This window comes from Triturus cristatus, chromosome 1_1 (assembly GCF_964204655.1).
Source record: "Triturus cristatus chromosome 1_1, aTriCri1.1, whole genome shotgun sequence".
NCBI classification, from domain to species: domain Eukaryota; kingdom Metazoa; phylum Chordata; class Amphibia; order Caudata; family Salamandridae; genus Triturus; species Triturus cristatus.
In genome coordinates, this window is record NC_140579.1 from 514,926,157 (window position 1) to 515,070,335 (window position 144,179).

A 144,179-nucleotide genomic window follows, 5' to 3' on the forward strand; every position below is an offset into this window, starting at 1 on the left:
GCCAAGCCATGCCTTCCCTGGACCGGAAACAAGCTTCATAGGACCGGTTTCTGGCATTTCAGACGTCTTCAGCCAGGCTTGCTTGAATCCAGTGGCAAAGTGAGCAAGGGACTCACGACTGAGCATACCCTGCCAACTTATGGCGAACAAAGCGGTAAAAAAGAGGGTGGCGATGGACGGAGCATCAGAACCAATCAAACACTCACACCCAGTCAACAGATCTGGGTTTGATCCATCACAGTTCTTTAGCCCACTCTGCCACCCAAGTTCAGACATGGCCATATGCAAATCAGTCTGACCCTGTGCCTCATGGGAACAGTCCAGCCCGAACTGCCAAGCCATGCCTTCCCTGGACCGGAAACAAGCTTCCTAGGACTGGTTTCTGGCATTTCAGCCGTCTACAGCCAGGCTTGCTTGAATCCAGTGGCAAAGTGAGCAAGGGACTCACGTCTGAGCATAACCTGCCAACTTATGGCAAACAAAGCGGTACAAAAGGGGGTGGCGATGGACGGAGCATCAGAACCAATCAAACACTCACACCCAGTCAACAGATCTGGGTTTGATCCATCACCATTCTTTAGCCCACTCTGCCACCCCAGTTCAGACATGGCCATATGCAAATCAGTCTGACCCTGTGCCTCATGAGAACAGTCCAGCCCGAACTGCCAAGCCATGCCTTCCCTGGACCGGAAACAAGCTTCCTAGGACCGGTTTCTGGCATTTCAGCCGTCTTCAGCCAGGCTTGCTTGAATCCAGTGGCAAAGTGAGCAAGGGACTCACATCTGAGCATACCCTGCCAACTTATGGCGAACAAAGCGGTACAAAAGGGGGTGGCGATGGACGGAGCATCAGAACCAATCAAACACTCACACCCAGTCAACAGATCTGGGTTTGATCCATCACTGTTCTTTAGCCCACTCTGCCACCCCAGTTCAGACATGGCCATATGCAAATCAGTCTGACCCTGTGCCTCATGGGAACAGTACACAGCTCGAACTACCAAGCCATGCCTTCCCTGGACCGGAAACAAGCTTCCTAGGAACGGTTTCTGGCATTTCAGCCGTCTTCAGCCAGGCTTGCTTGAATCCAGTGGCAAAGTGAGCAAGGGACTCACGTCTGAGCATACCCTGCCAACTTATGGCAAACAAAGCGGTACAAAAGGGGGTGGCGATGGACGGAGCATCAGAACCAATCAAACACTCACACCAAGTCAACAGATCTGGGTTTGATCCATCACCGTTCTTTAGCCCATTCTGCCACCCCAGTTCAGACATCGACATATGCAAATCAGTCTGACCCTGTGCCTCATGGGAACAGTCCAGCCCGAACTGCTAAGCCATGCCTTCCCTGGACCGGAAACAAGCTTCCTAGGACCGGTTTCTGGCATTTCAGACGCCTTCAGCCAGGCTTGCTTGAATCCAGTGGCAAAGTGAGCAAGGGACTCACGACTGAGCATACCCTGCCAACTTATGGCGAACAAAGCGGTACAAAAGAGGGTGGCGATGGACGGAGCATCAGAACCAATCAAACACTCACACCCAGTCAACAGATCTGGGTTTGATCCATCACCATTCTTTAGCCCACTCTGCCACCCCAGTTCAGACATGGCCATATGCAAATCAGTCTGACCCTGTGCCTCATGGGAACAGCCCAGCCCGAACTGCCAAGCCATGCCTTCCCTGGACCGGAAACAAGCTTCCTAGGACCGGTTTCTGGCATTTCAGCCGTCTTCAGCCAGGCTTGCTTGAATCCAGTGGCAAAGTGAGCAAGGGACTCACGTCTGAGCATACCCTGCCAACTTATGGCGAACAAAGCAGTACAAAAGGGGGTGGCGATGGACGGAGCATCAGAACCAATCAAACACTCACACCCAGTCAACAGATCTGGGTTTGATCCATCACTGTTCTTTAGCCCACTATGCCACCCCAGTTCAGACATGGCCATATGCAAATCAGTCTGACCCTGTGCCTCATGGGAACAGTCCAGCCCGAACTGCCAAGCCATGCCTTCCCTGGACCAGAAACAAGCTTCCTAGGACCGGTTTCTGGCATTTCAGCCGTCTTCAGTCAGGCTTGCTTGAATCCAGTGGCAAAGTGAGCAAGGGACTCACGTCTGAGCATACCCTGCCAACTTATGGCAAACAAAGCGGTACAAAAGGGGGTGGCGATGGACGGAGCATCAGAACCAATCAAACTCTCACACCAAGTCAACAGATCTGGGTTTGATCCATCACCGTTCTTTAGCCCATTCTGCCACCCCAGTTCAGACAATACCATATGCAAATCAGTCTGACCCTGTGCCTCATGGGAACAGTCCAGCCCGAACTGCCAAGCCATGCCTTCCCTGAACCGGAAACAAGCTTCCTAGGACCGGTTTCTGGCATTTCAGACGTCTTCTGCCAGGCTTGCTTGAATCCAGTGGCAAAGTGAGCAAGGGACTCACAACTGAGCATACCCTGCCAACTTATGGCAAACAAAGCGGTACAAAAGAGGGTGGCGATGGACGGAACATCAGAACCAATCAAACACTCACACCCAGTCAACAGATCTGGGTTTGATCCATCACAGTTCTTTAGCCCACTCTGCCACCCCAGTTCAGACATGGCCATATGCAAATCAGTCTGACCCTGTGCCTCATGGGAACAGTCCAGCCCGAACTGCCAAGCCATGCCTTCCCTGGACCGGAAACAAGCTTCCTAGGACTGGTTTCTGGCATTTCAGCCGTCTACAGCCAGGCTTGCTTGAATCCAGTGGCAAAGTGAGCAAGGGACTCACGTCTGAGCATAACCTGCCAACTTATGGCAAACAAAGCGGTACAAAAGGGGGTGGCGATGGACGGAGCATCAGAACCAATCAAACACCCACACCCAGTCAACAGATCTGGGTTTGATCCATCACCATTCTTTAGCCCACTCTGCCACCCCAGTTCAGACATGGCCATATGCAAGTCAGTCTGACCCTGTGCCTCATGGGAACAGTCCAGCCCGAACTGCCAAGCCATGCCTTCCCTGGACCGGAAAAAATCTTCCTAGGACCGGTTTCTGGCATTTCAGCCGTCTTCAGCCAGGCTTGCTTGAATCCAGTGGCAAAGTGAGCAAGGGACTCACGTCTGAGCATACCCTGCCAACTTATGGCGAACAAAGCGGTACAAAAGGGGGTGGCGATGGACGGAGCATTAGAACCAATCAAACACTCACACCCAGTCAACAGATCTGGGTTTGATCCATCACTGTTCTTTAGCCCACTCTGCCACCCCAGTTCAGACATGGCCATATGCAAATCAGTCTGACCCTGTGCCTCATGGGAACAGTACACAGCTCGAACTACCAAGCCATGCCTTCCCTGGACCGGAAACAAGCTTCCTAGGAACGGTTTCTGGCATTTCAGCCGTCTTCAGCCAGGCTTGCTTGAATCCAGTGGCAAAGTGAGCAAGGGACTCACGTCTGAGCATACCCTGCCAACTTATGGCAAACAAAGCGGTACAAAAGGGGGTGGCGATGGACGGAGCATCAGAACCAATCAAACACTCACACCAAGTCAACAGATCTGGGTTTGATCCATCACCGTTCTTTAGCCCATTCTGCCACCCCAGTTCAGACATCGCCATATGCAAATCAGTCTGACCCTGTGCCTCATGGGAACAGTCCAGCCCGAACTGCTAAGCCACGCCTTCCCTGGACCGGAAACAAGCTTCCTAGGACCGGTTTCTGGCATTTCAGACGTCTTCAGCCAGGCTTGCTTGAATCCAGTGGCAAAGTGAGCAAGGGACTCACGACTGAGCCTACCCTGCCAACTTATGGCGAACAAAGCGGTACAAAAGAGGGTGGCGATGGACGGAGCATCAGAACCAATCAAACACTCACACCCAGTCAACAGATCTGGGTTTGATCCATCACAGTTCTTTAGCCCACTCTGCCACCCCAGTTCAGACATGGCCATATGCAAATCAGTCTGACCCTGTGCCTCATGGGAACAGTCCAGCCCGAACTGCCAACACATGCCTTCCCTGGACCGGAAACAAGCTTCCAAGACCGGTTTCTGGCATTTCAGCCGTCTACAGCCAGGCTTGCTTGAATCCAGTGGCAAAGTGAGCAAGGGACTCACGTCTGAGCATAACCTGCCAACTTATGGCAAACAAAGCGGTACAAAAGGGGGTGGCGATGGACGGAGCATCAGAACCAATCAAACACTCACACCCAGTCAACAGATCTGGGTTTGATCCATCACCATTCTTTAGCCCACTCTGCCACCCCAGTTCAGACATGGCCATATGCAAATCAGTCTGACCCTGTGCCTCATGGGAACAGTCCAGCCCGAACTCCCAAGCCATGCCTTCCCTGGACCGGAAACAAGCTTCCTAGGACCGGTTTCTGGCATTTCAGCCGTCTTCAGCCAGGCTTGCTTGAATCCAGTGGCAAAGTGAGAAAGGGACTCACGTCTGAGCATACCCTGCCAACTTATGGCGAACAAAGCGGTACAAAAGGGGGTGGCGATGGACGGAGCATCAGAACCAATCAAACACTCACACCCAGTCAACAGATCTGGGTTTGATCCATCACTGTTCTTTAGCCCACTCTGCCACCCCAGTTCAGACATGGCCATATGCAAATCAGTCTGACCCTGTGCCTCATGGGAACAGTCCAGCCCGAACTGCCAAGCCATGCCTTCCCTGGACCGGAAACAAGCTTCCTAGGACCGGTTTCTGGCATTTCAGCCGTCTTCAGCCAGGCTTGCTTGAATCCAGTGGCAAAGTGAGCAAGGAACCCACGTCTGAGCATACCCTGCCAACTTATGGCAAACAAAGCGGTACAAAAGGGGGTGGCGATGGACGGAGCATCAGAACCAATCAAACTCTCACACCAAGTCAACAGATCTGGGTTTGATCCATCACCGTTCTTTAGCCCATTCTGCCACCCCAGTTCAGACATTGCCATATGCAAATCAGTCTGACCCTGTGCCTCATGGGAACAGTCCAGCCCGAACTGCCAAGCGATGCCATCCCTGGACCGGAAACAAGCTTCCTAGGACCGGTTTCTGGCATTTCAGACGTCTTCAGCCAGGCTTGCTTGAATCCAGTGGCAAAGTGAGCAAGGGACTCACGACTGAGCATACCCTGCCAACTTATGGCGAACAAAGCGGTACAAAAGAGGGTGGCGATGGACGGAGCATCAGAACCAATCAAACACTCACACCCAGTCAACAGATCTGGGTTTGATCCATCACAGTTCTTTAGCCCACTCTGCCACCCCAGTTCAGACATGGCCATATGCAAATCAGTCTGACCCTGTGCCTCATGGGAACAGTCCAGCCCGAACTGCCAACACATGCCTTCCCTGGACCGGAAACAAGCTTCCAAGACCGGTTTCTGGCATTTCAGCCGTCTACAGCCAGGCTTGCTTGAATCCAGTGGCAAAGTGAGCAAGGGACTCACGTCTGAGCATAACCTGCCAACTTATGGCAAACAAAGCGGTACAAAAGGGGGTGGCGATGGACGGAGCATCAGAACCAATCAAACACTCACACCCAGTCAACAGATCTGGGTTTGATCCATCACCATTCTTTAGCCCACTCTGCCACCCCAGTTCAGACATGGCCATATGCAAATCAGTCTGACCCTGTGCCTCATGGGAACAGTCCAGCCCGAACTGCCAAGCCATGCCTTCCCTGGACCGGAAACAAGCTTCCTAGGACCGGTTTCTGGCATTTCAGCCGTCTTCAGCCAGGCTTGCTTGAATCCAGTGGCAAAGTGAGAAAGGGACTCACGTCTGAGCATACCCTGCCAACTTATGGCGAACAAAGCGGTACAAAAGGGGGTGGCGATGGACGGAGCATCAGAACCAATCAAACACTCACACCCAGTCAACAGATCTGGGTTTGATCCATCACTGTTCTTTAGCCCACTCTGCCACCCCAGTTCAGACATGGCAATATGCAAATCAGTCTGACCCTGTGCCTCATGGGAACAGTCCAGCCCGAACTGCCAAGCCATGCCTTCCCTGGACCGGAAACAAGCTTCCTAGGACCGGTTTCTGGCATTTCAGCCGTCTTCAGCCAGGCTTGCTTGAATCCAGTGGCAAAGTGAGCAAGGAACCCACGTCTGAGCATACCCTGCCAACTTATGGCAAACAAAGCGGTACAAAAGGGGGTGGCGATGGACGGAGCATCAGAACCAATCAAACTCTCACACCAAGTCAACAGATCTGGGTTTGATCCATCACCGTTCTTTAGCCCATTCTGCCACCCCAGTTCAGACATTGCCATATGCAAATCAGTCTGACCCTGTGCCTCATGGGAACAGTCCAGCCCGAACTGCCAAGCGATGCCAACCCTGGACCGGAAACAAGCTTCCTAGGACCGGTTTATGGCATTTCAGCCGTCTACAGCCAGGCTTGCTTGAATCCAGTGGCAAAGTGAGCAAGGGACTCACGTCTGAGCATACCCTGCCAACTTATGGCGAACAAAGCGGTACAAAAGGGGGTGGCGATGGACGGAGCATCAGAACCAATCAAACACTCACACCCAGTCAACAGATCTGGGTTTGATCCATCACTGTTCTTTAGCCCACTCTGCCACCCCAGTTCAGATATGGCCATATGCAAATCAGTCTGACCCTGTGCCTCATGGGAACAGTACACAGCTCGAACTACCAAGCCATGCCTTCCCTGGACCGGAAACAAGCTTCCTAGGAACGGTTTCTGGCATTTCAGCCTTCTTCAGCCAAGCTTGCTTGAATCCAGTGGCAAAGTGAGCAAGGGACTCACATCTGAGCATACCCTGCCAACTTATGGCAAACAAAGCGGTACAAAAGGGGGTGGCGATGGACGGAGCATCAGAACCAATCAAACACTCACACCAAGTCAACAGATCTGGGTTTGACCCATCACCGTTCTTTAGCCCATTCTGCCACCCCAGTTCAGACATGGCCATATGCAAATCAGTCTGACCCTGTGCCTCATGGGAACAGTCCAGCCCGAACTGCCAAGCCATGCCTTCCCTAGACCGGAAACAAGCTTCCTAGGACCGGTTTCTGGCATTTCAGCCGTCTTCAGCCAGGCTTGCTTGAATCCAGTGTCAAAGTGAGCAAGGGACTCACGTCTGAGCATACCCTGCCAACTTATGGCGAACAAAGCGGTACAAAAGGGGGTGGCGATGGACGGAGCATCAGAACCAATCAAACACTCACACCCATTCAACTGATCTGGGTTTGATCCATCACCGTTCTTTAGCCCATTCTGCCACCCCAGTTCAGACATGGCCATATGCAAATCAGTCTGACCCTGTGCCTCATGGGAACAGTCCAGCCCGAACTGCCAAGCCATGCCTTCCCTGGACCGGAAACAAGCTTCATAGGACCGGTTTCTGGCATTTCAGACGTCTTCAGCCAGGCTTGCTTGAATCCAGTGGCAAAGTGAGCAAGGGACTCACGACTGAGCATACCCTGCCAACTTATGGCGAACAAAGCGGTACAAAAGAGGGTGGCGAAGGACGGAGCATCAGAACCAATCAAACACTCACACCCAGTCAACAGATCTGGGTTTGATCCATCACAGTTCTTTAGCCCACTCTGCCACCCCAGTTCAGACATGGCCATATGCAAATCAGTCTGACCCTGTGCCTCATGGGAACAGTCCAGCCCGAACTGCCAAGCCATGCCTTCCCTGGACTGGAAACAAGCTTCCTAGGACTGGTTTCTGGCATTTCAGCCGTCTACAGCCAGGCTTGCTTGAATCCAGTGGCAAAGTGAGCAAGGGACTCACGTCTGAGCATACCCTGCCAACTTATGGCAAACAAAGCGGTACAAAAGGGGGTGGCGATGGACGGAGCATCAGAACCAATCAAACACTCACACCAAGTCAACAGATCTGGGTTTGATCCATCACCGTTCTTTAGCCCATTCTGCCACCCCAGTTCAGACATCGCCATATGCAAATCAGTCTGACCCTGTGCCTCATGGGAACAGTCCAGCCCGAACTGCTAAGCCATGCCTTCCCTGGACCGGAAACAAGCTTCCTAGGACCGGTTTCTGGCATTTCAGACGCCTTCAGCCAGGCTTGCTTGAATCCAGTGGCAAAGTGAGCAAGGGACTCACGACTGAGCATACCCTGCCAACTTATGGCGAACAAAGCGGTACAAAAGAGGGTGGCGATGGACGGAGCATCAGAACCAATCAAACACTCACACCCAGTCAACAGATCTGGGTTTGATCCATCACCATTCTTTAGCCCACTCTGCCACCCCAGTTCAGACATGGCCATATGCAAATCAGTCTGACCCTGTGCCTCATGGGAACAGCCCAGCCCGAACTGCCAAGACATGCCTTCCCTGGACCGGAAACAAGCTTCCTAGGACCGGTTTCTGGCATTTCAGCCGTCTTCAGCCAGGCTTGCCTGAATCCAGTGGCAAAGTGAGCAAGGGACTCACGTCTGAGCATACCCTGCCAACTTATGGCGAACAAAGCAGTACAAAAGGGGGTGGCGATGGACGGAGCATCAGAACCAATCAAACACTCACACCCAGTCAACAGATCTGGGTTTGATCCATCACTGTTCTTTAGCCCACTATGCCACCCCAGTTCAGACATGGCCATATGCAAATCAGTCTGACCCTGTGCCTCATGGGAACAGTCCAGCCCGAACTGCCAAGCCATGCCTTCCCTGGACCAGAAACAAGCTTCCTAGGACCGGTTTCTGGCATTTCAGCCGTCTTCAGTCAGGCTTGCTTGAATCCAGTGGCAAAGTGAGCAAGGGACTCACGTCTGAGCATACCCTGCCAACTTATGGCAAACAAAGCGGTACAAAAGGGGGTGGCGATGGACGGAGCATCAGAACCAATCAAACTCTCACACCAAGTCAACAGATCTGGGTTTGATCCATCACCGTTCTTTAGCCCATTCTGCCACCCCAGTTCAGACAATACCATATGCAAATCAGTCTGACCCTGTGCCTCATGGGAACAGTCCAGCCCGAACTGCCAAGCCATGCCTTCCCTGAACCGGAAACAAGCTTCCTAGGACCGGTTTCTGGCATTTCAGACGTCTTCTGCCAGGCTTGCTTGAATCCAGTGGCAAAGTGAGCAAGGGACTCACAACTGAGCATACCCTGCCAACTTATGGCGAACAAAGCGGTACAAAAGAAGGTGGCGATGGACGGAACATCAGAACCAATCAAACACTCACACCCAGTCAACAGATCTGGGTTTGATCCATCACAGTTCTTTAGCCCACTCTGCCACCCCAGTTCAGACATGGCCATATGCAAATCAGTCTGACCCTGTGCCTCATGGGAACAGTCCAGCCCGAACTGCCAAGCCATGCCTTCCCTGGACCGGAAACAAGCTTCCTAGGACTGGTTTCTGGCATTTCAGCCGTCTACAGCCAGGCTTGCTTGAATCCAGTGGCAAAGTGAGCAAGGGACTCGCGTCTGAGCATAACCTGCCAACTTATGGCAAACAAAGCGGTACAAAAGGGGGTGGCGATGGACGGAGCATCAGAACCAATCAAACACTCACACCCAGTCAACAGATCTGGGTTTGATCCATCACCATTCTTTAGCCCACTCTGCCACCCCAGTTCAGACATGGCCATATGCAAGTCAGTCTGACCCTGTGCCTCATGGGAACAGTCCAGCCCGAACTGCCAAGCCATGCCTTCCCTGGACCGGAAACAATCTTCCTAGGACCGGTTTCTGGCATTTCAGCCGTCTTCAGCCAGGCTTGCTTGAATCCAGTGGCAAAGTGAGCAAGGGACTCACGTCTGAGCATACCCTGCCAACTTATGGCGAACAAAGCGGTACAAAAGGGGGTGGCGATGGACGGAGCATCAGAACCAATCAAACACTCACACCCAGTCAACAGATCTGGGTTTGATCCATCACTGTTCTTTAGCCCACTCTGCCACCCCAGTTCAGACATGGCCATATGCAAATCAGTCTGACCCTGTGCCTCATGGGAACAGTACACAGCTCGAACTACCAAGCCATGCCTTCCCTGGACCGGAAACAAGCTTCCTAGGAAGGGTTTCTGGCATTTCAGCCGTCTTCAGCCAGGCTTGCTTGAATCCAGTGGCAAAGTGAGCAAGGGACTCACGTCTGAGCATACCCTGCCAACTTATGGCAAACAAAGCGGTACAAAAGGGGGTGGCGATGGACGGAGCATCAGAACCAATCAAACACTCACACCAAGTCAACAGATCTGGGTTTGATCCATCACCGTTCTTTAGCCCATTCTGCCACCCCAGTTCAGACATCGCCATATGCAAATCAGTCTGACCCTGTGCCTCATGGGAACAGTCCAGCCCGAACTGCTAAGCCACGCCTTCCCTGGACCGGAAACAAGCTTCCTAGGACCGGTTTCTGGCATTTCAGACGTCTTCAGCCAGGCTTGCTTGAATCCAGTGGCAAAGTGAGCAAGGGACTCACGACTGAGCATACCCTGCCAACTTATGGCGAACAAAGCGGTACAAAAGAGGGTGGCGATGGACGGAGCATCAGAACCAATCAAACACTCACACCCAGTCAACAGATCTGGGTTTGATCCATCACAGTTCTTTAGCCCACTCGGCCACCCCAGTTCAGACATGGCCATATGCAAATCAGTCTGACCCTGTGCCTCATGGGAACAGTCCAGCCCGAACTGCCAACACATGCCTTCCCTGGACCGGAAACAAGCTTCCAAGACCGGTTTCTGGCATTTCAGCCGTCTACAGCCAGGCTTGCTTGAATCCAGTGGCAAAGTGAGCAAGGGACTCACGTCTGAGCATAACCTGCCAACTTATGGCAAACAAAGCGGTACAAAAGGGGGTGGCGATGGACGGAGCATCAGAACCAATCAAACACTCACACCCAGTCAACAGATCTGGGTTTGATCCATCACCATTCTTTAGCCCACTCTGCCACCCCAGTTCAGACATGGCCATATGCAAATCAGTCTGACCCTGTGCCTCATGGGAACAGTCCAGCCCGAACTGCCAAGCCATGCCTTCCCTGGACCGGAAACAAGCTTCCTAGGACCGGTTTCTGGCATTTCAGCCGTCTTCAGCCAGGCTTGCTTGAATCCAGTGGCAAAGTGAGAAAGGGACTCACGTCTGAGCATACCCTGCCAACTTATGGCGAACAAAGCGGTACAAAAGAGGGTGGCGAAGGACGGAGCATCAGAACCAATCAAACACTCACACCCAGTCAACAGATCTGGGTTTGATCCATCACAGTTCTTTAGCCCACTCTGCCACCCCAGTTCAGACATGGCCATATGCAAATCAGTCTGACCCTGTGCCTCATGGGAACAGCCCAGCCCGAACTGCCAAGCCATGCCTTCCCTGGACCGGAAACAAGCTTCCTAGGACTGGTTTCTGGCATTTCAGCCGTCTACAGCCAGGCTTGCTTGAATCCAGTGGCAAAGTGAGCAAGGGACTCACGTCTGAGCATACCCTGCCAACTTATGGCAAACAAAGCGGTACAAAAGGGGGTGGCGATGGACGGAGCATCAGAACCAATCAAACACTCACACCAAGTCAACAGATCTGGGTTTGATCCATCACCGTTCTTTAGCCCATTCTGCCACCCCAGTTCAGACATCGCCATATGCAAATCAGTCTGACCCTGTGCCTCATGGGAACAGTCCAGCCCGAACTGCTAAGCCATGCCTTCCCTGGACCGGAAACAAGCTTCCTAGGACCGGTTTCTGGCATTTCAGACGCCTTCAGCCAGGCTTGCTTGAATCCAGTGGCAAAGTGAGCAAGGGACTCACGACTGAGCATACCCTGCCAACTTATGGCGAACAAAGCGGTACAAAAGAGGGTGGCGATGGACGGAGCATCAGAACCAATCAAACACTCACACCCAGTCAACAGATCTGGGTTTGATCCATCACCATTCTTTAGCCCACTCTGCCACCCCAGTTCAGACATGGCCATATGCAAATCAGTCTGACCCTGTGCCTCATGGGAACAGCCCAGCCCGAACTGCCAAGACATGCCTTCCCTGGACCGGAAACAAGCTTCCTAGGACCGGTTTCTGGCATTTCAGCCGTCTTCAGCCAGGCTTGCCTGAATCCAGTGGCAAAGTGAGCAAGGGACTCACGTCTGAGCATACCCTGCCAACTTATGGCGAACAAAGCAGTACAAAAGGGGGTGGCGATGGACGGAGCATCAGAACCAATCAAACACTCACACCCAGTCAACAGATCTGGGTTTGATCCATCACTGTTCTTTAGCCCACTATGCCACCCCAGTTCAGACATGGCCATATGCAAATCAGTCTGACCCTGTGCCTCATGGGAACAGTCCAGCCCGAACTGCCAAGCCATGCCTTCCCTGGACCAGAAACAAGCTTCCTAGGACCGGTTTCTGGCATTTCAGCCGTCTTCAGTCAGGCTTGCTTGAATCCAGTGGCAAAGTGAGCAAGGGACTCACGTCTGAGCATACCCTGCCAACTTATGGCAAACAAAGCGGTACAAAAGGGGGTGGCGATGGACGGAGCATCAGAACCAATCAAACTCTCACACCAAGTCAACAGATCTGGGTTTGATCCATCACCGTTCTTTAGCCCATTCTGCCACCCCAGTTCAGACAATACCATATGCAAATCAGTCTGACCCTGTGCCTCATGGGAACAGTCCAGCCCGAACTGCCAAGCCATGCCTTCCCTGAACCGGAAACAAGCTTCCTAGGACCGGTTTCTGGCATTTCAGACGTCTTCTGCCAGGCTTGCTTGAATCCAGTGGCAAAGTGAGCAAGGGACTCACAACTGAGCATACCCTGCCAACTTATGGCGAACAAAGCGGTACAAAAGAGGGTGGCGATGGACGGAACATCAGAACCAATCAAACACTCACACCCAGTCAACAGATCTGGGTTTGATCCATCACAGTTCTTTAGCCCACTCTGCCACCCCAGTTCAGACATGGCCATATGCAAATCAGTCTGACCCTGTGCCTCATGGGAACAGTCCAGCCCGAACTGCCAAGCCATGCCTTCCCTGGACCGGAAACAAGCTTCCTAGGACTGGTTTCTGGCATTTCAGCCGTCTACAGCCAGGCTTGCTTGAATCCAGTGGCAAAGTGAGCAAGGGACTCACGTCTGAGCATAACCTGCCAACTTATGGCAAACAAAGCGGTACAAAAGGGGGTGGCGATGGACGGAGCATCAGAACCAATCAAACACTCACACCCAGTCAACAGATCTGGGTTTGATCCATCACCATTCTTTAGCCCACTCTGCCACCCCAGTTCAGACATGGCCATATGCAAGTCAGTCTGACCCTGTGCCTCATGGGAACAGTCCAGCCCGAACTGCCAAGCCATGCCTTCCCTGGACCGGAAACAATCTTCCTAGGACCGGTTTCTGGCATTTCAGCCGTCTTCAGCCAGGTTTGCTTGAATCCAGTGGCAAAGTGAGCAAGGGACTCACGTCTGAGCATACCCTGCCAACTTATGGCGAACAAAGCGGTACAAAAGGGGGTGGCGATGGACGGAGCATCAGAACCAATCAAACACTCACACCCAGTCAACAGATCTGGGTTTGATCCATCACTGTTCTTTAGCCCACTCTGCCACCCCAGTTCAGACATGGCCATATGCAAATCAGTCTGACCCTGTGCCTCATGGGAACAGTACACAGCTCGAACTACCAAGCCATGCCTTCCCTGGACCGGAAACAAGCTTCCTAGGAACGGTTTCTGGCATTTCAGCCGTCTTCAGCCAGGCTTGCTTGAATCCAGTGGCAAAGTGAGCAAGGGACTCACGTCTGAGCATACCCTGCCAACTTATGGCAAACAAAGCGGTACAAAAGGGGGTGGCGATGGACGGAGCATCAGAACCAATCAAACACTCACACCAAGTCAACAGATCTGGGTTTGATCCATCACCGTTCTTTAGCCCATTCTGCCACCCCAGTTCAGACATCGCCATATGCAAATCAGTCTGACCCTGTGCCTCATGGGAACAGTCCAGCCCGAACTGCTAAGCCACGCCTTCCCTGGACCGGAAACAAGCTTCCTAGGACCGGTTTCTGGCATTTCAGACGTCTTCAGCCAGGCTTGCTTGAATCCAGTGGCAAAGTGAGCAAGGGACTCACGACTGAGCATACCCTGCCAACTTATGGCGAACAAAGCGGTACAAAAGAGGGTGGCGATGGACGGAGCATCAGAACCAATCAAACACTCACACCCAGTCAACAGATCTGGGTTTGATCCATCACAGTTCTTTAGCCCACTCTGCCACCCCAGTTCAGACATGGCCATATGCAAATCAGTCTGACCCTGTGCCTCATGGGAACAGTCCAGCCCGAACTGCCAACACATGCTTTCCCTGGACCGGAAACAAGCTTCCAAGACCGGTTTCTGGCATTTCAGCCGTCTACAGCCAGGCTTGCTTGAATCCAGTGGCAAAGTGAGCAAGGGACTCACGTCTGAGCATAACCTGCCAACTTATGGCAAACAAAGCGGTACAAAAGGGGGTGGCGATGGACGGAGCATCAGAACCAATCAAACACTCACACCCAGTCAACAGATCTGGGTTTGATCCATCACCATTCTTTAGCCCACTCTGCCACCCCAGTTCAGACATGGCCATATGCAAATCAGTCTGACCCTGTGCCTCATGGGAACAGTCCAGCCCGAACTGCCAAGCCATGCCTTCCCTGGACCGGAAACAAGCTTCCTAGGACCGGTTTCTGGCATTTCAGCCGTCTTCAGCCAGGCTTGCTTGAATCCAGTGGCAAAGTGAGAAAGGGACTCACGTCTGAGCATACCCTGCCAACTTATGGCGAACAAAGCGGTACAAAAGGGGGTGGCGATGGACGGAGCATCAGAACCAATCAAACACTCACACCCAGTCAACAGATCTGGGTTTGATCCATCACTGTTCTTTAGCCCACTCTGCCACCCCAGTTCAGACATGGCCATATGCAAATCAGTCTGACCCTGTGCCTCATGGGAACAGTCCAGCCCGAACTGCCATGCCATGCCTTCCCTGGACCGGAAACAAGCTTCCTAGGACCGGTTTCTGGCATTTCAGCCGTCTTCAGCCAGGCTTACTTGAATCCAGTGGCAAAGTGAGCAAGGAACCCACGTCTGAGCATACCCTGCCAACTTATGGCAAACAAAGCGGTACAAAAGGGGGTGGCGATGGACGGAGCATCAGAACCAATCAAACTCTCACACCAAGTCAACAGATCTGGGTTTGATCCATCACCGTTCTTTAGCCCATTCTGCCACCCCAGTTCAGACATTGCCATATGCAAATCAGTCTGACCCTGTGCCTCATGGGAACAGTCCAGCCCGAACTGCCAAGCGATGCCATCCCTGGACCGGAAACAAGCTTCCTAGGACCGGTTTCTGGCATTTCAGACGTCTTCAGCCAGGCTTGCTTGAATCCAGTGGCAAAGTGAGCAAGGGACTCACGACTGAGCATACCCTGCCAACTTATGGCGAACAAAGCGGTACAAAAGAGGGTGGCGATGGACGGAGCATCAGAACCAATCAAACACTCACACCCAGTCAACAGATCTGGGTTTGATCCATCACAGTTCTTTAGCCCACTCTGCCACCCCAGTTCAGACATGGCCATATGCAAATCAGTCTGACCCTGTGCCTCATGGGAACAGTCCAGCCCGAACTGCCAACACATGCCTTCCCTGGACCGGAAACAAGCTTCCAAGACCGGTTTCTGGCATTTCAGCCGTCTACAGCCAGGCTTGCTTGAATCCAGTGGCAAAGTGAGCAAGGGACTCACGTCTGAGCATAACCTGCCAACTTATGGCAAACAAAGCGGTACAAAAGGGGGTGGCGATGGACGGAGCATCAGAACCAATCAAACACTCACACCCAGTCAACAGATCTGGGTTTGATCCATCACCATTCTTTAGCCCACTCTGCCACCCCAGTTCAGACATGGCCATATGCAAATCAGTCTGACCCTGTGCCTCATGGGAACAGTCCAGCCCGAACTGCCAAGCCATGCCTTCCCTGGACCGGAAACAAGCTTCCTAGGACCGGTTTCTGGCATTTCAGCCGTCTTCAGCCAGGCTTGCTTGAATCCAGTGGCAAAGTGAGAAAGGGACTCACGTCTGAGCATACCCTGCCAACTTATGGCGAACAAAGCGGTACAAAAGGGGGTGGCGATGGACGGAGCATCAGAACCAATCAAACACTCACACCCAGTCAACAGATCTGGGTTTGATCCATCACTGTTCTTTAGCCCACTCTGCCACCCCAGTTCAGACATGGCCATATGCAAATCAGTCTGACCCTGTGCCTCATGGGAACAGTCCAGCCCGAACTGCCAAGCCATGCCTTCCCTGGACCGGAAACAAGCTTCCTAGGACCGGTTTCTGGCATTTCAGCCGTCTTCAGCCAGGCTTGCTTGAATCCAGTGGCAAAGTGAGCAAGGAACCCACGTCTGAGCATACCCTGCCAACTTATGGCAAACAAAGCGGTACAAAAGGGGGTGGCGATGGACGGAGCATCAGAACCAATCAAACTCTCACACCAAGTCAACAGATCTGGGTTTGATCCATCACCGTTCTTTAGCCCATTCTGCCACCCCAGTTCAGACATTGCCATATGCAAATCAGTCTGACCCTGTGCCTCATGGGAACAGTCCAGCCCGAACTGCCAAGCGATGCCATCCCTGGACCGGAAACAAGCTTCCTAGGACCGGTTTATGGCATTTCAGCCGTCTACAGCCAGGCTTGCTTGAATCCAGTGGCAAAGTGAGCAAGGGACTCACGTCTGAGCATACCCTGCCAACTTATGGCGAACAAAGCGGTACAAAAGGGGGTGGCGATGGACGGAGCATCAGAACCAATCAAACACTCACACCCAGTCAACAGATCTGGGTTTGATCCATCACTGTTCTTTAGCCCACTCTGCCACCCCAGTTCAGATATGGCCATATGCAAATCAGTCTGACCCTGTGCCTCATGGGAACAGTCCAGCCCGAACTGCCAACACATGCCTTCCCTGGACCGGAAACAAGCTTCCAAGACCGGTTTCTGGCATTTCAGCCGTCTACAGCCAGGCTTGCTTGAATCCAGTGGCAAAGTGAGCAAGGGACTCACGTCTGAGCATAACCTGCCAACTTATGGCAAACAAAGCGGTACAAAAGGGGGTGGCGATGGACGGAGCATCAGAACCAATCAAACACTCACACCCAGTCAACAGATCTGGGTTTGATCCATCACCATTCTTTAGCCCACTCTGCCACCCCAGTTCAGACATGGCCATATGCAAATCAGTCTGACCCTGTGCCTCATGGGAACAGTCCAGCCCGAACTGCCAAGCCATGCCTTCCCTGGACCGGAAACAAGCTTCCTAGGACCGGTTTCTGGCATTTCAGCCGTCTTCAGCCAGGCTTGCTTGAATCCAGTGGCAAAGTGAGAAAGGGACTCACGTCTGAGCATACCCTGCCAACTTATGGCGAACAAAGCGGTACAAAAGGGGGTGGCGATGGACGGAGCATCAGAACCAATCAAACACTCACACCCAGTCAACAGATCTGGGTTTGATCCATCACTGTTCTTTAGCCCACTCTGCCACCCCAGTTCAGACATGGCCATATGCAAATCAGTCTGACCCTGTGCCTCATGGGAACAGTCCAGCCCGAACTGCCAAGCCATGCCTTCCCTGGACCGGAAACAAGCTTCCTAGGACCGGTTTCTGGCATTTCAGCCGTCTTCAGCCAGGCTTGCTTGAATCCAGTGGCAAAGTGAGCAAGGAACCCACGTCTGAGCATACCCTGCCAACTTATGGCAAACAAAGCGGTACAAAAGGGGGTGGCGATGGACGGAGCATCAGAACCAATCAAACTCTCACACCAAGTCAACAGATCTGGGTTTGATCCATCACCGTTCTTTAGCCCATTCTGCCACCCCAGTTCAGACATTGCCATATGCAAATCAGTCTGACCCTGTGCCTCATGGGAACAGTCCAGCCCGAACTGCCAAGCGATGCCATCCCTGGACCGGAAACAAGCTTCCTAGGACCGGTTTATGGCATTTCAGCCGTCTACAGCCAGGCTTGCTTGAATCCAGTGGCAAAGTGAGCAAGGGACTCACGTCTGAGCATACCCTGCCAACTTATGGCGAACAAAGCGGTACAAAAGGGGGTGGCGATGGACGGAGCATCAGAACCAATCAAACACTCACACCCAGTCAACAGATCTGGGTTTGATCCATCACTGTTCTTTAGCCCACTCTGCCACCCCAGTTCAGATATGGCCATATGCAAATCAGTCTGACCCTGTGCCTCATGGGAACAGTACACAGCTCGAACTACCAAGCCATGCCTTCCCTGGACCGGAAACAAGCTTCCTAGGAACGGTTTCTGGCATTTCAGCCTTCTTCAGCCAAGCTTGCTTGAATCCAGTGGCAAAGTGAGCAAGGGACTCACATCTGAGCATACCCTGCCAACTTATGGCAAACAAAGCGGTACAAAAGGGGGTGGCGATGGACGGAGCATCAGAACCAATCAAACACTCACACCAAGTCAACAGATCTGGGTTTGACCCATCACCGTTCTTTAGCCCATTCTGCCACCCCAGTTCAGACATGGCCATATGCAAATCAGTCTGACCCTGTGCCTCATGGGAACAGTCCAGCCCGAACTGCCAAGCCATGCCTTCCCTAGACCGGAAACAAGCTTCCTAGGACCGGTTTCTGGCATTTCAGCCGTCTTCAGCCAGGCTTGCTTGAATCCAGTGTCAAAGTGAGCAAGGGACTCACGTCTGAGCATACCCTGCCAACTTATGGCGAACAAAGCGGTACAAAAGGGGGTGGCGATGGACGGAGCATCAGAACCAATCAAACACTCACACCCATTCAACTGATCTGGGTTTGATCCATCACCGTTCTTTAGCCCATTCTGCCACCCCAGTTCAGACATGGCCATATGCAAATCAGTCTGACCCTGTGCCTCATGGGAACAGTCCAGCCCGAACTGCCAAGCCATGCCTTCCCTGGACCGGAAACAAGCTTCATAGGACCGGTTTCTGGCATTTCAGACGTCTTCAGCCAGGCTTGCTTGAATCCAGTGGCAAAGTGAGCAAGGGACTCACGACTGAGCATACCCTGCCAACTTATGGCGAACAAAGCGGTACAAAAGAGGGTGGCGAAGGACGGAGCATCAGAACCAATCAAACACTCACACCCAGTCAACAGATCTGGGTTTGATCCATCACAGTTCTTTAGCCCACTCTGCCACCCCAGTTCAGACATGGCCATATGCAAATCAGTCTGACCCTGTGCCTCATGGGAACAGTCCAGCCCGAACTGCCAAGCCATGCCTTCCCTGGACCGGAAACAAGCTTCCTAGGACTGGTTTCTGGCATTTCAGCCGTCTACAGCCAGGCTTGCTTGAATCCAGTGGCAAAGTGAGCAAGGGACTCACGTCTGAGCATAACCTGCCAACTTATGGCAAACAAAGCGGTACAAAAGGGGGTGGCGATGGACGGAGCATCAGAACCAATCAAACACTCACACCCAGTCAACAGATCTGGGTTTGATCCATCACCATTCTTTAGCCCACTCTGCCACCCCAGTTCAGACATGGCCATATGCAAATCAGTCTGACCCTGTGCCTCATGGGAACAGTCCAGCCTGAACTGCCAAGCCATGCCTTCCCTGGACCGGAAACAAGCTTCCTAGGACCGGTTTCTGGCATTTCAGCCGTCTTCAGCCAGGCTTGCTTGAATCCAGTGGCAAAGTGAGCAAGGGACTCACGTCTGAGCATACCCTGCCAACTTATGGCAAACAAAGCGGTACAAAAGGGGGTGGCGATGGACGGAGCATCAGAACCAATCAAACACTCACACCCAGTCAACAGATCTGGGTTTGATCCATCACTGTTCTTTAGCCCACTCTGCCACCCCAGTTCAGACATGGCCATATGCAAATCAGTCTGACCCTGTGCCTCATGGGAACAGTACACAGCTCGAACTACCAAGCCATGCCTTCCCTGGACCGGAAACAAGCTTCCTAGGAACGGTTTCTGGCATTTCAGCCGTCTTCAGCCAGGCTTGCTTGAATCCAGTGGCAAAGTGAGCAAGGGACTCACGTCTGAGCATACCCTGCCAACTTATGGCAAACAAAGCGGTACAAAAGGGGGTGGCGATGGACGGAGCATCAGAACCAATCAAACACTCACACCAAGTCAACAGATCTGGGTTTGATCCATCACCGTTCTTTAGCCCATTCTGCCACCCCAGTTCAGACATCGCCATATGCAAATCAGTCTGACCCTGTGCCTCATGGGAACAGTCCAGCCCGAACTGCTAAGCCATGCCTTCCCTGGACCGGAAACAAGCTTCCTAGGACCGGTTTCTGGCATTTCAGACGTCTTCAGCCAGGCTTGCTTGAATCCAGTGGCAAAGTGAGCAAGGGACTCACGACTGAGCATACCCTGCCAACTTATGGCGAACAAAGCGGTACAAAAGAGGGTGGCGATGGACGGAGCATCAGAACCAATCAAACACTCACACCCAGTCAACAGATCTGGGTTTGATCCATCACAGTTCTTTAGCCCACTCTGCCACCCCAGTTCAGACATGGCCATATGCAAATCAGTCTGACCCTGTGCCATATGGGAACAGTCCAGCCCGAACTGCCAAGCCATGCCTTCCCTGGACCGGAAACAAGCTTCCAAGACCGGTTTCTGGCATTTCAGCCGTCTACAGCCAGGCTTGCTTGAATCCAGTGGCAAAGTGAGCAAGGGACTCACGTCTGAGCATAACCTGCCAACTTATGGAAAACAAAGCGGTACAAAAGGGGGTGGCGATGGACGGAGCATCAGAACCAATCAAACACTCACACCCAGTCAACAGATCTGGGTTTGATCCATCACCGTTCTTTAGCCCATTCTGCCACCCCAGTTCAGACAATGCCATATGCAAATCAGTCTGACCCTGTGCCTCATGGGAACAGTCCAGCCCGAACTGCCAAGCCATGCCTTCCCTGGACCGGAAACAAGCTTCCTAGGACCGGTTTCTGGCATTTCAGACGTCTTCTGCCAGGCTTGCTTGAATCCAGTGGCAAAGTGAGCAAGGGACTCACGACTGAGCATACCCTGCCAACTTATGGCGAACAAAGCGGTACAAAAGAGGGTGGCGATGGACGGAGCATCAGAACCAATCAAACACTCACACCCAGTCAACAGATCTGGGTTTGATCCATCACAGTTCTTTAGCCCACTCTGCCACCCCAGTTCAGACATGGCCATATGCAAATCAGTCTGACCCTGTGCCTCATGGGAACAGTCCAGCCCGAACTGCCAAGCCATGCCTTCCCTGGACCGGAAACAAGCTTCCTAGGACTGGTTTCTGGCATTTCAGCCGTCTACAGCCAGGCTTGCTTGAATCCAGTGGCAAAGTGAGCAAGGGACTCACGTCTGAGCATAACCTGCCAACTTATGGCAAACAAAGCGGTACAAAAGGGGGTGGCGATGGACGGAGCATCAGAACCAATCAAACACTCACACCCAGTCAACAGATCTGGGTTTGATCCATCACCATTCTTTAGCCCACTCTGCCACCCCAGTTCAGACATGGCCATATGCAAATCAGTCTGACCCTGTGCCTCATGGAAACAGTCCAGCCCGAACTGCCAAGCCATGCCTTCCCTGGACCGGAAACAATCTTCCTAGGAACGGTTTCTGGCATTTCAGCCGTCTTCAGCCAGGCTTGCTTGAATCCAGTGGCAAAGTGAGCAAGGGACTCACGTCTGAGCATACCCTGCCAACTTATGGCGAACAAAGCGGTACAAAAGGGGGTGGCGATTGACGGAGCATCAGAACCAATCAAACACTCACACCCAGTCAACAGATCTGGGTTTGATCCATCACTGTTCTTTAGCCCACTCTGCCACCCCAGTTCAGACATGGCCATATGCAAATCAGTCTGACCCTGTGCCTCATGGGAACAGTACACAGCTTGAACTACCAAGCCATGCCTTCCGTGGACCGGAAACAAGCTTCCTAGGAACGGTTTCTGGCATTTCAGCCGTCTTCAGCCAGGCTTGCTTGAATCCAGTGGCAAAGTGAGCAAGGGACTCACGTCTGAGCATACCCTGCCAACTTATGGCAAACAAAGCGTTACAAAAGGGGGTGGCGATGGACGGAGCATCAGAACCAATCAAACACTCACACCAAGTCAACAGATCTGGGATTGATCCATCACCGTTCTTTAGCCCATTCTGCCACCCCAGTTCAGACATCGCCATATGCAAATCAGTCTGACCCTGTGCCTCATGGGAACAGTCCAGCCCGAACTGCTAACCCACGCCTTCCCTGGACCGGAAACAAGCTTCCTAGGACCGGTTTCTGGCATTTCCGACGTCTTCAGCCAGGCTTGCTTGAATCCAGTGGCAAAGTGAGCAAGGGACTCACGACTGAGCATACCCTGCCAACTTATGGCGAACAAAGCGGTACAAAAGAGGGTGGCGATGGACGGAGCATCAGAACCAATCAAACACTCACACCCAGTCAACAGATCTGGGTTTGATCCATCACAGTTCTTTAGCCCACTCTGCCACCCCAGTTCAGACATGGCCATATGCAAATCAGTCTGACCCTGTGCCTCATGGGAACAGTCCAGCCCGAACTGCCAACACATGCCTTCCCTGGACCGGAAACAAGCTTCCAAGACCGGTTTCTGGCATTTCAGCCGTCTACAGCCAGGCTTGCTTGAATCCAGTGGCAAAGTGAGCAAGGGACTCACGTCTGAGCATCACCTGCCAACTTATGGCAAACAAAGCGGTACAAAAGGGGGTGGCGAGGGACGGAGCATCAGAACCAATCAAACACTCACACCCAGACAACAGATCTGGGTTTGATCCATCACCATTCTTTAGCCCACTCTGCCACCGCAGTTCAGACATGGCCATATGCAAATCAGTCTGACCCTGTGCCTCATGGGAACAGTCCAGCCCGAACTGCCAAGCCATGCCTTCCCTGGACCGGAAACAAGCTTCCTAGGACCGGTTTCTGGCATTTCAGCCGTCTTCAGCCAGGCTTGCTTGAATCCAGTGGCAAAGTGAGAAAGGGACTCACGTCTGAGCATACCCTGCCAACTTATGGCGAACAAAGCGGTACAAAAGGGGGTGGCGATGGACGGAGCATCAGAACCAATCAAACACTCACACCCAGTCAACAGATCTGGGTTTGATCCATCACTGTTCTTTAGCCCACTCTGCCACCCCAGTTCAGACATGGCCATATGCAAATCAGTCTGACCCTGTGCCTCATGGGAACAGTCCAGCCCGAACTGCCAAGCCATGCCTTCCCTGGACCGGAAACAAGCTTCCTAGGACCGGTTTCTGGCATTTCAGCCGTCTTCAGCCAGGCTTGCTTGAATCCAGTGGCAAAGTGAGCAAGGAACCCACGTCTGAGCATACCCTGCCAACTTATGGCAAACAAAGCGGTACAAAAGGGGGTGGCGATGGACGGAGCATCAGAACCAATCAATCTCTCACACCAAGTCAACAGATCTGGGTTTGATCCATCACCGTTCTTTAGCCCATTCTGCCACCCCAGTTCAGACATTGCCATATGCAAATCAGTCTGACCCTGTGCCTCATGGGAACAGTCCAGCCCGAACTGCCAAGCCATGCCTTCCCTGGACCGGAAACAAGCTTCCTAGGACCGGTTTCTGGCATTTCAGCCGTCTTCAGCCAGGCTTGCTTGAATCCAGTGGCAAAGTGAGCAAGGGACTCACGACTGAGCATACCCTGCCAACTTATGGCGAACAAAGCGGTACAAAATGGGGTGGCGATGGACGGAGCATCAGAACCAATCAAACATTCACACCCAGTCAACAGATCTGGGTTTGATCCATCACTGTTCTTTAGCCCACTCTGCCACCCCAGTTCAGATATGGCCATATGCAAATCAGCCTGACCCTGTGCCTCATGGGAACAGTACACAGCTCGAACTACCAAGCCATGCCTTCCCTGGACCGGAAACAAGCTTCCTAGGAACGGTTTCTGGCATTTCAGCCGTCTTCAGCCAGGCTTGCTTGAATCCAGTGGCAAAGTGAGCAAGGGACTCACGTCTGAGCATACCCTTCCAACTTATGGCAAACAAAGCGGTACAAAAGGGGGTGGCGATGGACGGAGCATCAGAACCAATCAAACACTCACACCAAGTCAACAGATCTGGGTTTGATCCATCACGTTCTTTAGCCCATTCTGCCACCCCAGTTCAGACATCGCCATATGCAAATCAGTCTGACCCTGTGCCTCATGGGAACAGTCCAGCCCGAACTGCTAAGCCATGCCTTCCCTGGACCGGAAACAAGCTTCCTAGAACCGGTTTCTGGCATTTCAGACGTCTTCAGCCAGGCTTGCTTGAATCCAGTGGCAAAGTGAGCAAGGGACTCACGACTGAGCATACCCTGCCAACTTATGGCAAACAAAGCGGTACAAAAGAGGGTGGCGATGGACGGAGCATCAGAACCAATCAAACACTCACACCCAGTCAACAGATCTGGGTTTGATCCATCACAGTTCTTTAGCCCACTCTGCCACCCCAGTTCAGACATGGCCATATGCAAATCAGTCTGACCCTGTGCCTCATGGGAACAGTCCAGCCCGAACTGCCAAGCCATGCCTTCCCTAGACCGGAAACAAGCTTCCTAGGACCGGTTTCTGGCATTTCAGCCGTCTTCAGCCAGGCTTGCTTGAATCCAGTGTCAAAGTGAGCAAGGGACTCACGTCTGAGCATACCCTGCCAACTTATGGCAAACAAAGCGGTACAAAAGGGGGTGGCGATGGACGGAGCATCAGAACCAATCAAACACTCACACCCATTCAACTGATCTGGGTTTGATCCATCACCATTCTTTTGCCCATTCTGCCACCCCAGTTCAGACATGGCCATATGCAAATCAGTCTGACCCTGTGCCTCATGGGAACAGTCCAGCCCGAACTGCCAAGCCATGCCTTCCCTGGACCGGAAACAAGCTTCATAGGACCGGTTTCTGGCATTTCAGACGTCTTCAGCCAGGCTTGCTTGAATCCAGTGGCAAAGTGAGCAAGGGACTCACGACTGAGCATACCCTGCCAACTTATGGCGAACAAAGCGGTAAAAAAGAGGGTGGCGATGGACGGAGCATCAGAACCAATCAAACACTCACACCCAGTCAACAGATCTGGGTTTGATCCATCACAGTTCTTTAGCCCACTCTGCCACCCCAGTTCAGACATGGCCATATGCAAATCAGTCTGACCCTGTGCCTCATGGGAACAGTCCAGCCCGAACTGCCAAGCCATGCCTTCCCTGGACCGGAAACAAGCTTCCTAGGACTGGTTTCTGGCATTTCAGCCGTCTACAGCCAGGCTTGCTTGAATCCAGTGGCAAAGTGAGCAAGGGACTCACGTCTGAGCATAACCTGCCAACTTATGGCAAACAAAGCGGTACAAAAGGGGGTGGCGATGGACGGAGCATCAGAACCAATCAAACACTCACACCCAGTCAACAGATGTGGGTTTGATCCATCACCATTCTTTAGCCCACTCTGCCACCCCAGTTCAGACATGGCCATATGCAAATCAGTCTGACCCTGTGCCTCATGGGAACAGTCCAGCCCGAACTGCCAAGCCATGCCTTCCCTGGACCGGAAACAAGCTTCCTAGGACCGGTTTCTGGCATTTCAGCCGTCTTCAGCCAGGCTTGCTTGAATCCAGTGGCAAAGTGAGCAAGGGACTCACGTCTGAGCATACCCTGCCAACTTATGGCGAACAAAGCGGTACAAAAGGGGGTGGCGAGGGACGGAGCATCAGAACCAATCAAACACTCACACCCAGTCAACAGATCTGGGTTTGATCCATCACTGTTCTTTAGCCCACTCTGCCACCCCAGTTCAGACATGGCCATATGCAAATCAGTCTGACCCTGTGCCTCATGGGAACAGTACACAGCTCGAACTACCAAGCCATGCCTTCCCTGGACCGGAAACAAGCTTCCTAGGAACGGTTTCTGGCATTTCAGCCGTCTTCAGCCAGGCTTGCTTGAATCCAGTGGCAAAGTGAGCAAGGGACTCACGTCTGAGCATACCCTGCCAACTTATGGCAAACAAAGCGGTACAAAAGGGGGTGGCGATGGACGGAGCATCAGAACCAATCAAACACTCACACCAAGTCAACAGATCTGGGTTTGATCCATCACCGTTCTTTAGCCCATTCTGCCACCCCAGTTCAGACATCGCCATATGCAAATCAGTCTGACCCTGTGCCTCATGGGAACAGTCCAGCCCGAACTGCTAAGCCATGCCTTCCCTGGACCGGAAACAAGCTTCCTAGGACCGGTTTCTGGCATTTCAGACGCCTTCAGCCAGGCTTGCTTGAATCCAGTGGCAAAGTGAGCAAGGGACTCACGACTGAGCATACCCTGCCAACTTATGGCGAACAAAGCGGTACAAAAGAGGGTGGCGATGGACGGAGCATCAGAACCAATCAAACACTCACACCCAGTCAACAGATCTGGGTTTGATCCATCACCATTCTTTAGCCCACTCTGCCACCCCAGTTCAGACATGGCCATATGCAAATCAGTCTGACCCTGTGCCTCATGGGAACAGCCCAGCCCGAACTGCCAAGCCATGCCTTCCCTGGACCGGAAACAAGCTTCCTAGGACCGGTTTCTGGCATTTCAGCCGTCTTCAGCCAGGCTTGCTTGAATCCAGTGGCAAAGTGAGCAAGGGACTCACGTCTGAGCATACCCTGCCAACTTATGGCGAACAAAGCAGTACAAAAGGGGGTGGCGATGGACGGAGCATCAGAACCAATCAAACACTCACACCCAGTCAACAGATCTGGGTTTGATCCATCACTGTTCTTTAGCCCACTATGCCACCCCAGTTCAGACATGGCCATATGCAAATCAGTCTGACCCTGTGCCTCATGGGAACAGTCCAGCCCGAACTGCCAAGCCATGCCTTCCCTGGACCAGAAACAAGCTTCCTAGGACCGGTTTCTGGCATTTCAGCCGTCTTCAGCCAGGCTTGCTTGAATCCAGTGGCAAAGTGAGCAAGGGACTCACGTCTGAGCATACCCTGCCAACTTATGGCGAACAAAGCGGTACAAAAGAGGGTGGCGATGGACGGAGCATCAGAACCAATCAAACACTCACACCCAGTCAACAGATCTGGGTTTGATCCATCACAGTTCTTTAGCCCACTCTGCCACCCCAGTTCAGACATGGCCATATGCAAATCAGTCTGACCCTGTGCCTCATGGGAACAGTCCAGCCCGAACTGCCAAGCCATGCCTTCCCTGGACCGGAAACAAGCTTCCTAGGACTGGTTTCTGGCATTTCAGCCGTCTACAGCCAGGCTTGCTTGAATCCAGTGGCAAAGTGAGCAAGGGACTCACGTCTGAGCATAACCTGCCAACTTATGGCAAACAAAGCGGTACAAAAGGGGGTGGCGATGGACGGAGCATCAGAACCAATCAAACACTCACACCCAGTCAACAGATCTGGGTTTGATCCATCACCATTCTTTAGCCCACTCTGCCACCCCAGTTCAGACATGGCCATATGCAAGTCAGTCTGACCCTGTGCCTCATGGGAACAGTCCAGCCCGAACTGCCAAGCCATGCCTTCCCTGGACCGGAAACAATCTTCCTAGGACCGGTTTCTGGCATTTCAGCCGTCTTCAGCCAGGCTTGCTTGAATCCAGTGGCAAAGTGAGCAAGGGACTCACGTCTGAGCATACCCTGCCAACTTATGGCGAACAAAGCGGTACAAAAGGGGGTGGCGATGGACGGAGCATCAGAACCAATCAAACACTCACACCCAGTCAACAGATCTGGGTTTGATCCATCACTGTTCTTTAGCCCACTCTGCCACCCCAGTTCAGACATGGCCATATGCAAATCAGTCTGACCCTGTGCCTCATGGGAACAGTACACAGCTCGAACTACCAAGCCATGCCTTCCCTGGACCGGAAACAAGCTTCCTAGGAACGGTTTCTGGCATTTCAGCCGTCTTCAGCCAGGCTTGCTTGAATCCAGTGGCAAAGTGAGCAAGGGACTCACGTCTGAGCATACCCTGCCAACTTATGGCAAACAAAGCGGTACAAAAGGGGGTGGCGATGGACGGAGCATCAGAACCAATCAAACACTCACACCAAGTCAACAGATCTGGGTTTGATCCATCACCGTTCTTTAGCCCATTCTGCCACCCCAGTTCAGACATCGCCATATGCAAATCAGTCTGACCCTGTGCCTCATGGGAACAGTCCAGCCCGAACTGCTAAGCCACGCCTTCCCTGGACCGGAAACAAGCTTCCTAGGACCGGTTTCTGGCATTTCAGACGTCTTCAGCCAGGCTTGCTTGAATCCAGTGGCAAAGTGAGCAAGGGACTCACGACTGAGCATACCCTGCCAACTTATGGCGAACAAAGCGGTACAAAAGAGGGTGGCGATGGACGGAGCATCAGAACCAATCAAACACTCACACCCAGTCAACAGATCTGGGTTTGATCCATCACAGTTCTTTAGCCCACTCTGCCACCCCAGTTCAGACATGGCCATATGCAAATCAGTCTGACCCTGTGCCTCATGGGAACAGTCCAGCCCGAACTGCCAACACATGCCTTCCCTGGACCGGAAACAAGCTTCCAAGACCGGTTTCTGGCATTTCAGCCGTCTACAGCCAGGCTTGCTTGAATCCAGTGGCAAAGTGAGCAAGGGACTCACGTCTGAGCATAACCTGCCAACTTATGGCAAACAAAGCGGTACAAAAGGGGGTGGCGATGGACAGAGCATCAGAACCAATCAAACACTCACACCCAGTCAACAGATCTGGGTTTGATCCATCACCATTCTTTAGCCCACTCTGCCACCCCAGTTCAGACATGGCCATATGCAAATCAGTCTGACCCTGTGCCTCATGGGAACAGTCCAGCCCGAACTGCCAAGCCATGCCTTCCCTGGACCGGAAACAAGCTTCCTAGGAACGGTTTCTGGCATTTCAGCCGTCTTCAGCCAGGCTTGCTTGAATCCAGTGGCAAAGTGAGCAAGGAACCCACGTCTGAGCATACCCTGCCAACTTATGGCAAACAAAGCGGTACAAAAGGGGGTGGCGATGGACGGAGCATCAGAACCAATCAAACTCTCACACCAAGTCAACAGATCTGGGTTTGATCCATCACCGTTCTTTAGCCCATTCTGCCACCCCAGTTCAGACATTGCCATATGCAAATCAGTCTGACCCTGTGCCTCATGGGAACAGTCCAGCCCGAACTGCCAAGCGATGCCATCCCTGGACCGGAAACAAGCTTCCTAGGACCGGTTTCTGGCATTTCAGACGTCTTCAGCCAGGCTTGCTTGAATCCAGTGGCAAAGTGAGCAAGGGACTCACGACTGAGCATACCCTGCCAACTTATGGCGAACAAAGCGGTACAAAAGGGGGTGGCGATGGACGGAGCATCAGAACCAATCAAACACTCACACCCAGTCAACAGATCTGGGTTTGATCCATCACCATTCTTTAGCCCACTCTGCCACCCCAGTTCAGACATGGCCATATGCAAATCAGTCTGACCCTGTGCCTCATGGGAACAGTCCAGCCCGAACTGCCAAGCCATGCCTTCCCTGGACCGGAAACAAGCTTCCTAGGACCGGTTTCTGGCATTTCAGCCGTCTTCAGCCAGGCTTGCTTGAATCCAGTGGCAAAGTGAGAAGGGACTCACGTCTGAGCATACCCTGCCAACTTATGGCGAACAAAGCGGTACAAAAGGGGGTGGCGATGGACGGAGCATCAGAACCAATCAAACACTCACACCCAGTCAACAGATCTGGGTTTGATCCATCACTGTTCTTTAGCCCACTCTGCCACCCCAGTTCAGACATGGCCATATGCAAATCAGTCTGACCCTGTGCCTCATGGGAACAGTCCAGCCCGAACTGCCAAGCCATGCCTTCCCTGGACCGGAAACAAGCTTCCTAGGACCGGTTTCTGGCATTTCAGCCGTCTTCAGCCAGGCTTGCTTGAATCCAGTGGCAAAGTGAGCAAGGAACCCACGTCTGAGCATACCCTGCCAACTTATGGCAAACAAAGTGGTACAAAAGGGGGTGGCGATGGACGGAGCATCAGAACCAATCAAACTCTCACACCAAGTCAACAGATCTGGGTTTGATCCATCACCGTTCTTTAGCCCATTCTGCCACCCCAGTTCAGACATTGCCATATGCAAATCAGTCTGACCCTGTGCCTCATGGGAACAGTCCAGCCCGAACTGCCAAGCGATGCCATCCCTGGACCGGAAACAAGCTTCCTAGGACCGGTTTCTGGCATTTCAGCCGTCTACAGCCAGGCTTGCTTGAATCCCGTGGCAAAGTGAGCAAGGGACTCACGTCTGAGCATACCCTGCCAACTTATGGCGAACAAAGCGGTACAAAAGGGGGTGGCGATGGACGGAGCATCAGAACCAATCAAACACTCACACCCATTCAACTGATCTGGGTTTGATCCATCACCGTTCTTTAGCCCATTCTGCCACCCCAGTTCAGACATGGCCATATGCAAATCAGTCTGACCCTGTGCCTCATGGGAACAGTCCAGCCCGAACTGCCAAGCCATGCCTTCCCTGGACCGGAAACAAGCTTCATAGGACCGGTTTCTGGCATTTCAGACGTCTTCAGCCAGGCTTGCTTGAATCCAGTGGCAAAGTGAGCAAGGGACTCACAACTGAGCATACCCTGCCAACTTATGGCGAACAAAGCGGTACAAAAGAGGGTGGCGAAGGACGGAGCATCAGAACCAATCAAACACTCACACCCAGTCAACAGATCTGGGTTTGATCCATCACAGTTCTTTAGCCCACTCTGCCACCCCAGTTCAGACATGGCCATATGCAAATCAGTCTGACCCTGTGCCTCATGGGAACAGTCCAGCCCGAACTGCCAAGCCATGCCTTCCCTGGACCGGAAACAAGCTTCCTAGGACTGGTTTCTGGCATTTCAGCCGTCTACAGCCAGGCTTGCTTGAATCCAGTGGCAAAGTGAGCAAGGGACTCACGTCTGAGCATAACCTGCCAACTTATGGCAAACAAAGCGGTACAAAAGGGGGTGGCGATGGACGGAGCATCAGAACCAATCAAACACTCACACCCAGTCAACAGATCTGGGTTTGATCCATCACCATTCTTTAGCCCACTCTGCCACCCTAGTTCAGACATGGCCATATGCAAATCAGTCTGACCCTGTGCCTCATGGGAACAGTCCAGCCTGAACTGCCAAGCCATGCCTTCCCTGGACCGGAAACAAGCTTCCTAGGACCGGTTTCTGGCATTTCAGCCGTCTTCAGCCAGGCTTGCTTGAATCCAGTGGCAAAGTGAGCAAGGGACTCACGTCTGAGCATACCCTGCCAACTTATGGCGAACAAAGCGGTACAAAAGGGGGTGGCGATGGACGGAGCATCAGAACCAATCAAACACTCACACCCAGTCAACAGATCTGGGTTTGATCCATCACTGTTCTTTAGCCCACTCTGCCACCCCAGTTCAGACATGGCCATATGCAAATCAGTCTGACCCTGTGCCTCATGGGAACAGTACACAGCTCGAACTACCAAGCCATGCCTTCCCTGGACCGGAAACAAGCTTCCTAGGAACGGTTTCTGGCATTTCAGCCGTCTTCAGCCAGGCTTGCTTGAATCCAGTGGCAAAGTGAGCAAGGGACTCACGTCTGAGCATACCCTGCCAACTTATGGCAAACAAAGCGGTACAAAAGGGGGTGGCGATGGACGGAGCATCAGAACCAATCAAACACTCACACCAAGTCAACAGATCTGGGTTTGATCCATCACCGTTCTTTAGCCCATTCTGCCACCCCAGTTCAGACATCGCCATATGCAAATCAGTCTGACCCTGTGCCTCATGGGAACAGTCCAGCCCGAACTGCTAAGCCATGCCTTCCCTGGACCGGAAACAAGCTTCCTAGGACCGGTTTCTGGCATTTCAGACGTCTTCAGCCAGGCTTGCTTGAATCCAGTGGCAAAGTGAGCAAGGGACTCACGACTGAGCATACCCTGCCAACTTATGGCGAACAAAGAGGTACAAAAGAGGGTGGCGATGGACGGAGCATCAGAACCAATCAAACACTCACACCCAGTCAACAGATCTGGGTTTGATCCATCACAGTTCTTTAGCCCACTCTGCCACCCCAGTTCAGACATGGCCATATGCAAATCAGTCTGACCCTGTGCCATATGGAAACAGTCCAGCCCGAACTGCCAAGCCATGCCTTCCCTGGACCGGAAACAAGCTTCCAAGACCGGTTTCTGGCATTTCAGCCGTCTACAGCCAGGCTTGCTTGAATCCAGTGGCAAAGTGAGCAAGGGACTCACGTCTGAGCATAACCTGCCAACTTATGGAAAACAAAGCGGTACAAAAGGGGGTGGCGATGGACGGAGCATCAGAACCAATCAAACACTCACACCCAGTCAACAGATCTGGGTTTGATCCATCACCGTTCTTTAGCCCATTCTGCCACCCCAGTTCAGACAATGCCATATGCAAATCAGTCTGACCCTGTGCCTCATGGGAACAGTCCAGCCCGAACTGCCAAGCCATGCCTTCCCTGGACCGGAAACAAGCTTCCTAGGACTGGTTTCTGGCATTTCAGACGTCTTCTGCCAGGCTTGCTTGAATCCAGTGGCAAAGTGAGCAAGGGACTCACGACTGAGCATACCCTGCCAACTTATGGCGAACAAAGCGGTACAAAAGAGGGTGGCGATGGACGGAGCATCAGAACCAATCAAACACTCACACCCAGTCAACAGATCTGGGTTTGATCCATCACAGTTCTTTAGCCCACTCTGCCACCCCAGTTCAGACATGGCCATATGCAAATCAGTCTGACCCTGTGCCTCATGGGAACAGTCCAGCCCGAACTGCCAAGCCATGCCTTCCCTGGACCGGAAACAAGCTTCCTAGGACTGGTTATCAGCCGTCTACAGCCAGGCTTGCTTGAATCCAGTGGCAAAGTGAGCAAGGGACTCACGTCTGAGCATAACCTGCCAACTTATGGCAAACAAAGCGGTACAAAAGGGGGTGGCGATGGACGGAGCATCAGAACCAATCAAACACTCACACCCAGTCAACAGATCTGGGTTTTATCCATCACCATTCTTTAGCCCACTCTGCCACCCCAGTTCAGACATGGCCATATGCAAATCAGTCTGACCCTGTGCCTCATGGGAACAGTCCAGCCCGAACTGCCAAGCCATGCCTTCCCTGGACCGGAAACAATCTTCCTAGGACCGGTTTCTGGCATTTCAGCCGTCTTCAGCCAGGCTTGCTTGAATCCAGTGGCAAAGTGAGCAAGGGACTCACGTCTGAGCATACCCTGCCAACTTATGGCGAACAAAGCGGTACAAAAGGGGGTGGCGATTGACGGAGCATCAGAACCAATCAAACACTCACACCCAGTCAACAGATCTGGGTTTGATCCATCACTGTTCTTTAGCCCACTCTGCCACCCCAGTTCAGACATGGCCATATGCAAATCAGTCTGACCCTGTGCCTCATGGGAACAGTACACAGCTTGAACTACCAAGCCATGCCTTCCGTGGACCGGAAACAAGCTTCCTAGGAACGGTTTCTGGCATTTCAGCCGTCTTCAGCCAGGCTTGCTTGAATCCAGTGGCAAAGTGAGCAAGGGACTCACGTCTGAGCATACCCTGCCAACTTATGGCAAACAAAGCGGTACAAAAGGGGGTGGCGATGGACGGAGCATCAGAACCAATCAAACACTCACACCAAGTCAACAGATCTGGGTTTGATCCATCACCGTTCTTTAGCCCATTCTGCCACCCCAGTTCAGACATCGCCATATGCAAATCAGTCTGACCCTGTGCCTCATGGGAACGGTCCAGCCCGAACTGCTAAGCCACGCCTTCCCTGGACCGGAAACAAGCTTCCTAGGACCGGTTTCTGGCATTTCAGACGTCTTCAGCCAGGCTTGCTTGAATCCAGTGGCAAAGTGAGCAAGGGACTCACGACTGAGCATACCCTGCCAACTTATGGCGAACAAAGCGGTACAAAAGAGGGTGGCGATGGACGGAGCATCAGAACCAATCAAACACTCACACCCAGTCAACAGATCTGGGTTTGATCCATCACAGTTCTTTAGCCCACTCTGCCACCCCAGTTCAGACATGGCCATATGCAAATCAGTCTGACCCTGTGCCTCATGGGAACAGTCCAGCCCGAACTGCCAACACATGCCTTCCCTGGACCGGAAACAAGCTTCCAAGACCGGTTTCTGGCATTTCAGCCGTCTACAGCCAGGCTTGCTTGAATCCAGTGGCAAAGTGAGCAAGGGACTCACGTCTGAGCATCACCTGCCAACTTATGGCAAACAAAGCGGTACAAAAGGGGGTGGCGATGGACGGAGCATCAGAACCAATCAAACACTCACACCCAGTCAACAGATCTGGGTTTGATCCATCACCATTCTTTAGCCCACTCTGCCACCCCAGTTCAGACATGGCCATATGCAAATCAGTCTGACCCTGTGCCTCATGGGAACAGTCCAGCCCGAACTGCCAAGCCATGCCTTCCCTGGACCGGAAACAAGCTTCCTAGGACCGGTTTCTGGCATTTCAGCCGTCTTCAGCCAGGCTTGCTTGAATCCAGTGGCAAAGTGAGAAAGGGACTCACGTCTGAGCATACCCTGCCAACTTATGGCGAACAAAGCGGTACAAAAGGGGGTGGCGATGGACGGAGCATCAGAACCAATCAAACACTCACACCCAGTCAACAGATCTGGGTTTGATCCATCACTGTTCTTTAGCCCACTCTGCCACCCCAGTTCAGACATGGCCATATGCAAATCAGTCTGACCCTGTGCCTCATGGGAACAGTCCAGCCCGAACTGCCAAGCCATGCCTTCCCTGGACCGGAAACAAGCTTCCTAGGACCGGTTTCTGGCATTTCAGCCGTCTTCAGCCAGGCTTGCTTGAATCCAGTGGCAAAGTGAGCAAGGAACCCACGTCTGAGCATACCCTGCCAACTTATGGCAAACAAAGCGGTACAAAAGGGGGTGGCGATGGACGGAGCATCAGAACCAATCAATCTCTCACACCAAGTCAACAGATCTGGGTTTGATCCATCACCGTTCTTTAGCCCATTCTGCCACCCCAGTTCAGACATTGCCATATGCAAATCAGTCTGACCCTGTGCCTCATGGGAACAGTCCAGCCCGAACTGCCAAGCCATGCCTTCCCTGGACCGGAAACAAGCTTCCTAGGACCGGTTTCTGGCATTTCAGCCGTCTTCAGCCAGGCTTGCTTGAATCCAGTGGCAAAGTGAGCAAGGGACTCACGACTGAGCATACCCTGCCAACTTATGGCGAACAAAGCGGTACAAAATGGGGTGGCGATGGACGGAGCATCAGAACCAATCAAACATTCACACCCAGTCAACAGATCTGGGTTTGATCCATCACTGTTCTTTAGCCCACTCTGCCACCCCAGTTCAGATATGGCCATATGCAAATCAGCCTGACCCTGTGCCTCATGGGAACAGTACACAGCTCGAACTACCAAGCCATGCCTTCCCTGGACCGGAAACAAGCTTCCTAGGAACGGTTTCTGGCATTTCAGCCGTCTTCAGCCAGGCTTGCTTGAATCCAGTGGCAAAGTGAGCAAGGGACTCACGTCTGAGCATACCCTTCCAACTTATGGCAAACAAAGCGGTACAAAAGGGGGTGGCGATGGACGGAGCATCAGAACCAATCAAACACTCACACCAAGTCAACAGATCTGGGTTTGATCCATCACCATTCTTTAGCCCATTCTGCCACCCCAGTTCAGACATCGCCATATGCAAATCAGTCTGACCCTGTGCCTCATGGGAACAGTCCAGCCCGAACTGCTAAGCCATGCCTTCCCTGGACCGGAAACAAGCTTCCTAGAACCGGTTTCTGGCATTTCAGACGTCTTCAGCCAGGCTTGCTTGAATCCAGTGGCAAAGTGAGCAAGGGACTCACGACTGAGCATACCCTGCCAACTTATGGCAAACAAAGCGGTACAAAAGAGGGTGGCGATGGACGGAGCATCAGAACCAATCAAACACTCACACCCAGTCAACAGATCTGGGTTTGATCCATCACAGTTCTTTAGCCCACTCTGCCACCCCAGTTCAGACATGGCCATATGCAAATCAGTCTGACCCTGTGCCTCATGGGAACAGTCCAGCCCGAACTGCCAAGCCATGCCTTCCCTGGATTGGAAACAAGCTTCCTAGGACCGGTTTCTGGCAATTCAGCCATCTTCAGCCAGGCTTGCTTGAATCCAGTGGCAAAGTGAGCAAGGGACTCACGTCTGAGCATACCCTGCCAACTTATGGCAAACAAAGCGGTACAAAAGGGGGTGGCGATGGACGGAGCATAAGAACCAATCAAACACTCACACCAATCAAACACCCACACCCAGTCAACAGATCTGGGTTTGATCCATCACCGTTCTTTAGTCCACTCTGCCACCCCAGTTCAGACATGGCCATATGCAAATCAGTCTGACCCTTAGCCTCATGGGAACAGTCCAGCCCGAACTGCCAAGCCATGCCTTCCCTGGACCGGAAACAATCTTCCTAGGACCGGTTTCTGGCATTTCAGCCGTCTTCAGCCAGGCTTGCTTGAATCCAGTGGCAAAGTGAGCAAGGGACTCATGACTGAGCATACCCTGCCAGATTATGGCGAACAAAGCGGTACAAAAGAGGGTGGCGATGGACGGAGCATCAGAACCAATCAAACACTCACACCCAGTCAACAGATCTGGGTTTGATCCATCACCATTCTTTAGCCCACTCTGCCACCCCAGTTCAGACATGGCCATATGCAAATCAGTCTGACCCTGTGCCTCATGGGAACAATCCAGCACGAACTGCCAAGCCATGCCTTCCCTGGACTGGAAACAAGCTTCCTAGGACCGGTTTCTGGCATTTCAGCCATCTTCAGCCAGGCTTGCTTGAATCCAGTGGCAAAGTGAACAAGGGACTCACGTCTGAGCATAACCTGCCAACTTATGGGAAACAAAGCTGTACAAAAGGGGATGGCGATGGACGGAGCATCAGAACCAATCAAACACTCACACCCAGTCAACAGATCTGGGTTTGATCCCTCACCATTCTTTAGCCCACTCTGCCACCCCAGTTGAGACATGGCCATATGCAAATCAGTCTGACCCTGTGCCTCATGGGAACAGTCCAGCCCGAACTGCCAAGCGATGCCTTCCCTGGACCGGAAACAAGCTTCCTAGGACCGGTTTCTGGCATTTCAGCCGTCTACAGCCAGGCTTGCTTGAATCCAGTGGCAAAGTGAGCAAGGGACTCACGTCCGAGCATACCCTGCCAACTTATGGTGAACAAAGCGGTACAAAAGGGGGTGGCGATGGACGGAGCATAAGAACCAATCAAACACTCACACCCAGTCAACAGATCTGGGTTTGATCCATCACTGTTCTTTAGCCCACTCTGCCACCCCAGTTCAGATATGGCCATATGCAAATCAGTCTGACCCTGTGCCTCATGGGAACAGTACACAGCTTGAACTACCAAGCCATGCCTTCCCTGGACCGGAAACAAGCTTCCTAGGAACGGTTTCTGGCATTTCAGCCGTCTTCAGCCAGGCTTGCTTGAATCCAGTGGCAAAGTGAGCAAGGGACTCACGTTTGAGCATACCCTGCCAACTTATGGCAAACAAAGCGGTAAAAAAGGGGGTGGCGATGGACGGAGCATCAGAACCAATCAAACACCCAAACCCAGTCAACAGATCTGGGTTTGATCCATCACCGTTCTTTAGCCCACTCTGCCACCCCAGTTCAGACATGGCCATATGCAAATCAGTCTGACCCTGTGCCTCATGGGAACAGTCCAGCCCGAACTGCCAAGCCATGCCTTCCCTGGATTGGAAACAAGCTTCCTAGGACCGGTTTCTGGCAATTCAGCCATCTTCAGCCAGGCTTGCTTGAATCCAGTGGCAAAGTGAGCAAGGGACTCACGTCTGAGCATACCCTGCCAACTTATGGCAAACAAAGCGGTACAAAAGGGGGTGGCGATGGACGGAGCATAAGAACCAATCAAACACTCACACCAATCAAACACCCACACCCAGTCAACAGATCTGGGTTTGATCCATCACCGTTCTTTAGTCCACTCGGCCACCCCAGTTCAGACATGGCCATATGCAAATCAGTCTGACCCTTAGCCTCATGGGAACAGTCCAGCCCGAACTGCCAAGCCATGCCTTCCCTGGACCGGAAACAATCTTCCTAGGACCGGTTTCTGGCATTTCTGCCGTCTTCAGCCAGGCTTGCTTGAATCCAGTGGCAAAGTGAGCAAGGGACTCATGACTGAGCATACCCTGCCAAATTATGGCGAACAAAGCGGTACAAAAGAGGGTGGCGATGGACGGAGCATCAGAACCAATCAAACACTCACACCCAGTCAACAGATCTGGGTTTGATCCATCACCATTCTTTAGCCCACTCTGCCACCCCAGTTCAGACATGGCCATATGCAAATCAGTCTGACCCTGTGCCTCATGGGAACAATCCAGCCCGAACTGCCAAGCCATGCCTTCCCTGGACTGGAAACAAGCTTCCTAGGACCGGTTTCTGGCATTTCAGCCATCTTCAGCCAGGCTTGCTTGAATCCAGTGGCAAAGTGAACAAGGGACTCACGTCTGTGCATAACCTGCCAACTTATGGGAAACAAAGCTGTACAAAAGGGGATGGCAATGGACGGAGCATCAGAACCAATCAAACACTCATTCCCAGTCAACAGATCTGGGTTTGATCCCTCACCATTCTTTAGCCCACTCTGCCACCCCAGTTGAGACATGGCCATATGCAAATCAGTCTGACCCTGTGCCTCATGGGAACAGTCCAGCCCGAACTGCCAAGCGATGCCTTCCCTGGACCGGAAACAAGCTTCCTAGGACCGGTTTCTGGCATTTCAGCCGTCTACAGCCAGGCTTGCTTGAATCCAGTGGCAAAGTGAGCAAGGGACTCACGTCCGAGCATACCCTGCCAACTTATGGTGAACAAAGCGGTACAAAAGGGGGTGGCGATGGACGGAGCATAAGAACCAATCAAACACTCACACCGAGTCAACAGATCTGGGTTTGATCCATCACTGTTCTTTAGCCCACTCTGCCACCCCAGTTCAGATATGGCCATATGCAAATCAGTCTGACCCTGTGCCTCATGGGAACAGTACACAGCTTGAACTACCAAGCCATGCCTTCCCTGGACCGGAAACAAGCTTCCTGGGAACGGTTTCTGGCATTTCAGCCGTCTTCAGCCAGGCTTGCTTGAATCCAGTGGCAAAGTGAGCAAGGGACTCACGTCTGAGCATACCCTGCCAACTTATGGCGAACAAAGCGGTACAAAAGGGGGTGGCGATGGACGGAGCATCAGAACCAATCAAACACCCAAACCCAGTCAACAGATCTGGGTTTGATTCATCACCGTTCTTTAGCCCACTCTGCCACCCCAGTTCAGACATGGCCATATGCAAATCAGTCTGACCCTGTGCCTCATGGGAACAGTCCAGCCCGAACTGCCAAGCCATGCCTTCCCTGGACCGGAAACAAGCTTCCTAGGACCGGTTTCTGGCATTTCAGCCGTCTTCAGCCAGGCTTGCTTGAATCCAGTGGCAAAGTGAGCAAGGGACTCACGTCTGAGCATACCCTGCCAACTTATGGCGAACAAAGCGGTACAAAAGGGGGTGGCGATGGACGGAGCATAAGAACCAATAAAACACTCACACCCAGTCAACAGATCTGGGTTTGATCCATCACCGTTCTTTAGCCCACTCTGCCACCTCAGTTCAGACATGGCCATATGCAAATCAGTCTTACCCTGTGCCTCATGGGAACAGTCCAGCCCGAAATGCCAAGCCATGCCTTCCGTGGACCAGAAACAAGCTTCCTAGGACCGGTGTCTGGCATTTCAGCCGTCTTCAGCCAGGCTTGCTTGAATCCAGTGGCAAAGTGAGCAAGGGACTCACGTCTGAGCATACCCTGCCAACTAATGGCGAACAAAGCGGTACAAAAGGGGGTGGCGATGGACGGAGCATCAGAACCAATCAAACACTCACACCCAGTCAACAGATCTGGGTTTGATCCATCACCGTTCTTTAGCCCACTCTGCCACCCCAGTTCAGACATGGCCATAGGCAAATCAGTCTGACCCTGTACCTCATGAGAACAGTCCAGCCCGAACTGCCAAGCCATGCCTTCCCTGGACCAGAAACAAGCTTCCTAGGACCGGTTTCTGGCATTTCAGCCATCTTCAGCCAGGCTTGCTTGAATCCAGTGGCAAAGTGAGCAAGGGACTCATGTCTGAGCATACCCTGCCAACTTATGGCGAACAAAGCGGTACAAAAGGGGGTGGCGATGGACGGAGCATCGGAACCAATCAAACACTCACACCCAGTCAACTGATCTGGGTTTGATCCATCCCCGTTCTTTAGCCCATTCTGCCACCCCAGTTCAGACATGGCCATATGCAAATCAGTCTGACCCTGTGCGTCATGGGAACAGTCCAGCCCAAACTGCCAAGCCATGCCTTCCCTGGACCGGAAACAAGCTTCCTAGGACCGGTTTCTGGCATTTCAGCCGTCTTCAGCCAGGCTTGCTTCAATCCAGTGGCAAAATGAGCAAGGGACTCACGACAGAGCATACCCTGCCAACTTATGGCGAACAAAACGGTACAAAAGTGGGTGGCGATGGACGGAGCATCAGAACCAATCAAACACTCACACCCAGTCAACAGATCTGGGTTTGATCCATCACCGTTCTTTAGCCCACTCTGCCACCCCAGTTCAGACATGGCCATATGCAAATCAGTCTGACCCTGTGCCTCATGGGAACAGTCCAGCCCGAACTGCCAAGCCATGCCTTCCCAGGGCCGGAAACAAGCTTCCTAGGACCAGTTTCTGGCATTTCAGCCATCTTCAGCCAGGCTTGCTTGAATCCAGTGGCAAAGTGAGCAAGGGACTCATGACTGAGCATACCCTGCCAAATTATGGCGAACAAAGCGGTACAAAAGAGGGTGGCGATGGACGGAGCATCAGAACCAATCAAACACTCACACCCAGTCAACAGATCTGGGTTTGATCCATCACCATTCTTTAGCCCACTCTGCCACCCCAGTTCAGACATGGCCATATGCAAATCAGTCTGACCCTGTGCCTCATGGGAACAATCCAGCACGAACTGCCAAGCCATGCCTTCCCTGGACTGGAAACAAGCTTCCTAGGACCGGTTTCTGGCATTTCAGCCATCTTCAGCCAGGCTTGCTTGAATCCAGTGGCAAAGTGAACAAGGGACTCACGTCTGAGCATAACCTGCCAACTTATGGGAAACAAAGCTGTACAAAAGGGGATGGCGATGGACGGAGCATCAGAACCAATCAAACACTCACACCCAGTCAACAGATCTGGGTTTGATCCCTCACCATTCTTTAGCCCACTCTGCCACCCCAGTTGAGACATGGCCATATGCAAATCAGTCTGACCCTGTGCCTCATGGGAACAGTCCAGCCCGAACTGCCAAGCGATGCCTTCCCTGGACCGGAAACAAGCTTCCTAGGACCGGTTTCTGGCATTTCAGCCGTCTACAGCCAGGCTTGCTTGAATCCAGTGGCAAAGTGAGCAAGGGACTCACGTCCGAGCATACCCTGCCAACTTATGGTGAACAAAGCGGTACAAAAGGGGGTGGCGATGGACGGAGCATAAGAACCAATCAAACACTCACACCCAGTCAACAGATCTGGGTTTGATCCATCACTGTTCTTTAGCCCACTCTGCCACCCCAGTTCAGATATGGCCATATGCAAATCAGTCTGACCCTGTGCCTCATGGGAACAGTACACAGCTTGAACTACCAAGCCATGCCTTCCCTGGACCGGAAACAAGCTTCCTAGGAACGGTTTCTGGCATTTCAGACATCTTCAGCCAGGCTTGCTTGAATCCAGTGGCAAAGTGAGCAAGGGACTCACGTCTGAGCATACCCTGCCAACTTATGGCAAACAAAGCGGTACAAAAGGGGGTGGCGATGGACGGAGCATAAGAACCAATCAAACACTCACACCAATCAAACACCCACACCCAGTCAACAGATCTGGGTTTGATCCATCACCGTTCTTTAGTCCACTCTGCCACCCCAGTTCAGACATGGCCATATGCAAATCAGTCTGACCCTTAGCCTCATGGGAACAGTCCAGCCCGAACTGCCAAGCCATGCCTTCCCTGGACCGGAAACAATCTTCCTAGGACCGGTTTCTGGCATTTCTGCCGTCTTCAGCCAGGCTTGCTTGAATCCAGTGGCAAAGTGAGCAAGGGACTCATGACTGAGCATACCCTGCCAAATTATGGCGAACAAAGCGGTACAAAAGAGGGTGGCGATGGACGGAGCATCAGAACCAATCAAACACTCACACCCAGTCAACAGATCTGGGTTTGATCCATCACCATTCTTTAGCCCACTCTGCCACCCCAGTTCAGACATGGCCATATGCAAATCAGTCTGACCCTGTGCCTCATGGGAACAGTCCAGCCCGAACTGCCAAGCCATGCCTTCCCAGGACCGGAAACAAGCTTCCTAGGACCGGTTTCTGGCATTTCAGCCGTCTACAGCCAGGTTTGCTTGAATCCAGTGGCAAAGTGAGCAAGGGACTCACGTCTGAGCATACCCTGCCAACTTATGGCGAACAAAGCGGTACAAAAGGGGGTGGCGATGGACGGAGCATCAGAACCAATCAAACACTCACACCCAGTGAACTGATCTGGGTTTGATCCATCACCGTTCTTTAGCCCATTCTGCCACCCAGGTTCAGACATGGCCATATGCAAATCAGTCTGACCCTGTGCCTCATGGGAACAGTCCAGCCCGAACTGTCAAGCCATGCCTTCTCTGGACCGTAAACAAGCTTCCTAGGACCGGTTTCTGGCATTTCAGCCGTCTTGAGCCAGGCTTGCTTGAATCCAGTGTCAAAGTGAGCAAGGGACTCACGTCTGAGCATACCCTGCCAACTTATGGCGAACAAAGCGGTACAAAAGGGGGTGGCGATAGACGGAGCATCAGAACCAATCAAACACTCACACCCATTCAACTGATCTGGGTTTGATACATCACCGTTCTTTAGCCCATTCTGCCACCCCAGTTCAGACATGACCAGATGCAAATCAGTCTGACCCTGTGCCTCATGGGAACAGTCCAGCCCGAACTGCCAAGCCATGCCTTCCCTGGACCGGAAACAAGCTTCCTAGGACCGGTTTCTGGCATTTCAGACGTCTTCAGCCAGGCTTGCTGAATCCAGTGGCAAAGTGAGCAAGGGACTCACGACTGAGCATACCCTGCCAACTTATGGCGAACAAAGCGGTACAAAAGAGGGTGGCGATGGACGGAGCATCAGAACCAATCAAACACTCACACCCAGTCAACAGATCTGGGTTTGATCCATCACAGTTCTTTAGCCCACTCTGCCACCCCAGTTCAGACATGGCCATATGCAAATCAGTCTGACCCTGTGCCTCATGGGAACAGTCCAGCCCGAACTGCCAAGCCATGCCTTCCCTGGACTGGAAACAAGCTTCCTAGGACAGGTTTCTGGCATTTCAGCCGTCTACAGCCAGGCTTGCTTGAATCCAGTGGGAAAGTGAGCAAGGGACTCACGTCTGAGCATAACCTGCCAACTTATGGCAAACAAAGCGGTACAAAAGGGGGTGGCGATGGACGGAGCATCAGAACCAATGAAACACTCACACCCAGTCAACAGATCTGGGTTTGATCCATCACCATTCTTTAGCCCACTCTGCCACCCCAGTTCAGACATGGCCATATGCAAATCAGTCTGACCCTGTGCCTCATGGGAACAGTCCAGCCCGAACTGCCAAGCCATGCCTTCCCTGGACCGGAAACAAGCTTCCTAGGACCGGTTTCTGGCATTTCAGCCGTCTTCAGCCAGGCTTGCTTGAATCCAGTGGCAAAGTGAGCAAGGGACTCACGTCTGAGCATACCCTGCCAACTTATGGCGAACAAAGCGGTACAAAAGGGGGTGGCGATGGACGGAGCATCAGAACCAATCAAACACTCACACCAAGTCAACAGATCTGGGTTTGATCCATCACCGTTCTTTAGCCCACTCTGCCACCCCAGTTCAGACATGGCCATATGCAAATCAGTCTGACCCTGTGCCTCATGGGAACAGTCCAGCCCGAACTGCCAAGCCATGCCTTCCCTGGACCGGAAACAAGCTTCCTAGGACCGGTTTCTGGCATTTCAGCCGTCTACAGCCAGGCTTGCTTGAATCCAGTGGGAAAGTGAGCAAGGGACTCACGTCTGAGCATAACCTGCCAACTTATGGCAAACAAAGCAGTACAAAAGGGGGTGGCGATGGACGGAGCATCAGAACCAATCAAACACTCACACCCAGTCAACAGATCTGGGTTTGATCCATCACCATTCTTTAGCCCACTCTGCCACCCCAGTTCAGACATGGCCATATGCAAATCAGTCTGACCCTGTGCCTCATGGGAACAGTCCAGCCCGAACTGCCAAGCCATGCCTTCCCTGGACCGGAAACAAGCTTCCTAGGACCGGTTTCTGGCATTTCAGCCGTCTTCAGCCAGGCTTGCTTGAATCCAGTGGCAAAGTGAGCAAGGGACTCACGTCTGAGCATACCCTGCCAACTTATGGCGAACAAAGCGGTACAAAAGGGGGTGGCGATGGACGGAGCATCAGAACCAATCAAACACTCACACCAAGTCAACAGATCTGGGTTTGATCCATCACCGTTCTTTAGCCCATTCTGCCACCCCAGTTCAGACATGGCCATATGCAAATCAGTCTGACCCTGTGCCTCATGGGAACAGTCCAGCCCGAACTGTCAAGCCATGCCTTCCCTGGACCAGAAACAAGCTTCCTAGGACCGGTTTCTGGCATTTCAGCCGTCTTCAGCCAGGCTTGCTTGAATCCAGTGTCAAAGTGAGCAAGGGACTCACGTCTGAGCATACCCTGCCAACTTATGGCGAACAAAGCAGTACAAAAGGGGGTGGCGATGGACGGAGCATCAGAACCAATCAAACACTCACACCCATTCAACTGATCTGGGTTTGATCCATCACCGTTCTTTAGCCCATTCTGCCACCCCAGTTCAGACATGGCCATTTGCAAATCAGTCTGACCCTGTGCCTCATGGGAACAGTCCAGCCCGAACTGCCAAGCCATGCCTTCCCTGGATCGGAAACAAGCTTCCTAGGACCGGTTTCTGGCATTTCAGACGTCTTCAGCCAGGCTTGCTTGAATCCAGTGGCAAAGTGAGCAAGGGACTCACGACTGAGCATACCCTGCCAACCTATGGCGAACAAAGCGGTACAAAAGAGGGTGGCGATGGACGGAGCATCAGAACCAATCAAACACTCACACCCAGTCAACAGATCTGGGTTTGATCCATCACAGTTCTTTAGCCCACTCTGCCACCCCAGTTCAGACATGGCCATATGCAAATCAGTCTGACCCTGTGCCTCATGGGAACAGTCCAGCCCGAACTGCCAAGCCATGCCTTCCCTGGACCGGAAACAAGCTTCCTAGGACTGGTTTCTGGCATTTCAGCCGTCTACAGCCAGGCTTGCTTGAATCCAGTGGCAAAGTGAGCAAGGGACTCACGTCTGAGCATAACCTGCCAACTTATGGCAAACAAAGCGGTACAAAAGGGGGTGGCGATGGACGGAGCATCAGAACCAATCAAACACTCACACCCAGTCAACAGATCTGGGTTTGATCCATCACCATTCTTTAGCCCACTCTGCCACCCCAGTTCAGACATGGCCATATGCAAATCAGTCTGACCCTGTGCCTCATGGGAACAGTCCAGCCCGAACTGCCAAGCCATGCCTTCCCTGGACCGGAAACAAGCTTCCTAGGACCGGTTTCTGGCATTTCAGCCGTCTTCAGCCAGGCTTGCTTGAATCCAGTGGCAAAGTGAGCAAGGGACTCACGTCTGAGCATACCCTGCCAACTTATGGCGAACAAAGCGGTACAAAAGGGGGTGGCGATGGACGGAGCATCAGAACCAATCAAACACTCACACCCAGTCCACAGATCTGGGTTTGATCCATCACTGTTCTTTAGCCCACTCTGCCACCCCAGTTCAGACATGGCCATATGCAAATCAGTCTGACCCTGTGCCTCATGGGAACAGTCCAGCCCGAACTGCCAAGCCATGCCTTCCCTGGACCGGAAACAAGCTTCCTATGACCGGTTTCTGGCATTTCAGCCGTCTTCAGCCAGGCTTGCTTGAATCCTGTGGCAAAGTGAGCAAGGGACTCACGTCTGAGCATACCCTGCCAACTTATGGCAAACAAAGCGGTACAAAAAGGGGTGGCGATGGACGGAGCATCAGAACCAATCAAACTCTCACACCAAGTCAACAGATCTGGGTTTGATCCATCACCGTTCTTTAGCCCATTCTGCCACCCCAGTTCAGACATTGCCATATGCAAATCAGTCTGACCCTGTGCCTCATGGGAACAGTCCAGCCCGAACTGCCAAGCCATGCCTGCCCTGGACCGGAAACAAGCTTCCTAGGACTGGTTTCTGGCATTTCAGACGTCTTCAGCCAGGCTTGCTTGAATCCAGTGGCAAAGTGAGCAAGGGACTCACGACTGAGCATACCCTGCCAACTTATGGCGAAGAAAGCGGTACAAAAGAGGGTGGCGATGGACGGAGCATCAGAACCAATCAAACACTCACACCCAGTCAACAGATCTGGGTTTGATCCATCACAGTTCTTTAGCCCACTCTGCCACCCCAGTTCAGACATGGCCATATGCAAATCAGTCTGACCCTGTGCCTCATGGGAACAGTCCAGCCCGAACTGCCAAGCCATGCCTTCCATGGACCGGAAACAAGCTTCCTAGGACCAGTTTCTGGCATTTCAGCCGTCTACAGCCAGGCTTGCTTGAATCCAGTGGCAAAGTGAGCAAGGGACTCCCGTCTGGGCATACCCTGCCAACTTATGGCGAACAAAGCGGTACAAAAGGGGGTGGCGATGGACGGAGCATCAGAACCAATCAAACACTCACACCAAGTCAACAGATCTGGGTTTGATCCATCACCATTCTTTAGCCCACTCTGCCACACCAGTTCAGACATGGCCATATGCAAATCAGTCTGACCCTGTGCCTCATGGGAGCAGTCCAGCCCGAACTGCCAAGCGATGTCTTCCCTGGACCGGAAACAAGCTTCCTAGGACCGGTTTCTGGCATTTCAGCCGTCTACAGCCAGGCTTGCTTGAATCCAGTGGCAAAGTGAGCAAGGGACTCACGTCCGAGCATACCCTGCCAACTTATGGTGAACAAAGCGGTACAAAAGGGGGTGGCGATGGACGGAGCATAAGAACCAATCAAACACTCACACCCAGTCAACAGATCTGGGTTTGATCCATCACTGTTCTTTAGCCCTCTCTGCCACCCCAGTTCAGATATGGCCATATGCAAATCAGTCTGACCCTGTGCCTCATGGGAACAGTACACAGCTTGAACTACCAAGCCATGCCTTCCCTGGACCGGAAACAAGCTTCCTAGGAACGGTTTCTGGCATTTCAGCCGTCTTCAGCCAGGCTTGCTTGAATCCAGTGGCAAAGTGAGCAAAGGACACACGTCTGAGCATACCCTGCCAACTTATGGCAAACAAAGCGGTACAAAAGGGGGTGGCGATGGACGGAGCATCAGAACCAATCAAACACTCACACCAAGTCAACAGATCTGGGTTTGATCCATCACCGTTCTTTAGCCCATTCTGCCACCCCAGTTCAGACATGGCCATATGCAAATCAGTCTGACCCTGTGCCTCGTAGGAACAGTCCAGCCCAAACTGCCAAGCCATGCCTTCCCTGGACCGGAAACAAGCTTCCTAGGACCGGTTTCTGGCATTTCAGAGGTCTTCAGCCAGGCTTGCTTGAATCCAGTGGCAAAGTGAGCAAGGGACTCACGACTGAGCATACCCTGCCAACTTATGGCGAACAAAGCGGTACAAAAGAGGGTGGCGATGGACGCAGCATCAGAACCAATCAAACACTCACACCCAGTCAACAGATCTGGGTTTGATCCATCACAGTTCTTTAGCCCACTCTGCCACCCCAGTTCAGACATGGCCATATGCAAATCAGTCTGACCCTGTGCCTCATGGGAACAGTCCAGCCCGAACTGCCAAGCCATGCCTTCCCTGGATTGGAAACAAGCTTCCTAGGACCGGTTTCTGGCATTTCAGCCATCTTCAGCCAGGCGTGCTTGAATCCAGTGGCAAAGGTAGCAAGGGACTCACGTCTGAGCATACCCTGCCAACTTATGGCGAACAAAACTGTACAAAAGTGGGTGGCGATGGACGGAGCATCAGAACCAATCAAACACTCACACCCAGTCAACAGATCTGGGTTTGATCCATCACCGTTCTTTAGCCCACTCTGCCACCCCAGTTCAGACATGGCCATATGCAAATCAGTCTGACCCTGTGCCTCATGGGAACAGTCCAGCCTGAACTGCCAAGCCATGCCTTCCCTGGGCCGGAAACAAGCTTCCTAGGACCGGTTTCTGGCATTTCGCCATCTTCAGCCAGGCTTGCTTGAATGCAGTGGCAAAGTGAGCAAGGGACTCACGTCTGAGCATAACCTGCCAACTTATGGCAAACAAAGCGGTACAAAAGGGGGTGGCGATGGACGGAGCATCAGAACCAATCAAACACTCACACCAAGTCAACAGATCTGGGTTTGATCCATCACCATTCTTTAGCCCACTCTGCCACACCAGTTCAGACATGGCCATATGCAAATCAGTCTGACCCTGTGCCTCATGGGAGCAGTCCAGCCCGAACTGCCAAGCGATGTCTTCCCTGGACCGGAAACAAGCTTCCTAGGACCGGTTTCTGGCATTTCAGCCGTCTACAGCCAGGCTTGCTTGAATCCAGTGGCAAAGTGAGCAAGGGACTCACGTCCGAGCATACCCTGCCAACTTATGGTGAACAAAGCGGTACAAAAGGGGGTGGCGATGGACGGAGCATAAGAACCAATCAAACACTCACACCCAGTCAACAGATCTGGGTTTGATCCATCACTGTTCTTTAGCCCACTCTGCCACCCCAGTTCAGATATGGCCATATGCAAATCAGTCTGACCCTGTGCCTCATGGGAACAGTACACAGCTTGAACTACCAAGCCATGCCTTCCCTGGACCGGAAACAAGCTTCCTAGGAACGGTTTCTGGCATTTCAGCCGTCTTCAGCCAGGCTTGCTTGAATCCAGTGGCAAAGTGAGCAAGGGACTCACGTTTGAGCATACCCTGCCAACTTATGGCAAACAAAGCGGTAAAAAAGGGGGAGGCGATGGACGGAGCATCAGAACCAATCAAACACCCAAACCCAGTCAACAGATCTGGGTTTGATCCATCACCGTTCTTTAGCCCACTCTGCCACCCCAGTTCAGACATGGCCATATGCAAATCAGTCTGACCCTGTGCCTCATGGGAACAGTCCAGCCCGAACTGCCAAGCCATGCCTTCCCTGGACCGGAAACAAGCTTCCTAGGACCGGTTTCTGGCATTTCAGCCGTCTTCAGCCAGGCTTGCTTGAATCCAGTGGCAAAGTGAGCAAGGGACTCACGTCTGAGCATACCCTGCCAACTTATGGCGAACAAAGCGGTACAAAAGGGGGTGGCGATGGACGGAGAATAAGAACCAATAAAACACTCACACCCAGTCAACAGATCTGGGTTTGATCCATCACCGTTCTTTAGCCCACTCTGCCACCTCAGTTCAGACATGGCCATATGCAAATCAGTCTTACCCTGTGCCTCATGGGAACAGTCCAGCCCGAACTGCCAAGCCATGCCTTCCCTGGACCAGAAACAAGCTTCCTAGGACCGGTGTCTGGCATTTCAGCCGTCTTCAGCCAGGCTTGCTTGAATCCAGTGGCAAAGTGAGCAAGGGACTCACGTCTGAGCATACCCTGCCAACTAATGGCGAACAAAGCGGTACAAAAGGGGGTGGCGATGGACGGAGCATCAGAACCAATCAAACACTCACACCCAGTCAACAGATCTGGGTTTGATCCATCACCGTTCTTTAGCCCACTCTGCCACCCCAGTTCAGACATGGCCATAGGCAAATCAGTCTGACCCTGTACCTCATGAGAACAGTCCAGCCCGAACTGCCAAGCCATGCCTTCCCTGGACCAGAAACAAGCTTCCTAGGACCGGTTTCTGGCATTTCAGCCATCTTCAGCCAGGCTTGCTTGAATCCAGTGGCAAAGTGAGCAAGGGACTCATGTCTGAGCATACCCTGCCAACTTATGGCGAACAAAGCGGTACAAAAGGGGGTGGCGATGGACGGAGCATCGGAACCAATCAAACACTCACACCCAGTCAACTGATCTGGGTTTGATCCATCACCGTTCTTTAGCCCATTCTGCCACCCCAGTTCAGACATGGCCATATGCAAATCAGTCTGACCCTGTGCGTCATGGGAACAGTCCAGCCCAAACTGCCAAGCCATGCCTTCCCTGGACCGGAAACAAGCTTCCTAGGACCGGTTTCTGGCATTTCAGCCGTCTTCAGCCAGGCTTGCTTCAATCCAGTGGCAAAATGAGCAAGGGACTCACGACAGAGCATACCCTGCCAACTTATGGCGAACAAAACGGTACAAAAGTGGGTGGCGATGGACGGAGCATCAGAACCAATCAAACACTCACACCCAGTCAACAGATCTGGGTTTGATCCATCACCGTTCTTTAGCCCACTCTGCCACCCCAATTCAGACATGGCCATATGCAAATCAGTCTGACCCTGTGCCTCATGGGAACAGTCCAGCCCGAACTGCCAAGCCATGCCTTCCCAGGGCCGGAAACAAGCTTCCTAGGACCAGTTTCTGGCATTTCAGCCATCTTCAGCCAGGCTTGCTTGAATCCAGTGGCAAAGTGAGCAAGGGACTCACGTCTGAGCATAACCTGCCAACTTATGGCAAACAAAGCGGTACAAAAGGGGGTGGCGATGGACGGAGCATCAGAACCAATCAAACACTCACACCAAGTCAACAGATCTGGGTTTGATCCATCACCATTCTTTAGCCCACTCTGCCACCCCAGTTCAGACATGGCCATATGCCAATCAGTCTGACCCTGTGCCTCATGGGAACAGTCCAGCCCGAACTGCCAAGCCATGCCTTCCCTGGACCGGAAACAAGCTTCCTAGGACCGGTTTCTGGCATTTCAGCCGTCTACAGCCAGGTTTGCTTGAATCCAGTGGCAAAGTGAGCAAGGGACTCACGTCTGAGCATACCCTGCCAACTTATGGCGAACAAAGCGGTACAAAAGGGGGTGGCGATGGACGGAGCATCAGAACCAATCAAACACTCACACCCAGTGAACTGATCTGGGTTTGATCCATCACCGTTCTTTAGCCCATTCTGCCACCCAGGTTCAGACATGGCCATATGCAAATCAGTCTGACCCTGTGCCTCATGGGAACAGTCCAGCCCGAACTGTCAAGCCATGCCTTCCCTGGACCGTAAACAAGCTTCCTAGGACCGGTTTCTGGCATTTCAGCCGTCTTGAGCCAGGCTTGCTTGAATCCAGTGTCAAAGTGAGCAAGGGACTCACGTCTGAGCATACCCTGCCAACTTATGGCGAACAAAGCGGTACAAAAGGGGGTGGCGATAGACGGAGCATCAGAACCAATCAAACACTCACACCCATTCAACTGATCTGGGTTTGATACATCACCGTTCTTTAGCCCATTCTGCCACCCCAGTTCAGACATGACCAGATGCAAATCAGTCTGACCCTGTGCCTCATGGGAACAGTCCAGCCCGAACTGCCAAGCCATGCCTTCCCTGGACCGGAAACAAGCTTCCTAGGACCGGTTTCTGGCATTTCAGCCGTCTTCAGCCAGGCTTGCTTGAATCCAGTGGCAAAGTGAGCAAGGGACTCACGTCTGAGCATACCCTGCCAACTTATGGCAAACAAAGCGGTACAAAAGGGGGTGGCGATGGACGGAGCATCAGAACCAATCAAACTCTCACACCAAGTCAACAGATCTGTGTTTGATCCATCACCGTTCTTTAGCCCATTCTGCCACCCCAGTTCAGACAATGCCATATGCAAATCAGTCTGACCCTGTGCCTCATGGGAACAGTGCAGCACGAACTGCCAAGCCATGCCTTCCCTGGACCGGAAACAAGCTTCCTAGGACCGGTTTCTGGCATTTCAGACGTCTTCTGCCAGGCTTGCTTGAATCCAGTGGCAAAGTGAGCAAGGGACTCACGACTGAGCATACCCTGCCAACTTATGGCGAACAAAGCGGTACAAAAGAGGGTGGCGATGGACGGAGCATCAGAACCAATCAAACACTCACACCCAGTCAACAGATCTGGGTTTGATCCATCACAGTTCTTTAGCCCACTCTGCCACCCCAGTTCAGACATGGCCATATGCAAATCAGTCTGACCCTGTGCCTCATGGGAACAGTCCAGCCCGATCTGCCAAGCCATGCCTTCCCTGGACCGGAAACAAGCTTCCTAGGACTGGTTTCTGGCATTTCAGCCGTCTACAGCCAGGCTTGCTTGAATCCAGTGGCAAAGTGAGCAAGGGACTCACGTCTGAGCATAACCTGCCAACTTATGGCAAACAAAGCGGTACAAAAGGGGGTGGCGATGGACGGAGCATCAGAACCAATCAAACACTCACACCCAGTCAACAGATCTGGGTTTGATCCATCACCATTCTTTAGCCCACTCTGCCACCCCAGTTCAGACATGGCCATATGCAAATCAGTCTGACCCTGTGCCTCATGGGAACAGTACACAGCTCGAACTACCAAGCCATGCCTTCCCTGGACCGGAAACAAGCTTCCTAGGAACGGTTTCTGGCATTTCAGCCGTCTTCAGCCAGGCTTGCTTGAATCCAGTGGCAAAGTGAGCAAGGGACTCACGTCTGAGCATACCCTGCCAACTTATGGCAAACAAAGCGGTACAAAAGGGGGTGGCGATGGACGGAGCATCAGAACCAATCAAACACTCACACCAAGTCAACAGATCTGGGTTTGATCCATCACCGTTCTTTAGCCCATTCTGCCACCCCAGTTCAGACATCGCCATATGCAAATCAGTCTGACCCTGTGCCTCATGGGAACAGTCCAGCCCGAACTGCTAAGCCACGCCTTCCCTGGACCGGAAACAAGCTTCCTAGGACCGGTTTCTGGCATTTCAGACGTCTTCAGCCAGGCTTGCTTGAATCCAGTGGCAAAGTGAGCAAGGGACTCACGACTGAGCATACCCTGCCAACTTATGGCGAACAAAGCGGTACAAAAGAGGGTGGCGATGGACGGAGCATCAGAACCAATCAAACACTCACACCCAGTCAACAGATCTGGGTTTGATCCATCACAGTTCTTTAGCCCACTCTGCCACCCCAGTTCAGACATGGCCATATGCAAATCGGTCTGACCCTGTGCCTCATGGGAACAGTCCAGCCCGAACTGCCAACACATGCCTTCCCTGTACAGGAAACAAGCTTCCAAGACCGGTTTCTGGCATTTCAGCCGTCTACAGCCAGGCTTGCTTGAATCCAGTGGCAAAGTGAGCAAGGGACTCACGTCTGAGCATAACCTGCCAACTTATGGCAAACAAAGCGGTACAAAAGGGGGTGGCGATGGACGGAGCATCAGAACCAATCAAACACTCACACCCAGTCAACAGATCTGGGTTTGATCCATCACCATTCTTTAGCCCACTCTGCCACCCCAGTTCAGACATGGCCATATGCAAATCAGTCTGACCCTGTGCCTCATGGGAACAGTCCAGCCCGAACTGCCAAGCCATGCCTTCCCTGGACCGGAAACAAGCTTCCTAGGACCGGTTTCTGGCATTTCAGCCGTCTTCAGCCAGGCTTGCTTGAATCCAGTGGCAAAGTGAGAAAGGGACTCACGTCTGAGCATACCCTGCCAACTTATGGCGAACAAAGCGGTACAAAAGGGGGTGGCGATGGACGGAGCATCAGAACCAATCAAACACTCACACCCAGTCAACAGATCTGGGTTTGATCCATCACTGTTCTTTAGCCCACTCTGCCACCCCAGTTCAGACATGGCCATATGCAAATCAGTCTGACCCTGTGCCTCATGGGAACAGTCCAGCCCGAACTGCCAAGCCATGCCTTCCCTGGACCGGAAACAAGCTTCCTAGGACCGGTTTCTGGCATTTCAGCCGTCTTCAGCCAGGCTTGCTTGAATCCAGTGGCAAAGTGAGCAAGGAACCCACGTCTGAGCATACCCTGCCAACTTATGGCAAACAAAGCGGTACAAAAGGGGGTGGCGATGGACGGAGCATCAGAACCAATCAAACTCTCACACCAAGTCAACAGATCTGGGTTTGATCCATCACCGTTCTTTAGCCCATTCTGCCACCCCAGTTCAGACATTGCCATATGCAAATCAGTCTGACCCTGTGCCTCATGGGAACAGTCCAGCCCGAACTGCCAAGCCATGCCTTCCCTGGACCGGAAACAAGCTTCCTAGGACCGGTTTCTGGCATTTCAGACGTCTTCTGCCAGGCTTGCTTGAATCCAGTGGCAAAGTGAGCAAGGGACTCACGACTGAGCATACCCTGCCAACTTATGGCGAACAAAGCGGTACAAAATGGGGTGGCGATGGACGGAGCATCAGAACCAATCAAACATTCACACCCAGTCAACAGATCTGGGTTTGATCCATCACTGTTCTTTAGCCCACTCTGCCACCCCAGTTCAGATATGGCCATAAGCAAATCAGCCTGACCCTGTGCCTCATGGGAACAGTACACAGCTCGAACTACCAAGCCATGCCTTCCCTGGACCGGAAACAAGCTTCCTAGGAACGGTTTCTGGCATTTCAGCCGTCTTCAGCCAGGCTTGCTTGAATCCAGTGGCAAAGTGAGCAAGGGACTCACGTCTGAGCATACCCTTCCAACTTATGGCAAACAAAGCGGTACAAAAGGGGGTGGCGATGGACGGAGCATCAGAACCAATCAAACACTCACACCCAGTCAACAGATCTGGGTTTGATCCATCACCGTTCTTTAGCCCATTCTGCCACCCCAGTTCAGACATCGCCATATGCAAATCAGTCTGACCCTGTGCCTCATGGGAACAGTCCAGCCCGAACTGCTAAGCCATGCCTTCCCTGGACCGGAAACAAGCTTCCTAGGACCGGTTTCTGGCATTTCAGACGTCTTCAGCCAGGCTTGCTTGAATCCAGTGGCAAAGTGAGCAAGGGACTCACGACTGAGCATACCCTGCCAACTTATGGCAAACAAAGCGGTACAAAAGAGGGTGGCGATGGACGGAGCATCAGAACCAATCAAACACTCACACCCAGTCAACAGATCTGGGTTTGATCCATCACAGTTCTTTAGCCCACTCTGCCACCCCAGTTCAGACATGGCCATATGCAAATCAGTCTGACCCTGTGCCTCATGGGAACAGTCCAGCCCGAACTGCCAAGCCATGCCTTCCCTGGATTGGAAACAAGCTTCCTAGGACCGGTTTCTGGCAATTCAGCCATCTTCAGCCAGGCTTGCTTGAATCCAGTGGCAAAGTGAGCAAGGGACTCACGTCTGAGCATACCCTGCCAACTTATGGCAAACAAAGCGGTACAAAAGGGGGTGGCGATGGACGGAGCATAAGAACCAATCAAACACTCACACCAATCAAACACCCACACCCAGTCAACAGATCTGGGTTTGATCCATCACCGTTCTTTAGTCCACTCTGCCACCCCAGTTCAGACATGGCCATATGCAAATCAGTCTGACCCTTAGCCTCATGGGAACAGTCCAGCCCGAACTGCCAAGCCATGCCTTCCCTGGACCGGAAACAATCTTCCTAGGACCGGTTTCTGGCATTTCAGCCGTCTTCAGCCAGGCTTGCTTGAATCCAGTGGCAAAGTGAGCAAGGGACTCATGACTGAGCATACCCTGCCAAATTATGGCGAACAAAGCGGTACAAAAGAGGGTGGCGATGGACGGAGCATCAGAACCAATCAAACACTCACACCCAGTCAACAGATCTGGGTTTGATCCATCACCATTCTTTAGCCCACTCTGCCACCCCAGTTCAGACATGGCCATATGCAAATCAGTCTGACCCTGTGCCTCATGGGAACAATCCAGCACGAACTGCCAAGCCATGCCTTCCCTGGACTGGAAACAAGCTTCCTAGGACCGGTTTCTGGCATTTCAGCCATCTTCAGCCAGGCTTGCTTGAATCCAGTGGCAAAGTGAACAAGGGACTCACGTCTGAGCATAACCTGCCAACTTATGGGAAACAAAGCTGTACAAAAGGGGATGGCGATGGACGGAGCATCAGAACCAATCAAACACTCACACCCAGTCAACAGATCTGGGTTTGATCCCTCACCATTCTTTAGCCCACTCTGCCACCCCAGTTGAGACATGGCCATATGCAAATCAGTCTGACCCTGTGCCTCATGGGAACAGTCCAGCCCGAACTGCCAAGCGATGCCTTCCCTGGACCGGAAGCAAGCTTCCTAGGACCGGTTTCTGGCATTTCAGCCGTCTACAGGCAGGCTTGCTTGAATCCAGTGGCAAAGTGAGCAAGGGACTCACGTCCGAGCATACCCTGCCAACTTATGGTGAACAAAGCGGTACAAAAGGGGGTGGCGATGGACGGAGCATAAGAACCAATCAAACACTCACACCCAGTCAACAGATCTGGGTTTGATCCATCACTGTTCTTTAGCCCACTCTGCCACCCCAGTTCAGATATGGCCATATGCAAATCAGTCTGACCCTGTGCCTCATGGGAACAGTACACAGCTTGAACTACCAAGCCATGCCTTCCCTGGACCGGAAACAAGCTTCCTAGGAACGGTTTCTGGCATTTCAGCCATCTTCAGCCAGGCTTGCTTGAATCCAGTGGCAAAGTGAGCAAGGGACTCACGTCTGAGCATACCCTGCCAACTTATGGCGAACAAAGCGGTACAAAAGGGGGTGGCGATGGACGGAGCATAAGAACCAATCAAACACTCACACCAATCAAACACCCACACCCAGTCAACAGATCTGGGTTTGATCCATCACAGTTCTTTAGCCCACTCTGCCACCCCAGTTCAGACATGGCCATATGCAAATCAGTCTGACCCTTAGCCTCATGGGAACAGTCCAGCCCGAACTGCCAAGCCATGCCTTCCCTGGACCGGAAACAATCTTCCTAGGACCGGTTTCTGGCCTTTCTGCCGTCTTCAGCCAGGCTTGCTTGAATCCAGTGGCAAAGTGAGCAAGGGACTCATGACTGAGCATACCCTGCCAAATTATGGCGAACAAAGCGGTACAAAAGAGGGTGGCGATGGACGGAGCATCAGAACCAATCAAACACTCACACCCAGTCAACAGATCTGGGTTTGATCCATCACCATTCTTTAGCCCACTCTGCCACCCCAGTTCAGACATGGCCATATGCAAATCAGTCTGACCCTGTGCCTCATGGGAACAGTCCAGCCCGAACTGCCAAGCCATGCCTTCCCTGGACCGGAAACAAGCTTCCTAGGACCGGTTTCTGGCATTTCAGCCGTCTACAGCCAGGTTTGCTTGAATCCAGTGGCAAAGTGAGCAAAGGACTCACGTCTGAGCATACCCTGCCAACTTATGGCGAACAAAGCGGTACAAAAGGGGGTGGCGATGGACGGAGCATCAGAACCAATCAAACACTCACACCCAGTGAACTGATCTGGGTTTGATCCATCACCGTTCTTTAGCCCATTCTGCCACCCAGGTTCAGACATGGCCATATGCAAATTAGTCTGACCCTGTGCCTCATGGGAACAGTCCAGCCCGAACTGTCAAGCCATGCCTTCCCTGGACCGTAAACAAGCTTCCTAGGACCGGTTTCTGGCATTTCAGCCGTCTTGAGCCAGGCTTGCTTGAATCCAGTGTCAAAGTGAGCAAGGGACTCACGTCTGAGCATACCCTGCCAACTTATGGCGAACAAAGCGGTACAAAAGGGGGTGGCGATAGACGGAGCATCAGAACCAATCAAACACTCACACCCATTCAACTGATCTGGGTTTGATACATCACCGTTCTTTAGCCCATTCTGCCACCCCAGTTCAGACATGACCAGATGCAAATCAGTCTGACCCTGTGCCTCATGGGAACAGTCCAGCCCGAACTGCCAAGCCATGCCTTCCCTGGACCGGAAACAAGCTTCCTAGGACCGGTTTCTGGCATTTCAGACGTCTTCAGCCAGGCTTGCTGAATCCAGTGGCAAAGTGAGCAAGGGACTCACGACTGAGCATACCCTGCCAACTTATGGCGAACAAAGCGGTACAAAAGAGGGTGGCGATGGACGGAGCATCAGAACCAATTAAACACTCACACCCAGTCAACAGATCTGGGTTTGATCCATCACAGTTCTTTAGCCCACTCTGCCACCCCAGTTCAGACATGGCCATATGCAAATCAGTCTGACCCTGTGCCTCATGGGAACAGTCCAGCCCGAACTGCCAAGCCATGCCTTCCCTGGACTGGAAACAAGCTTCCTAGGACCGGTTTCTGGCATTTCAGCCGTCTACAGCCAGGCTTGCTTGAATCCAGTGGGAAAGTGAGCAAGGGACTCACGTCTGAGCATAACCTGCCAACTTATGGCAAACAAAGCGGTACAAAAGGGGGTGGCGATGGACGGAGCATCAGAACCAATGAAACACTCACACCCAGTCAACAGATCTGGGTTTGATCCATCACCATTCTTTAGCCCACTCTGCCACCCCAGTTCAGACATGGCCATATGCAAATCAGTCTGACCCTGTGCCTCATGGGAACAGTCCAGCCCGAACTGCCAAGCCATGCCTTCCCTGGACCGGAAACAAGCTTCCTAGGACCGGTTTCTGGCATTTCAGCCGTCTTCAGCCAGGCTTGCTTGAATCCAGTGGCAAAGTGAGCAAGGGACTCACGTCTGAGCATACCCTACCAACTTATGGCGAACAAAGCGGTACAAAAGGGGGTGGCGATGGACGGAGCATCAGAACCAATCAAACACTCACACCAAGTCAACAGATCTGGGTTTGATCCATCACCGTTCTTTAGCCCACTCTGCCACCCCAGTTCAGACATGGCCATATGCAAATCAGTCTGACCCTGTGCCTCATGGGAACAGTCCAGCCCGAACTGCCAAGCCATGCCTTCCCTGGACCGGAAACAAGCTTCCTAGGACCGGTTTCTGGCATTTCAGCCGTCTACAGCCAGGCTTGCTTGAATCCAGTGGGAAAGTGAGCAAGGGACTCACGTCTGAGCATAACCTGCCAACTTATGGCAAACAAAGCAGTACAAAAGTGGGTGGCGATGGACGGAGCATCAGAACCAATCAAACACTCACACCCAGTCAACAGATCTGGGTTTGATCCATCACCATTCTTTAGCCCACTCTGCCACCCCAGTTCAGACATGGCCATATGCAAATCAGTCTGACCCTGTGCCTCATGGGAACAGTCCAGCCCGAACTGCCAAGCCATGCCTTCCCTGGACCGGAAACAAGCTTCCTAGGACCGGTTTCTGGCATTTCAGCCGTCTTCAGCCAGGCTTGCTTGAATCCAGTGGCAAAGTGAGCAAGGGACTCACGTCTGAGCATACCCTGCCAACTTATGGCGAACAAAGCGGTACAAAAGGGGGTGGCGATTGACGGAGCATCAGAACCAATCAAACACTCACACCCAGTCAACAGATCTGGGTTTGATCCATCACTGTTCTTTAGCCCACTCTGCCACCCCAGTTCAGACATGGCCATATGCAAATCAGTCTGACCCTGTGCCTCATGGGAACAGTACACAGCTCGAACTACCAAGCCATGCCTTCCCTGGACCGGAAACAAGCTTCCTAGGAACGGTTTCTGGCATTTCAGCCGTCTTCAGCCAGGCTTGCTTGAATCCAGTGGCAAAGTGAGCAAGGGACTCATGTCTGCGCATACCCTGCCAACTTATGGCAAACAAAGCGGTACAAAAGGGGGTGGCGATGGACGGAGCATCAGAACCAATCAAACACTCACACCAAGTCAACAGATCTGGGTTTGATCCATCACCGTTCTTTAGCCCATTCTGCCACCCCAGTTCAGACATTGCCATATGCAAATCAGTCTGACCCTGTGCCTCATGGGAACAGTCCAGCCCGAACTGCCAAGCCATGCCTTCCCTGGACCGGAAACAAGCTTCCTAGGACCGGTTTCTGGCATTTCAGACGTCTTCTGCCAGGCTTGCTTGAATCCAGTGGCAAAGTGAGCAAGGGACTCACGACTGAGCATACCCTGCCAACTTATGGCGAACAAAGCGGTACAAAATGGGGTGGCGATGGACGGAGCATCAGAACCAATCAAACATTCACACCCAGTCAACAGATCTGGGTTTGATCCATCACTGTTCTTTAGCCCACTCTGCCACCCCAGTTCAGATATGGCCATAAGCAAATCAGCCTGACCCTGTGCCTCATGGGAACAGTACACAGCTCGAACTACCAAGCCATGCCTTCTCTGGACCGGAAACAAGCTTCCTAGGAACGGTTTCTGGCATTTCAGCCGTCTTCAGCCAGGCTTGCTTGAATCCAGTGGCAAAGTGAGCAAGGGACTCACGTCTGAGCATACCCTTCCAACTTATGGCAAACAAAGCGGTACAAAAGGGGGTGGCGATGGACGGAGCATCAGAACCAATCAAACACTCACACCCAGTCAACAGATCTGGGTTTGATCCATCACCGTTCTTTAGCCCATTCTGCCACCCCAGTTCAGACATCGCCATATGCAAATCAGTCTGACCCTGTGCCTCATGGGAACAGTCCAGCCCGAACTGCTAAGCCATGCCTTCCCTGGACCGGAAACAAGCTTCCTAGGACCGGTTTCTGGCATTTCAGACGTCTTCAGCCAGGCTTGCTTGAATCCAGTGGCAAAGTGAGCAAGGGACTCACGACTGAGCATACCCTGCCAACTTATGGCAAACAAAGCGGTACAAAAGAGGGTGGCGATGGACGGAGCATCAGAACCAATCAAACACTCACACCCAGTCAACAGATCTGGGTTTGATCCATCACAGTTCTTTAGCCCACTCTGCCACCCCAGTTCAGACATGGCCATATGCAAATCAGTCTGACCCTGTGCCTCATGGGAACAGTCCAGCCCGAACTGCCAAGCCATGCCTTCCCTGGATTGGAAACAAGCTTCCTAGGACCGGTTTCTGGCAATTCAGCCATCTTCAGCCAGGCTTGCTTGAATCCAGTGGCAAAGTGAGCAAGGGACTCACGTCTGAGCATACCCTGCCAACTTATGGCAAACAAAGCGGTACAAAAGGGAGTGGCGATGGACGGAGCATAAGAACCAATCAAACACTCACACCAATCAAACACCCACACCCAGTCAACAGATCTGGGTTTGATCCATCACCGTTCTTTAGTCCACTCTGCCACCCCAGTTCAGACATGGCCATATGCAAATCAGTCTGACCCTTAGCCTCATGGGAACAGTCCAGCCCGAACTGCCAAGCCATGCCTTCCCTGGACCGGAAACAATCTTCCTAGGACCGGTTTCTGGCATTTCAGCCGTCTTCAGCCAGGCTTGCTTGAATCCAGTGGCAAAGTGAGCAAGGGACTCATGACTGAGCATACCCTGCCAAATTATGGCGAACAAAGCGGTACAAAAGAGGGTGGCGATGGACGGAGCATCAGAACCAATCAAACACTCACACCCAGTCAACAGATCTGGGTTTGATCCATCACCATTCTTTAGCCCACTCTGCCACCCCAGTTCAGACATGGCCATATGCAAATCAGTCTGACCCTGTGCCTCATGGGAACAATCCAGCACGAACTGCCAAGCCATGCCTTCCCTGGACTGGAAACAAGCTTCCTAGGACCGGTTTCTGGCATTTCAGCCATCTTCAGCCAGGCTTGCTTGAATCCAGTGGCAAAGTGAACAAGGGACTCACGTCTGAGCATAACCTGCCAACTTATGGGAAACAAAGCTGTACAAAAGGGGATGGCGATGGACGGAGCATCAGAACCAATCAAACACTCACACCCAGTCAACAGATCTGGGTTTGATCCCTCACCATTCTTTAGCCCACTCTGCCACCCCAGTTGAGACATGGCCATATGCAAATCAGTCTGACCCTGTGCCTCATGGGAACAGTCCAGCCCGAACTGCCAAGCGATGCCTTCCCTGGACCGGAAGCAAGCTTCCTAGGACCGGTTTCTGGCATTTTAGCCGTCTACAGGCAGGCTTGCTTGAATCCAGTGGCAAAGTGAGCAAGGGACTCACGTCCGAGCATACCCTGCCAACTTATGGTGAACAAAGCGGTACAAAAGGGGGTGGCGATGGACGGAGCATAAGAACCAATCAAACACTCACACCCAGTCAACAGATCTGGGTTTGATCCATCACTGTTCTTTAGCCCACTCTGCCACCCCAGTTCAGATATGGCCATATGCAAATCAGTCTGACCCTGTGCCTCATGGGAACAGTACACAGCTTGAACTACCAAGCCATGCCTTCCCTGGACCGGAAACAAGCTTCCTAGGAACGGTTTCTGGCATTTCAGCCATCTTCAGCCAGGCTTGCTTGAATCCAGTGGCAAAGTGAGCAAGGGACTCACGTCTGAGCATACCCTGCCAACTTATGGCGAACAAAGCGGTACAAAAGGGGGTGGCGATGGACGGAGCATAAGAACCAATCAAACACTCACACCAATCAAACACCCACACCCAGTCAACAGATCTGGGTTTGATCCATCACAGTTCTTTAGCCCACTCTGCCACCCCAGTTCAGACATGGCCATATGCAAATCAGTCTGACCCTTAGCCTCATGGGAACAGTCCAGCCCGAACTGCCAAGCCATGCCTTCCCTGGACCGGAAACAATCTTCCTAGGACCGGTTTCTGGCCTTTCTGCCGTCTTCAGCCAGGCTTGCTTGAATCCAGTGGCAAAGTGAGCAAGGGACTCATGACTGAGCATACCCTGCCAAATTATGGCGAACAAAGCGGTACAAAAGAGGGTGGCGATGGACGGAGCATCAGAACCAATCAAACACTCACACCCAGTCAACAGATCTGGGTTTGATCCATCACCATTCTTTAGCCCACTCTGCCACCCCAGTTCAGACATGGCCATATGCAAATCAGTCTGACCCTGTGCCTCATGGGAACAGTCCAGCCCGAACTGCCAAGCCATGCCTTCCCTGGACCGGAAACAAGCTTCCTAGGACCGGTTTCTGGCATTTCAGCCGTCTACAGCCAGGTTTGCTTGAATCCAGTGGCAAAGTGAGCAAGGGACTCACGTCTGAGCATACCCTGCCAACTTATGGCGAACAAAGCGGTACAAAAGGGGGTGGCGATGGACGGAGCATCAGAACCAATCAAACACTCACACCCAGTGAACTGATCTGGGTTTGATCCATCACCGTTCTTTAGCCCATTCTGCCACCCAGGTTCAGACATGGCCATATGCAAATCAGTCTGACCCTGTGCCTCATGGGAACAGTCCAGCCCGAACTGTCAAGCCATGCCTTCCCTGGACCGTAAACAAGCTTCCTAGGACCGGTTTCTGGCATTTCAGCCGTCTTGAGCCAGGCTTGCTTGAATCCAGTGTCAAAGTGAGCAAGGGACTCACGTCTGAGCATACCCTGCCAACTTATGGCGAACAAAGCGGTACAAAAGGGGGTGGCGATAGACGGAGCATCAGAACCAATCAAACACTCACACCCATTCAACTGATCTGGGTTTGATACATCACCGTTCTTTAGCCCATTCTGCCACCCCATTTCAGACATGACCAGATGCAAATCAGTCTGACCCTGTGCCTCATGGGAACAGTCCAGCCCGAACTGCCAAGCCATGCCTTCCCTGGACCGGAAACAAGCTTCCTAGGACCGGTTTCTGGCATTTCAGACGTCTTCAGCCAGGCTTGCTGAATCCAGTGGCAAAGTGAGCAAGGGACTCACGACTGAGCATACCCTGCCAACTTATGGCGAACAAAGCGGTACAAAAGAGGGTGGCGATGGACGGAGCATCAGAACCAATTAAACACTCACACCCAGTCAACAGATCTGGGTTTGATCCATCACAGTTCTTTAGCCCACTCTGCCACCCCAGTTCAGACATGGCCATATGCAAATCAGTCTGACCCTGTGCCTCATGGGAACAGTCCAGCCCGAACTGCCAAGCCATGCCTTCCCTGGACTGGAAACAAGCTTCCTAGGACCGGTTTCTGGCATTTCAGCCGTCTACAGCCAGGCTTGCTTGAATCCAGTGGGAAAGTGAGCAAGGGACTCACGTCTGAGCATAACCTGCCAACTTATGGCAAACAAAGCGGTACAAAAGGGGGTGGCGATGGACGGAGCATCAGAACCAATGAAACACTCACACCCAGTCAACAGATCTGGGTTTGATCCATCACCATTCTTTAGCCCACTCTGCCACCCCAGTTCAGACATGGCCATATGCAAATCAGTCTGACCCTGTGCCTCATGGGAACAGTCCAGCCCGAACTGCCAAGCCATGCCTTCCCTGGACCGGAAACAAGCTTCCTAGGACCGGTTTCTGGCATTTCAGCCGTCTTCAGCCAGGCTTGCTTGAATCCAGTGGCAAAGTGAGCAAGGGACTCACGTCTGAGCATACCCTACCAACTTATGGCGAACAAAGCGGTACAAAAGGGGGTGGCGATGGACGGAGCATCAGAACCAATCAAACACTCACACCAAGTCAACAGATCTGGGTTTGATCCATCACCGTTCTTTAGCCCACTCTGCCACCCCAGTTCAGACATGGCCATATGCAAATCAGTCTGACCCTGTGCCTCATGGGAACAGTCCAGCCCGAACTGCCAAGCCATGCCTTCCCTGGACCGGAAACAAGCTTCCTAGGACCGGTTTCTGGCATTTCAGCCGTCTACAGCCAGGCTTGCTTGAATCCAGTGGGAAAGTGAGCAAGGGACTCACGTCTGAGCATAACCTGCCAACTTATGGCAAACAAAGCAGTACAAAAGTGGGTGGCGATGGACGGAGCATCAGAACCAATCAAACACTCACACCCAGTCAACAGATCTGGGTTTGATCCATCACCATTCTTTAGCCCACTCTGCCACCCCAGTTCAGACATGGCCATATGCAAATCAGTCTGACCCTGTGCCTCATGGGAACAGTCCAGCCCGAACTGCCAAGCCATGCCTTCCCTGGACCGGAAACAAGCTTCCTAGGACCGGTTTCTGGCATTTCAGCCATCTTCAGCCAGGCTTGCTTGAATCCAGTGGCAAAGTGAGCAAGGGACTCACGTCTGAGCATACCCTGCCAACTTATGGCGAACAAAGCGGTACAAAAGGGGGTGGCGATTGACGGAGCATCAGAACCAATCAAACACTCACACCCAGTCAACAGATCTGGGTTTGATCCATCACTGTTCTTTAGCCCACTCTGCCACCCCAGTTCAGACATGGCCATATGCAAATCAGTCTGACCCTGTGCCTCATGGGAACAGTACACAGCTCGAACTACCAAGCCATGCCTTCCCTGGACCGGAAACAAGCTTCCTAGGAACGGTTTCTGGCATTTCAGCCGTCTTCAGCCAGGCTTGCTTGAATCCAGTGGCAAAGTGAGCAAGGGACTCACGTCTGAGCATACCCTGCCAACTTATGGCAAACAAAGCGGTACAAAAGGGGGTGGCGATGGACGGAGCATCAGAACCAATCAAACACTCACACCAAGTCAACAGATCTGGGTTTGATCCATCACCGTTCTTTAGCCCATTCTGCCACCCCAGTTCAGACATCGCCATATGCAAATCAGTCTGACCCTGTGCCTCATGGGAACAGTCCAGCCCGAACTGCTAAGCCACGCCTTCCCTGGACCGGAAACAAGCTTCCTAGGACCGGTTTCTGGCATTTCAGACGTCTTCAGCCAGGCTTGCTTGAATCCAGTGGCAAAGTGAGCAAGGGACTCACGACTGAGCATACCCTGCCAACTTATGGCGAACAAAGCGGTACAAAAGAGGGTGGCGATGGACGGAGCATCAGAACCAATCAAACACTCACACCCAGTCAACAGATCTGGGTTTGATCCATCACAGTTCTTTAGCCCACTCTGCCACCCCAGTTCAGACATGGCCATATGCAAATCAGTCTGACCCTGTGCCTCATGGGAACAGTCCAGCCCGAACTGCCAACACATGCCTTCCCTGTACCGGAAACAAGCTTCCAAGACCGGTTTCTGGCATTTCAGCCGTCTACAGCCAGGCTTGCTTGAATCCAGTGGCAAAGTGAGCAAGGGACTCACGTCTGAGCATAACCTGCCAACTTATGGCAAACAAAGCGGTACAAAAGGGGGTGGCGATGGACGGAGCATCAGAACCAATCAAACACTCACACCCAGTCAACAGATCTGGGTTTGATCCATCACCATTCTTTAGCCCACTCTGCCACCCCAGTTCAGACATGGCCATATGCAAATCAGTCTGACCCTGTGCCTCATGGGAACAGTCCAGCCCGAACTGCCAAGCCATGCCTTCCCTGGACCGGAAACAAGCTTCCTAGGACCGGTTTCTGGCATTTCAGCCGTCTTCAGCCAGGCTTGCTTGAATCCAGTGGCAAAGTGAGAAAGGGACTCACGTCTGAGCATACCCTGCCAACTTATGGCGAACAAAGCGGTACAAAAGGGGGTGGCGATGGACGGAGCATCAGAACCAATCAAACACTCACACCCAGTCAACAGATCTGGGTTTGATCCATCACTGTTCTTTAGCCCACTCTGCCACCCCAGTTCAGACATGGCCATATGCAAATCAGTCTGACCCTGTGCCTCATGGGAACAGTCCAGCCCGAACTGCCAAGCCATGCCTTCCCTGGACCGGAAACAAGCTTCCTAGGACCGGTTTCTGGCATTTCAGCCGTCTTCAGCCAGGCTTGCTTGAATCCAGTGGCAAAGTGAGCAAGGAACCCACGTCTGAGCATACCCTGCCAACTTATGGCAAACAAAGCGGTACAAAAGGGGGTGGCGATGGACGGAGCATCAGAACCAATCAAACTCTCACACCAAGTCAACAGATCTGGGTTTGATCCATCACCGTTCTTTAGCCCATTCTGCCACCCCAGTTCAGACATTGCCATATGCAAATCAGTCTGACCCTGTGCCTCATGGGAACAGTCCAGCCCGAACTGCCAAGCCATGCCTTCCCTGGACCGGAAACAAGCTTCCTAGGACCGGTTTCTGGCATTTCAGACGTCTTCTGCCAGGCTTGCTTGAATCCAGTGGCAAAGTGAGCAAGGGACTCACGACTGAGCATACCCTGCCAACTTATGGCGAACAAAGCGGTACAAAATGGGGTGGCGATGGACGGAGCATCAGAACCAATCAAACATTCACACCCAGTCAACAGATCTGGGTTTGATCCATCACTGTTCTTTAGCCCACTCTGCCACCCCAGTTCAGATATGGCCATAAGCAAATCAGCCTGACCCTGTGCCTCATGGGAACAGTACACAGCTCGAACTACCAAGCCATGCCTTCCCTGGACCGGAAACAAGCTTCCTAGGAACGGTTTCTGGCATTTCAGCCGTCTTCAGCCAGGCTTGCTTGAATCCAGTGGCAAAGTGAGCAAGGGACTCACGTCTGAGCATACCCTTCCAACTTATGGCAAACAAAGCGGTACAAAAGGGGGTGGCGATGGACGGAGCATCAGAACCAATCAAACACTCACACCCAGTCAACAGATCTGGGTTTGATCCATCACCGTTCTTTAGCCCATTCTGCCACCCCAGTTCAGACATCGCCATATGCAAATCAGTCTGACCCTGTGCCTCATGGGAACAGTCCAGCCCGAACTGCTAAGCCATGCCTTCCCTGGACCGGAAACAAGCTTCCTAGGACCGGTTTCTGGCATTTCAGACGTCTTCAGCCAGGCTTGCTTGAATCCAGTGGCAAAGTGAGCAAGGGACTCACGACTGAGCATACCCTGCCAACTTATGGCAAACAAAGCGGTACAAAAGAGGGTGGCGATGGACGGATCATCAGAACCAATCAAACACTCACACCCAGTCAACAGATCTGGGTTTGATCCATCACAGTTCTTTAGCCCACTCTGCCACCCCAGTTCAGACATGGCCATATGCAAATCAGTCTGACCCTGTGCCTCATGGGAACAGTCCAGCCCGAACTGCCAAGCCATGCCTTCCCTGGATTGGAAACAAGCTTCCTAGGACCGGTTTCTGGCAATTCAGCCATCTTCAGCCAGGCTTGCTTGAATCCAGTGGCAAAGTGAGCAAGGGACTCACGTCTGAGCATACCCTGCCAACTTATGGCAAACAAAGCGGTACAAAAGGGGGTGGCGATGGACGGAGCATAAGAACCAATCAAACACTCACACCAATCAAACACCCACACCCAGTCAACAGATCTGGGTTTGATCCATCACCGTTCTTTAGTCCACTCTGCCACCCCAGTTCAGACATGGCCATATGCAAATCAGTCTGACCCTTAGCCTCATGGGAACAGTCCAGCCCGAACTGCCAAGCCATGCCTTCCCTGGACCGGAAACAATCTTCCTAGGACCGGTTTCTGGCATTTCAGCCGTCTTCAGCCAGGCTTGCTTGAATCCAGTGGCAAAGTGAGCAAGGGACTCATGACTGAGCATACCCTGCCAAATTATGGCGAACAAAGCGGTACAAAAGAGGGTGGCGATGGACGGAGCATCAGAACCAATCAAACACTCACACCCAGTCAACAGATCTGGGTTTGATCCATCACCATTCTTTAGCCCACTCTGCCACCCCAGTTCAGACATGGCCATATGCAAATCAGTCTGACCCTGTGCCTCATGGGAACAATCCAGCACGAACTGCCAAGCCATGCCTTCCCTGGACTGGAAACAAGCTTCCTAGGACCGGTTTCTGGCATTTCAGCCATCTTCAGCCAGGCTTGCTTGAATCCAGTGGCAAAGTGAACAAGGGACTCACGTCTGAGCATAACCTGCCAACTTATGGGAAACAAAGCTGTACAAAAGGGGATGGCGATGGACGGAGCATCAGAACCAATCAAACACTCACACCCAGTCAACAGATCTGGGTTTGATCCCTCACCATTCTTTAGCCCACTCTGCCACCCCAGTTGAGACATGGCCATATGCAAATCAGTCTGACCCTGTGCCTCATGGGAACAGTCCAGCCCGAACTGCCAAGCGATGCCTTCCCTGGACCGGAAGCAAGCTTCCTAGGACCGGTTTCTGGCATTTCAGCCGTCTACAGGCAGGCTTGCTTGAATCCAGTGGCAAAGTGAGCAAGGGACTCACGTCCGAGCATACCCTGCCAACTTATGGTGAACAAAGCGGTACAAAAGGGGGTGGCGATGGACGGAGCATAAGAACCAATCAAACACTCACACCCAGTCAACAGATCTGGGTTTGATCCATCACTGTTCTTTAGCCCACTCTGCCACCCCAGTTCAGATATGGCCATATGCAAATCAGTCTGACCCTGTGCCTCATGGGAACAGTACACAGCTTGAACTACCAAGCCATGCCTTCCCTGGACCGGAAACAAGCTTCCTAGGAACGGTTTCTGGCATTTCAGCCATCTTCAGCCAGGCTTGCTTGAATCCAGTGGCAAAGTGAGCAAGGGACTCACGTCTGAGCATACCCTGCCAACTTATGGCGAACAAAGCGGTACAAAAGGGGGTGGCGATGGACGGAGCATAAGAACCAATCAAACACTCACACCAATCAAACACCCACACCCAGTCAACAGATCTGGGTTTGATCCATCACAGTTCTTTAGCCCACTCTGCCACCCCAGTTCAGACATGGCCATATGCAAATCAGTCTGACCCTTAGCCTCATGGGAACAGTCCAGCCCGAACTGCCAAGCCATGCCTTCCCTGGACCGGAAACAATCTTCCTAGGACCGGTTTCTGGCCTTTCTGCCGTCTTCAGCCAGGCTTGCTTGAATCCAGTGGCAAAGTGAGCAAGGGACTCATGACTGAGCATACCCTGCCAAATTATGGCGAACAAAGCGGTACAAAAGAGGGTGGCGATGGACGGAGCATCAGAACCAATCAAACACTCACACCCAGTCAACAGATCTGGGTTTGATCCATCACCATTCTTTAGCCCACTCTGCCACCCCAGTTCAGACATGGCCATATGCAAATCAGTCTGACCCTGTGCCTCATGGGAACAGTCCAGCCCGAACTGCCAAGCCATGCCTTCCCTGGACCGGAAACAAGCTTCCTAGGACCGGTTTCTGGCATTTCAGCCGTCTACAGCCAGGTTTGCTTGAATCCAGTGGCAAAGTGAGCAAGGGACTCACGTCTGAGCATACCCTGCCAACTTATGGCGAACAAAGCGGTACAAAAGGGGGTGGCGATGGACGGAGCATCAGAACCAATCAAACACTCACACCCAGTGAACTGATCTGGGTTTGATCCATCACCGTTCTTTAGCCCATTCTGCCACCCAGGTTCAGACATGGCCATATGCAAATCAGTCTGACCCTGTGCCTCATGGGAACAGTCCAGCCCGAACTGTCAAGCCATGCCTTCCCTGGACCGTAAACAAGCTTCCTAGGACCGGTTTCTGGCATTTCAGCCGTCTTGAGCCAGGCTTGCTTGAATCCAGTGTCAAAGTGAGCAAGGGACTCACGTCTGAGCATACCCTGCCAACTTATGGCGAACAAAGCGGTACAAAAGGGGGTGGCGATAGACGGAGCATCAGAACCAATCAAACACTCACACCCATTCAACTGATCTGGGTTTGATACATCACCGTTCTTTAGCCCATTCTGCCACCCCAGTTCAGACATGACCAGATGCAAATCAGTCTGACCCTGTGCCTCATGGGAACAGTCCAGCCCGAACTGCCAAGCCATGCCTTCCCTGGACCGGAAACAAGCTTCCTAGGACCGGTTTCTGGCATTTCAGACGTCTTCAGCCAGGCTTGCTGAATCCAGTGGCAAAGTGAGCAAGGGACTCACGACTGAGCATAACCTGCCAACTTATGGCGAACAAAGCGGTACAAAAGAGGGTGGCGATGGACGGAGCATCAGAACCAATCAAACACTCACACCCAGTCAACAGATCTGGGTTTGATCCATCACAGTTCTTTAGCCCACTCTGCCACCCCAGTTCAGACATGGCCATATGCAAATCAGTCTGACCCTGTGCCTCATGGGAACAGTCCAGCCCGAACTGCCAAGCCATGCCTTCCCTGGACTGGAAACAAGCTTCCTAGGACCGGTTTCTGGCATTTCAGCCGTCTACAGCCAGGCTTGCTTGAATCCAGTGGGAAAGTGAGCAAGGGACTCACGTCTGAGCATAACCTGCCAACTTATGGCAAACAAAGATTTACAAAAGGGGGTGGCGATGGACGGAGCATCAGAACCAATGAAACACTCACACCCAGTCAACAGATCTGGGTTTGATCCATCACCATTCTTTAGCCCACTCTGCCACCCCAGTTCAGACATGGCCATATGCAAATCAGTCTGACCCTGTGCCTCATGGGAACAGTCCAGCCCGAACTGCCAAGCCATGCCTTCCCTGGACCGGAAACAAGCTTCCTAGGACCGGTTTCTGGCATTTCAGCCGTCTTCAGCCAGGCTTGCTTGAATCCAGTGGCAAAGTGAGCAAGGGACTCACGTCTGAGCATACCCTACCAACTTATGGCGAACAAAGCGGTACAAAAGGGGGTGGCGATGGACGGAGCATCAGAACCAATCAAACACTCACACCAAGTCAACAGATCTGGGTTTGATCCATCACCGTTCTTTAGCCCACTCTGCCACCCCAGTTCAGACATGGCCATATGCAAATCAGTCTGACCCTGTGCCTCATGGGAACAGTCCAGCCCGAACTGCCAAGCCATGCCTTCCCTGGACCGGAAACAAGCTTCCTAGGACCGGTTTCTGGCATTTCAGCCATCTTCAGCCAGGCTTGCTTGAATCCAGTGGCAAAGTGAGCAAGGGACTCACGTCTGAGCATACCCTGCCAACTTATGGCGAACAAAGCGGTACAAAAGGGGGTGGCGATTGACGGAGCATCAGAACCAATCAAACACTCACACCCAGTCAACAGATCTGGGTTTGATCCATCACTGTTCTTTAGCCCACTCTGCCACCCCAGTTCAGACATGGCCATATGCAAATCAGTCTGACCCTGTGCCTCATGGGAACAGTACACAGCTCGAACTACCAAGCCATGCCTTCCCTGGACCGGAAACAAGCTTCCTAGGAACGGTTTCTGGCATTTCAGCCGTCTTCAGCCAGGCTTGCTTGAATCCAGTGGCAAAGTGAGCAAGGGACTCACGTCTGAGCATACCCTGCCAACTTATGGCAAACAAAGCGGTACAAAAGGGGGTGGCGATGGACGGAGCATCAGAACCAATCAAACACTCACACCAAGTCAACAGATCTGGGTTTGATCCATCACCGTTCTTTAGCCCATTCTGCCACCCCAGTTCAGACATCGCCATATGCAAATCAGTCTGACCCTGTGCCTCATGGGAACAGTCCAGCCCGAACTGCTAAGCCACGCCTTCCCTGGACCGGAAACAAGCTTCCTAGGACCGGTTTCTGGCATTTCAGACGTCTTCAGCCAGGCTTGCTTGAATCCAGTGGCAAAGTGAGCAAGGGACTCACGACTGAGCATACCCTGCCAACTTATGGCGAACAAAGCGGTACAAAAGAGGGTGGCGATGGACGGAGCATCAGAACCAATCAAACACTCACACCCAGTCAACAGATCTGGGTTTGATCCATCACAGTTCTTTAGCCCACTCTGCCACCCCAGTTCAGACATGGCCATATGCAAATCAGTCTGACCCTGTGCCTCATGGGAACAGTCCAGCCCGAACTGCCAACACATGCCTTCCCTGTACCGGAAACAAGCTTCCAAGACCGGTTTCTGGCATTTCAGCCGTCTACAGCCAGGCTTGCTTGAATCCAGTGGCAAAGTGAGCAAGGGACTCACGTCTGAGCATAACCTGCCAACTTATGGCAAACAAAGCGGTACAAAAGGGGGTGGCGATGGACGGAGCATCAGAACCAATCAAACACTCACACCCAGTCAACAGATCTGGGTTTGATCCATCACCATTCTTTAGCCCACTCTGCCACCCCAGTTCAGACATGGCCATATGCAAATCAGTCTGACCCTGTGCCTCATGGGAACAGTCCAGCCCGAACTGCCAAGCCATGCCTTCCCTGGACCGGAAACAAGCTTCCTAGGACCGGTTTCTGGCATTTCAGCCGTCTTCAGCCAGGCTTGCTTGAATCCAGTGGCAAAGTGAGAAAGGGACTCACGTCTGAGCATACCCTGCCAACTTATGGCGAACAAAGCGGTACAAAAGGGGGTGGCGATGGACGGAGCATCAGAACCAATCAAACACTCACACCCAGTCAACAGATCTGGGTTTGATCCATCACTGTTCTTTAGCCCACTCTGCCACCCCAGTTCAGACATGGCCATATGCAAATCAGTCTGACCCTGTGCCTCATGGGAACAGTCCAGCCCGAACTGCCAAGCCATGCCTTCCCTGGACCGGAAACAAGCTTCCTAGGACCGGTTTCTGGCATTTCAGCCGTCTTCAGCCAGGCTTGCTTGAATCCAGTGGCAAAGTGAGCAAGGAACCCACGTCTGAGCATACCCTGCCAACTTATGGCAAACAAAGCGGTACAAAAGGGGGTGGCGATGGACGGAGCATCAGAACCAATCAAACTCTCACACCAAGTCAACAGATCTGGGTTTGATCCATCACCGTTCTTTAGCCCATTCTGCCACCCCAGTTCAGACATTGCCATATGCAAATCAGTCTGACCCTGTGCCTCATGGGAACAGTCCAGCCCGAACTGCCAAGCCATGCCTTCCCTGGACCGGAAACAAGCTTCCTAGGACCGGTTTCTGGCATTTCAGACGTCTTCTGCCAGGCTTGCTTGAATCCAGTGGCAAAGTGAGCAAGGGACTCACGACTGAGCATACCCTGCCAACTTATGGCGAACAAAGCGGTACAAAATGGGGTGGCGATGGACGGAGCATCAGAACCAATCAAACATTCACACCCAGTCAACAGATCTGGGTTTGATCCATCACTGTTCTTTAGCCCACTCTGCCACCCCAGTTCAGATATGGCCATAAGCAAATCAGCCTGACCCTGTGCCTCATGGGAACAGTACACAGCTCGAACTACCAAGCCATGCCTTCCCTGGACCGGAAACAAGCTTCCTAGGAACGGTTTCTGGCATTTCAGCCGTCTTCAGCCAGGCTTGCTTGAATCCAGTGGCAAAGTGAGCAAGGGACTCACGTCTGAGCATACCCTTCCAACTTATGGCAAACAAAGCGGTACAAAAGGGGGTGGCGATGGACGGAGCATCAGAACCAATCAAACACTCACACCCAGTCAACAGATCTGGGTTTGATCCATCACCGTTCTTTAGCCCATTCTGCCACCCCAGTTCAGACATCGCCATATGCAAATCAGTCTGACCCTGTGCCTCATGGGAACAGTCCAGCCCGAACTGCTAAGCCATGCCTTCCCTGGACCGGAAACAAGCTTCCTAGGACCGGTTTCTGGCATTTCAGACGTCTTCAGCCAGGCTTGCTTGAATCCAGTGGCAAAGTGAGCAAGGGACTCACGACTGAGCATACCCTGCCAACTTATGGCAAACAAAGCGGTACAAAAGAGGGTGGCGATGGACGGATCATCAGAACCAATCAAACACTCACACCCAGTCAACAGATCTGGGTTTGATCCATCACAGTTCTTTAGCCCACTCTGCCACCCCAGTTCAGACATGGCCATATGCAAATCAGTCTGACCCTGTGCCTCATGGGAACAGTCCAGCCCGAACTGCCAAGCCATGCCTTCCCTGGATTGGAAACAAGCTTCCTAGGACCGGTTTCTGGCAATTCAGCCATCTTCAGCCAGGCTTGCTTGAATCCAGTGGCAAAGTGAGCAAGGGACTCACGTCTGAGCATACCCTGCCAACTTATGGCAAACAAAGCGGTACAAAAGGGGGTGGCGATGGACGGAGCATAAGAACCAATCAAACACTCACACCAATCAAACACCCACACCCAGTCAACAGATCTGGGTTTGATCCATCACCGTTCTTTAGTCCACTCTGCCACCCCAGTTCAGACATGGCCATATGCAAATCAGTCTGACCCTTAGCCTCATGGGAACAGTCCAGCCCGAACTGCCAAGCCATGCCTTCCCTGGACCGGAAACAATCTTCCTAGGACCGGTTTCTGGCATTTCAGCCGTCTTCAGCCAGGCTTGCTTGAATCCAGTGGCAAAGTGAGCAAGGGACTCATGACTGAGCATACCCTGCCAAATTATGGCGAACAAAGCGGTACAAAAGAGGGTGGCGATGGACGGAGCATCAGAACCAATCAAACACTCACACCCAGTCAACAGATCTGGGTTTGATCCATCACCATTCTTTAGCCCACTCTGCCACCCCAGTTCAGACATGGCCATATGCAAATCAGTCTGACCCTGTGCCTCATGGGAACAATCCAGCACGAACTGCCAAGCCATGCCTTCCCTGGACTGGAAACAAGCTTCCTAGGACCGGTTTCTGGCATTTCAGCCATCTTCAGCCAGGCTTGCTTGAATCCAGTGGCAAAGTGAACAAGGGACTCACGTCTGAGCATAACCTGCCAACTTATGGGAAACAAAGCTGTACAAAAGGGGATGGCGATGGACGGAGCATCAGAACCAATCAAACACTCACACCCAGTCAACAGATCTGGGTTTGATCCCTCACCATTCTTTAGCCCACTCTGCCACCCCAGTTGAGACATGGCCATATGCAAATCAGTCTGACCCTGTGCCTCATGGGAACAGTCCAGCCCGAACTGCCAAGCGATGCCTTCCCTGGACCGGAAGCAAGCTTCCTAGGACCGGTTTCTGGCATTTCAGCCGTCTACAGGCAGGCTTGCTTGAATCCAGTGGCAAAGTGAGCAAGGGACTCACGTCCGAGCATACCCTGCCAACTTATGGTGAACAAAGCGGTACAAAAGGGGGTGGCGATGGACGGAGCATAAGAACCAATCAAACACTCACACCCAGTCAACAGATCTGGGTTTGATCCATCACTGTTCTTTAGCCCACTCTGCCACCCCAGTTCAGATATGGCCATATGCAAATCAGTCTGACCCTGTGCCTCATGGGAACAGTACACAGCTTGAACTACCAAGCCATGCCTTCCCTGGACCGGAAACAAGCTTCCTAGGAACGGTTTCTGGCATTTCAGCCATCTTCAGCCAGGCTTGCTTGAATCCAGTGGCAAAGTGAGCAAGGGACTCACGTCTGAGCATACCCTGCCAACTTATGGCGAACAAAGCGGTACAAAAGGGGGTGGCGATGGACGGAGCATAAGAACCAATCAAACACTCACACCAATCAAACACCCACACCCAGTCAACAGATCTGGGTTTGATCCATCACAGTTCTTTAGCCCACTCTGCCACCCCAGTTCAGACATGGCCATATGCAAATCAGTCTGACCCTTAGCCTCATGGGAACAGTCCAGCCCGAACTGCCAAGCCATGCCTTCCCTGGACCGGAAACAATCTTCCTAGGACCGGTTTCTGGCCTTTCTGCCGTCTTCAGCCAGGCTTGCTTGAATCCAGTGGCAAAGTGAGCAAGGGACTCATGACTGAGCATACCCTGCCAAATTATGGCGAACAAAGCGGTACAAAAGAGGGTGGCGATGGACGGAGCATCAGAACCAATCAAACACTCACACCCAGTCAACAGATCTGGGTTTGATCCATCACCATTCTTTAGCCCACTCTGCCACCCCAGTTCAGACATGGCCATATGCAAATCAGTCTGACCCTGTGCCTCATGGGAACAGTCCAGCCCGAACTGCCAAGCCATGCCTTCCCTGGACCGGAAACAAGCTTCCTAGGACCGGTTTCTGGCATTTCAGCCGTCTACAGCCAGGTTTGCTTGAATCCAGTGGCAAAGTGAGCAAGGGACTCACGTCTGAGCATACCCTGCCAACTTATGGCGAACAAAGCGGTACAAAAGGGGGTGGCGATGGACGGAGCATCAGAACCAATCAAACACTCACACCCAGTGAACTGATCTGGGTTTGATCCATCACCGTTCTTTAGCCCATTCTGCCACCCAGGTTCAGACATGGCCATATGCAAATCAGTCTGACCCTGTGCCTCATGGGAACAGTCCAGCCCGAACTGTCAAGCCATGCCTTCCCTGGACCGTAAACAAGCTTCCTAGGACCGGTTTCTGGCATTTCAGCCGTCTTGAGCCAGGCTTGCTTGAATCCAGTGTCAAAGTGAGCAAGGGACTCACGTCTGAGCATACCCTGCCAACTTATGGCGAACAAAGCGGTACAAAAGGGGGTGGCGATAGACGGAGCATCAGAACCAATCAAACACTCACACCCATTCAACTGATCTGGGTTTGATACATCACCGTTCTTTAGCCCATTCTGCCACCCCAGTTCAGACATGACCAGATGCAAATCAGTCTGACCCTGTGCCTCATGGGAACAGTCCAGCCCGAACTGCCAAGCCATGCCTTCCCTGGACCGGAAACAAGCTTCCTAGGACCGGTTTCTGGCATTTCAGACGTCTTCAGCCAGGCTTGCTGAATCCAGTGGCAAAGTGAGCAAGGGACTCACGACTGAGCATAACCTGCCAACTTATGGCGAACAAAGCGGTACAAAAGAGGGTGGCGATGGACGGAGCATCAGAACCAATCAAACACTCACACCCAGTCAACAGATCTGGGTTTGATCCATCACAGTTCTTTAGCCCACTCTGCCACCCCAGTTCAGACATGGCCATATGCAAATCAGTCTGACCCTGTGCCTCATGGGAACAGTCCAGCCCGAACTGCCAAGCCATGCCTTCCCTGGACTGGAAACAAGCTTCCTAGGACCGGTTTCTGGCATTTCAGCCGTCTACAGCCAGGCTTGCTTGAATCCAGTGGGAAAGTGAGCAAGGGACTCACGTCTGAGCATAACCTGCCAACTTATGGCAAACAAAGATTTACAAAAGGGGGTGGCGATGGACGGAGCATCAGAACCAATGAAACACTCACACCCAGTCAACAGATCTGGGTTTGATCCATCACCATTCTTTAGCCCACTCTGCCACCCCAGTTCAGACATGGCCATATGCAAATCAGTCTGACCCTGTGCCTCATGGGAACAGTCCAGCCCGAACTGCCAAGCCATGCCTTCCCTGGACCGGAAACAAGCTTCCTAGGACCGGTTTCTGGCATTTCAGCCGTCTTCAGCCAGGCTTGCTTGAATCCAGTGGCAAAGTGAGCAAGGGACTCACGTCTGAGCATACCCTACCAACTTATGGCGAACAAAGCGGTACAAAAGGGGGTGGCGATGGACGGAGCATCAGAACCAATCAAACACTCACACCAAGTCAACAGATCTGGGTTTGATCCATCACCGTTCTTTAGCCCACTCTGCCACCCCAGTTCAGACATGGCCATATGCAAATCAGTCTGACCCTGTGCCTCATGGGAACAGTCCAGCCCGAACTGCCAAGCCATGCCTTCCCTGGACCGGAAACAAGCTTCCTAGGACCGGTTTCTGGCATTTCAGCCGTCTACAGCCAGGCTTGCTTGAATCCAGTGGGAAAGTGAGCAAGGGACTCACGTCTGAGCATAACCTGCCAACTTATGGCAAACAAAGCAGTACAAAAGTGGGTGGCGATGGACGGAGCATCAGAACCAATCAAACACTCACACCCAGTCAACAGATCTGGGTTTGATCCATCACCATTCTTTAGCCCACTCTGCCACCCCAGTTCAGACATGGCCATATGCAAATCAGTCTGACCCTGTGCCTCATGGGAACAGTCCAGCCCGAACTGCCAAGCCATGCCTTCCCTGGACCGGAAACAAGCTTCCTAGGACCGGTTTCTGGCATTTCAGCCGTCTTCAGCCAGGCTTGCTTGAATCCAGTGGCAAAGTGAGCAAGGGACTCACGTCTGAGCATACCCTGCCAACTTATGGCGAACAAAGCGGTACAAAAGGGGGTGGCGATGGACGGAGCATCAGAACCAATCAAACACTCACACCAAGTCAACAGATCTGGGTTTGATCCATCACCGTTCTTTAGCCCATTCTGCCACCCCAGTTCAGACATGGCCATATGCAAATCAGTCTGACCCTGTGCCTCATGGGAACAGTCCAGCCCGAACTGTCAAGCCATGCCTTCCCTGGACCAGAAACAAGCTTCCTAGGACCGGTTTCTGGCATTTCAGCTGTCTTCAGCCAGGCTTGCTTGAATCCAGTGTCAAAGTGAGCAAGGGACTCACGTCTGAGCATACCCTGCCAACTTATGGCGAACAAAGCAGTACAAAAGGGGGTGGCGATGGACGGAGCATCAGAACCAATCAAACACTCACACCCATTCAACTGATCTGGGTTTGATCCATCACCGTTCTTTAGCCCATTCTGCCACCCCAGTTCAGACATGGCCATTTGCAAATCAGTCTGACCCTGTGCCTCATGGGAACAGTCCAGCCCGAACTGCCAAGCCATGCCTTCCCTGGATCGGAAACAAGCTTCCTAGGACCGGTTTCTGGCATTTCAGACGTCTTCAGCCAGGCTTGCTTGAATCCAGTGGCAAAGTGAGCAAGGGACTCACGACTGAGCATACCCTGCCAACCTATGGCGAACAAAGCGGTACAAAAGAGGGTGGCGATGGACGGAGCATCAGAACCAATCAAACACTCACACCCAGTCAACAGATCTGGGTTTGATCCATCACAGTTCTTTAGCCCACTCTGCCACCCCAGTTCAGACATGGCCATATGCAAATCAGTCTGACCCTGTGCCTCATGGGAACAGTCCAGCCCGAACTGCCAAGCCATGCCTTCCCTGGACCGGAAACAAGCTTCCTAGGACTGGTTTCTGGCATTTCAGCCGTCTACAGCCAGGCTTGCTTGAATCCAGTGGCAAAGTGAGCAAGGGACTCACGTCTGAGCATAACCTGCCAACTTATGGCAAACAAAGCGGTACAAAAGGGGGTGGCGATGGATGGAGCATCAGAACCAATCAAACACTCACACCCAGTCAACAGATCTGGGTTTGATCCATCACCATTCTTTAGCCCACTCTGCCACCCCAGTTCAGACATGGCCATATGCAAATCAGTCTGACCCTGTGCCTCATGGGAACAGTCCAGCCCGAACTGCCAAGCCATGCCTTCCCTGGACCGGAAACAAGCTTCCTAGGACCGGTTTCTGGCATTTCAGCCGTCTTCAGCCAGGCTTGCTTGAATCCAGTGGCAAAGTGAGCAAGGGACTCACGTCTGAGCATACCCTGCCAACTTATGGCGAACAAAGCGGTACAAAAGGGGGTGGCGATGGACGGAGCATCAGAACCAATCAAACACTCACACCCAGTCCACAGATCTGGGTTTGATCCATCACTGTTCTTTAGCCCACTCTGCCACCCCAGTTCAGACATGGCCATATGCAAATCAGTCTGACCCTGTGCCTCATGGGAACAGTCCAGCCCGAACTGCCAAGCCATGCCTTCCCTGGACCGGAAACAAGCTTCCTATGACCGGTTTCTGGCATTTCAGCCGTCTTCAGCCAGGCTTGCTTGAATCCTGTGGCAAAGTGAGCAAGGGACTCACGTCTGAGCATACCCTGCCAACTTATGGCAAACAAAGCGGTACAAAAAGGGGTGGCGATGGACGGAGCATCAGAACCAATCAAACTCTCACACCAAGTCAACAGATCTGGGTTTGATCCATCACCGTTCTTTAGCCCATTCTGCCACCCCAGTTCAGACATTGCCATATGCAAATCAGTCTGACCCTGTGCCTCATGGGAACAGTCCAGCCCGAACTGCCAAGCCATGCCTGCCCTGGACCGGAAACAAGCTTCCTAGGACTGGTTTCTGGCATTTCAGACGTCTTCAGCCAGGCTTGCTTGAATCCAGTGGCAAAGTGAGCAAGGGACTCACGACTGAGCATACCCTGCCAACTTATGGCGAAGAAAGCGGTACAAAAGAGGGTGGCGATGGACGGAGCATCAGAACCAATCAAACACTCACACCCAGTCAACAGATCTGGGTTTGATCCATCACAGTTCTTTAGCCCACTCTGCCACCCCAGTTCAGACATGGCCATATGCAAATCAGTCTGACCCTGTGCCTCATGGGAACAGTCCAGCCCGAACTGCCAAGCCATGCCTTCCATGGACCGGAAACAAGCTTCCTAGGACCAGTTTCTGGCATTTCAGCCGTCTACAGCCAGGCTTGCTTGAATCCAGTGGCAAAGTGAGCAAGGGACTCCCGTCTGGGCATACCCTGCCAACTTATGGCGAACAAAGCGGTACAAAAGGGGGTGGCGATGGACGGAGCATCAGAACCAATCAAACATTCACACCCAGTCAACAGATCTGGGTTTGATCCATCACTGTTCTTTAGCCCACTCTGCCACCCCAGTTCAGATATGGCCATATGCAAATCAGTCTGACCCTGTGCCTCATGGGAACAGTACACAGCTCGAACTACCAAGCCATGCCTTCCCTGGACCGGAAACAAGCTTCCTAGGAACGGTTTCTGGCATTTCAGCCGTCTTCAGCCAGGCTTGCTTGAATCCAGTGGCAAAGTGAGCAAAGGACACACGTCTGAGCATACCCTGCCAACTTATGGCGAACAAAGCGGTACAAAAGGGGGTGGCGATGGACGGAGCATCAGAACCAATCAAACACTCACACCAAGTCAACAGATCTGGGTTTGATCCATCACCGTTCTTTAGCCCATTCTGCCACCCCAGTTCAGACATGGCCATATGCAAATCAGTCTGACCCTGTGCCTCATAGGAACAGTCCAGCCCAAACTGCCAAGCCATGCCTTCCCTGGACCGGAAACAAGCTTCCTAGGACCGGTTTCTGGCATTTCAGAGGTCTTCAGCCAGGCTTGCTTGAATCCAGTGGCAAAGTGAGCAAGGGACTCACGACTGAGCATACCCTGCCAACTTATGGCGAACAAAGCGGTACAAAAGAGGGTGGCGATGGACGCAGCATCAGAACCAATCAAACACTCACACCCAGTCAACAGATCTGGGTTTGATCCATCACAGTTCTTTAGCCCACTCTGCCACCCCAGTTCAGACATGGCCATATGCAAATCAGTCTGACCCTGTGCCTCATGGGAACAGTCCAGCCCGAACTGCCAAGCCATGCCTTCCCTGGATTGGAAACAAGCTTCCTAGGACCGGTTTCTGGCATTTCAGCCATCTTCAGCCAGGCGTGCTTGAATCCAGTGGCAAAGGTAGCAAGGGACTCACGTCTGAGCATACCCTGCCAACTTATGGCGAACAAAGCGGTACAAAAGGGGGTGGCGATGGACGGAGCATCAGAACCAATCAAACACTCACACCCAGTCAACAGATCTGGGTTTGATCCATCACCGTTCTTTAGCCCACTCTGCCACCCCAGTTCAGACATGGCCATAGGCAAATCAGTCTGACCCTGTACCTCATGAGAACAGTCCAGCCCGAACTGCCAAGCCATGCCTTCCCTGGACCGGAAACAAGCTTCCTAGGACCGGTTTCTTGCATTTCAGCCGTCTTCAGCCAGGCTTGCTTGAATGCAGTGGCAAAGTGAGCAAGGGACTCATGTCTGAGCATACCCTGCCAACTTATGGCGAACAAAGCGGTACAAAAGGGGGTGGCGATGGACGGAGCATCGGAACCAATCAAACACTCACACCCAGTCAACTGATCTGGGTTTGATCCATCACAGTTCTTTAGCCCACTCTGCCACCCCAGTTCAGACATGGCCATATGCAAATCAGTCTGACCCTGTGCCTCATGGGAACAGTCCAGCCCGAACTGCCAAGCCATGCCTTCCCTGGATTGGAAACAAGCTTCCTAGGACCGGTTTCTGGCAATTCAGCCATCTTCAGCCAGGCTTGCTTGAATCCAGTGGCAAAGTGAGCAAGGGACTCACGTCTGAGCATACCCTGCCAACTTATGGCGAACAAAGCGGTACAAAAGGGGGTGGCGATGGACGGAGCATCAGAACCAATCAAACACTCACACCAAGTCAACAGATCTGGGTTTGATCCATCACCGTTCTTTAGCCCATTCTGCCACCCCAGTTCAGACATGGCCATATGCAAATCAGTCTGACCCTGTGCCTCATGGGAACAGTCCAGCCCGAACTGTCAAGCCATGCCTTCCCTGGACCAGAAACAAGCTTCCTAGGACCGGTTTCTGGCATTTCAGCTGTCTTCAGCCAGGCTTGCTTGAATCCAGTGTCAAAGTGAGCAAGGGACTCACGTCTGAGCATACCCTGCCAACTTATGGCGAACAAAGCAGTACAAAAGGGGGTGGCGATGGACGGAGCATCAGAACCAATCAAACACTCACACCCATTCAACTGATCTGGGTTTGATCCATCACCGTTCTTTAGCCCATTCTGCCACCCCAGTTCAGACATGGCCATTTGCAAATCAGTCTGACCCTGTGCCTCATGGGAACAGTCCAGCCCGAACTGCCAAGCCATGCCTTCCCTGGATCGGAAACAAGCTTCCTAGGACCGGTTTCTGGCATTTCAGACGTCTTCAGCCAGGCTTGCTTGAATCCAGTGGCAAAGTGAGCAAGGGACTCACGACTGAGCATACCCTGCCAACCTATGGCGAACAAAGCGGTACAAAAGAGGGTGGCGATGGACGGAGCATCAGAACCAATCAAACACTCACACCCAGTCAACAGATCTGGGTTTGATCCATCACAGTTCTTTAGCCCACTCTGCCACCCCAGTTCAGACATGGCCATATGCAAATCAGTCTGACCCTGTGCCTCATGGGAACAGTCCAGCCCGAACTGCCAAGCCATGCCTTCCCTGGACCGGAAACAAGCTTCCTAGGACTGGTTTCTGGCATTTCAGCCGTCTACAGCCAGGCTTGCTTGAATCCAGTGGCAAAGTGAGCAAGGGACTCACGTCTGAGCATAACCTGCCAACTTATGGCAAACAAAGCGGTACAAAAGGGGGTGGCGATGGATGGAGCATCAGAACCAATCAAACACTCACACCCAGTCAACAGATCTGGGTTTGATCCATCACCATTCTTTAGCCCACTCTGCCACCCCAGTTCAGACATGGCCATATGCAAATCAGTCTGACCCTGTGCCTCATGGGAACAGTCCAGCCCGAACTGCCAAGCCATGCCTTCCCTGGACCGGAAACAAGCTTCCTAGGACCGGTTTCTGGCATTTCAGCCGTCTTCAGCCAGGCTTGCTTGAATCCAGTGGCAAAGTGAGCAAGGGACTCACGTCTGAGCATACCCTGCCAACTTATGGCGAACAAAGCGGTACAAAAGGGGGTGGCGATGGACGGAGCATCAGAACCAATCAAACACTCACACCCAGTCCACAGATCTGGGTTTGATCCATCACTGTTCTTTAGCCCACTCTGCCACCCCAGTTCAGACATGGCCATATGCAAATCAGTCTGACCCTGTGCCTCATGGGAACAGTCCAGCCCGAACTGCCAAGCCATGCCTTCCCTGGACCGGAAACAAGCTTCCTATGACCGGTTTCTGGCATTTCAGCCGTCTTCAGCCAGGCTTGCTTGAATCCTGTGGCAAAGTGAGCAAGGGACTCACGTCTGAGCATACCCTGCCAACTTATGGCAAACAAAGCGGTACAAAAAGGGGTGGCGATGGACGGAGCATCAGAACCAATCAAACTCTCACACCAAGTCAACAGATCTGGGTTTGATCCATCACCGTTCTTTAGCCCATTCTGCCACCCCAGTTCAGACATTGCCATATGCAAATCAGTCTGACCCTGTGCCTCATGGGAACAGTCCAGCCCGAACTGCCAAGCCATGCCTGCCCTGGACCGGAAACAAGCTTCCTAGGACTGGTTTCTGGCATTTCAGACGTCTTCAGCCAGGCTTGCTTGAATCCAGTGGCAAAGTGAGCAAGGGACTCACGACTGAGCATACCCTGCCAACTTATGGCGAAGAAAGCGGTACAAAAGAGGGTGGCGATGGACGGAGCATCAGAACCAATCAAACACTCACACCCAGTCAACAGATCTGGGTTTGATCCATCACAGTTCTTTAGCCCACTCTGCCACCCCAGTTCAGACATGGCCATATGCAAATCAGTCTGACCCTGTGCCTCATGGGAACAGTCCAGCCCGAACTGCCAAGCCATGCCTTCCATGGACCGGAAACAAGCTTCCTAGGACCAGTTTCTGGCATTTCAGCCGTCTACAGCCAGGCTTGCTTGAATCCAGTGGCAAAGTGAGCAAGGGACTCCCGTCTGGGCATACCCTGCCAACTTATGGCGAACAAAGCGGTACAAAAGGGGGTGGCGATGGACGGAGCATCAGAACCAATCAAACATTCACACCCAGTCAACAGATCTGGGTTTGATCCATCACTGTTCTTTAGCCCACTCTGCCACCCCAGTTCAGATATGGCCATATGCAAATCAGTCTGACCCTGTGCCTCATGGGAACAGTACACAGCTCGAACTACCAAGCCATGCCTTCCCTGGACCGGAAACAAGCTTCCTAGGAACGGTTTCTGGCATTTCAGCCGTCTTCAGCCAGGCTTGCTTGAATCCAGTGGCAAAGTGAGCAAAGGACACACGTCTGAGCATACCCTGCCAACTTATGGCGAACAAAGCGGTACAAAAGGGGGTGGCGATGGACGGAGCATCAGAACCAATCAAACACTCACACCAAGTCAACAGATCTGGGTTTGATCCATCACCGTTCTTTAGCCCATTCTGCCACCCCAGTTCAGACATGGCCATATGCAAATCAGTCTGACCCTGTGCCTCATAGGAACAGTCCAGCCCAAACTGCCAAGCCATGCCTTCCCTGGACCGGAAACAAGCTTCCTAGGACCGGTTTCTGGCATTTCAGAGGTCTTCAGCCAGGCTTGCTTGAATCCAGTGGCAAAGTGAGCAAGGGACTCACGACTGAGCATACCCTGCCAACTTATGGCGAACAAAGCGGTACAAAAGAGGGTGGCGATGGACGCAGCATCAGAACCAATCAAACACTCACACCCAGTCAACAGATCTGGGTTTGATCCATCACAGTTCTTTAGCCCACTCTGCCACCCCAGTTCAGACATGGCCATATGCAAATCAGTCTGACCCTGTGCCTCATGGGAACAGTCCAGCCCGAACTGCCAAGCCATGCCTTCCCTGGATTGGAAACAAGCTTCCTAGGACCGGTTTCTGGCATTTCAGCCATCTTCAGCCAGGCGTGCTTGAATCCAGTGGCAAAGGTAGCAAGGGACTCACGTCTGAGCATACCCTGCCAACTTATGGCGAACAAAGCGGTACAAAAGGGGGTGGCGATGGACGGAGCATCAGAACCAATCAAACACTCACACCCAGTCAACAGATCTGGGTTTGATCCATCACCGTTCTTTAGCCCACTCTGCCACCCCAGTTCAGACATGGCCATAGGCAAATCAGTCTGACCCTGTACCTCATGAGAACAGTCCAGCCCGAACTGCCAAGCCATGCCTTCCCTGGACCGGAAACAAGCTTCCTAGGACCGGTTTCTTGCATTTCAGCCGTCTTCAGCCAGGCTTGCTTGAATGCAGTGGCAAAGTGAGCAAGGGACTCATGTCTGAGCATACCCTGCCAACTTATGGCGAACAAAGCGGTACAAAAGGGGGTGGCGATGGACGGAGCATCGGAACCAATCAAACACTCACACCCAGTCAACTGATCTGGGTTTGATCCATCACCATTCTTTAGCCCATTCTGCCACCCCAGTTCAGACATGGCCATATGCAAATCAGTCTGACCCTGTGCGTCATGGGAACAGTCCAGCCCAAACTGCCAAGCCATGCCTTCCCTGGACCGGAAACAAGCTTCCTAGGACCGGTTTCTGGCATTTCAGCCGTCTTCAGCCAGGCTTGCTTGAATCCAATGGCAAAGTGAGCAAGGGACTCACGACTGAGCATACCCTGCCAACTTATGGCGAACAAAGCGGTACAAAAGAGGGTGGCGATGGACGGAGCATCAGAACCAATCAAACACTCACACCCAGTCAACAGATCTGGGTTTGATCCATCACAGTTCTTTAGCCCACTCTGCCACCCCAGTTCAGAAATGGCCATATGCAAATCAGTCTGACCCTGTGCCTCATGGGAACAGTCCAGCCCGAACTGCCAACACATGCCTTCCCTGTACCGGAAACAAGCTTCCAAGACCGGTTTCTGGCATTTCAGCCGTCTACAGCCAGGCTTGCTTGAATCCAGTGGCAAAGTGAGCAAGGGACTCACGTCTGAGCATAACCTGCCAACTTATGGCAAACAAAGCGGTACAAAAGGGGGTGGCGATGGACGGAGCATCAGAACCAATCAAACACTCACACCCAGTCAACAGATCTGGGTTTGATCCATCACCATTCTTTAGCCCACTCTGCCACCCCAGTTCAGACATGGCCATATGCAAATCAGTCTGACCCTGTGCCTCATGGGAACAGTCCAGCCCGAACTGCCAAGCCATGCCTTCCCTGGACCGGAAACAAGCTTCCTAGGACCGGTTTCTGGCATTTCAGCCGTCTTCAGCCAGGCTTGCTTGAATCCAGTGGCAAAGTGAGAAAGGGACTCACGTCTGAGCATACCCTGCCAACTTATGGCGAACAAAGCGGTACAAAAGGGGGTGGCGATGGACGGAGCATCAGAACCAATCAAACACTCACACCCAGTCAACAGATCTGGGTTTGATCCATCACTGTTCTTTAGCCCACTCTGCCACCCCAGTTCAGACATGGCCATATGCAAATGAGTCTGACCCTGTGCCTCATGGGAACAGTCCAGCCCGAACTGCCAAGCCATGCCTTCCCTGGACCGGAAACAAGCTTCCTAGGACCGGTTTCTGGCATTTCAGCCGTCTTCAGCCAGGCTTGCTTGAATCCAGTGGCAAAGTGAGCAAGGAACCCACGTCTGAGCATACCCTGCCAACTTATGGCAAACAAAGCGGTACAAAAGGGGGTGGCGATGGACGGAGCATCAGAACCAATCAAACATTCACACCCAGTCAACAGATCTGGTTTTGATCCATCACTGTTCTTTAGCCCACTCTGCCACCCCAGTTCAGATATGGCCATAAGCAAATCAGCCTGACCCTGTGCCTCATGGGAACAGTACACAGCTCGAACTACCAAGCCATGCCTTCCCTGGACCGGAAACAAGCTTCCTAGGAACGGTTTCTGGCATTTCAGCCGTCTTCAGCCAGGCTTGCTTGAATCCAGTGGCAAAGTGAGCAAGGGACTCACGTCTGAGCATACCCTTCCAACTTATGGCAAACAAAGCGGTACAAAAGGGGGTGGCGATGGACGGAGCATCAGAACCAATCAAACACTCACACCCAGTCAACAGATCTGGGTTTGATCCATCACCGTTCTTTAGCCCATTCTGCCACCCCAGTTCAGACATCGCCATATGCAAATCAGTCTGACCCTGTGCCTCATGGGAACAGTCCAGCCCGAACTGCTAAGCCATGCCTTCCCTGGACCGGAAACAAGCTTCCTAGGACCGGTTTCTGGCATTTCAGACATCTTCAGCCAGGCTTGCTTGAATCCAGTGGCAAAGTGAGCAAGGGACTCACGACTGAGCATACCCTGCCAACTTATGGCAAACAAAGCGGTACAAAAGAGGGTGGCGATGGACGGAGCATCAGAACCAATCAAACACTCACACCCAGTCAACAGATCTGGGTTTGATCCATCACAGTTCTTTAGCCCACTCTGCCACCCCAGTTCAGACATGGCCATATGCAAATCAGTCTGACCCTGTGCCTCATGGGAACAGTCCAGCCCGAACTGCCAAGCCATGCCTTCCCTGGATTGGAAACAAGCTTCCTAGGACCGGTTTCTGGCAATTCAGCCATCTTCAGCCAGGCTTGCTTGAATCCAGTGGCAAAGTGAGCAAGGGACTCACGTCTGAGCATACCCTGCCAACTTATGGCAAACAAAGCGGTACAAAAGGGGGTGGCGATGGACGGAGCATAAGAACCAATCAAACACTCACACCAATCAAACACCCACACCCAGTCAACAGATCTGGGTTTGATCCATCACCGTTCTTTAGTCCACTCTGCCACCCCAGTTCAGACATGGCCATATGCAAATCAGTCTGACCCTTAGCCTCATGGGAACAGTCCAGCCCGAACTGCCAAGCCATGCCTTCCCTGGACCGGAAACAATCTTCCTAGGACCGGTTTCTGGCATTTCAGCCGTCTTCAACCAGGCTTGCTTGAATCCAGTGGCAAAGTGAGCAAGGGACTCATGACTGAGCATACCCTGCCAAATTATGGCGAACAAAGCGGTACAAAAGAGGGTGGCGATGGACGGAGCATCAGAACCAATCAAACACTCACACCCAGTCAACAGATCTGGGTTTGATCCATCACCATTCTTTAGCCCACTCTGCCACCCCAGTTCAGACATGGCCATATGCAAATCAGTCTGACCCTGTGCCTCATGGGAACAATCCAGCACGAACTGCCAAGCCATGCCTTCCCTGGACTGGAAACAAGCTTCCTAGGACCGGTTTCTGGCATTTCAGCCATCTTCAGCCAGGCTTGCTTGAATCCAGTGGCAAAGTGAACAAGGGACTCACGTCTGAGCATAACCTGCCAATTTATGGGAAACAAAGCTGTACAAAAGGGGATGGCGATGGACGGAGCATCAGAACCAATCAAACACTCACACCCAGTCAACAGATCTGGGTTTGATCCCTCACCATTCTTTAGCCCACTCTGCCACCCCAGTTGAGACATGGCCATATGCAAATCAGTCTGACCCTGTGCCTCATGGGAACAGTCCAGCCCGAACTGCCAAGCGATGCCTTCCCTGGACCGGAAACAAGCTTCCTAGGACCGGTTTCTGGCATTTCAGCCGTCTACAGGCAGGCTTGCTTGAATCCAGTGGCAAAGTGAGCAAGGGACTCACGTCCGAGCATACCCTGCCAACTTATGGTGAACAATGCGGTACAAAAGGGGGTGGCGATGGACGGAGCATAAGAACCAATCAAACACTCACACCCAGTCAACAGATCTGGGTTTGATCCATCACTGTTCTTTAGCCCACTCTGCCACCCCAGTTCAGATATGGCCATATGCAAATCAGTCTGACCCTGTGCCTCATGGGAACAGTACACAGCTTGAACTACCAAGCCATGCCTTCCCTGGACCGGAAACAAGCTTCCTAGGAACGGTTTCTGGCATTTCAGCCGTCTTCAGCCAGGCTTGCTTGAATCCAGTGGCAAAGTGAGCAAGGGACTCACGTTTGAGCATACCCTGCCAACTTATGGCAAACAAAGCGGTAAAAAAGGGGGTGGCGATGGACGGAGCATCAGAACCAATCAAACACCCAAACCCAGTCAACAGATCTGGGTTTGATCCATCACCGTTCTTTAGCCCACTCTGCCACCCCAGTTCAGACATGGCCATATGCAAATCAGTCTGACCCTGTGCCTCATGGGAACAGTCCAGCCCGAACTGCCAAGCCATGCCTTCCCTGGATTGGAAACAAGCTTCCTAGGACCGGTTTCTGGCAATTCAGCCATCTTCAGCCAGGCTTGCTTGAATCCAGTGGCAAAGTGAGCAAGGGACTCACGTCTGAGCATACCCTGCCAACTTATGGCAAACAAAGCGGTACAAAAGGGGGTGGCGATGGACGGAGCATAAGAACCAATCAAACACTCACACCAATCAAACACCCACACCCAGTCAACAGATCTGGGTTTGATCCATCACCGTTCTTTAGTCCACTCTGCCACCCCAGTTCAGACATGGCCATATGCAAATCAGTCTGACCATTAGCCTCATGGGAACAGTCCAGCCCGAACTGCCAAGCCATGCCTTCCCTGGACCGGAAACAATCTTCCTAGGACCGGTTTCTGGCATTTCTGCCGTCTTCAGCCAGGCTTGCTTGAATCCAGTGGCAAAGTGAGCAAGGGACTCATGACTGAGCATACCCTGCCAAATTATGGCGAACAAAGCGGTACAAAAGAGGGTGGCGATGGACGGAGCATCAGAACCAATCAAACACTCACACCCAGTCAACAGATCTGGGTTTGATCCATCACCATTCTTTAGCCCACTCTGCCACCCCAGTTCAGACATGGCCATATGCAAATCAGTCTGACCCTGTGCCTCATGGGAACAATCCAGCCCGAACTGCCAAGCCATGCCTTCCCTGGACTGGAAACAAGCTTCCTAGGACCGGTTTCTGGCATTTCAGCCATCTTCAGCCAGGCTTGCTTGAATCCAGTGGCAAAGTGAACAAGGGACTCACGTCTGAGCATAACCTGCCAACTTATGGGAAACAAAGCTGTACAAAAGGGGATGGCGATGGACGGAGCATCAGAACCAATCAAACACTCATACCCAGTCAACAGATCTGGGTTTGATCCCTCACCATTCTTTAGCCCACTCTGCCACCCCAGTTGAGACATGGCCATATGCAAATCAGTCTGACCCTGTGCCTCATGGGAACAGTCCAGCCCGAACTGCCAAGCGATGCCTTCCCTGGACCGGAAACAAGCTTCCTAGGACCGGTTTCTGGCATTTCAGCCGTCTACAGCCAGGCTTGCTTGAATCCAGTGGCAAAGTGAGCAAGGGACTCACGTCCGAGCATACCCTGCCAACTTATGGTGAACAAAGCGGTACAAAAGGGGGTGGCGATGGACGGAGCATAAGAACCAATCAAACACTAACACCGAGTCAACAGATCTGGGTTTGATCCATCACTGTTCTTTAGCCCACTCTGCCACCCCAGTTCAGATATGGCCATATGCAAATCAGTCTGACCCTGTGCCTCATGGGAACAGTACACAGCTTGAACTACCAAGCCATGCCTTCCCTGGACCGGAAACAAGCTTCCTAGGAACGGTTTCTGGCATTTCAGCCGTCTTCAGCCAGGCTTGCTTGAATCCAGTGGCAAAGTGAGCAAGGGACTCACGTTTGAGCATACCCTGCCAACTTATGGCAAACAAAGCGGTAAAAAAGGGGGTGGCGATGGACGGAGCATCAGCACCAATCAAACACCCAAACCCAGTCAACAGATCTGGGTTTGATCCATCACCGTTCTTTAGCCCACTCTGCCACCCCAGTTCAGACATGGCCATATGCAAATCAGTCTGACCCTGTGCCTCATGGGAACAGTCCAGCCCGAACTGCCAAGCCATGCCTTCCCTGGATTGGAAACAAGCTTCCTAGGCCCGGTTTCTGGCATTTCAGCCATCTTCAGCCAGGCTTGCTTGAATCCAGTGGCAAAGTGAGCAAGGGACTCACGTCTGAGCATAACCTGCCAACTTATGGCAAACAAAGCGGTACACAAGGGGGTGGCGATGGACGGAGCATCAGAACCAATCAAACACTCACACCCAGTCAACAGATCTGGGTTTGATCCATCACCATTCTTTAGCCCACTCTGCCACCCCAGTTCAGACATGGCCATATGCAAATCAGTCTGACCCTGTGCCTCATGGGAACAGTCCAGCCCGAACTGCCAAGCCATGCCTTCCCTGGACCGGAAACAAGCTTTCTAGGACCGGTTTCTGGCATTTCAGCCGTCTACAGCCAGGCTTGCTTGAATCCAGTGGCATAGTGAGCAAGGGACTCACGTCTGAGCATACCCTACAAACTTATGGCGAAAAAAGCGGTACAAAAGGGGGTGGCGATGGACGGAGCATCAGAACCAATCAAACATTCACACCCAGTCACCAGATCTGGGTTTGATCCATCACTGTTCTTTAGCCCACTCTGCCACCCCAGTTCAGATATGGCCATATGCAAATCAGTCTGACCCTGTGCCTCATGGGAACAGTACACAGCTCGAACTACCAAGTCATGCCTTCCCTGGACCGGAAACAAGCTTCCTAGGAACGGTTTCTGGCATTTCAGCCGTCTTCAGCCAGGCTTGCTTGAATCCAGTGGCAAAGTGAGCAAGGGACTCACGTCTGAGCATACCCTGCCAACTTATGGCGAACAAAGCGGTACAAAAGGGGGTGGCGATGGACGGAGCATAAGAACCAATAAAACACTCACACCCAGTCAACAGATCTGGGTTTGATCCATCACCGTTCTTTAGCCCACTCTGCCACCTCAGTTCAGACATGGCCATATGCAAATCAGTCTTACCCTGTGCCTCATGGGAACAGTCCAGCCCGAACTGCCAAGCCATGCCTTCCGTGGACCAGAAACAAGCTTCCTAGGACCGGTGTCTGGCATTTCAGCCGTCTTCAGCCAGGCTTGCTTGAATCCAGTGGCAAAGTGAGCAAGGGACTCACGTCTGAGCATACCCTGCCAACTAATGGCGAACAAAGCGGTACAAAAGGGGGTGGCGATGGACAGAGCATCAGAACCAATCAAACACTCACACCCAGTCAACAGATCTGGGTTTGATCCATCACCGCTCTTTAGCCCACTCTGCCACCCCAGTTCAGACATGGCCATAGGCAAATCAGTCTGACCCTGTACCTCATGGTGAACAGTCCAGCCCGAACTGCCAAGCCATGCCTTCCCTGGACCAGAAACAAGCTTCCTAGGACCGGTTTCTGGCATTTCAGCCATCTTCAGCCAGGCTTGCTTGAATCCAGTGGCAAAGTGAGCAAGGGACTCATGTCTGAGCATACCCTGCCAACTTATGGCGAACAAAGCGGTACAAAAGGGGGTGGCGATGGACGGAGCATCGGAACCAATCAAACACTCACACCCAGTCAACTGATCTGGGTTTGATCCATCACCGTTCTTTAGCCCATTCTGCCACCCCAGTTCAGACATGGCCATATGCAAATCAGTCTGACCCTGTGCGTCATGGGAACAGTCCAGCCCAAACTGCCAAGCCATGCCTTCCCTGGACCGGAAACAAGCTTCCTAGGACCGGTTTCTGGCATTTCAGCCGTCTTCAGCCAGGCTTGCTTCAATCCAGTGGCAAAATGAGCAAGGGACTCACGACAGAGCATACCCTGCCAACTTATGGCGAACAAAACGGTACAAAAGTGGGTGGCGATGGACGGAGCATCAGAACCAATCAAACACTCACACCCAGTCAACAGATCTGGGTTTGATCCATCACCATTCTTTAGCCCACTCTGCCACCCCAGTTCAGACATGGCCATATGCAAATCAGTCTGACCCTGTGCCTCATGGGAACAATCCAGCACGAACTGCCAAGCCATGCCTTCCCTGGACTGGAAACAAGCTTCCTAGGACCGGTTTCTGGCATTTCAGCCATCTTCAGCCAGGCTTGCTTGAATCCAGTGGCAAAGTGAGCAAGGGACTCATGACTGAGCATACCCTGCCAAATTATGGCGAACAAAGCGGTACAAAAGAGGGTGGCGATGGACGGAGCATCAGAACCAATCAAACACTCACACCCAGTCAACAGATCTGGGTTTGATCCATCACCATTCTTTAGCCCACTCTGCCACCCCAGTTCAGACATGGCCATATGCAAATCAGTCTGACCCTGTGCCTCATGGGAACAATCCAGCACGAACTGCCAAGCCATGCCTTCCCTGGACTGGAAACAAGCTTCCTAGGACCGGTTTCTGGCATTTCAGCCATCTTCAGCCAGGCTTGCTTGAATCCAGTGGCAAAGTGAACAAGGGACTCACGTCTGAGCATAACCTGCCAACTTATGGGAAACAAAGCTGTACAAAAGGGGATGGCGATGGACGGAGCATCAGAAACAATCAAACACTCACACCCAGTCAACAGATCTGGGTTTGATCCCTCACCATTCTTTAGCCCACTCTGCCACCCCAGTTGAGACATGGCCATATGCAAATCAGTCTGACCCTGTGCCTCATGGGAACAGTCCAGCCCGAACTGCCAAGCAATGCCTTCCCTGGACCGGAAACAAGCTTCCTAGGACCGGTTTCTGGCATTTCAGCCGTCTACAGCCAGGCTTGCTTGAATCCAGTGGCAAAGTGAGCAAGGGACTCACGTCTGAGCATACCCTGCCAACTTATGGTGAACAAAGCGGTACAAAAGGGGGTGGCGATGGACGGAGCATAAGAACCAATCAAACACTCACACCCAGTCAACAGATCTGGGTTTGATCCATCACTGTTCTTTAGCCCACTCTGCCACCCCAGTTCAGATATGGCCATATGCAAATCAGTCTGACCCTGTGCCTCATGGGAACAGTACACAGCTTGAACTACCAAGCCATGCCTTCCCTGGACCGGAAACAAGCTTCCTAGGAACGGTTTCTGGCATTTCAGCCATCTTCAGCCAGGCTTGCTTGAATCCAGTGGCAAAGTGAGCAAGGGACTCACGTTTGAGCATACCCTGCCAACTTATGGCAAACAAAGCGGTAAAAAAGGGGGTGGCGATGGACGGAGCATCAGAACCAATCAAACACCCAAACCCAGTCAACAGATCTGGGTTTGATCCATCACCGTTCTTTAGCCCACTCTGCCACCCCAGTTCAGACATGGCCATATGCAAATCAGTCTGACCCTGTGCCTCATGGGAACAGTCCAGCCCGAACTGCCAAGCCATGCCTTCCCTGGATTGGAAACAAGCTTCCTAGGACCGGTTTCTGGCAATTCAGCCATCTTCAGCCAGGCTTGCTTGAATCCAGTGGCAAAGTGAGCAAGGGACTCACGTCTGAGCATACCCTGCCAACTTATGGCAAACAAAGCGGTACAAAAGGGGGTGGCGATGGACGGAGCATAAGAACCAATCAAACACTCACACCAATCAAACACCCACACCCAGTCAACAGATCTGGGTTTGATCCATCACCGTTCTTTAGTCCACTCTGCCACCCCAGTTCAGACATGGCCATATGCAAACCAGTCTGACCCTTAGCCTCATGGGAACAGTCCAGCCCGAACTGCCAAGCCATGCCTTCCCTGGACCGGAAACAATCTTCCTAGGACCGGTTTCTGGCATTTCTGCCGTCTTCAGCCAGGCTTGCTTGAATCCAGTGGCAAAGTGAGCAAGGGACTCATGACTGAGCATACCCTGCCAAATTATGGCGAACAAAGCGGTACAAAAGAGGGTGGCGATGGACGGAGCATCAGAACCAATCAAACACTCACACCCAGTCAACAGATCTGGGTTTGATCCATCACCGTTCTTTAGCCCACTCTGCCACCTCAGTTCAGACATGGCCATATGCAAATCAGTCTTACCCTGTGCCTCATGGGAACAGTCCAGCCCGAACTGCCAAGCCATGCCTTCCGTGGACCAGAAACAAGCTTCCTAGGACCGGTGTCTGGCATTTCAGCCGTCTTCAGCCAGGCTTGCTTGAATCCAGTGGCAAAGTGAGCAAGGGACTCACGTCTGAGCATACCCTGCCAACTAATGGCGAACAAAGCGGTACAAAAGGGGGTGGCGATGGACAGAGCATCAGAACCAATCAAACACTCACACCCAGTCAACAGATCTGGGTTTGATCCATCACCGCTCTTTAGCCCACTCTGCCACCCCAGTTCAGACATGGCCATAGGCAAATCAGTCTGACCCTGTACCTCATGGTGAACAGTCCAGCCCGAACTGCCAAGCCATGCCTTCCCTGGACCAGAAACAAGCTTCCTAGGACCGGTTTCTGGCATTTCAGCCATCTTCAGCCAGGCTTGCTTGAATCCAGTGGCAAAGTGAGCAAGGGACTCATGTCTGAGCATACCCTGCCAACTTATGGCGAACAAAGCGGTACAAAAGGGGGTGGCGATGGACGGAGCATCGGAACCAATCAAACACTCACACCCAGTCAACTGATCTGGGTTTGATCCATCACCGTTCTTTAGCCCATTCTGCCACCCCAGTTCAGACATGGCCATATGCAAATCAGTCTGACCCTGTGCGTCATGGGAACAGTCTAGCCCAAACTGCCAAGCCATGCCTTCCCTGGACCGCAAACAAGCTTCCTAGGACCGGTTTCTGGCATTTCAGCCGTCTTCAGCCAGGCTTGCTTCAATCCAGTGGCAAAATGAGCAAGGGACTCACGACAGAGCATACCCTGCCAACTTATGGCGAACAAAACGGTACAAAAGTGGGTGGCGATGGACGGAGCATCAGAACCAATCAAACACTCACACCCAGTCAACAGATCTGGGTTTGATCCATCACCGTTCTTTAGCCCACTCTGCCACCCCAGTTCAGACATGGCCATATGCAAATCAGTCTGACCCTGTGCCTCATGGGAACAGTCCAGCCCGAACTGCCAAGCCATGCCTTCCCAGGGCCGGAAACAAGCTTCCTAGGACCAGTTTCTGGCATTTCAGCCATCTTCAGCCAGGCTTGCTTGAATCCAGTGGCAAAGTGAGCAAGGGACTCATGACTGAGCATACCCTGCCAAATTATGGCGAACAAAGCGGTACAAAAGAGGGTGGCGATGGACGGAGCATCAGAACCAATCAAACACTCACACCCAGTCAACAGATCTGGGTTTGATCCATCACCATTCTTTAGCCCACTCTGCCACCCCAGTTCAGACATGGCCATATGCAAATCAGTCTGACCCTGTGCCTCATGGGAACAATCCAGCACGAACTGCCAAGCCATGCCTTCCCTGGACTGGAAACAAGCTTCCTAGGACCGGTTTCTGGCATTTCAGCCATCTTCAGCCAGGCTTGCTTGAATCCAGTGGCAAAGTGAACAAGGGACTCACGTCTGAGCATAACCTGCCAACTTATGGGAAACAAAGCTGTACAAAAGGGGATGGCGATGGACGGAGCATCAGAAACAATCAAACACTCACACCCAGTCAACAGATCTGGGTTTGATCCCTCACCATTCTTTAGCCCACTCTGCCACCCCAGTTGAGACATGGCCATATGCAAATCAGTCTGACCCTGTGCCTCATGGGAACAGTCCAGCCCGAACTGCCAAGCAATGCCTTCCCTGGACCGGAAACAAGCTTCCTAGGACCGGTTTCTGGCATTTCAGCCGTCTACAGCCAGGCTTGCTTGAATCCAGTGGCAAAGTGAGCAAGGGACTCACGTCCGAGCATACCCTGCCAACTTATGGTGAACAAAGCGGTACAAAAGGGGGTGGCGATGGACGGAGCATAAGAACCAATCAAACACTCACACCCAGTCAACAGATCTGGGTTTGATCCATCACTGTTCTTTAGCCCACTCTGCCACCCCAGTTCAGATATGGCCATATGCAAATCAGTCTGACCCTGTGCCTCATGGGAACAGTACACAGCTTGAACTACCAAGCCATGCCTTCCCTGGACCGGAAACAAGCTTCCTAGGAACGGTTTCTGGCATTTCAGCCATCTTCAGCCAGGCTTGCTTGAATCCAGTGGCAAAGTGAGCAAGGGACTCACGTTTGAGCATACCCTGCCAACTTATGGCAAACAAAGCGGTAAAAAAGGGGGTGGCGATGGACGGAGCATCAGAACCAATCAAACACCCAAACCCAGTCAACAGATCTGGGTTTGATCCATCACCGTTCTTTAGCCCACTCTGCCACCCCAGTTCAGACATGGCCATATGCAAATCAGTCTGACCCTGTGCCTCATGGGAACAGTCCAGCCCGAACTGCCAAGCCATGCCTTCCCTGGATTGGAAACAAGCTTCCTAGGACCGGTTTCTGGCAATTCAGCCATCTTCAGCCAGGCTTGCTTGAATCCAGTGGCAAAGTGAGCAAGGGACTCACGTCTGAGCATACCCTGCCAACTTATGGCAAACAAAGCGGTACAAAAGGGGGTGGCGATGGACGGAGCATAAGAACCAATCAAACACTCACACCAATCAAACACCCACACCCAGTCAACAGATCTGGGTTTGATCCATCACCGTTCTTTAGTCCACTCTGCCACCCCAGTTCAGACATGGCCATATGCAAACCAGTCTGACCCTTAGCCTCATGGGAACAGTCCAGCCCGAACTGCCAAGCCATGCCTTCCCTGGACCGGAAACAATCTTCCTAGGACCGGTTTCTGGCATTTCTGCCGTCTTCAGCCAGGCTTGCTTGAATCCAGTGGCAAAGTGAGCAAGGGACTCATGACTGAGCATACCCTGCCAAATTATGGCGAACAAAGCGGTACAAAAGAGGGTGGCGATGGACGGAGCATCAGAACCAATCAAACACTCACACCCAGTCAACAGATCTGGGTTTGATCCATCACCATTCTTTAGCCCACTCTGCCACCCCAGTTCAGACATGGCCATATGCAAATCAGTCTGACCCTGTGCCTCATGGGAACAGTCCAGCCCGAACTGCCAAGCCATGCCTTCCCTGGACCGGAAACAAGCTTTCTAGGACCGGTTTCTGGCATTTCAGCCGTCTTCAGCCAGGCTTGCTTGAATCCAGTGGCAAAGTGAACAAGGGACTCACGTCTGAGCATAACCTGCCAACTTATGGGAAACAAAGCTGTACAAAAGGGGATGGCGATGGACGGAGCATCAGAACCAATCAAACACTCACACCCAGTCAACAGATCTGGGTTTGATCCCTCACCATTCTTTAGCCCACTCTGCCACCCCAGTTGAGACATGGCCATATGCAAATCAGTCTGACCCTGTGCCTCATGGGAACAGTCCAGCCCGAACTGCCAAGCAATGCCTTCCCTGGACCGGAAACAAGCTTCCTAGGACCGGTTTCTGGCATTTCAGCCGTCTACAGCCAGGCTTGCTTGAATCCAGTGGCAAAGTGAGCAAGGGACTCACGTCCGAGCATACCCTGCCAACTTATGGTGAACAAAGCGGTACAAAAGGGGGTGGCGATGGACGGAGCATAAGAACCAATCAAACACTCACACCCAGTCAACAGATCTGGGTTTGATCCATCACTGTTCTTTAGCCCACTCTGCCACCCCAGTTCAGATATGGCCATATGCAAATCAGTCTGACCCTGTGCCTCATGGGAACAGTACACAGCTTGAACTACCAAGCCATGCCTTCCCTGGACCGGAAACAAGCTTCCTAGGAACGGTTTCTGGCATTTCAGCCATCTTCAGCCAGGCTTGCTTGAATCCAGTGGCAAAGTGAGCAAGGGACTCACGTTTGAGCATACCCTGCCAACTTATGGCAAACAAAGCGGTAAAAAAGGGGGTGGCGATGGACGGAGCATCAGAACCAATCAAACACCCAAACCCAGTCAACAGATCTGGGTTTGATCCATCACCGTTCTTTAGCCCACTCTGCCACCCCAGTTCAGACATGGCCATATGCAAATCAGTCTGACCCTGTGCCTCATGGGAACAGTCCAGCCCGAACTGCCAAGCCATGCCTTCCCTGGATTGGAAACAAGCTTCCTAGGACCGGTTTCTGGCAATTCAGCCATCTTCAGCCAGGCTTGCTTGAATCCAGTGGCAAAGTGAGCAAGGGACTCACGTCTGAGCATACCCTGCCAACTTATGGCAAACAAAGCGGTACAAAAGGGGGTGGCGATGGACGGAGCATAAGAACCAATCAAACACTCACACCAATCAAACACCCACACCCAGTCAACAGATCTGGGTTTGATCCATCACCGTTCTTTAGTCCACTCTGCCACCCCAGTTCAGACATGGCCATATGCAAACCAGTCTGACCCTTAGCCTCATGGGAACAGTCCAGCCCGAACTGCCAAGCCATGCCTTCCCTGGACCGGAAACAATCTTCCTAGGACCGGTTTCTGGCATTTCTGCCGTCTTCAGCCAGGCTTGCTTGAATCCAGTGGCAAAGTGAGCAAGGGACTCATGACTGAGCATACCCTGCCAAATTATGGCGAACAAAGCGGTACAAAAGAGGGTGGCGATGGACGGAGCATCAGAACCAATCAAACACTCACACCCAGTCAACAGATCTGGGTTTGATCCATCACCATTCTTTAGCCCACTCTGCCACCCCAGTTCAGACATGGCCATATGCAAATCAGTCTGACCCTGTGCCTCATGGGAACAGTCCAGCCCGAACTGCCAAGCCATGCCTTCCCTGGACCGGAAACAAGCTTCCTAGGACCGGTTTCTGGCATTTCAGCCGTCTACAGCCAGGTTTGCTTGAATCCAGTGGCAAAGTGAGCAAGGGACTCACGTCTGAGCATACCCTGCCAACTTATGGCGAACAAAGCGGTACAAAAGGGGGTGGCGATGGACGGAGCATCAGAACCAATCAAACACTCACACCCAGTGAACTGATCTGGGTTTGATCCATCACCGTTCTTTAGCCCATTCTGCCACCCAGGTTCAGACATGGCCATATGCAAATCAGTCTGACCCTGTGCCTCATGGGAACAGTCCAGCCCGAACTGTCAAGCCATGCCTTCCCTGGACCGTAAACAAGCTTCCTAGGACCGGTTTCTGGCATTTCAGCCGTCTTGAGCCAGGCTTGCTTGAATCCAGTGTCAAAGTGAGCAAGGGACTCACGTCTGAGCATACCCTGCCAACTTATGGCGAACAAAGCGGTACAAAAGGGGGTGGCGATAGACGGAGCATCAGAACCAATCAAACACTCACACCCATTCAACTGATCTGGGTTTGATACATCACCGTACTTTAGCCCATTCTGCCACCCCAGTTCAGACATGACCAGATGCAAATCAGTCTGACCCTGTGCCTCATGGGAACAGTCCAGCCCGAACTGCCAAGCCATGCCTTCCCTGGACCGGAAACAAGCTTCCTAGGACCGGTTTCTGGCATTTCAGACGTCTTCAGCCAGGCTTGCTGAATCCAGTGGCAAAGTGAGCAAGGGACTCACGACTGAGCATACCCTGCCAACTTATGGCGAACAAAGCGGTACAAAAGAGGGTGGCGATGGACGGAGCATCAGAACCAATCAAACACTCACACCCAGTCAACAGATCTGGGTTTGATCCATCACAGTTCTTTAGCCCACTCTGCCACCCCAGTTCAGACATGGCCATATGCAAATCAGTCTGACCCTGTGCCTCATGGGAACAGTCCAGCCCGAACTGCCAAGCCATGCCTTCCCTGGACTGGAAACAAGCTTCCTAGGACCGGTTTCTGGCATTTCAGCCGTCTACAGCCAGGCTTGCTTGAATCCAGTGGGAAAGTGAGCAAGGGACTCACGTCTGAGCATAACCTGCCAACTTATGGCAAACAAAGCGGTACAAAAGGGGGTGGCGATGGACGGAGCATCAGAACCAATGAAACACTCACACCCAGTCAACAGATCTGGGTTTGATCCATCACCATTCTTTAGCCCACTCTGCCACCCCAGTTCAGACATGGCCATATGCAAATCAGTCTGACCCTGTGCCTCATGGGAACAGTCCAGCCCGAAATGTCAAGCCATGCCTTCCCTGGACCGGAAACAAGCTTCCTAGGACCGGTTTCTGGCATTTCAGCCGTCTTCAGCCAGGCTTGCTTGAATCCAGTGGCAAAGTGAGCAAGGGACTCACGTCTGAGCATACCCTGCCAACTTATGGCGAACAAAGCGGTACAAAAGGGGGTGGCGATGGACGGAGCATCAGAACCAATCAAACACTCACACCAAGTCAACAGATCTGGGTTTGATCCATCACCGTTCTTTAGCCCACTCTGCCACCCCAGTTCAGACATGGCCATATGCAAATCAGTCTGACCCTGTGCCTCATGGGAACAGTCCAGCCCGAACTGCCAAGCCATGCCTTCCCTGGACCGGAAACAAGCTTCCTAGGACCGGTTTCTGGCATTTCAGCCGTCTACAGCCAGGCTTGCTTGAATCCAGTGGGAAAGTGAGCAAGGGACTCACGTCTGAGCATAACCTGCCAACTTATGGCAAACAAAGCAGTACAAAAGGGGGTGGCGATGGACGGAGCATCAGAACCAATCAAACACTCACACCCAGTCAACAGATCTGGGTTTGATCCATCACCATTCTTTAGCCCACTCTGCCACCCCAGTTCAGACATGGCCATATGCAAATCAGTCTGACCCTGTGCCTCATGGGAACAGTCCAGCCCGAACTGCCAAGCCATGCCTTCCCTGGACCGGAAACAAGCTTCCTAGGACCGGTTTCTGGCATTTCAGCCGTCTTCAGCCAGGCTTGCTTGAATCCAGTGGCAAAGTGAGCAAGGGACTCACGTCTGAGCATACCCTGCCAACTTATGGCGAACAAAGCGGTACAAAAGGGGGTGGCGATGGACGGAGCATCAGAACCAATCAAACACTCACACCAAGTCAACAGATCTGGGTTTGATCCATCACCGTTCTTTAGCCCATTCTGCCACCCCAGTTCAGACATGGCCATATGCAAATCAGTCTGACCCTGTGCCTCATGGGAACAGTCCAGCCCGAACTGTCAAGCCATGCCTTCCCTGGACCAGAAACAAGCTTCCTAGGACCGGTTTCTGGCATTTCAGCCGTCTTCAGCCAGGCTTGCTTGAATCCAGTGTCAAAGTGAGCAAGGGACTTACGTCTGAGCATACCCTGCCAACTTATGGCGAACAAAGCAGTACAAAAGGGGGTGGCGATGGACGGAGCATCAGAACCAATCAAACACTCGCACCCATTCAACTGATCTGGGTTTGATCCATCACCGTTCTTTAGCCCATTCTGCCACCCCAGTTCAGACATGGCCATATGCAAATCAGTCTGACCCTGTGCCTCATGGGAACAGTCCAGCCCGAACTGCCAAGCCATGCCTTCCCTGGACGGGAAACAAGCTTCCTAGGACCGGTTTCTGGCATTTCAGACGTCTTCAGCCAGGCTTGCTTGAATCCAGTGGCAAAGTGAGCAAGGGACTCACGACTGAGCATACCCTGCCAACCTATGGCGAACAAAGCGGTACAAAAGAGGGTGGCGATGGACGGAGCATCAGAACCAATCAAACACTCACACCCAGTCAACAGATCTGGGTTTGATCCATCACAGTTCTTTAGCCCACTCTGCCACCCCAGTTCAGACATGGCCATATGCAAATCAGTCTGACCCTGTGCCTCATGGGAACAGTCCAGCCCGAACTGCCAAGCCATGCCTTCCCTGGACCGGAAACAAGCTTCCTAGGACTGGTTTCTGGCATTTCAGCCGTCTACAGCCAGGCTTGCTTGAATCCAGTGGCAAAGTGAGCAAGGGACTCACGTCTGAGCATAACCTGCCAACTTATGGCAAACAAAGCGGTACAAAAGGGGGTGGCGATGGACGGAGCATCAGAACCAATCAAACACTCACACCCAGTCAACAGATCTGGGTTTGATCCATCACCATTCCTTAGCCCACTCTGCCACCCCAGTTCAGACATGGCCATATGCAAATCAGTCTGACCCTGTGCCTCATGGGAACAGTCCAGCCCGAACTGCCAAGCCATGCCTTCCCTGGACCGGAAACAAGCTTCCTAGGACCGGTTTCTGGCATTTCAGCCGTCTTCAGCCAGGCTTGCTTGAATCCAGTGGCAAAGTGAGCAAGGGACTCACGTCTGAGCATACCCTGCCAACTTATGGCGAACAAAGCGGTACAAAAGGGGGTGGCGATGGACGGAGCATCAGAACCAATCAAACACTCACACCCAGTCAACAGATCTGGGTTTGATCCATCACTGTTCTTTAGCCCACTCTGCCACCCCAGTTCAGACATGGCCATATGCAAATCAGTCTGACCCTGTGCCTCATGGGAACAGTCCAGCCCGAACTGCCAAGCCATGCCTTCCCTGGACCGGAAACAAGCTTCCTATGACCGGTTTCTGGCATTTCAGCCGTCTTCAGCCAGGCTTGCTTGAATCCTGTGGCAAAGTGAGCAAGGGACTCACGTCTGAGCATACCCTGCCAACTTATGGCAAACAAAGCGGTACAAAAAGGGGTGGCGATGGACGGAGCATCAGAACCAATCAAACTCTCACACCAAGTCAACAGATCTGGGTTTGATCCATCACCGTTCTTTAGCCCATTCTGCCACCCCAGTTCAGACATTGCCATATGCAAATCAGTCTGACCCTGTGCCTCATGGGAACAGTCCAGCCCGAACTGCCAAGCCATGCCTGCCCTGGACCGGAAACAAGCTTCCTAGGACTGGTTTCTGGCATTTCAGACGTCTTCAGCCAGGCTTGCTTGAATCCAGTGGCAAAGTGAGCAAGGGACTCACGTCTGAGCATACCCTGCCAACTTATGGCGAACAAAGCGGTACAAAAGGGGGTGGCGATGGACGGAGCATCAGAACCAATCAAACACTCACACCAAGTCAACAGATCTGGGTTTGATCCATCACCGTTCTTTAGCCCATTCTGCCACCCCAGTTCAGACATGGCCATATGCAAATCAGTCTGACCCTGTGCCTCATGGGAACAGTCCAGCCCGAACTGTCAAGCCATGCCTTCCCTGGACCAGAAACAAGCTTCCTAGGACCGGTTTCTGGCATTTCAGCCGTCTTCAGCCAGGCTTGCTTGAATCCAGTGTCAAAGTGAGCAAGGGACTCACGTCTGAGCATACCCTGCCAACTTATGGCGAACAAAGCAGTACAAAAGGGGGTGGCGATGGACGGAGCATCAGAACCAATCAAACACTCGCACCCATTCAACTGATCTGGGTTTGATCCATCACCGTTCTTTAGCCCATTCTGCCACCCCAGTTCAGACATGGCCATATGCAAATCAGTCTGACCCTGTGCCTCATGGGAACAGTCCAGCCCGAACTGCCAAGCCATGCCTTCCCTGGACCGGAAACAAGCTTCCTAGGACCGGTTTCTGGCATTTCAGACGTCTTCAGCCAGGCTTGCTTGAATCCAGTGGCAAAGTGAGCAAGGGACTCACGACTGAGCATACCCTGCCAACCTATGGCGAACAAAGCGGTACAAAAGAGGGTGGCGATGGACGGAGCATCAGAACCAATCAAACACTCACACCCAGTCAACAGATCTGGGTTTGATCCATCACCATTCTTTAGCCCACTCTGCCACCCCAGTTCAGACATGGCCATATGCAAATCAGTCTGACCCTGTGCCTCATGGGAACAGTCCAGCCCGAACTGCCAAGCCATGCCTTCCCTGGACCGGAAACAAGTTTCCTAGGACCGGTTTCTGGCATTTCAGCCGTCTTCAGCCAGGCTTGCTTGAATCCAGTGGCAAAGTGAGCAAGGGACTCACGTCTGAGCATACCCTGCCAACTTATGGCGAACAAAGCGGTACAAAAGGGGGTGGCGATGGACGGAGCATCAGAACCAATCAAACACTCACACCCAGTCAACAGATCTGGGTTTGATCCATCACTGTTCTTTAGCCCACTCTGCCACCCCAGTTCAGACATGGCCATATGCAAATCAGTCTGACCCTGTGCCTCATGGGAACAGTCCAGCCCGAACTGCCAAGCCATGCCTTCCCTGGACCGGAAACAAGCTTCCTATGACCGGTTTCTGGCATTTCAGCCGTCTTCAGCCAGGCTTGCTTGAATCCTGTGGCAAAGTGAGCAAGGGACTCACGTCTGAGCATACCCTGCCAACTTATGGCAAACAAAGCGGTACAAAAAGGGGTGGCGATGGACGGAGCATCAGAACCAATCAAACTCTCACACCAAGTCAACAGATCTGGGTTTGATCCATCACCGTTCTTTAGCCCATTCTGCCACCCCAGTTCAGACATTGCCATATGCAAATCAGTCTGACCCTGTGCCTCATGGGAACAGTCCAGCCCGAACTGCCAAGCCATGCCTGCCCTGGACCGGAAACAAGCTTCCTAGGACTGGTTTCTGGCATTTCAGACGTCTTCAGCCAGGCTTGCTTGAATCCAGTGGCAAAGTGAGCAAGGGACTCACGACTGAGCATACCCTGCCAACTTATGGCGAAGAAAGCGGTACAAAAGAGGGTGGCGATGGACGGAGCATCAGAACCAATCAAACACTCACACCCAGTCAACAGATCTGGGTTTGATCCATCACAGTTTTTTAGCCCACTCTGCCACCCCAGTTCAGACATGGCCATATGCAAATCAGTCTGACCCTGTGCCTCATGGGAACAGTCCAGCCCGAACTGCCAAGCCATGCCTTCCATGGACCGGAAACAAGCTTCCTAGGACCAGTTTCTGGCATTTCAGCCTTCTACAGCCAGGCTTGCTTGAATCCAGTGGCAAAGTGAGCAAGGGACTCACGTCTGAGCATACCCTGCCAACTTATGGCGAACAAAGCGGTACAAAAGAGGGTGGCGATGGACGCAGCATCAGAACCAATCAAACACTCACACCCAGTCAACAGATCTGGGTTTGATCCATCACAGTTCTTTAGCCCACTCTGCCACCCCAGTTCAGACATGGCCATATGCAAATCAGTCTGACCCTGTGCCTCATGGGAACAGTCCAGCCCGAACTGCCAAGCCATGCCTTCCCTGGATTGGAAACAAGCTTCCTAGGACCGGTTTCTGGCATTTCAGCCATCTTCAGCCAGGCTTGCTTGAATCCAGTGGCAAAGTGAGCAAGGGACTCACGTCTGAGCATACCCTGCCAACTTATGGCGAACAAAGCGGTACAAAAGGGGGTGGCGATGGACGGAGCATCAGAACCAATCAAACACTCACACCCAGTCAACAGATCTGGGTTTGATCCATCACCGTTCTTTAACCCACTCTGCCACCCCAGTTCAGACATGGCCATAGGCAAATCAGTCTGACCCTGTACCTCATGAGAACAGTCCAGCCCGAACTGCCAAGCCATGCCTTCCCTGGACCGGAAACAAGCTTCCTAGGACCGGTTTCTGGCATTTCAGCCGTCTTCAGCCAGGCTTGCTTGAATCCAGTGGCAAAGTGAGCAAGGGACTCACGACAGAGCATACCCTGCCAACTTATGGCGAACAAAACGGTACAAAAGTGGGTGGCGATGGACGGAGCATCAGAACCAATCAAACACTCACACCCAGTCAACAGATCTGGGTTTGATCCATCACCGTTCTTTAGCCCACTCTGCCACCCCAGTTCAGACATGGCCATATGCAAATCAGTCTGACCCTGTGCCTCATGGGAACAGTCCAGCCCGAACTGCCAAGCCATGCCTTCCCTGGGCCGGAAACAAGCTTCCTAGGACCGGTTTCTGGCATTTCAGCCATCTTCAGCCAGGCTTGCTTGAATGCAGTGGCAAAGTGAGCAAGGGACTCACGTCTGAGCATAACCTGCCAACTTATGGCAAACAAAGCGGTACAAAAGGGGGTGGCGATGGACGGAGCATCAGAACCAATCAAACACTCACACCAAGTCAACAGATCTGGGTTTGATCCATCACCATTCTTTAGCCCACTCTGCCACCCCAGTTCAGACATGGCCATATGCAAATCAGTCTGACCCTGTGCCTCATGGGAACAGTCCAGCCCGAACTGCCAAGCGATGCCTTCCCTGGACCGGAAACAAGCTTCCTAGGACCGGTTTCTGGCATTTCAGCCGTCTACAGCCAGGCTTGCTTGAATCCAGTGGCAAAGTGAGCAAGGGACTCACGTCCGAGCATACCCTGCCAACTTATGGTGAACAAAGCGGTACAAAAGGGGGTGGCGATGGACGGAGCATAAGAACCAATCAAACACTCACACCCAGTCAACAGATCTGGGTTTGATCCATCACTGTTCTTTAGCCCACTCTGCCACCCCAGTTCAGATATGGCCATATGCAAATCAGTCTGACCCTGTGCCTCATGGGAACAGTACACAGCTTGAACTACCAAGCCATGCCTTCCCTGGACCGGAAACAAGCTTCCTAGGAACGGTTTCTGGCATTTCAGCCGTCTTCAGCCAGGCTTGCTTGAATCCAGTGGCAAAGTGAGCAAGGGACTCACGTTTGAGCATACCCTGCCAACTTATGGCAAACAAAGCGGTAAAAAAGGGGGTGGCGATGGACGGAGCATCAGAACCAATCAAACACCCAAACCCAGTCAACAGATCTGGGTTTGATCCATCACCGTTCTTTAGCCCACTCTGCCACCCCAGTTCAGACATGGCCATATGCAAATCAGTCTGACCCTGTGCCTCATGGGAACAGTCCAGCCCGAACTGCCAAGCCATGCCTTCCCTGGACCGGAAACAAGCTTCCTAGGACCGGTTTCTGGCATTTCAGCCGTCTTCAGCCAGGCTTGCTTGAATCCAGTGGCAAAGTGAGCAAGGGACTCACGTCTGAGCATACCCTGCCAACTTATGGCGAACAAAGCGGTACAAAAGGGGGTGGCGATGGACGGAGCATAAGAACCAATAAAACACTCACACCCAGTCAACAGATCTGGGTTTGATCCATCACCGTTCTTTAGCCCACTCTGCCACCTCAGTTCAGACATGGCCATATGCAAATCAGTCTTACCCTGTGCCTCATGGGAACAGTCCAGCCCGAACTGCCAAGCCATGCCTTCCCTGGACCAGAAACAAGCTTCCTAGGACCGGTGTCTGGCATTTCAGCCGTCTTCAGCCAGGCTTGCTTGAATCCAGTGGCAAAGTGAGCAAGGGACTCACGTCTGAGCATACCCTGCCAACTAATGGCGAACAAAGCGGTACAAAAGGGGGTGGTGATGGACGGAGCATCAGAACCAATCAAACACTCACACCCAGTCAACAGATCTGGGTTTGATCCATCACCGTTCTTTAGCCCACTCTGCCACCCCAGTTCAGACATGGCCATAGGCAAATCAGTCTGACCCTGTGCCTCATGGGAACAGTCCAGCCCGAACTGCCAAGCCATGCCTTCCCTGGACCGGAAACAAGCTTCCTAGGACTGGTTTCTGGCATTTCAGCCGTCTACAGCCAGGCTTGCTTGAATCCAGTGGCAAAGTGAGCAAGAGACTCACATCTGAGCATAACCTGCCAACTTATGGCAAACAAAGCGGTACAAAAGGGGGTGGCTATGGACGGAGCATCAGAACCAATCAAACACTCACACCCAGTCAACAGATCTGGGTTTGATCCATCACCATTCTTTAGCCCACTCTGCCACCCCAGTTAAGACATGGCCATATGCAAATCAGTCTGACCCTGTGCCTCATGGGAACAGTCCAGCCCGAACTGCCAAGCCATGCCTTCCCTGGACCGGAAACAAGCTTCCTAGGACCGGTTTCTGGCATTTCAGCCGTCTTCAGCCAGGCTTGCTTGAATCCAGTGGCAAAGTGAGCAAGGGACTCACGTCTGAGCATACCCTGACAACTTATGGCAAACAAAGCAGTACAGAAGGGGGTGGCAATGGACGGAGCATCAGAACCAATCAAACACTCACACCAAGTCAACAGATCTGGGTTTGATCCATCACCGTTCTTTAGCCCATTCTGCCACCCCAGTTCAGACATGGCCATATGCAAATCAGTCTGACCCTGTGCCTCAGGGGAACAGTCCAGCCCGAACTGCCAAGCCATGCCTTCCCTGGACCGGAAACAAGCTTCCTAGGACCGGTTTCTGGCATTTCAGCCGTCTACAGCCAGGCTTGCTTGAATCCAGTGGCAAAGTGAGCAAGGGACTCACGTCTGAGCATACCCTGCCAACTTATGGCGAACAAAGCGGTACAAAAGGGGGTGGCGATGGACGGAGCATCAGAACCAATCAAACACTCACACCCAGTCAACACATCTGGGTTTGATCCATCACTGTTCTTTAGCCCACTCTGCCACCCCAGTTCAGACATGGCCATATGCAAATCAGTCTGACCCTGTGCCTCATGGGAACAGTCCAGCCCGAACTGCCAAGCCATGCCTTCCCTGGACCGGAAACAAGCTTCCTAGGACCGGTTTCTGGCATTTCAGCCGTCTTCAGCCAGGCTTGCTTGAACCCTGTGGCAAAGTGAGCAAGGGACTCACGTCTGAGCATACCCTGCCAACTTATGGCAAACAAAGCGGTACAAAAGGGGGTGGCGATGGACGGAGCATCAGAACCAATCAAACTCTCACACCAAGTCAACAGATCTGGGTTTGATCCATCACCGTTCTTTAGCCCATTCTGCCACCCAAGTTCAGACATTGCCATATGCAAATCAGTCTGACCCTGTGCCTCATGGGAACAGTCCAGCCCGAACTGCCAAGCCATGCCTTCCCTGGACCGGAAACAAGCTTCCTAGGACTGGTTTCTGGCATTTCAGACGTCTTCAGCCAGGCTTGCTTGAATCCAGTGGCAAAGTGAGCAAGTGACTCACGACTGAGCATACCCTGCCAACTTATGGCGAACAAAGCGGTACAAAAGAGGGTGGCGATGGACGGAGCATCAGAACCAATCAAACACTCACACCCAGTCAACAGATCTGGGTTTGATCCATCACAGTTCTTTAGCCCACTCTGCCACCCCAGTTCAGACATGGCCATATGCAAATCAGTCTGACCCTGTGCCTCATGGGAACAGTCCAGCCCGAACTGCCAAGCCATGCCTTCCATGGACCGGAAACAAGCTTCCTAGGACCAGTTTCTGGCATTTCAGCCGTCTACAGCCAGGCTTGCTTGAATCCAGTGGCAAAGTGAGCAAGGGACTCACGTCTGAGCATACCCTGCCAACTTATGGCGAACAAAGCGGTACAAAAGGGGGTGGCGATGGACGGAGCATCAGAACCAATCAAACATTCACACCCAGTCAACAGATCTGGGTTTGATCCATCACTGTTCTTTAGCCCACTCTGCCACCCCAGTTCAGATATGGCCATATGCAAATCAGTCTGACCCTGTGCCTCATGGGAACAGTACACAGCTCGAACTACCAAGCCATGCCTTCCCTGGACCGGAAACAAGCTTCCTAGGAACGGTTTCTGGCATTTCAGCCGTCTTCAGCCAGGCTTGCTTGAATCCAGTGGCAAAGTGAGCAAGGGACTCACGTCTGAGCATACCCTGCCAACTTATGGCAAACAAAGCGGTACAAAAGGGGGTGGCGATGGACGGAGCATCAGAACCAATCAAACACTCACACCAAGTCAACAGATCTGGGTTTGATCCATCACCGTTCTTTAGCCCATTCTGCCACCCCAGTTCAGACATGGCCATATGCAAATCAGTCTGACCCTGTGCCTCATGGGAACAGTCCAGCCCGAACTGCCAAGCCATGCCTTCCCTGGACCGGAAACAAGCTTCCTAGGACCGGTTTCTGGCATTTCAGACGTCTTCAGCCAGGCTTGCTTGAATCCAGTGGCAAAGTGAGCAAGGGACTCACGACTGAGCATACCCTGCCAACTTATGGCGAACAAAGCGGTACAAAAGAGGGTGGCGATGGACGGAGCATCAGAACCAATCAAACACTCACACCCAGTCAACAGATCTGGGTTTGATCCATCACAGTTCTTTAGCCCACTCTGCCACCCCAGTTCAGACATGGCCATATGCAAATCAGTCTGACCCTGTGCCTCATGGGAACAGTCCAGCCCGAACTGCCAAGCCATGCCTTCCCTGGATTGGAAACAAGCTTCCTAGGACCAGTTTCTGGCATTTCAGCCATCTTCAGCCAGGCTTGCTTGAATCCAGTGGCAAAGTGAGCAAGGGACTCACGTCTGAGCATCACCTGCCAACTTATGGCAAACAAAGCGGTACAAAAGGGGGTGGCTATGGACGGAGCATCAGAACCATTCAAACACTCACACCCAGTCAACAGATCTGGGTTTGATCCATCACCATTCTTTAGCCCACTCTGCCACCCCAGTTCAGACATGGCCATATGCAAATCAGTCTGACCCTGTGCCTCATGGGAACAGTCCAGCCCGAACTGCCAAGCCATGCCTTCCCTGGACCGGAAACAAGCTTCCTAGGACCGGTTTCTGGCATTTCAGCCATCTACAGCCAGGCGTGCTTGAATCCAGTGGCAAAGTGAGCAAGGGACTCACGTCTGAGCATACCCTACAAACTTATGGCGAAAAAAGCGGTACAAAAGGGGGTGGCGATGGACGGAGCATCAGAACCAATCAAACACTCACACCTAGTCAACAGATCTGGGTTTGATCCATCACCATTCTTTAGCCCATTCTGCCACCCCAGTTCAGACATGGCCATATGCAAATCAGTCTGACCCTGTGCCTCATGGGAACAGTCGAGCCCGAACTGCCAAGCCATGCCTTCCCTGGACCAGAAACAAGCTTCCTAGGACCGGTTTCTGGCATTTCAGACGTCTTCAGCCAGGCTTGCTTGAATCCAGTGGCAAAGTGAGCAAGGGACTCACGACTGAGCATACCCTGCCAACTTATGGCGAACAAAGCGGTACAAAAGAGGGTGGCGATGGACGGAGCATCAGAACCAATCAAACACTCACACCCAGTCAACAGATCTGGGTTTGATCCATCACAGTTCTTTAGCCCACTCCGCCACCCCAGTTCAGACATGGCCATATGCAAATCAGTCTGACCCTGTGCCTCATGGGAACAGTCCAGCCCGAACTGCCAAGCCATGCCTTCCCTGAATTGGAAACAAGCTTCCTAGGACCGGTTTCTGGCATTTCAGCCATCTTCAGCCAGGCTTGCTTGAATCCAGTGGCAAAGTGAGCAAGGGACTCACGTCTGAGCATAACCTGCCAACTTATGGCAAACAAAGCGGTACAAAAGGGGGTGGCGATGGACGGAGCATCAGAACCAATCAAACACTCACACCCAGTCAACAGATCTGGGTTTGATCCATCACCATTCTTTAGCCCACTCTGCCACCCCAGTTCAGACATGGCCATATGCAAATCAGTCTGACCCTGTGCCTCATGGGAACAGTCCAGCCCGCACTGCCAAGCCATGCCTTCCCTGGACCGGAAACAAGCTTTCTAGGACCGGTTTCTGGCATTTCAGCCGTCTACAGCCAGGCTTGCTTGAATCCAGTGGCAAAGTGAGCAACGGACTCACGTCTGAGCATACCCTACAAACTTATGGCGAAAAAAGCGGTACAAAAGGGGGTGGCGATGGACGGAGCATCAGAACCAATCAAACATTCACACCCAGTCAACAGATCTGGGTTTGATCCATCACTGTTCTTTAGCCCACTCTGCCACCCCAGTTCAGATACGGCCATATGCAAATCAGTCTGACCCTGTGCCTCATGGGAACAGTACACAGCTCGAACTACCAAGCCATGCCTTCCCTGGACCGGAAACAAGCTTCCTAGGAACGGTTTCTGGCATTTCAGACGTCTTCAGCCAGGCTTGCTTGAATCCAGTGGCAAAGTGAGCAAGGGACTCACGACTGAGCATACCCTGCCAACTTATGGCGAACAAAGCGGTACAAAAGAGGGTGGCGATGGACGGAGCATCAGAACCAATCAAACACTCACACCCAGTCAACAGATCTGGGTTTGATCCATCACAGTTCTTTAGCCCACTCCGCCACCCCAGTTCAGACATGGCCATATGCAAATCAGTCTGACCCTGTGCCTCATGGGAACAGTCCAGCCCGAACTGCCAAGCCATGCCTTCCCTGGATTGGAAACAAGCTTCCTAGGACCGGTTTCTGGCATTTCAGCCATCTTCAGCCAGGCTTGCTTGAATCCAGTGGCAAAGTGAGCAAGGGACTCACGTCTGAGCATAACCTGCCAACTTATGGCAAAAAAGCGGTACAAAAGGGGGTGGCGATGGACGGAGCATCAGAACCAATCAAACACTCACAACCAGTCAACAGATCTGGGTTTGATCCATCACCATTCTTTAGCCCACTCTGCCACCCCAGTTCAGACATGGCCATATGCAAATCAGTCTGACCCTGTGCCTCATGGGAACAGTCCAGCCCGCACTGCCAAGCCATGCCTTCCCTGGATTGGAAACAAGCTTTCTAGGACCGGTTTCTGGCATTTCAGCCATCTTCAGCCAGGCTTGCTTGAATCCAGTGGCAAAGTGAGCAAGGGACTCACGTCTGAGCATAACCTGCCAACTTATGGCAAACAAAGCGGTACAAAAGGGGGTGGCGATGGACGGAGCATCAGAACCAATCAAACACTCACACCCAGTCAACAGATCTGGGTTTGATCCATCACCATTCTTTAGCCCACTCTGCCACCCCAGTTCAGACATGGCCATATGCAAATCAGTCTGACCCTGTGCCTCATGGGAACAGTCCAGCCCGCACTGCCAAGCCATGCCTTCCCTGGACCGGAAACAAGCTTTCTAGGACCGGTTTCTGGCATTTCAGCCGTCTACAGCCAGGCTTGCTTGAATCCAGTGGCAAAGTGAGCAACGGACTCACGTCTGAGCATACCCTACAAACTTATGGCGAAAAAAGTGGTACAAAAGGGGGTGGCGATGGACGGAGCATCAGAACCAATCAAACATTCACACCCAGTCAACAGATCTGGGTTTGATCCATCACTGTTCTTTAGCCCACTCTGCCACCCCAGTTCAGATATGGCCATATGCAAATCAGTCTGACCCTGTGCCTCATGGGAACAGTACACAGCTCGAACTACCAAGCCATGCCTTCCCTGGACCGGAAACAAGCTTCCTAGGAACGGTTTCTGGCATTTCAGCCGTCTTCAGCCAGGCTTGCTTGAATCCAGTGGCAAAGTGAGCAAGGGACTCACGTCAGAGCATACCCTGCCAACTTATGGCGAACAAAGCGGTACAAAAGAGGGTGGCGATGGACGGAGCATCAGAACCAATCAAACACTCACACCCAGTCAACAGATCTGGGTTTGATCCATCACAGTTCTTTAGCCCACTCTGCCACCCCAGTTCAGACATGGCCATATGCAAATCAGTCTGACCCTGTGCCTCATGGGAACAGTCCAGCCCGAACTGCCAAGCCATGCCTTCCCTGGATTGGAAACAAGCTTCCTAGGACCAGTTTCTGGCATTTCAGCCATCTTCAGCCAGGCTTGCTTGAATCCAGTGGCAAAGTGAGCAAGGGACTCACGTCTGAGCATCACCTGCCAACTTATGGCAAACAAAGCGGTACAAAAGGGGGTGGCTATGGACGGAGCATCAGAACCAATCAAACACTCACACCCAGTCAACAGATCTGGGTTTGATCCATCACCATTCTTTAGCCCACTCTGCCACCCCAGTTCAGACATGGCCATATGCAAATCAGTCTGACCCTGTGCCTCATGGGAACAGTCCAGCCCGAACTGCCAAGCCATGCCTTCCCTGGACCGGAAACAAGCTTCCTAGGACCGGTTTCTGGCATTTCAGCCATCTACAGCCAGGCTTGCTTGAATCCAGTGGGAAAGTGAGCAAGGGACTCACGTCTGAGCATAACCTGCCAACTTATGGCAAACAAAGCAGTACAAAAGGGGGTGGCGATGGACGGAGCATCAGAACCAATCAAACACTCACACCCAGTCAACAGATCTGGGTTTGATCCATCACCATTCTTTAGCCCACTCTGCCACCCCAGTTCAGACATGGCCATATGCAAATCAGTCTGACCCTGTGCCTCATGGGAACAGTCCAGCCCGAACTGCCAAGCCATGCCTTCCCTGGACCGGAAACAAGCTTCCTAGGACCGGTTTCTGGCATTTCAGCCGTCTTCAGCCAGGCTTGCTTGAATCCAGTGGCAAAGTGAGCAAGGGACTCACGTCTGAGCATACCCTGCCAACTTATGGCGAACAAAGCGGTACAAAAGGGGGTGGCGATGGACGGAGCATCAGAACCAATCAAACACTCACACCAAGTCAACAGATCTGGGTTTGATCCATCACCGTTCTTTAGCCCATTCTGCCACCCCAGTTCAGACATGGCCATATGCAAATCAGTCTGACCCTGTGCCTCATGGGAACAGTCCAGCCCGAACTGTCAAGCCATGCCTTCCCTGGACCAGAAACAAGCTTCCTAGGACCGGTTTCTGGCATTTCAGCCGTCTTCAGCCAGGCTTGCTTGAATCCAGTGTCAAAGTGAGCAAGGGACTCACGTCTGAGCATACCCTGCCAACTTATGGCGAACAAAGCAGTACAAAAGGGGGTGGCGATGGACGGAGCATCAGAACCAATCAAACACTCGCACCCATTCAACTGATCTGGGTTTGATCCATCACCGTTCTTTAGCCCATTCTGCCACCCCAGTTCAGACATGGCCATATGCAAATCAGTCTGACCCTGTGCCTCATGGGAACAGTCCAGCCCGAACTGCCAAGCCATGCCTTCCCTGGACCGGAAACAAGCTTCCTAGGACCGGTTTCTGGCATTTCAGACGTCTTCAGCCAGGCTTGCTTGAATCCAGTGGCAAAGTGAGCAAGGGACTCACGACTGAGCATACCCTGCCAACCTATGGCGAACAAAGCGGTACAAAAGAGGGTGGCGATGGACGGAGCATCAGAACCAATCAAACACTCACACCCAGTCAACAGATCTGGGTTTGATCCATCACAGTTCTTTAGCCCACTCTGCCACCCCAGTTCAGACATGGCCATATGCAAATCAGTCTGACCCTGTGCCTCATGGGAACAGTCCAGCCCGAACTGCCAAGCCATGCCTTCCCTGGACCGGAAACAAGCTTCCTAGGACTGGTTTCTGGCATTTCAGCCGTCTACAGCCAGGCTTGCTTGAATCCAGTGGCAAAGTGAGCAAGGGACTCACGTCTGAGCATAACCTGCCAACTTATGGCAAACAAAGCGGTACAAAAGGGGGTGGCGATGGACGGAGCATCAGAACCAATCAAACACTCACACCCAGTCAACAGATCTGGGTTTGATCCATCACCATTCTTTAGCCCACTCTGCCACCCCAGTTCAGACATGGCCATATGCAAATCAGTCTGACCCTGTGCCTCATGGGAACAGTCCAGCCCGAACTGCCAAGCCATGCCTTCCCTGGACCGGAAACAAGCTTCCTAGGACCTGTTTCTGGCATTTCAGCCGTCTTCAGCCAGGCTTGCTTGAATCCAGTGGCAAAGTGAGCAAGGGACTCACGTCTGAGCATACCCTGCCAACTTATGGCGAACAAAGCGGTACAAAAGGGGGTGGCGATGGACGGAGCATCAGAACCAATCAAACACTCACACCCAGTCAACAGACCTGGGTTTGATCCATCACTGTTCTTTAGCCCACTCTGCCACCCCAGTTCAGACATGGCCATATGCAAATCAGTCTGACCCTGTGCCTCATGGGAACAGTCCAGCCCGAACTGCCAAGCCATGCCTTCCCTGGACCGGAAACAAGCTTCCTATGACCGGTTTCTGGCATTTCAGCCGTCTTCAGCCAGGCTTGCTTGAATCCTGTGGCAAAGTGAGCAAGGGACTCACGTCTGAGCATACCCTGCCAACTTATGGCAAACAAAGCGGTACAAAAAGGGGTGGCGATGGACGGAGCATCAGAACCAATCAAACTCTCACACCAAGTCAACAGATCTGGGTTTGATCCATCACCGTTCTTTAGCCCATTCTGCCACCCCAGTTCAGACATTGCCATATGCAAATCAGTCTGACCCTGTGCCTCATGGGAACAGTCCAGCCCGAACTGCCAAGCCATGCCTGCCCTGGACCGGAAACAAGCTTCCTAGGACTGGTTTCTGGCATTTCAGACGTCTTCAGCCAGGCTTGCTTGAATCCAGTGGCAAAGTGAGCAAGGGACTCACGTCTGAGCATACCCTGCCAACTTATGGCGAACAAAGCGGTACAAAAGGGGGTGGCGATGGACGGAGCATCAGAACCAATCAAACACTCACACCAAGTCAACAGATCTGGGTTTGATCCATCACCGTTCTTTAGCCCATTCTGCCACCCCAGTTCAGACATGGCCATATGCAAATCAGTCTGACCCTGTGCCTCATGGGAACAGTCCAGCCCGAACTGTCAAGCCATGCCTTCCCTGGACCAGAAACAAGCTTCCTAGGACCGGTTTCTGGCATTTCAGCCGTCTTCAGCCAGGCTTGCTTGAATCCAGTGTCAAAGTGAGCAAGGGACTCACGTCTGAGCATACCCTGCCAACTTATGGCGAACAAAGCAGTACAAAAGGGGGTGGCGATGGACGGAGCATCAGAACCAATCAAACACTCGCACCCATTCAACTGATCTGGGTTTGATCCATCACCGTTCTTTAGCCCATTCTGCCACCCCAGTTCAGACATGGCCATATGCAAATCAGTCTGACCCTGTGCCTCATGGGAACAGTCCAGCCCGAACTGCCAAGCCATGCCTTCCCTGGACCGGAAACAAGCTTCCTAGGACCGGTTTCTGGCATTTCAGACGTCTTCAGCCAGGCTTGCTTGAATCCAGTGGCAAAGTGAGCAAGGGACTCACGACTGAGCATACCCTGCCAACCTATGGCGAACAAAGCGGTACAAAAGAGGGTGGCGATGGACGGAGCATCAGAACCAATCAAACACTCACACCCAGTCAACAGATCTGGGTTTGATCCATCACCATTCTTTAGCCCACTCTGCCACCCCAGTTCAGACATGGCCATATGCAAATCAGTCTGACCCTGTGCCTCATGGGAACAGTCCAGCCCGAACTGCCAAGCCATGCCTTCCCTGGACCGGAAACAAGCTTCCTAGGACCGGTTTCTGGCATTTCAGCCGTCTTCAGCCAGGCTTGCTTGAATCCAGTGGCAAAGTGAGCAAGGGACTCACGTCTGAGCATACCCTGCCAACTTATGGCGAACAAAGCGGTACAAAAGGGGGTGGCGATGGACGGAGCATCAGAACCAATCAAACACTCACACCCAGTCAACAGATCTGGGTTTGATCCATCACTGTTCTTTAGCCCACTCTGCCACCCCAGTTCAGACATGGCCATATGCAAATCAGTCTGACCCTGTGCCTCATGGGAACAGTCCAGCCCGAACTGCCAAGCCATGCCTTCCCTGGACCGGAAACAAGCTTCCTATGACCGGTTTCTGGCATTTCAGCCGTCTTCAGCCAGGCTTGCTTGAATCCTGTGGCAAAGTGAGCAAGGGACTCACGTCTGAGCATACCCTGCCAACTTATGGCAAACAAAGCGGTACAAAAAGGGGTGGCGATGGACGGAGCATCAGAACCAATCAAACTCTCACACCAAGTCAACAGATCTGGGTTTGATCCATCACCGTTCTTTAGCCCATTCTGCCACCCCAGTTCAGACATTGCCATATGCAAATCAGTCTGACCCTGTGCCTCATGGGAACAGTCCAGCCCGAACTGCCAAGCCATGCCTGCCCTGGACCGGAAACAAGCTTCCTAGGACTGGTTTCTGGCATTTCAGACGTCTTCAGCCAGGCTTGCTTGAATCCAGTGGCAAAGTGAGCAAGGGACTCACGACTGAGCATACCCTGCCAACTTATGGCGAAGAAAGCGGTACAAAAGAGGGTGGCGATGGACGGAGCATCAGAACCAATCAAACACTCACACCCAGTCAACAGATCTGGGTTTGATCCATCACAGTTTTTTAGCCCACTCTGCCACCCCAGTTCAGACATGGCCATATGCAAATCAGTCTGACCCTGTGCCTCATGGGAACAGTCCAGCCCGAACTGCCAAGCCATGCCTTCCATGGACCGGAAACAAGCTTCCTAGGACCAGTTTCTGGCATTTCAGCCTTCTACAGCCAGGCTTGCTTGAATCCAGTGGCAAAGTGAGCAAGGGACTCACGTCTGAGCATACCCTGCCAACTTATGGCGAACAAAGCGGTACAAAAGAGGGTGGCGATGGACGCAGCATCAGAACCAATCAAACACTCACACCCAGTCAACAGATCTGGGTTTGATCCATCACAGTTCTTTAGCCCACTCTGCCACCCCAGTTCAGACATGGCCATATGCAAATCAGTCTGACCCTGTGCCTCATGGGAACAGTCCAGCCCGAACTGCCAAGCCATGCCTTCCCTGGATTGGAAACAAGCTTCCTAGGACCGGTTTCTGGCATTTCAGCCATCTTCAGCCAGGCTTGCTTGAATCCAGTGGCAAAGTGAGCAAGGGACTCACGTCTGAGCATACCCTGCCAACTTATGGCGAACAAAGCGATACAAAAGGGGGTGGCGATGGACGGAGCATCAGAACCAATCAAACACTCACACCCAGTCAACAGATCTGGGTTTGATCCATCACCATTCTTTAGCCCACTCTGCCACCCCAGTTCAGACATGGCCATATGCAAATCAGTCTGACCCTGTGCCTCATGGGAACAGTCCAGCCCGCACTGCCAAGCCATGCCTTCCCTGGACCGGAAACAAGCTTTCTAGGACCGGTTTCTGGCATTTCAGCCGTCTACAGCCAGGCTTGCTTGAATCCAGTGGCAAAGTGAGCAACGGACTCACGTCTGAGCATACCCTACAAACTTATGGCGAAAAAAGCGGTACAAAAGGGGGTGGCGATGGACGGAGCATCAGAACCAATCAAACATTCACACCCAGTCAACAGATCTGGGTTTGATCCATCACTGTTCTTTAGCCCACTCTGCCACCCCAGTTCAGATATGGCCATATGCAAATCAGTCTGACCCTGTGCCTCATGGGAACAGTACACAGCTCGAACTACCAAGCCATGCCTTCCCTGGACCGGAAACAAGCTTCCTAGGAACGGTTTCTGGCATTTCAGCCGTCTTCAGCCAGGCTTGCTTGAATCCAGTGGCAAAGTGAGCAAGGGACTCACGTCAGAGCATACCCTGCCAACTTATGGCGAACAAAGCGGTACAAAAGAGGGTGGCGATGGACGGAGCATCAGAACCAATCAAACACTCACACCCAGTCAACAGATCTGGGTTTGATCCATCACAGTTCTTTAGCCCACTCTGCCACCCCAGTTCAGACATGGCCATATGCAAATCAGTCTGACCCTGTGCCTCATGGGAACAGTCCAGCCCGAACTGCCAAGCCATGCCTTCCCTGGATTGGAAACAAGCTTCCTAGGACCAGTTTCTGGCATTTCAGCCATCTTCAGCCAGGCTTGCTTGAATCCAGTGGCAAAGTGAGCAAGGGACTCACGTCTGAGCATCACCTGCCAACTTATGGCAAACAAAGCGGTACAAAAGGGGGTGGCTATGGACGGAGCATCAGAACCAATCAAACACTCACACCCAGTCAACAGATCTGGGTTTGATCCATCACCATTCTTTAGCCCACTCTGCCACCCCAGTTCAGACATGGCCATATGCAAATCAGTCTGACCCTGTGCCTCATGGGAACAGTCCAGCCCGAACTGCCAAGCCATGCCTTCCCTGGACCGGAAACAAGCTTCCTAGGACCGGTTTCTGGCATTTCAGCCATCTACAGCCAGGCTTGCTTGAATCCAGTGGGAAAGTGAGCAAGGGACTCACGTCTGAGCATAACCTGCCAACTTATGGCAAACAAAGCAGTACAAAAGGGGGTGGCGATGGACGGAGCATCAGAACCAATCAAACACTCACACCCAGTCAACAGATCTGGGTTTGATCCATCACCATTCTTTAGCCCACTCTGCCACCCCAGTTCAGACATGGCCATATGCAAATCAGTCTGACCCTGTGCCTCATGGGAACAGTCCAGCCCGAACTGCCAAGCCATGCCTTCCCTGGACCGGAAACAAGCTTCCTAGGACCGGTTTCTGGCATTTCAGCCGTCTTCAGCCAGGCTTGCTTGAATCCAGTGGCAAAGTGAGCAAGGGACTCACGTCTGAGCATACCCTGCCAACTTATGGCGAACAAAGCGGTACAAAAGGGGGTGGCGATGGACGGAGCATCAGAACCAATCAAACACTCACACCAAGTCAACAGATCTGGGTTTGATCCATCACCGTTCTTTAGCCCATTCTGCCACCCCAGTTCAGACATGGCCATATGCAAATCAGTCTGACCCTGTGCCTCATGGGAACAGTCCAGCCCGAACTGTCAAGCCATGCCTTCCCTGGACCAGAAACAAGCTTCCTAGGACCGGTTTCTGGCATTTCAGCCGTCTTCAGCCAGGCTTGCTTGAATCCAGTGTCAAAGTGAGCAAGGGACTCACGTCTGAGCATACCCTGCCAACTTATGGCGAACAAAGCAGTACAAAAGGGGGTGGCGATGGACGGAGCATCAGAACCAATCAAACACTCGCACCCATTCAACTGATCTGGGTTTGATCCATCACCGTTCTTTAGCCCATTCTGCCACCCCAGTTCAGACATGGCCATATGCAAATCAGTCTGACCCTGTGCCTCATGGGAACAGTCCAGCCCGAACTGCCAAGCCATGCCTTCCCTGGACCGGAAACAAGCTTCCTAGGACCGGTTTCTGGCATTTCAGACGTCTTCAGCCAGGCTTGCTTGAATCCAGTGGCAAAGTGAGCAAGGGACTCACGACTGAGCATACCCTGCCAACCTATGGCGAACAAAGCGGTACAAAAGAGGGTGGCGATGGACGGAGCATCAGAACCAATCAAACACTCACACCCAGTCAACAGATCTGGGTTTGATCCATCACAGTTCTTTAGCCCACTCTGCCACCCCAGTTCAGACATGGCCATATGCAAATCAGTCTGACCCTGTGCCTCATGGGAACAGTCCAGCCCGAACTGCCAAGCCATGCCTTCCCTGGACCGGAAACAAGCTTCCTAGGACTGGTTTCTGGCATTTCAGCCGTCTACAGCCAGGCTTGCTTGAATCCAGTGGCAAAGTGAGCAAGGGACTCACGTCTGAGCATAACCTGCCAACTTATGGCAAACAAAGCGGTACAAAAGGGGGTGGCGATGGACGGAGCATCAGAACCAATCAAACACTCACACCCAGTCAACAGATCTGGGTTTGATCCATCACCATTCTTTAGCCCACTCTGCCACCCCAGTTCAGACATGGCCATATGCAAATCAGTCTGACCCTGTGCCTCATGGGAACAGTCCAGCCCGAACTGCCAAGCCATGCCTTCCCTGGACCGGAAACAAGCTTCCTAGGACCTGTTTCTGGCATTTCAGCCGTCTTCAGCCAGGCTTGCTTGAATCCAGTGGCAAAGTGAGCAAGGGACTCACGTCTGAGCATACCCTGCCAACTTATGGCGAACAAAGCGGTACAAAAGGGGGTGGCGATGGACGGAGCATCAGAACCAATCAAACACTCACACCCAGTCAACAGATCTGGGTTTGATCCATCACTGTTCTTTAGCCCACTCTGCCACCCCAGTTCAGACATGGCCATATGCAAATCAGTCTGACCCTGTGCCTCATGGGAACAGTCCAGCCCGAACTGCCAAGCCATGCCTTCCCTGGACCGGAAACAAGCTTCCTATGACCGGTTTCTGGCATTTCAGCCGTCTTCAGCCAGGCTTGCTTGAATCCTGTGGCAAAGTGAGCAAGGGACTCACGTCTGAGCATACCCTGCCAACTTATGGCAAACAAAGCGGTACAAAAAGGGGTGGCGATGGACGGAGCATCAGAACCAATCAAACTCTCACACCAAGTCAACAGATCTGGGTTTGATCCATCACCGTTCTTTAGCCCATTCTGCCACCCCAGTTCAGACATTGCCATATGCAAATCAGTCTGACCCTGTGCCTCATGGGAACAGTCCAGCCCGAACTGCCAAGCCATGCCTGCCCTGGACCGGAAACAAGCTTCCTAGGACTGGTTTCTGGCATTTCAGACGTCTTCAGCCAGGCTTGCTTGAATCCAGTGGCAAAGTGAGCAAGGGACTCACGTCTGAGCATACCCTGCCAACTTATGGCGAACAAAGCGGTACAAAAGGGGGTGGCGATGGACGGAGCATCAGAACCAATCAAACACTCACACCAAGTCAACAGATCTGGGTTTGATCCATCACCGTTCTTTAGCCCATTCTGCCACCCCAGTTCAGACATGGCCATATGCAAATCAGTCTGACCCTGTGCCTCATGGGAACAGTCCAGCCCGAACTGTCAAGCCATGCCTTCCCTGGACCAGAAACAAGCTTCCTAGGACCGGTTTCTGGCATTTCAGCCGTCTTCAGCCAGGCTTGCTTGAATCCAGTGTCAAAGTGAGCAAGGGACTCACGTCTGAGCATACCCTGCCAACTTATGGCGAACAAAGCAGTACAAAAGGGGGTGGCGATGGACGGAGCATCAGAACCAATCAAACACTCGCACCCATTCAACTGATCTGGGTTTGATCCATCACCGTTCTTTAGCCCATTCTGCCACCCCAGTTCAGACATGGCCATATGCAAATCAGTCTGACCCTGTGCCTCATGGGAACAGTCCAGCCCGAACTGCCAAGCCATGCCTTCCCTGGACCGGAAACAAGCTTCCTAGGACCGGTTTCTGGCATTTCAGACGTCTTCAGCCAGGCTTGCTTGAATCCAGTGGCAAAGTGAGCAAGGGACTAACGACTGAGCATACCCTGCCAACCTATGGCGAACAAAGCGGTACAAAAGAGGGTGGCGATGGACGGAGCATCAGAACCAATCAAACACTCACACCCAGTCAACAGATCTGGGTTTGATCCATCACCATTCTTTAGCCCACTCTGCCACCCCAGTTCAGACATGGCCATATGCAAATCAGTCTGACCCTGTGCCTCATGGGAACAGTCCAGCCCGAACTGCCAAGCCATGCCTTCCCTGGACCGGAAACAAGCTTCCTAGGACCGGTTTCTGGCATTTCAGCCGTCTTCAGCCAGGCTTGCTTGAATCCAGTGGCAAAGTGAGCAAGGGACTCACGTCTGAGCATACCCTGCCAACTTATGGCGAACAAAGCGGTACAAAAGGGGGTGGCGATGGACGGAGCATCAGAACCAATCAAACACTCACACCCAGTCAACAGATCTGGGTTTGATCCATCACTGTTCTTTAGCCCACTCTGCCACCCCAGTTCAGACATGGCCATATGCAAATCAGTCTGACCCTGTGCCTCATGGGAACAGTCCAGCCCGAACTGCCAAGCCATGCCTTCCCTGGACCGGAAACAAGCTTCCTATGACCGGTTTCTGGCATTTCAGCCGTCTTCAGCCAGGCTTGCTTGAATCCTGTGGCAAAGTGAGCAAGGGACTCACGTCTGAGCATACCCTGCCAACTTATGGCAAACAAAGCGGTACAAAAAGGGGTGGCGATGGACGGAGCATCAGAACCAATCAAACTCTCACACCAAGTCAACAGATCTGGGTTTGATCCATCACCGTTCTTTAGCCCATTCTGCCACCCCAGTTCAGACATTGCCATATGCAAATCAGTCTGACCCTGTGCCTCATGGGAACAGTCCAGCCCGAACTGCCAAGCCATGCCTGCCCTGGACCGGAAACAAGCTTCCTAGGACTGGTTTCTGGCATTTCAGACGTCTTCAGCCAGGCTTGCTTGAATCCAGTGGCAAAGTGAGCAAGGGACTCACGACTGAGCATACCCTGCCAACTTATGGCGAAGAAAGCGGTACAAAAGAGGGTGGCGATGGACGGAGCATCAGAACCAATCAAACACTCACACCCAGTCAACAGATCTGGGTTTGATCCATCACAGTTTTTTAGCCCACTCTGCCACCCCAGTTCAGACATGGCCATATGCAAATCAGTCTGACCCTGTGCCTCATGGGAACAGTCCAGCCCGAACTGCCAAGCCATGCCTTCCATGGACCGGAAACAAGCTTCCTAGGACCAGTTTCTGGCATTTCAGCCTTCTACAGCCAGGCTTGCTTGAATCCAGTGGCAAAGTGAGCAAGGGACTCACGTCTGAGCATACCCTGCCAACTTATGGCGAACAAAGCGGTACAAAAGAGGGTGGCGATGGACGCAGCATCAGAACCAATCAAACACTCACACCCAGTCAACAGATCTGGGTTTGATCCATCACAGTTCTTTAGCCCACTCTGCCACCCCAGTTCAGACATGGCCATATGCAAATCAGTCTGACCCTGTGCCTCATGGGAACAGTCCAGCCCGAACTGCCAAGCCATGCCTTCCCTGGATTGGAAACAAGCTTCCTAGGACCGGTTTCTGGCATTTCAGCCATCTTCAGCCAGGCTTGCTTGAATCCAGTGGCAAAGTGAGCAAGGGACTCACGTCTGAGCATACCCTGCCAACTTATGGCGAACAAAGCGGTACAAAAGGGGGTGGCGATGGACGGAGCATCAGAACCAATCAAACACTCACACCCAGTCAACAGATCTGGGTTTGATCCATCACCGTTCTTTAACCCACTCTGCCACCCCAGTTCAGACATGGCCATAGGCAAATCAGTCTGACCCTGTACCTCATGAGAACAGTCCAGCCCGAACTTCCAAGCCATGCCTTCCCTGGACCGGAAACAAGCTTCCTAGGACCGGTTTCTGGCATTTCAGCCGTCTTCAGCCAGGCTTGCTTGAATCCAGTGGCAAAGTGAGCAAGGGACTCACGACAGAGCATACCCTGCCAACTTATGGCGAACAAAACGGTACAAAAGTGGGTGGCGATGGACGGAGCATCAGAACCAATCAAACACTCACACCCAGTCAACAGATCTGGGTTTGATCCATCACCGTTCTTTAGCCCACTCTGCCACCCCAGTTCAGACATGGCCATATGCAAATCAGTCTGACCCTGTGCCTCATGGGAACAGTCCAGCCCGAACTGCCAAGCCATGCCTTCCCTGGGCCGGAAACAAGCTTCCTAGGACCGGTTTCTGGCATTTCAGCCATCTTCAGCCAGGCTTGCTTGAATGCAGTGGCAAAGTGAGCAAGGGACTCACGTCTGAGCATAACCTGCCAACTTATGGCAAACAAAGCGGTACAAAAGGGGGTGGCGATGGACGGAGCATCAGAACCAATCAAACACTCACACCAAGTCAACAGATCTGGGTTTGATCCATCACCATTCTTTAGCCCACTCTGCCACCCCAGTTCAGACATGGCCATATGCAAATCAGTCTGACCCTGTGCCTCATGGGAACAGTCCAGCCCGAACTGCCAAGCGATGCCTTCCCTGGACCGGAAACAAGCTTCCTAGGACCGGTTTCTGGCATTTCAGCCGTCTACAGCCAGGCTTGCTTGAATCCAGTGGCAAAGTGAGCAAGGGACTCACGTCCGAGCATACCCTGCCAACTTATGGTGAACAAAGCGGTACAAAAGGGGGTGGCGATGGACGGAGCATAAGAACCAATCAAACACTCACACCCAGTCAACAGATCTGGGTTTGATCCATCACTGTTCTTTAGCCCACTCTGCCACCCCAGTTCAGATATGGCCATATGCAAATCAGTCTGACCCTGTGCCTCATGGGAACAGTACACAGCTTGAACTACCAAGCCATGCCTTCCCTGGACCGGAAACAAGCTTCCTAGGAACGGTTTCTGGCATTTCAGCCGTCTTCAGCCAGGCTTGCTTGAATCCAGTGGCAAAGTGAGCAAGGGACTCACGTTTGAGCATACCCTGCCAACTTATGGCAAACAAAGCGGTAAAAAAGGGGGTGGCGATGGACGGAGCATCAGAACCAATCAAACACCCAAACCCAGTCAACAGATCTGGGTTTGATCCATCACCGTTCTTTAGCCCACTCTGCCACCCCAGTTCAGACATGGCCATATGCAAATCAGTCTGACCCTGTGCCTCATGGGAACAGTCCAGCCCGAACTGCCAAGCAATGCCTTCCCTGGACCGGAAACAAGCTTCCTAGGACCGGTTTCTGGCATTTCAGCCGTCTACAGCCAGGCTTGCTTGAATCCAGTGGCAAAGTGAGCAAGGGACTCACGTCTGAGCATACCCTGCCAACTTATGGCGAACAAAGCGGTACAAAAGGGGGTGGCGATGGACGGAGCATAAGAACCAATAAAACACTCACACCCAGTCAACAGATCTGGGTTTGATCCATCACCGTTCTTTAGCCCACTCTGCCACCTCAGTTCAGACATGGCCATATGCAAATCAGTCTTACCCTGTGCCTCATGGGAACAGTCCAGCCCGAACTGCCAAGCCATGCCTTCCCTGGACCAGAAACAAGCTTCCTAGGACCGGTTTCTGGCATTTCAGCCGTCTTCAGCCAGGCTTGCTTGAATCCAGTGGCAAAGTGAGCAAGGGACTCACGTCTGAGCATACCCTGCCAACTAATGGCGAACAAAGCGGTACAAAAGGGGGTGGTGATGGACGGAGCATCAGAACCAATCAAACACTCACACCCAGTCAACAGATCTGGGTTTGATCCATCACCGTTCTTTAGCCCACTCTGCCACCCCAGTTCAGACATGGCCATAGGCAAATCAGTCTGACCCTGTGCCTCATGGGAACAGTCCAGCCCGAACTGCCAAGCCATGCCTTCCCTGGACCGGAAACAAGCTTCCTAGGACTGGTTTCTGGCATTTCAGCCGTCTACAGCCAGGCTTGCTTGAATCCAGTGGCAAAGTGAGCAAGAGACTCACGTCTGAGCATAACCTGCCAACTTATGGCAAACAAAGCGGTACAAAAGGGGGTGGCTATGGACGGAGCATCAGAACCAATCAAACACTCACACCCAGTCAACAGATCTGGGTTTGATCCATCACCATTCTTTAGCCCACTCTGCCACCCCAGTTAAGACATGGCCATATGCAAATCAGTCTGACCCTGTGCCTCATGGGAACAGTCCAGCCCGAACTGCCAAGCCATGCCTTCCCTGGACCGGAAACAAGCTTCCTAGGACCGGTTTCTGGCATTTCAGCCGTCTTCAGCCAGGCTTGCTTGAATCCAGTGGCAAAGTGAGCAAGGGACTCACGTCTGAGCATACCCTGACAACTTATGGCAAACAAAGCAGTACAGAAGGGGGTGGCAATGGACGGAGCATCAGAACCAATCAAACACTCACACCAAGTCAACAGATCTGGGTTTGATCCATCACCGTTCTTTAGCCCATTCTGCCACCCCAGTTCAGACATGGCCATATGCAAATCAGTCTGACCCTGTGCCTCATGGGAACAGTCCAGCCCGAACTGCCAAGCCATGCCTTCCCTGGACCGGAAACAAGCTTCCTAGGACCGGTTTCTGGCATTTCAGCCGTCTACAGCCAGGCTTGCTTGAATCCAGTGGCAAAGTGAGCAAGGGACTCACGTCTGAGCATACCCTGCCAACTTATGGCGAACAAAGCGGTACAAAAGGGGTGGCGATGGACGGAGCATCAGAACCAATCAAACACTCACACCCAGTCAGCAGATCTGGGTTTGATCCATCACTGTTCTTTAGCCCACTCTGCCACCCCAGTTCAGACATGGCCATATGCAAATCAGTCTGACCCTGTGCCTCATGGGAACAGTCCAGCCCGAACTGCCAAGCCATGCCTTCCCTGGACCGGAAACAAGCTTCCTAGGACCGGTTTCTGGCATTTCAGCCGTCTTCAGCCAGGCTTGCTTGAACCCTGTGGCAAAGTGAGCAAGGGACTCACGTCTGAGCATACCCTGCCAACTTATGGCAAACAAAGCGGTACAAAAGGGGGTGGCGATGGACGGAGCATCAGAACCAATCAAACTCTCACACCAAGTCAACAGATCTGGGTTTGATCCATCACCGTTCTTTAGCCCATTCTGCCACCCAAGTTCAGACATTGCCATATGCAAATCAGTCTGACCCTGTGCCTCATGGGAACAGTCCAGCCCGAACTGCCAAGCCATGCCTTCCCTGGACCGGAAACAAGCTTCTTAGGACTGGTTTCTGGCATTTCAGACGTCTTCAGCCAGGCTTGCTTGAATCCAGTGGCAAAGTGAGCAAGTGACTCACGACTGAGCATACCCTGCCAACTTATGGCGAACAAAGCGGTACAAAAGAGGGTGGCGATGGACGGAGCATCAGAACCAATCAAACACTCACACCCAGTCAACAGATCTGGGTTTGATCCATCACAGTTCTTTAGCCCACTCTGCCACCCCAGTTCAGACATGGCCATATGCAAATCAGTCTGACCCTGTGCCTCATGGGAACAGTCCAGCCCGAACTGCCAAGCCATGCCTTCCATGGACCGGAAACAAGCTTCCTAGGACCAGTTTCTGGCATTTCAGCCGTCTACAGCCAGGCTTGCTTGAATCCAGTGGCAAAGTGAGCAAGGGACTCACGTCTGAGCATACCCTGCCAACTTATGGCGAACAAAGCGGTACAAAAGGGGGTGGCGATGGACGGAGCATCAGAACCAATCAAACATTCACACCCAGTCAACAGATCTAGGTTTGATCCATCACTGTTCTTTAGCCCACTCTGCCACCCCAGTTCAGATATGGCCATATGCAAATCAGTCTGACCCTGTGCCTCATGGGAACAGTACACAGCTCGAACTACCAAGCCATGCCTTCCCTGGACCGGAAACAAGCTTCCTAGGAACGGTTTCTGGCATTTCAGCCGTCTTCAGCCAGGCTTGCTTGAATCCAGTGGCAAAGTGAGCAAGGGACTCACGTCTGAGCATACCCTGCCAACTTATGGCAAACAAAGCGGTACAAAAGGGGGTGGCGATGGACGGAGCATCAGAACCAATCAAACACTCACACCAAGTCAACAGATCTGGGTTTGATCCATCACAGTTCTTTAGCCCACTCTGCCACCCCAGTTCAGACATGGCCATATGCAAATCAGTCTGACCCTGTGCCTCATGGGAACAGTCCAGCCCGAACTGCCAAGCCATGCCTTCCCTGGATTGGAAACAAGCTTCCTAGGACCAGTTTCTGGCATTTCAGCCATCTTCAGCCAGGCTTGCTTGAATCCAGTGGCAAAGTGAGCAAGGGACTCACGTCTGAGCATCACCTGCCAACTTATGGCAAACAAAGCGGTACAAAAGGGGGTGGCTATGGACGGAGCATCAGAACCAATCAAACACTCACACCCAGTCAACAGATCTGGGTTTGATCCATCACCATTCTTTAGCCCACTCTGCCACCCCAGTTCAGACATGGCCATATGCAAATCAGACATGGCCCTGTGCCTCATGGGAACAGTCCAGCCCGAACTGCCAAGCCATGCCTTCCCTGGACCGGAAACAAGCTTCCTAGGACCGGTTTCTGGCATTTCAGCCATCTACAGCCAGGCGTGCTTGAATCCAGTGGCAAAGTGAGCAAGGGACTCACGTCTGAGCATACCCTACAAACTTATGGCGAACAAAGCGGTACAAAAGAGGGTGGCGATGGACGGAGCATCAGAACCAATCAAACACTCACACCCAGTCAACAGATCTGGGTTTGATCCATCACAGTTCTTTAGCCCACTCCGCCACCCCAGTTCAGACATGGCCATATGCAAATCAGTCTGACCCTGTGCCTCATGGGAACAGTCCAGCCCGAACTGCCAAGCCATGCCTTCCCTGGATTGGAAACAAGCTTCCTAGGACCGGTTTCTGGCATTTCAGCCATCTTCAGCCAGGCTTGCTTGAATCCAGTGGCAAAGTGAGCAAGGGACTCACGTCTGAGCATAACCTGCCAACTTATGGCAAACAAAGCGGTACAAAAGGGGGTGGCGATGGACGGAGCATCAGAACCAATCAAACACTCACAACCAGTCAACAGATCTGGGTTTGATCCATCACCATTCTTTAGCCCACTCTGCCACCCCAGTTCAGACATGGCCATATGCAAATCAGTCTGACCCTGTGCCTCATGGGAACAGTCCAGCCCGCACTGCCAAGCCATGCCTTCCCTGGATTGGAAACAAGCTTTCTAGGACCGGTTTCTGGCATTTCAGCCATCTTCAGCCAGGCTTGCTTGAATCCAGTGGCAAAGTGAGCAAGGGACTCACGTCTGAGCATAACCTGCCAACTTATGGCAAACAAAGCGGTACAAAAGGGGGTGGCGATGGACGGAGCATCAGAACCAATCAAACACTCACACCCAGTCAACAGATCTGGGTTTGATCCATCACCATTCTTTAGCCCACTCTGCCACCCCAGTTCAGACATGGCCATATGCAAATCAGTCTGACCCTGTGCCTCATGGGAACAGTCCAGCCCGCACTGCCAAGCCATGCCTTCCCTGGACCGGAAACAAGCTTTCTAGGACCGGTTTCTGGCATTTCAGCCGTCTACAGCCAGGCTTGCTTGAATCCAGTGGCAAAGTGAGCAACGGACTCACGTCTGAGCATACCCTACAAACTTATGGCGAAAAAAGCGGTACAAAAGGGGGTGGCGATGGACGGAGCATCAGAACCAATCAAACATTCACACCCAGTCAACAGATCTGGGTTTGATCCATCACTGTTCTTTAGCCCACTCTGCCACCCCAGTTCAGATACGGCCATATGCAAATCAGTCTGACCCTGTGCCTCATGGGAACAGTACACAGCTCGAACTACCAAGCCATGCCTTCCCTGGACCGGAAACAAGCTTCCTAGGAACGGTTTCTGGCATTTCAGACGTCTTCAGCCAGGCTTGCTTGAATCCAGTGGCAAAGTGAGCAAGGGACTCACGACTGAGCATACCCTGCCAACTTATGGCGAACAAAGCGGTACAAAAGAGGGTGGCGATGGACGGAGCATCAGAACCAATCAAACACTCACACCCAGTCAACAGATCTGGGTTTGATCCATCACAGTTCTTTAGCCCACTCCGCCACCCCAGTTCAGACATGGCCATATGCAAATCAGTCTGACCCTGTGCCTCATGGGAACAGTCCAGCCCGAACTGCCAAGCCATGCCTTCCCTGGATTGGAAACAAGCTTCCTAGGACCGGTTTCTGGCATTTCAGCCATCTTCAGCCAGGCTTGCTTGAATCCAGTGGCAAAGTGAGCAAGGGACTCACGTCTGAGCATAACCTGCCAACTTATGGCAAACAAAGAGGTACAAAAGGGGGTGGCGATGGACGGAGCATCAGAACCAATCAAACACTCACAACCAGTCAACAGATCTGGGTTTGATCCATCACCATTCTTTAGCCCACTCTGCCACCCCAGTTCAGACATGGCCATATGCAAATCAGTCTGACCCTGTGCCTCATGGGAACAGTCCAGCCCGCACTGCCAAGCCATGCCTTCCCTGGATTGGAAACAAGCTTTCTAGGACCGGTTTCTGGCATTTCAGCCATCTTCAGCCAGGCTTGCTTGAATCCAGTGGCAAAGTGAGCAAGGGACTCACGTCTGAGCATAACCTGCCAACTTATGGCAAACAAAGCGGTACAAAAGGGGGTGGCGATGGACAGAGCATCAGAACCAATCAAACACTCACACCCAGTCAACAGATCTGGGTTTGATCCATCACCATTCTTTAGCCCACTCTGCCACCCCAGTTCAGACATGGCCATATGCAAATCAGTCTGACCCTGTGCCTCATGGGAACAGTCCAGCCCGCACTGCCAAGCCATGCCTTCCCTGGACCGGAAACAAGCTTTCTAGGACCGGTTTCTGGCATTTCAGCCGTCTACAGCCAGGCTTGCTTGAATCCAGTGGCAAAGTGAGCAACGGACTCACGTCTGAGCATACCCTACAAACTTATGGCGAAAAAAGCGGTACAAAAGGGGGTGGCGATGGACGGAGCATCAGAACCAATCAAACATTCACACCCAGTCAACAGATCTGGGTTTGATCCATCACTGTTCTTTAGCCCACTCTGCCACCCCAGTTCAGATATGGCCATATGCAAATCAGTCTGACCCTGTGCCTCATGGGAACAGTACACAGCTCGAACTACCAAGCCATGCCTTCCCTGGACCGGAAACAAGCTTCCTAGGAACGGTTTCTGGCATTTCAGCCGTCTTCAGCCAGGCTTGCTTGAATCCAGTGACAAAGTGAGCAAGGGACTCACGTCAGAGCATACCCTGCCAACTTATGGCGAACAAAGCGGTACAAAAGAGGGTGGCGATGGACGGAGCATCAGAACCAATCAAACACTCACACCCAGTCAACAGATCTGGGTTTGATCCATCACAGTTCTTTAGCCCACTCTGCCACCCCAGTTCAGACATGGCCATATGCAAATCAGTCTGACCCTGTGCCTCATGGGAACAGTCCAGCCCGAACTGCCAAGCCATGCCTTCCCTGGATTGGAAACAAGCTTCCTAGGACCAGTTTCTGGCATTTCAGCCATCTTCAGCCAGGCTTGCTTGAATCCAGTGGCAAAGTGAGCAAGGGACTCACGTCTGAGCATCACCTGCCAACTTATGGCAAACAAAGCGGTACAAAAGGGGGTGGCTATGGACGGAGCATCAGAACCAATCAAACACTCACACCCAGTCAACAGATCTGGGTTTGATCCATCACCATTCTTTAGCCCACTCTGCCACCCCAGTTCAGACATGGCCATATGCAAATCAGTCTGACCCTGTGCCTCATGGGAACAGTCCAGCCCGAACTGCCAAGCCATGCCTTCCCTGGACCGGAAACAAGCTTCCTAGGACCGGTTTCTGGCATTTCAGCCATCTACAGCCAGGCTTGCTTGAATCCAGTGGCAAAGTGAGCAAGGGACTCACGTCTGAGCATACCCTACAAACTTATGGCGAAAAAAGCGGTACAAAAGGGGGTGGCGATGGACGGAGCATCAGAACCAATCAAACACTCACACCCAGTCAACAGATCTGGGTTTGATCCATCACCATTCTTTAGCCCATTCTGCCACCCCAGTTCAGACATGGCCATATGCAAATCAGTCTGACCCTGTGCCTCATGGGAACAGTCGAGCCCGAACTGCCAAGCCATGCCTTCCCTGGACCAGAAACAAGCTTCCTAGGACCGGTTTCTGGCATTTCAGACGTCTTCAGCCAGGCTTGCTTGAATCCAGTGGCAAAGTGAGCAAGGGACTCACGACTGAGCATACCCTGCCAACTTATGGCGAACAAAGCGCTACAAAAGAGGGTGGCGATGGACGGAGCATCAGAACCAATCAAACACTCACACCCAGTCAACAGATCTGGGTTTGATCCATCACAGTTCTTTAGCCCACTCCGCCACCCCAGTTCAGACATGGCCATATGCAAATCAGTCTGACCCTGTGCCTCATGGGAACAGTCCAGCCCGAACTGCCAAGCCATGCCTTCCCTGGATTGGAAACAAGCTTCCTAGGACCGGTTTCTGGCATTTCAGCCATCTTCAGCCAGGCTTGCTTGAATCCAGTGGCAAAGTGAGCAAGGGACTCACGTCTGAGCATAACCTGACAACTTATGGCAAACAAAGCGGTACAAAAGGGGGTGGCGATGGACGGAGCATCAGAACCAATCAAACACTCACAACCAGTCAACAGATCTGGGTTTGATCCATCACCATTCTTTAGCCCACTCTGCCACCCCAGTTCAGACATGGCCATATGCAAATCAGTCTGACCCTGTGCCTCATGGGAACAGTCCAGCCCGCACTGCCAAGCCATGCCTTCCCTGGATTGGAAACAAGCTTTCTAGGACCGGTTTCTGGCATTTCAGCCATCTTCAGCCAGGCTTGCTTGAATCCAGTGGCAAAGTGAGCAAGGGACTCACGTCTGAGCATAACCTGCCAACTTATGGCAAACAAAGCGGTACAAAAGGGGGTGGCGATGGACGGAGCATCAGAACCAATCAAACACTCACACCCAGTCAACAGATCTGGGTTTGATCCATCACCATTCTTTAGCCCACTCTGCCACCCCAGTTCAGACATGGCCATATGCAAATCAGTCTGACCCTGTGCCTCATGGGAACAGTCCAGCCCGCACTGCCAAGCCATGCCTTCACTGGACCGGAAACAAGCTTTCTAGGACCGGTTGCTGGCATTTCAGCCGTCTACAGCCAGGCTTGCTTGAATCCAGTGGCAAAGTGAGCAAGGGACTCACGTCTGAGCATACCCTACAAACTTATGGCGAAAAAAGCGGTACAAAAGGGGGTGGCGATGGACGGAGCATCAGAACCAATCAAACATTCACACCCAGTCAACAGATCTGGGTTTGATCCATCACTGTTCTTTAGCCCACTCTGCCACCCCAGTTCAGATATGGCCATACGCAAATCAGTCTGACCCTGTGCCTCATGGGAACAGTACACAGCTCGAACTACCAAGCCATGCCTTCCCTGGACCGGAAACAAGCTTCCTAGGAACGGTTTCTGGCATTTCAGCCGTCTTCAGCCAGGCTTGCTTGAATCCAGTGGCAAAGTGAGCAAGGGACTCACGTCTGAGCATACCCTGCCAACTTATGGCAAACAAAGCAGTACAAAAGGGGGTGGCGATGGACGGAGCATCAGAACCAATCAAACACCCACACCCAGTCAACAGATCTGGGTTTGATCCATCACCGTTTTTTAGTCCACTCTGCCACCCCAGTTCAGACATGGCCATATGCAAATCAGTCTGACCCCGTGCCTCATGGGAACAGTCCAGCCCGAACTGCCAAGCCATGCCTTCCCTGGACCGGAAACAATCTTCCTAGGACCGGTTTCTGGCATTTCAGCCGTCTTCAGCCAGGCTTGCTTGAATCCAGTGGCAAAGTGAGCAAGGGACTCACGTCTGAGCATACCCTGCCAACTTATGGCGAACAAAGCGGTACAAAAGGGGGTGGCGATGGACGGAGCATAAGAACCAATCAAACACTCACACCAATCAAACACCCACACCCAGTCAACAGATCTGGGTTTGATCCATCACCGTTCTTTAGTCCACTCTGCCACCCCAGTTCAGACATGGCCATATGCAAATCAGTCTGACCCTGTGCCTCATGGGAATAGTCCAGCCCGAACTGCCAAGCCATGCCTTCCCTGGACCGGAAACAATCTTCCTAGGACCGGTTTCTGGCATTTCAGCCGTCTTCAGCCAGGCTTGCTTGAATCCAGTGGCAAAGTGAGCAAGGGACTCATGACTGAGCATACCCTGCCAAATTATGGTGAACAAAGCGGTACAAAAGAGGGTGGCGATGGACGGAGCATCAGAACCAATCAAACACTCACACCCAGTCAACAGATCTGGGTTTGATCCATCACAGTTCTTTAGCCCACTCTGCCACCCCTGTTCAGACATGGCCATATGCAAATCAGTCTGACCCTGTGCCTCATGGGAACAGTCCAGCCCGAACTGCCAAGTCATGCCTTCCCTGGATTGGAAACAAGCTTCCTAGGACCGGTTTCTGGCATTTCAGCCATCTTCAGCCAGGCCTTCTTGAATCCAGTGGCAAAGTGAGCAAGGGACTCACGTCTGAGCATAACCTGCCAACTTATGGCAAACAAAGCGGTACAAAAGGGGGTGGCAATGGACGGAGCATCAGAACCAATCAAACACTCACACCCAGTCAACAGATCTGGGTTTGATCCATCACCATTCTTTAGCCCACTCTGCCACCCCAGTTCAGACATGGCCATATGCAAATACAGTCTGACCCTGTGCCTCATGGGAACAGTCCAGCCCGAACTGCCAAGCCATGCCTTCCCTGGACCGGAAACAAGCTTCCTAGGACCGGTTTCTGGCATTTCAGCCGTCTACAGCCAGGCTTGCTTGAATCCAGTGGCAAAGTGAGCAAGGGACTCACGTCTGAGCATACCCTGCAAACTTATGGCGAACAAAGCGGTACAAAAGGGGGTGGCGATGGAGGGAGCATCAGAACCAATCAAACATTCACACCCAGTCAACAGATCTGGGTTTGATCCATCACTGTTCTTTAGCCCACTCTGCCACCCCAGTTCAGATATGGCCATATGCAAATCAGTCTGACCCTGTGCCTCATGAGAACAGTACACAGCTCGAACTACCAAGCCATGCCTTCCCTGGACCGGAAACAAGCTTCCTAGGAACGGTTTCTGGCATTTCAGCCGTCTTCAGCCAGGCTTGCTTGAATCCAGTGGCAAAGTGAGCAAGGGACTCACGTCTGAGTATACCCTGCCAACTTATGGCAAACAAAGCGGTACAAAAGGGGGTGGCGATGGACGGAGCATCAGAACCAATCAAACACCCACACCCAGTCAACAGATCTGGGTTTGATCCATCACCATTCTTTAGCCCACTCTGCCACCCCAGTTCAGACATGGCCATATGCAAATCAGTCTGACCCTGTGCCTCATGGGAACAGTCCAGCCCGAACTGCCAAGCCATGCCTTCCCTGGACCGGAAACAAGCTTCCTAGGACCGGTTTCTGGCATTTCAGCCATCTACAGCCAGGCTTGCTTGAATCCAGTGGCAAAGTGAGCAAGGGACTCACGACTGAGCATACCCTGCCAACTTATGGCGAACAAAGCGGTACAAAAGAGGGTGGCGATGGACGGAGCATCAGAACCAATCAAACACTCACACCCAGTCAACAGATCTGGGTTTGATCCATCACAGTTCTTTAGCCCACTCTGCCACACCACTTCAGACATGGCCATATGCAAATCAGTCTGACCCTGTGCCTCATGGGAACAGTCCAGCCCGAACTGCCAAGCCATGCCTTCCCTGGATTGGAAACAAGCTTCCTAGGCCCGGTTTCTGGCATTTCAGCCATCTTCAGCCAGGCTTGCTTGAATCCAGTGGCAAAGTGAGCAAGGGACTCACGTCTGAGCATAACCTGCCAACTTATGGCAAACAAAGCGGTACAAAAGGGGGTGGCGATGGACGGAGCATCAGAACCAATCAAACACTCACACCCAGTCAACAGATCTGGGTTTGATCCATCACCATTCTTTAGCCCACTCTGCCACCCCAGTTCAGACATGGCCATATGCAAATCAGTCTGACCCTGTGCCTCATGGGAACAGTCCAGCCCGAACTGCCAAGCCATGCCTTCCCTGGACCGGAAACAAGCTTTCTAGGACCGGTTTCTGGCATTTCAGCCGTCTACAGCCAGGCTTGCTTGAATCCAGTGGCAAAGTGAGCAAGGGACTCACGACTGAGCATACCCTGCCAACTTATGGCGAACAAAGCGGTACAAAAGAGGGTGGCGATGGACGGAGCATCAGAACCAATCAAACACTCACACCCAGTCAACAGATCTGGGTTTGATCCATCACAGTTCTTTAGCCCACTCTGCCACCCCAGTTCAGACATGGCCATATGCAAATCAGTCTGACCCTGTGCCTCATGGGAACAGTCCAGCCCGAACTGCCAACACATGCCTTCCCTGGACCGGAAACAAGCTTCCAAGACCGGTTTCTGGCATTTCAGCCGTCTACAGCCAGGCTTGCTTGAATCCAGTGGCAAAGTGAGCAAGGGACTCACGTCTGAGCATACCCTACAAACTTATGGCGAAAAAAGCGGTACAAAAGGGGGTGGCGATGGACGGAGCATCAGAACCAATCAAACATTCACACCCAGTCACCAGATCTGGGTTTGATCCATCACTGTTCTTTAGCCCACTCTGCCACCCCAGTTCAGATATGGCCATATGCAAATCAGTCTGACCCTGTGCCTCATGGGAACAGTACACAGCTCGAACTACCAAGTCATGCCTTCCCTGGACCGGAAACAAGCTTCCTAGGAACGGTTTCTGGCATTTCAGCCGTCTTCAGCCAGGCTTGCTTGAATCCAGTGGCAAAGTGAGCAAGGGACTCACGTCTGAGCATACCCTGCCAACTTATGGCAAACAAAGCGGTACAAAAGGGGGTGGCGATGGACGGAGCATAAGAACCAATCAAACACTCACACCAATCAAACACCCACACCCAGTCAACAGATCTGGGTTTGATCCATCACCGTTCTTTAGTCCACTCTGCCACCCCAGTTCAGACATGGCCATATGCAAATCAGTCTGACCCTGTGCCTCATGAGAATAGTCCAGCCCGAGCTGCCAAGCCATGCCTTCCCTGGACCGGAAACAATCTTCCTAGGACCGGTTTCTGGCATTTCAGCCGTCTTCAGCCAGGCTTGCTTTAATCCAGTGGCAAAGTGAGCAAGGGACTCATGACTGAGCATACCCTGCCAAATTATGGCGAACAAAGCGGTACAAAAGAGGGTGGCGATGGACGGAGCATCAGAACCAATCAAACACTCACACCCAGTCAACAGATCTGGGTTTGATCCATCACAGTTCTTTAGCCCACTCTGCCACCCCAGTTCAGACATGGCCATATGCAAATCAGTCTGACCCTGTGCCTCATGGGAACAGTCCAGCCCGAACTGCCAAGTCATGCCTTCCCTGGATTGGAAACAAGCTTCCTAGGACCGGTTTCTGGCATTTCAGCCATCTTCAGCCAGGCTTGCTTGAATCCAGTGGCAAAGTGAGCAAGGGACTCACGTCTGAGCATAACCTGCCAACTTATGGCAAACAAAGCGGTACAAAAGGGGGTGGCAATGGACGGAGCATCAGAACCAATCAAACACTCACACCCAGTCAACAGATCTGGGTTTGATCCATCACCATTCTTTAGCCCACTCTGCCACCCCAGTTCAGACATGGCCATATGCAAATCAGTCTGACCCTGTGCCTCATGGGAACAGTCCAGCCCGAACTGCCAAGCCATGCCTTCCCTGGACCGGAAACAAGCTTCCTAGGACCGGTTTCTGGCATTTCAGCCGTCTACAGCCAGGCTTGCTTGAATCCAGTGGCAAAGTGAGCAAGGGACTCACGTCTGAGCATACCCTGCAAACTTATGGCGAACAAAGCGGTACAAAAGGGGGTGGCGATGGACGGAGCATCAGAACCAATCAAACATTCACACCCAGTCAACAGATCTGGGTTTGATCCATCACTGTTCTTTAGCCCACTCTGCCATCCCAGTTCAGATATGGCCATATGCAAATCAGTCTGACCCTGTGCCTCATGGGAACAGTACACAGCTCGAACTACCAAGCCATGCCTTCCCTGGACCGGAAACAAGCTTCCTAGGAACGGTTTCTGGCATTTCAGCCGTCTTCAGCCAGGCTTGCTTGAATCCAGTGGCAAAGTGAGCAAGGGACTCACGTCTGAGCATACCCTGCCAACTTATGGCAAACAAAGCGGTACAAAAGGGGGTGGCGATGGACGGAGCATCAGAACCAATCAAACACCCACACCCAGTCAACAGATCTGGGTTTGATCCATCACCATTCTTTAGCCCATTCTGCCACCCCAGTTCAGACATGGCCATAAGCAAATCAGTCTGACCCTGTGCCTCATGGGAACAGTCGAGCCCGAACTGCCAAGCCATGCCTTCCCTGGACCAGAAACAAGCTTCCTAGGACCGGTTTCTGGCATTTCAGACGTCTTCAGCCAGGCTTGCTTGAATCCAGTGGCAAAGTGAGCAAGGGACTCACGACTGAGCATACCCTGCCAACTTATGGCGAACAAAGCGGTACAAAAGAGGGTGGCGATGGACGGAGCATCAGAACCAATCAAACACTCACACCCAGTCAACAGATCTGGGTTTGATCCATCACAGTTCTTTAGCCCACTCTGCCACCCCAGTTCAGACATGGCCATATGCAAATCAGTCTGACCCTGTGCCTCATGGGAACAGTCCAGCCCGAACTGCCAAGCCATGCCTTCCCTGGATTGGAAACAAGCTTCCTAGGACCGGTTTCTGGCATTTCAGCCATCTTCAGCCAGGCTTGCTTGAATCAAGTGGCAAAGTGAGCAAGGGACTCACGTCTGAGCATAACCTGCCAACTTATGGCAAACAAAGCGGTACAAAAGGGGGTGGCGATGGACGGAGCATCAGAACCAATCAAACACTCACACCCAGTCAACAGATCTGGGTTTGATCCATCACCATTCTTTAGCCCACTCTGCCACCCCAGTTCAGACATGGCCATATGCAAATCAGTCTGACCCTGTGCCTCATGGGAACAGTCCAGCCCGAACTGCCAAGCCATGCCTTCCCTGGACCGGAAACAAGCTTCCTAGGACGGGTTTCTGGTATTTCAGCCGTCTACAGCCAGGCTTGCTTGAATCCAGTGGCAAAGTGAGCAAGGGACTCACGTCTGAGCATAACCTGCCAACTTATGGCAAACAAAGCGGTACAAAAGGGGGTGGCGATGGACGGAGCATCAGAACCAATCAAACACTCACACCCAGTCAACAGATCTGGGTTTGATCCATCACCATTCTTTAGCCCACTCTGCCACCCCAGTTCAGACATGGCCATATGCAAATCAGTCTGACCCTGTGCCTCATGGGAACAGTCCAGCCCGAACTGCCAAGCCATGCCTTCCCTGGACCGGAAACAAGCTTCCTAGGACCGGTTTCTGGCATTTCAGCCGTCTACAGCCAGGCTTGCTTGAATCCAGTGGCAAAGTGAGCAAGGGACTCACGTCTGAGCATACCCTGCAAACTTATGGCGAACAAAGCGGTACAAAAGGGGGTGGCGATGGACGGAGCATCAGAACCAATCAAACACCCACACCCAGTCAACAGATCTGGGTTTGATCCATCACCGTTTTTTAGTCCACTCTGCCACCCCAGTTCAGACATGGCCATATGCAAATCAGTCTGACCCTGTGCCTCATGGGAACAGTCCAGCCCAAACTGCCAAGCCATGCCTTCCCTGGACCGGAAACAATCTTCCTAGGACCGGTTACTGGCATTTCAGCCGTCTTCAGCCAGGCTTGCTTGAATCCAGTGGCAAAGTGAGCAAGGGACTCACGTCTGAGCATACCCTGCCAACTTATGGCGAACAAAGCGGTACAAAAGGGGGTGGCGATGGACGGAGCATAAGAACCAATCAAACACTCACACCAATCAAACACCCACACCCAGTCAACAGATCTGGGTTTGATCCATCACCGTTCTTTAGTCCACTCTGCCACCCCAGTTCAGACATGGCCATATGCAAATCAGTCTGACCCTGTGCCTCATGGGAATAGTCCAGCCCGAACTGCCAAGCCATGCCTTCCCTGGACCGGAAACAATCTTCCTAGGACCGGTTTCTGGCATTTCAGCCGTCTTCAGCCAGGCTTCCTTAAATCCAGTGGCAAAGTGAGCAAGGGACTCATGACTGAGCATACCCTGCCAAATTATGGCGAACAAAGCGGTACAAAAGAGGGTGGCGATGGACGGAGCATCAGAACCAATCAAACACTCACACCCAGTCAACAGATCTGGGTTTGATCCATCACAGTTCTTTAGCCCACTCTGCCACCCCAGTTCAGACATGGCCATATGCAAATCAGTCTGACCCTGTGCCTCATGGGAACAGTCCAGCCCGAACTGCCAAGTCATGCCTTCCCTGGATTGGAAACAAGCTTCCTAGGACCGGTTTCTGGCATTTCCGCCATCTTCAGCCAGGCTTGCTTGAATCCAGTGGCAAAGTGAGCAAGGGACTCAAGTCTGAGCATAACCTGCCAACTTATGGCAAACAAAGCAGTACAAAAGGGGGTGGCGATGGACGGAGCATCAGAACCAATCAAACACTCACACCCAGTCAACAGATCTGGGTTTGATCCATCACCATTCTTTAGCCCACTCTGCCACCCCAGTTCAGACATGGCCATATGCAAATCAGTCTGACCCTGTGCCTCATGGCAACAGTCCAGCCCGAACTGCCAAGCCATGCCTTCCCTGGACCGGAAACAAGCTTCCTAGGACCGGTTTCTGGCATTTCAGCCGTCTACAGCCAGGCTTGCTTGAATCCAGTGGCAAAGTGAGCAAGGGACTCACGTCTGAGCATACCCTGCAAACTTATGGCGAACAAAGCGGTACAAAAGGGGGTGGCGATGGACGGAGCATCAGAGCCAATCAAACATTCACACCCAGTCAACAGATCTGGGTTTGATCCATCACTGTTCTTTAGCCCACTCTGCCACCCCAGTTCAGATATGGCCATATGCAAATCAGTCTGACCCTGTGCCTCATGGGAACAGTACACAGCTCGAACTACCAAGCCATGCCTTCCCTGGAC